Here is a 140,139-nt window from a genome sequence, read left to right as displayed (position 1 = left end):
GATAGGCCTTTCGCTTTCCCACGAGCCAGGGGCCAACACTGCCTTACATGGCCACAGTCCATTTTGAGAAGTGGTGTGGGCAGGACAGGGGCTGTGACTTCAATTTTCATAGTTTCAAGGCACTAAAATCAGAGCAAGTCAGTGGCTGGCAAAGTGCTGCCTCACGGAGGGAGGGGATGCAGCTGGATCCCTGGACACGGAGATTCCTGAACACCTGACACCCCGGGATCATGCCTAGGCTACAGCCAAGGGCTCTGCTCCTTTCCCAGAATGGCCCATCCACTGGTGGCTGCAGGGAGGTGTTTCATGTCCTGGAAGAGGTACCTGGCCCTCCATCCAGACTCAGCTCTTGGTTCTGCCTTTCAAGCCCTGTCCCCAGATGTGAAGCCACTCCCCCACCCTAACCCTCAGAATCACATCCCATGCAGCTAAAGAAGGACCAGGTTCCACTCTGGTGTCCATCCCCACTGCACAAGACCCCACGGACTGCCCTGCAGGGAGGCTTCTCTGGGATCAGGTGACCAGTCCCAGCGCTCAACTCCCAACTGCCAGAACCCAGACATTCCAAACCAACTGCCCCTGGAACAGTTGCCTTAGGAATCTGAATGGGCTTCAACTGACACGAGACTGGGCATGAGCAGTGAGGAATCAACAGCCCAATGTGTGACTCAGCCAGTCTCAGTCCCCTGCATCTCATTTTCCAGCGAGCTGAGCAGCTGGGTGACAGTCCAGCTGAGAAAGGGCAGTGGCCACACCAGCTCCGAGGGAGTGCCTCCTGGCTCCCGGCTCCTCCTCCAGAGCCCCGTCCTTGCCAAGCACACATCCATGTGTGAGAGCTCCACATCCACGAGGCTGGCAGAGAGGCACCAGGCAGGGAGGACAGTTTGCATCTCCTCCTGGCATGGGGCCAGAAGCCTGTTTCCAGTTGATGGGCCCAGGGACTGTATCTCTTCTACCAGGTGGCTTTGCCACCATCTCTGGAATGTGCTTTTCCCTAGTCTGTCTTTGAGCCGTGATCCTGGAAAACACACTGAAAGCAGACAGCACTGTTGACGGGTTCACCAGAAGCCATGGCAAGGAGTCAATCAAGGCTTATTCCAGCTCCTGCTTCTCCCGTTCACCCACTACTTCAAATAATGGGGTTGAATGGGTGGGATTGTTGGGGTGCACACTTAGGATGCCAGCAGTAAAGTTACAGCAGACACAGTCTGTTAAGAACAAACATGGAACAGCAGCCAGGCAAAGACATGGAGCCTGGGCCTGTGAACTTGGGAAGCTAACTTGGGAAGCTGACTTAACCTGTCTGTCCCCTGCTGCTGTGCTGGGACAGGAATGTGTCAGCAGGGCATGCCTGTCTGTGTGAGGCTACGAGGGGGAACAAAAACAAATGGCCAGAAGCCCATCAGGGAGAGGTTTGCTGTTCCCCAAGGCTTACACGGATGCTCGGTGTCTGGGGCAGCAGCCAGACATGTGGGCATTGCCTGAGGAGGGGCACAAGAAGGCCCCACTCAGGGAGGATGGGAGGTGAATTTGCCACCTTCACATACCTTCACATGCCTACCATGTGTCTGGTCTCATCCCCTGGCTCACTTTCCTGGGTCTTGGCATGAGACCCCTATTCTGGAGGGAGCCAGTAGTCCTTCCCTCACCCTTCGTAGGAGTTTGAGACTCCAGCCTCAGGGTGGGTTGGAGGAGAGTCTTGTGCTGGGCACCCCGCATGCAGGCTGGGACTCTGTTCGGGTGTCCCTGTGCCACTGTTTGTGGGGTTGCTCTTTGCAGCACTGACAGTTGAGCTTCACGGTCCTGCTCCTTCCTTGGCTGTGGAGGAACCCGGCTCAGACTGCATCAGACCCAATCTTCTTTAGCTTGTGTGGGAGGAGGGGACATACTACCCCCAGCAGAGGGACAGTGGCTGGTGGCAGGGTGGGGCTGGGTTTCATCTGGCACAGAAATTAGACCACAAGGAAGTCTGATGTCTTTGGAAGTACCTCGGGCGGCTCTATTGGTCTGACCAGTACTAGTGAGTTCTGGTTAGTCCCAGTTGGCCAACTTGTAGACTACAAGGAATAGGGTAGCTTGTTGGGTGTGGGAACTTGGGAAGCTGACTTCCCAAGTTGGGAAGTTGGGAAGGTGGAGAGGCCCAGAGCCAGGCTGCAGGCATTGCCCCAGCCAGACTCAGAAAGTGGCTGGAAGAAGGGCAGGTTGTAAGAAGGGGAGCCCGTCTCTCTAGGGGCTTCCTAAAGTCCTCACTGCCTGGCGGCCATCCCTTTGACACGAGCCCAGTGTTCCCCTACACTGGAGTCCCACTTTCTATTTTAAAAACCAAATTTTGGTACAAAATGCTCTCTAAAAACAAGTCACCATAGGCAGGACCGGTAGCAAGTTGTAGTTCACATGTTCCGACAACTGCTTGATGGGTCTTCACCCCAGGGAGGCAGACCAGCTCCATTAGTCCCTCATTCCACCCACCCCACCCCGTGCTACACTGCACATCCTGTCCTTTCTTAGGAAATGAGGATCAGCAGCCAGTGTGTGGGACAAGATAGCAGCCTGCACCAAGCAGCTGCCCCGGACAGGGATACGTGGCATGGGGGAGAGCCGTGGCTTTGGTGGCCAGTCACCAGCCACTGACTAAAGCCCAGACCATTGGTGGAGAGGGAAAAGGCAGCCCCAGGGTGCAGATCTCTGCACCGGAGCAGGTGCCTTGCTCAGGCCTCCTAAGAAGTCCTGGCAGTGCCCGACTACTGGCTCTGAAGCCCGAGGCTTCACATTTACCCTCCCAACTGCGGGTCTGTTCCATTCCGGTTTACCCCCATCATTCAGTGCCTGTGTCCAGGCTTAAGTCCTGGGAAACCCAAGCGAATTGGGTCCATCCCGGTAGGATTCACAACCAGCGGCCAACATTGTAACCAGCATTGGCAATGGTGCTGAATTGGACAAAGAACTTGGGCTTAGCCGGGGAGTACTGGCGGCAGAGGAGAACTGGTTGAGAGAGCAGAGCCTGGGGTGGGGAAGCAGGCCAGCACTAGGGGACACACACTAGAGGCCGTGGGAATCTCTGACTTATGACCACTTCTCTCCCTTGCCCTGCGGAGATCATGCAAACCACAGCGAGAGCGAGGCCATGACTTCAACGGCAAATGCTAGAAGGGCCAAGTGCAGTGCCCAGCCAGCCTCAGCAGCTTTTTTTCTCCAACTGCAGTCTCACCGTTTCTCTGGGTTTGACAAGGTGCCCAAGCCTGGGAGGCTCTGCAGGCTTGCTTAGTTGCAGGAGCTCAGCCTAGATGCCCACCTTGGCTTGGTTCCTTGCTCCGTCCCGCCCATACCCCATCCCTGCCATTCCCCAATCCAGTTACTCCAGGTGCAGACCCCGGGAGGCTGTGGTGCTATCTCCACCCATGGGAGACAATTGGAAGGAGTTCCCACTATTGGCCGACATGAGGTCCGAGCTGCTCGAAAACTAATACTGGAGGGACAAGGGCTGATTTAGGGGAGCAGATATATCTAAGAAGCCAGCACTCCTGGGGGAAGGTAGACTTCTTCAGTCCCAGATGGCAAGTAGCAGGGGTCCTTTCAAAAGGAGATAAAGGGAAGTCAGGAACAGGGATAGCGCGAGCTGGGTGCTGGCTGTGGCTGGGTGCTGAGGAGCAGCTGGAGTCGCAGTGGCCAGGCCGGTCCCCTGGCCGTGCTCACCGGGGTGGGGGTGGAACTGGGACTGGGATTAAGATTGCTTGAGCTCCTCAGCAGCGGCCCAGGGCTAACTTCTGGAACTCCCAAGCAAGCACCGTTTCTCTGTTGGAAACCCTCTAATCGGGCAGGAGCTCAGGAGCTGGTTTTGGCTGACTGGATCAGAGAAGGGCACAGCCACAGCCCTGGCTCCTGGCTTCAGCCCGATTGCTGCAGGCATTTAGAGAGGGAGCCAGTGCAGAGGGATGTTCTGACTCAATCCTTCTTCTCGGTTATTTTTTAAATTATGAAATGGGAAAAAGTATGATTAATCACTCTTAACATGCCTTTTTAATGTTTACCATATAATTGGGGTTTTGTTTATGACATATTGACCCAAAAACAGCCTTTTTTCACCGCCAAAAAAAAAGTTAGTATAAAATTATATACTTACACTCTTACGGAAAGTGATAATAAATATAAAAATGACCTTTTAGAAAAAAATTGAACAGAGGGAGAACAGCCCCAGAATGATGAGTCTGAGATGTTGAAACCTCAGCCGACAGGATAGGGTTGAAGGTCCTGAGAGCAACCTCCAGCAATGGCATCACAAGGACTCAAGCAATGGCATCACAAGGTCTCAAAAGGAGAACAAACTCCCATGGGAGAAGGGGAGGGGGTTGTGTGCCAAATGTCCTCATTGTGTGTGGAGGAAGATTCTCTCCCTTGTTGAGTCTGTTAAAACTGTGAGAGTAACTTCAGCACAGCAGAGTACATGAATCCCACAGTAGCACAATGACAAGAGTGATGGTGATAAGAACTGCAGTCACTGTGTCCAAAAGGAGAAAGCGAGGGGAGAGGAAAGCAGGAGACACAGAGCGCAAGAGGTACGGGGAAGGCAGCTCAAAACTTGCCACCCCCCGCACAAAGCTTAAAGCTTCCCATTGGGCAAGCAACAGAATGTGCACACAGGTGCTGGGAAGACAGACTGGGCAGGTGCCTATGAGGAAGTTGAGGCTGCGCTCAGAAGACAAAATCTGGGCCAAGACAAAAGGTGCTCTCCCGTGCTTAGCAGGTCAAGGTCCGACAACAGATGCTCAGTCAGAGGAAAAGGATTCTGTCGGCCGCACCAGCCCTGCCCAGTTGTGCCTCCTTGACCACCTCACTACCCCTCTCCAGACCTGACTTTCCAGCTCCCTCTCCCAGGCAATGGCAACAGCCTATCCTGCTGGGGAGGCAGCACAGCAGGCACTCCCACAGGGCGGGTGTCTTGGGGTTCAGGGAGGTTCCTGGAGGGCAGGGACATGAACTGTTTCTCCCACTCCATTCCCGGAGCCCTTGCTTAGCGCTGGACACACAGGAAGGGTACAGATAGCCGGAGGGCAGGGTGGTGCTCACGTGTTCTCCCTTCCCCTTACCAACTGGGTGGAGGCAGAGCAATGGCCTGGCTAGGGCCTTAGTGACTTTAAGAGGCCAATTGGTCGGTCCTACAAGAAACAGCAGCTCCCCGTATCAGCAGGCTTCACTCCCCAAACAATATGTTAGGGTGGGGGGAGACGAGTCACCCACCCCAAAAATACTACTCCCCCACCTTGCCATCCTCTCCTCTTGGGGTCTCCTGCCTCCCTCACCTTTCCCCAGCCCTGCCCACTGCACTAACTAGTCCCCCCAACTCCTAACCTCTTCCCATCAGCAATCCTAGTACCCTCCCCCTTCTCCACAGATCTGCCCCTTGGCAGCCAGGAGTGGGGGAGCAGGGCAGGGAGGGGAAACAGGAACCCAGTTCCAAGGCCATGGGGATGGGGGCTGTCCTTGAGGGGAGGTGAGAAAACTCACAGTGGTGTTGCACTGGGGACAGGCACCCCTTCCCCATCCCATCCCCACCCACCGCCACAGGAAGGAGGGCTCCTGAGGGATCTGCATTCTGAGTGATGCAGAGGCCAGGATCTGAGCATGTATGTAAGAGACTGTACCACTGACCACCAGGGCCCGGAATGCTGCTGGGCACCTTCGGGGACCTGCATGGTGGGGTCTCCGTCCTGCTCAGGCATCCCTTCTCTGCTCTTCCCAAGAGACCCTTAGTGCTATTTTCCCAATATCGGAGACTGGGCACCTGAGTGTGGGCACCGCAGGGCTGGCTCCCCTGCTCCTTTATCCGCAAGGGAAGGCATCGTGACCCTGCCAGCAGACAAGAGCCACTGCCTCCAAAGGCATTCCTGAATGCTGAGCTCAGCACCTGCAGAAGGACTCCCTGCGGCTCAAAGGGTCATCTTGGCGATGCTTGCACAGGCCACCCTCTCCTCCACGGAGCCTGTGGCTCCATACGGGACGACCTGCAAGGCAGACCCAGGTGCCAGCAATTGGGAGAGTCCAAGAGGTGGGGGAGAGGAGGGAGAGGAGTGGACATTCAACAGTGAGTGGGCTCAGGGGTACGGGGTCATCTGTTCCCTGTGGCTGGGCCTCATGCCCCAAGGGCTGGGAGCCAGAGGTGAAGGGAGCAGTTTGCCTAGGTCACTTTAAGTAGGAGCAGCCAGCTAAAGGCCTCATCCTGGATAAGGGTGGAGTTTGGGATGCAGCGTCTGTAGGTGCAAGTTCGATCCAAGGCGGAACCCATGATGCCAGGGTGTAGCTATGGGACAGAACACAGAAGGGGCAAGTTAGAGGTTGCTGATGAATGAGTAGACCCAGAGCCCACCCACACTAGGAACGATACATTCTCCAGAGAGAGGCAAATTGTGCATGCAAATGACATGGAACCAAGTGGTATCAGCCAGGGCTGAGCTCTTTCCCCAAGTCATACCCCAGCCCACTCCATCAAACCCCAACCAGAACCTTGAGTTTGGTTTGGTTTACAGTATCAGCTTCAGCGGCCCCCTTTTCCTCCCGGCCAGGCCCAGAGCTAGCAGGGTGCAGTGTGGGCCCCAGATCTCTGCACTCAGCAGAGGGAACCCGCTGGGAGCAGGATTCCAGCCCCTGTCACCTCCCCACCACCCTGCATAAGGTGGCAGCTTTGGCGGGGACAGCTGCCACCTGTTCTCCTGCACTTTCCTGGGACTCTAGAGGGGAGAATCCCTTGGGACTGAAGTGTGGGTGCCCACTGCCACCAGCTCACTGGGCTGGCAGCTGAGATGGGGACCAGGGAAAGATGAGAAGGACACCCCTAACCTTATCCCCTCCTCCAGGACCCAATTTCTGCTAATTTGTCTGGAGAATCCCCACTTGCCTTCCACTGGTGGGACACGTCCAGTCCTGCCTCCCAGATATGGGGGTGACCCAACTATTCTTGAGTCTGTCGCTGTTTTTCGGAGTGTTCTGGGACTGACTGGCCCTGAGCATCCTTAGCAATTTCTCCTAATTCAGGCCACTTATTCCCCAGTTGGAGTGACCAAGGTAACCTTCATTTTTCCTCCCCTCCACCTCTAGGCCAGGTCTTCGCTTCTATTAGAACATTTCCTCAGAAAATATTTCTTTTTTTTTATTTTCCAAACAGATTTATTTTTTAATTTGCTTTTATGTTTATTTATTTTTGTTATACCAAGTTCTTTTTTCCTAATTTTTTTTTTAAATAATCTTACTTAGTTGATTAAGGTACAAAGGGTCAAGCAGCATCTTTCTTACTCACTGTAAAGACCCATCACACAGGGCCCGGCGGCGTGGCCTAGCAGCTAAAGTCCTCGCCTTGAAAGCCCCGGGATCCCATATGGGCGCCGGTTCTAATCCCGGCAGCTCCACTTCCCATCCAGCTCCCTGCTTGTGGCCTGGGAAAGCAGTCGAGGATGACCCAATGCATTGGGACACTGCACCCGCGTGGGAGACCCGGAAGAGGTTCCTGGTTCCTGGTATCGGATCGGCGCGCATCGGCCCGTTGCGACTCACTTGGGGAGTGAATCATTGGATGGAAGTTCTTCCTCTCTGTCTCTCCTCCTCTCTGTATATCTGACTTTGTAATAAAATAAATAAATCTTTAAAAAAAAAAAAAAAGACCCATCACACCACTGTTTCCCTCTCATGGCTGAAATGGGGAGTTCCACCCCCTAACCGACTATGGCCCTGTTCTTGTGTTCTTGTTCCTCTTGTCTGCTTCCCCACACATATGATGCAGTGAGATAACGACACACAGTTCTTCTGCCGTCTGACAACATGCGGTGTGGAACTGCCTTGGATTCCCACCCAAATCACACAATGAGGTCCAAGCCAGTGACCTCCCTCCTGACCCTGGTCAGGGTCATGTTCTGCTGGTGACAACAGTGGTGGAAACTCTGCACTGCGTGCCGCGCCCTGTCCTGAGAGCTCCAGGGCTACAGTGAGTGAGTGGTTCAGGTGACCAGCAGGTCCCTCCAGCTGCTGGATGGGCTCCGCCCCTGGTGTGACAGCTGATCCCAGATTCATGCTGTCCTGGGCTCAATGTGGCCTTGAACAGACAGCCTGATATGCTTTTAATACCCTATGTTATTCCACAATTGGTTAGGAGAGCAGAGAAATCTTCCACCTTCTTAGAGTGATGAAGATATTAAGTATAATCTATCAAGATTTTAACAGGTAACTTAACAGACAGCAGACTCGAATCTGCATTAGATATCAGCAAAAACGACATACAGTGGGATCCAAGAGCTATCCTGACAGCCTCAACAGGAAGTCATATGCACAGAGCAGGAGGGGACCCCAGAGTGGAAAAGGAAAACAGGAGGAGGCTTGTATCCTAACCCCAGAGACTCCCGGTACCTCATCAAGGACTATCAGTATGGACACCAAGGACTATATCCCAACTGCCAAGGAGATCACAGGGAATTGGAGTCCTCTCATAGGTCGAGAACACAGGCTGGAAGAAGCCCAGATCCTTCCTCACAGGATCTAATGTCATTGGAACAACAGCCAGGAGCGGAGCCCTGAGCAGTCTTCAAAAACAGAAAAACAGTAAACTTCCTTCGGGACTCGGGAGAGAAGCTCTCTCTGGTCCTTACTTAATTCCAACTTTGGCTCTCCATCCTCTCTTGCAATGACCATCAGGGTCGCTCTGGAGCCACCAAAATTAGATCAGATACAGAGAGCAATAAGGAACACTTAGAACAAACAGGAAAAAGTCAGCTTGGACTCCCATATACCTTACTAAGTAGGATACAAAGATCAGTTACTCCTCACTAAGGTATTGAGGATTTCTCTGCACACCCCTCCTAAAATTGTTCTGCTCCTCAATTGTTAACATATGGCTTGTTAGAGTTATAAGCCTGTTTGGACTATCCCAAAATTCACGAAGTTCAGCAAAAATCATGCTTGAATTGTACAAGCTGCTAAATATAAAAATGAAAATAAACATGAGACAGCTGAATAGTACCCTATAACCATTTTTAGGTTTATAGCAGCCGGTTGTGTATATACTAAAATTGGGATGTCAAGGAAGTAGTTAACAGGATGTGGTTAAGAACTTGCATTTTCTAACATATTGGTCACTCAATACCATGTTAATTATCTTCATGATGTTAATTTCCATGTTTCTTCCTGTTGTTGAAGTTGTGTAGTGGTATCTCATTGGAGGGGATGATATTCTGCCAGCTCTACTTTCAGACCAATGATGGTCTCCCAATGAAACTGTTGAATTTATCTGGACAATAAGATGCTGGACTCTCCTTTGGTCCATGCCCCCAATGAAGGAATCATGACTGGTTATGATCTGTACTATTGTAACAATATGAGGGAATTCAATATGAGGGGAGGGTTTAGGGAGGGGTTGGGGGAAATCCCAAAGCCTGCGAAACTGTGTCATAAAATGAAATAAAAAGTCTGGAACCAACCCCTGCCCCCCCCAAAATCTGGTCAGAATCAATTTCAGATATATGACACGATACAAACAACAATTCATGCATTCATTAATAAAGTGCTTTTTTTCTCTAAAAAAATTTCCTTCTTCAAGTACATAATTTCACAGAAGTCTGGATTTAAGTTTTTGCTCATCTTTATTAATATGTAATTAACAAAAAAAACTAGGGAGTACTAAGTGATGTTTTGATATTACAAAGGCGTTGTGAACGCATTTCCAGAATCAAGGTAATGAACACATTCAACAGCCCAGACCTTCCTTCTGTGTGCGGTAACAACTAGGATCTCATCCCTTTGCTAACTGCAGGCATGAGCTCTTGCTCTGTATTTGAGCACCAGAATTCATTCATTCTGCATTACTGATACTTTGTACCCTATCTTTCTGTATCTGGCTTATTTCACTTACTGTAATTGCATAAATATTATTTCAATGGGAAGATTTTCCTCGATATTTTTATTTACATTTTATTTTTAATATTGTTTACATAGTTAGGTCTGCACACCCTTATGGGCTGCTGACCAAGGTCAGAAAGGTCAGATATGGAAGAAGGTGGGTGGGACAAATGTCTCAGTTTATTTTTTTTTCCTCCTGTGTCTACAGGGGAAGAGAAGAGGTTGCTCCTCTTTGTCAAATTATATTACCAACCAGGGATGGGAGATAATTATTTGATGAAATGTGTGGGGAAGAGTGTTCCAAGGGAGTTACTTCAGTGAAATCACTGAATGATGGTTTTGAGAAGTTGTTGGTTTTATGGCTCCAGGAATGAGAAAATCCCAGGAACATGTGGCAAAGCTTCCATCCTCTGACAAGACAGTTGATGTCCCCTGCCAGCCTAGATGAGCTGGCTATCATGTCTGCCATGTGAATCCGGCATGCTGTCCATTGCACAGGTATCAGCAACTGAGGAGGCCCAGTCCCAATTGCATGCACTCCAAGGTTGGACCACACATCCAGTGATTTTCCCAGTGGTTGGGTTCTGAGTCCAGTGGGCCAGTTTGGGAGTTCCCAAAGAAACCTCATCTGGGGTAACCTCAGATTTTTGCATGCATCAGCCAGTGCAGGGTCATGTGGTGGCTGTCACCTGTACCAGGAAACTCATATACTGGTGGATGCAGCTGCTTGATAGCTTCTGCCCAGCCCCATATCTCAACATGAACCAACAGGTGCTGCTGTCCAGCCTAGCCAGCCCATGACTAACCTAGTTCTCATGTACACCATTATGCTATCACAGCCTAGTCAGGACAACCCTCAATAACCCCAATAACTAGACCTGCCCCCCAGCCTTGGTTCCTGGGCATGCCAGTCTGCTGCAACCTAGCCTGGCCCATCCCATATCCCATCCAGCTCTTGTGCATACCCATGGTTGCTGTGGCTTAGTTCATCCAATTTGCTTCTACACCTGGTCCACACGCAACATGACAGGCACTGCTGCTCTGCTGAGCCTGGCTTGCCCCCAGTCCTGGTTCCTGTGTTCACCAGTGGTGAACATAGCCCAACAGGGTGTGCCCACAGTTCCCCTGCCAGGCAAGTTCCCAGCCTCAGGACCTTGTGCCTGTCAGTGGGTATTGCCATCCAGCCTGACATGACTCACATTCAGTTCTGGCACCTGTAAACTGGTGCTGCAACCTAGTTCTACTGGCCTGCACCCATTCTGGCTTTCATATCAGCAAGTACAGCATCCTAGCCCAGCCTGGCTCACTCGCAGACCCAGCCCAAATGCTCTAAGAAGGGTACAGCAGCTCTGCTGAGAATGACCTATCCCCGACCCCACTCTTATGCTCACCATTGGAAGCAGCAGCCCAGCAGGGGAGTCTCTAAGGTTCCCTGGACCATGCATGTGGCCTACCCCTAGTGTCGGCATTTGCCCGCAAGTGCTACAGCCTGGCTTAGCCCAGCCCACCCTCAGTCCAGCTCTCATTAGTGGATGCAGCAGCCTAACCCATTCTGGCCCACTTCCAGCTCTAGTCCTCATGTGAACTGGTGAGTATTTCAGTCCAACCCAACCTGGCCTTGCACCTCCTCTTGGTTCTCATGCATGCCAGCAAGTGCTGCAGCCTCACGCAATCCAGCCTCTCCCCAGACCCAGCCCACATAGACATTGACAAGTGCTGCAGCCTTGCCTGACCTGCCCCCCACTAGTCCCAGCACTTGTGCTCCCCAACAGAAGCTAAGACCTAGTAGGGGAGTTCCCCAAATTCCTCTACCAGGCCTGCTCCCAGCCCCAGACCTCACATACACTGGCACGTGCTGCGGCCCTGTTTGGCATGGTCTGCCTTCAGTCCCAGCCTTTGTATGTGCTGGCAGGTACCACAGACAGGCCCTGCTCCACCTTCTCTCAGTCCTAGCTCCCATGAGTGTCAGGTGGGTTCCTGTCAGGTGAGTTCTGTGGTCCAGCCTGGCTCAGCTCTTCCCCACAAATCAGCAGGTGTTGCAATCTCACAGAGGTGAACCCACAATGTCTCTTATAGAATCTTTCCCCAGATCTGGTTCTTTTGTGTTCTGGCGAGTGCTGTGGCCCAGCCATACATGGCCCACCGCTCTCTGACCCTTGTGGGCAGGTATACTACAGCCTAGCCCAGTCAGGCATCCCCTCAGCCCCAGCTTTTGTGTGTACCAGTGGACAGCACATGATGCTATTAGCCCAGCCCAGTTCTACCGCATGGGTGGGTCCCTTGGCCTGAACCAGACATGCCCTCCAATTTCACCCTTTTAAACCACTCCGTCTAGGCTTCTTCATCTACCTGAGTGCAGTGGCCCAATTCATGGAAGACCTCAGAAATCATTCCTCCCCTGACAAACGTGCCTTCAGCGGCTCCCACACCAATGCATTCCCAGACCTCCCTGGATTTATCTGTAACCTGCCCCCTCACCTGGGAGCCAAGAGTGCATGTCCTGGCCCAGCATTGTCCATCTTCCCCACATATCTTAAAAAATAATAACAAGCAATTATGCTGGCATGCTAGTTTAGTTAAACACAAATTTGGCATTGACCAGGCCCAGAATGCTCACCAGCTCCTGGCTACTTTTCTCCCAGCAGTGTAATACTTGCCTAGGTACAAGGCAACGTAGGCAATTATCTACTGGGGTCCTTTCTATTTAAAGATGTATTTATTTGAAAAGCAGAATAACACACACACGCGCATGCGTATGGGCACAAACAGATCTATCATCTGCCAGCTTACTCCCCAAGTAATAGGCTGGGCCAGGCGGAAGCCAGGTGCATCAGGCAGCTGGCACAGCTGGTTTCCAAAGTCATGGAGCTGGAGCTCCGTGAGCTGTTCTGTAGATGAACCCCCACATGCAGAAATTCCAAAGCAAGGACCTGGCCATGCCACCTCCCTCCCACCACGGAGAAGGTTGGGGAGCCACCTGGGTCCTGGCCCAGCTGTGGCGGCCACCACTGGGGTTTCTGATGCTCTCCACCATTGTGGCTTTCAGCCCTGATGCTATTAACCAGGCCGGTGAGAGAGGCCCCAAGCCAGAAACACATGGTAGTCCTGTCTTGGGACTTGCTGCCTGGTGCAAAGGCTGAGCAAGGTCCCAGCAGAAGCAGACAGACCTTCTCACCGCCATGGCTGGTCTCAGCAGAGTCCTCAGGTTGTATTCTGATAAGTGATATTGTCAGGCTCTACCTGTTTGGGGTTTCTGTTTTGTTTGTTAGAGAATAAATCCTGTAACCTCAGATCATTTTGCAATCATGTTTTTAAATTTCTGTTGAGTTCCACTGACTGTGTTATGGAAATGATGGATTAAATAAAGTTTTGTAGTTGACCAAATGGATTGTGTGTTTTCCTAAAGGATAAGGATATCAAGCATATATTCAGCACAAAGTGCTTTTGCCTGTGTGTTTGTGAACATGTGTGTAGGGAGGTTTGGTGTGTGAGTGGCTGTATGTTTGTGAATGTGTGTGTGGGTGGCTGTGTGACAGTGTGTTTGTGTGTGTGTGTGTGTGTATGTGTGTGAACACAGAGAACAGGGCAAAGTTTTCACTCCGTTCAGGACCCAGGCCCACTCTGCCACGGTGCAGCCGACGGTTCTCTTGAGTGGAACCCATCTCCCCTCCGGTCCCCGATCCCCCTGCCGCAGCAGGCAGTGTTTGTCTCAAGCAGAAGTGCCATGGCTGCAGCCATTATGGAAGACAGTCTGGACATTCCTAAAAAACAACATTCAAACGAACAACGACAGGCTAAGTGCCACAAGCGGAACCCAGAGATAAACACTGTGTCATCTCCCTCTATGCAGAATCAAACGGGAGCAGAGGAGAAGGCAGAGTCCAGGTTCTGAGTGGGGTTGGGGGGTCCCCGGCGTTCAGCGTCACTGAGTCCCAGAAACGAGGAGGTAGATTCTAGATGAGCAGAGTGACAGAAAGGCAAAGACTATTCCATCTGCTGGTTCACTCCCCCCAAGATCCTGCAACAGCCAGGGCTGGATCAAGCTAAAGAGCTGGGAACTCCATCCGGGTCTCCCATGTGGGTGGCAGCGATCCAAGTACTTAGGCCAACTTCTGCTCTCCCAGGCACACCAGCAGGGAGCTAGATCAGAACCACAACATTCAGGGGCTCTGATACAAAAACAGGGGCTGCACCTCAAGGCCTGGCTGCCTACCTCAATTTTGAGCTATACAATTCTCTTTGTGATTGCTTGTTGACTGTCCTTCTAACTAGGCTGTAAGTTACATGTGGGCTGGGGTGGGGGGAGTTTGCAACCATGTGATGTTTTCCTGATAAACGAAGACATTTTCCATCAGAATCTCATGGTTTTGGGGTCTCATTATATAGAGCTGACAAGGAACAAATGCACTCGTGGACTGCAGTTCCTAAGATGGAAGGCTGGCATGCAGAAAACGACAAATTGTCCGTTAAATGTGTATAGTAAATGATGATGAGCTTAGGAAGTTGGACAAAGGGACACGAATGAGTGTGTCTATGGAAGGAGGAAAGGGAGAATTTCAGAGAATGATGCTCAAGGGAGGGCTCTCTGAAGAGCGGAGCATTTGTATAAATGGGAACACTGGGTCTCTTCTCATGCTTGCGGCGAAGATGTAATAAGAAAATGCCCCGATTCGGTTCGTGACACAAAACAAAAACGATGGTAGCCTCAGGCTAGGGATTTCTCTACACCCTGGATGGGCTCACAGCGGAACGCTCATCTCCGTGGGAAGCTGTCCCCGCGTCGGAACGCTGCATGGAAGGTTCCGACCCCAGAAGGAACACTCTGCTGGAGGAACCCAGAGTGAGGGCGGAACTCTGGCGGGAGCTTAGAGTTACCGAGGCACCGCCTCCCGGAAGGCGGTGTGCGGGTGGGGACATGGGCGGGACTTGCGGCGGAAGTTCTCTCTTTAGGTCCTGCAGACTGGGCGAGATGATGTCTCCCGGGTCGTGGCGGCTCTGCGTCCTCCTGTGCAACCTGCTGCTGGGGCAGGCGGTGGCCCCAAACCCCGTGGAAACGTCAGAGGGGAGCCGGCCGTATGCGGTGCTGCGCGGGCAGAACCTCGGTGAGCTGACCTGGCATTGGGTGGACAGGGGTAGCCATGGCGGGGGGAGGTTCATGGAAGTCCGCGATAAGCACTGGGATTCGGCGAAGGCCTAGGGCGCCCACCATGCTTCTCCCTCGGTGCTGGCTGCCCCAGGCTGGGCTACAAGCTCGATCCTAACCCGCGCTGTCTTTGGTTGTTCATGTGCTTGCAAGGGACCGTGCTCGCAGTAATAACGGTAACCGTGGTTTAGCACCATCTTAGGAACTTGGGGGGCGTTGGATGGTTTGTGGGTATCGAGACGTCAGGGGCGGACCTCTGAGGACACACCCACTTTGCAGGGGAACTATTGAAGTGCGTGGAAAATGGAGTTCCCTTTTTCTCCAGTCTCTAGCAGCATGTATTTTTTTTTTTAATATGTCTTTTCTGTCGCAGCTGTTCTGTGGTAAGTGATCATTCATTGTGGTGTTCGGTTTCTGTGACAGCTAAGGATGATAATGGAGCGCCTGCATATTTTGGGGTTGGCCATTTGTGTTTCTGTTAAGAAATGTGTAATCAGATCATTTGCCCACTTTTTCAGTTATGTGGATGTGTGATTCTGCTTTCCACAGAGGTAGCTACCGTCAGCGGAAGTGTCCTGAAATTCAGCAGCTTGGCATCATTGCAATATCCAAGCAAATTAGAGACCTGAACTCGCTGTCCAGGCACTGCATGCTTTGCAGGTGGAGGGGAATGCATGGTTAAGTCACATGCAAGTGTGGGACAGGCTAGAGATGGAAAAGCTGGAGAAACACCACTCTAGCATTCCTGGGCAGCAGGCAGTCTGTCTCCATTTTTACATAAAAGGACGCAGAGCAGCTTTCCTAAGCACACAGGAGGCCAGACCTTCAGACCAATACCCCGAATTTTGGGCCATTGTATTCTGCCACCTGTCGGGGTTGTAACGGCAGCCGTTGATCATGTGGTTGTTGTATGGCCAGCACGGTGGGGTCTTTATCGAAGGTGATCACGCCTCTGTGTGAGCCCCAGGAAACCCTAGTACAGTGGGTTTTGTTTGTTCCAATGGATAGACACAGAAAATGCAACTCGGGGAGCATCTAAGAAGGCTCCAGTTGGTGCAGGCAGGCATTGAGCCAGGACCAGACACTTAAACACATAGTCAGTGTGCAGTCGCTTGACCACATCACTTGCCGCTGTTGTGTGAGCCAGGCGGTGAAGTCCAGACACTCACTCGTCCTATCCCGCCGCCAGGGCACCCACTGCAGTGTAGGTCCTGTTTCCTAGCTGAGCACTTTGAAGCGTCTCCACATGAGATTGGCTCTCAACAATGTAAAAAGCTGTGAACCGAGCGAGTGCTTGGCTTCTCTGGCCACAGGGCCCTTAGTCAAAGACTCCAGTGGACTGGAAGACTGTGATGTATATAGACACGCTTGGGTTCCTGCATCTCTTCCCGCACCCTGTGTGGAAGTAGTCCACCCTGCAGCCAGAGGGGTCTTCATCCTGGCTATATCTGTTCCTGTCACCTTCCTGGGGCTTCTCCTTGACCTTGGAGAACCCATGTTTCTGCCCTGGCCCCTTGCTGCCTAGGTGTATGGTCTCTGTTCCTGTTCTGGCTGCAGGGCTCCCCGCCTGGGGCCTGGGGCCTGGGGCCTGGGGCCCCTCCCTCCCTTGCTTTCTTCAGGGCCTGCTAAGCTATGAGAGGTGCTACTGCTTGCCTTCCTGCGGCAGATTGGAGACTCCTCAAGAGAGAAAGGGCCCACTCACCACTGTATGCCTGGCACCTGACCCTGTGCCCGGCCTCATGGGGCTTTTGGCGCGTTTCCGTCAAGGAGTGAGAGAACCCCGGGGCTGCTGTCAGCAAGTAACCTGTTTACCCTTTGCAGTGCTGTTGGGGACCATTTTCAGCGTCCTGCTGGTGGCCATTATCCTCATGGCGTTTTGCGTCTACAAGCCCATCCGGCGCCGGTGACTGCCTCTGGGAACAGCCCATGTGGTGTTGCTCAAGGGCCAGTGGAGAAGTTGGAATCAGACCTCGCTGGTGACCTCTGGTGTGGACAGTTAGTGAATGCTAAAGGATTTGGAGAAACCTCACCTAGTGATGTTTGTTTGTTTTGTTTCCCTTCCCCCATAACACTGTGATGCAGATAACGGGCCATGAGGCTGCTTCTCAGTACTTCTTGTAATCACTGTTATGAAGTGAGCCTGCAGCTAGCTCCAAGGGTCAGTGGAAGCGCCCTGCACAGTACTAACCGCTAAGGTTCGATATGACAGCGAGAAGACGACGTGTCGAGTGGATGCAATCCCTGCTTCAGAGCCGCACGGCTGCCAGTGCCTTTCCCCGCATCCTGTAGATCTACACCCCATCAGAAAGCAGCGTGATCCCTGCTGACTCATCCCCCCCCCCCCCCCCCCGACGCCCCTACAGTCAGGGTCACGTCAGGGAGGCCGGTAGGGGGCGCACCTTTGGCCTGGACAGCAGGGGTTGCTAGTTGACCTAGCAGAGAAAAAAACTCTTCTGAAACACTGATCTGCCTTGGCCTGCACCTAAGCCTCTGCAGCCATGGCCTGCAGCTGGAGGCAGCTTTCTCTGCTTGGGCACTTAGGGCGTTCAGTGGCATCTCTGGGCCCAAAGTGGCGGGGAGGGCTCAGCTCCCAAGAGTGCATGTCCCCTGTGCAGGCTGGCGTTGTGTTTACACAACTTTGAAAATGCTGCTATTAGTTTGCACTGTTGGTTAACTGGATTTTTTTTTCTTCCCCTTATTATTTTCATGCCTGTCAAGTGGTTGTCAGTATTTAAGAGTGCTAGGTTTAAATTTCTTTGCTACTAAAGCGAGTTGTGCATCTTGTGCTCCATGTAAGCACAGCACACTGATTTAGCAACCCACACTTAATGTGAAATAACTCATGTGCTGTATTGTGTTTGACTTCAGGATCTTGTTTGTAAGCTAATGCCACTGAGCCATTGAAATGTTGTGCTCTGTGCTTGTGAGAAAATTGTCAATTAATATGAAACCTTACAATAAAAAAAGAAAATGAAACCTTACATTCTGTTGCTCCTAGTATTTATTCCCAAATGTTTACAGTGCAGTTGTGTGAGAGCGAATGAATCTGAGCTAGTCTCCCAAGGGAGCACAGTGAAGTGGAAATTTATTTATTTGCTTATTAAAATTTTTATTTGAAAGGTGAAGTTAGAGAGAGGAGAGAGAGGGAAAGATCTTCCATTCACTGTTCACTCCCCAAATGGCCACAACAGCCAGAACTGAACCAATCGGATCCAAAGCGAGAAGCCAGCCACTTCTACCGGGTCTCTCACGTGGGTGCAGGGGCCCAAAGACTTTGAGCCGTCCTCCACTGCTTTTACCAGGCCATAAGCAGGGAGCTGGATCAGAAATGGAGCAGCCGGGCCTCGAACTGGCACCCATATGGGATACCAGTGCACTAAGTCGAAGCTTAGCTTGCTATGCGAGGGTGCTGGCCAAGGGTATGAAAACAAATGCAAGTGGAGTGACCAAGGCTGGGGTGGTGGGTAAGAAACTGGGGGGCAGGGCACCAACAGCAGTCACGGAAGTGCACACTCCCCCCTCACCTGAACAAGGCACCAAGTGTGCTACTATGGGGGAGGAGACCACTGCTTGAGGATTTTAAAAGAAAATGGTGAACACAAGCCAAGCCCATAAACCTCATGACTTACTATTCCATTAGCCAGCTCAACATTCCAGCTTTCTAAAACAACTTTGCAATACTGTTGTTCCACATACTAATCCAAAACCCAGTTTACAGCTTCATTCCAACTGTATTATGTATTCCATATGAAATTTCAAGCTAAAGTAAGACGGGGGTAATCTTTTTGTATAAAGAGGTTTAGTGCAGAGCGACAGGGACAACAGGCGTTGAGAACCAGCCGACTGGTCCTCTGCCTGCCGGTTCCAGCATCCCATATTGGCACCAGTTCATATTCTAGCTGTTCCACTTCTGATCCATCTTGCTGCTAATGGCTGGGAAAGCAGTAGAGGATGGTTCAAGTCCTTGGGTCCTTGCTCCCATGTGGGAGCTCCACAAGAAACTTCTGGCTCCTGGCTTCAGCTCAGCTCAGCTCTGGCTGTTGTGGCCATTTGGGAAGTGAACCAGCAGATGGAAGACCTGTCCTCTCTGTAAATCTGCCTTTAAAAAAAAAAGGCATCGATTCTGACAAAGAATGATACTTAAAACTTTGATACAGCTAGGTTTGGTTTTTTTGTGTGTGTTGAGAGACAGATCTCCCATCTGCTGATTCAGTTCTGCAAATGCCTGCAACAGTCAAGTACAGGCCAACCTGAAACCAGGAGTTCAATACAGGTCTTTTGCGTTAAGAGCCAGGGATGCAACTATCTGAGCCGGCACCTTCTGCCTTCTCAAAGTTTGTATTTGCAGGGCTGGAATTAGGAGTGAAGCCAGGATGGCAGGCGTCTTAACCCTTCCACCAGACACCTGCCTCTTGCTCCCAGCTGGTATTTCCAAGTGGAATTACTTTCCTGGCCTTTATCTTTGCGGCTGCAGGGAGAGGTGGTGGCCAAAGCCTAGGCCTAGGTACTCAGAATCTCACCCTGTACTCACAACACATCCAGTTGACTTGCAGCCCTCACGTGAAGAGGAGTTGTTGGGAAACACTCATTTTGCGATGAGCGGCTCGAGTCCCATTAGCAGATGACAGTCCCCAGCTGGACCTTGGTCTCACACCTGCGTATATTCCTAAATACAGATCTAGCAGGACTTTGGGTCCTCTCACTTCCTGCAGCACAAAGTTATTTGAAATTCCTTGCCCAGTTCTTCCTTGATGTCACACGTACAGTCAGCCAGGGGCCTGGGGCCAAGCTGATGGTGGTCACTTCCCTTTCCTGTCATCTGGAGCAGGCTTTTTCCGTTTCCTGACATCTCACACGTTATGGACGGCGTGTAAGCTTGTTCACAGAGCAAAGGCTCTGAAGGACACAGAGAAGCTGCTCACATTCAAGTTTCTGGGGTTGTTTTGTGTGGTTGCCGCCTGTGGCGCCAGCATCCCATATGAACGCTAGTTCAAGTCCTGGCTATTCTACTTCTGATTCAGCTCACTGCTAATGTGTCTACAAAAGCAGTGGAGGGGGGCTTGGCAGCGTGGCCTAGTGGCTAAGGTCCTCGCCTTGATCCCATATGGCCACTGGTTCTAGTCCCGGCAGCTCCACTTCCTCTCTGTCTCTCCTCCTCTCAGTATATCTGACTTTGTAATAAAAATAAAATAAATCTTAAAAAAAAAAAAAAAAAAAAGCAGTGGAGGATGGCCCCAGTGCTTGGGCCTCTTGCCACCAACGTGGGAGGCCCGATGAAGCTCTTGGCTTCAGCCTGGCCCAGCCCTGGCCCTTGCAGAATGCACTGATGTTTACTTTTCCCCAGAAGAAAGCAGCTGTTTCACAGCTTCCTAGAAATGCCAAAACCTCATCTCTGGAATGCAGGTGTGTTGACTGGTCATTCCTTTTGTTTGAAAGGTGACATCCGGTAGCCTAGTGGCTGGGTTCCTACCCTTGCATATGCTGGGATCCCATATGGGTGCCAGTTTGTGTCCCAGCAGCTCCACTTCCCATCCAGCACCCTACTTGTGGCCTGGGAAAGCAGCAGATGGTTCAAAGCCTTGGGACCCTGCATCCACGTAGGAGACTTGGAAGAAGCTCCTGGCTCTGGATTGGCTCAGCTCCAGCCGTTGTGGCCACTTGGGGAGTGAATCAATAGACAGATCTTCCTCTCTGTCTCTCCTTCTCTGTGTATATGACCTTCCATTAAAAACAGATAAATCTTAAAAAAAAAAAAAAAAAAAAAAAGTGACATCCTTAGGTGTAAGATGAGCCTGGAAGCCTCTAGGATAGGCTCCTCACATTTGAATGCTAACCTGATTCCCCCAGAGCCAGTCCCCTGGTAGGAAAGGGGTGCATGGCTTTTAGTTTCCCCATGAAACAAGGAGCACAGGGCAGGTGGGCCGTTTCCCTTGCACAGGAGGTGGGCAAGAGCAGGCTGCCTTCAAAGTAATATACAGCTGAACAATGCAAAAGCCCCCAATATCCTGAAGTAACAGGAAGTGCAGGTGTATCCTGTGACTAGACAAACACCACATGAGAAAGACTCCGAGGCTGGCTGGTTATTGGATGAGCACCCTCTAAGGAAGCAGTCTTTATTCGCCTTTTAAGAGAGAACACATACATGAACAACGTTGCAATGGTTTGACACGATGCTCTCCAGGGGAAGCAGAGCTGTGGGAGGCCAACACAGAAGTTACCTATGGTTCACAGGTTGGTGAGCAAATGGCATGGCCTAACTGCAGCTGATCCCAAGAAGGGCCTTCACTCCCGGTAAACACCAAGTAAACAAAATTCGACGCTTGCGTGTCGGCGACGTGGTGGCCATCACCTGTACTGGCCTTCTGTGCGAAGGACTTTTGGTCAGATCGTGACATAAGAGGCAGGAGGAACCAATGGAACTAAGGACGTGGTTTTTAGAAGGTTTTCCTGGCAATGCTAACTGGAGGATACAAACAGTAACTGGGACAATCCTTTTTGGAGTTTTCTCTTCCTGGCCCAAAAGAAGCTCAACGGAGGAAGACACAGACACGGGACAGAGGGAAGTTTTTAGTTTCTCAGATGACATCAGTGCAGCCTGGGGGAATGAGTGCACAGAGGGAGGGGGGGCACCCGGCCACTCTCCCCAGGGTCCCGTGGGGGGGGGCAATGGTTATTTACAGGAGGGTTAGACAAAATAGTTAACTACTAAAGGTATCCAAAAAAGGCCTGAGAAAATCTGGTTAAAATGTATAACCTTGTATTGCTACTGATGGGAGTAGTCATTTTATTATTATATCTCTTAAAAATAATAAAAACATTCTGTTAAAAAATATATTTATCCAGAAAGATGTTGATTTGAACTCTAAAAAGCAACGTGGAGTCATCCCTTTCCCTTTTGAATGAAGAGCTCACTAAGCTGTACTTGGTGGGGGCTCCCCTTCTAGGCTCACATCCAATCCCCCCTTTCTGGTGGGAGGAGAATCTGCAGCTTTCTTCGAGGACCCCTAGCTGCTCCCTCGGGACAGGATTAGCTGCCTTTGATGTTGCCTGGGGACCCTTGCTCTCCTCGGAGTTAGTTGCCTTTACAAATTCAAATCAGACCCATCCCTAGGTAAGTGGAGTGAGGTGGTTTGAAACCATGAGTGATTTTCAAGGCTAAGGCAACATCCATAGTCTTCTGTGTATCTTCAGTGTGATGCAAACAGTTAACCATAATCTAAAATAGAGCTGCGGGGAGAGGGGATGGAAGGAATGGAATAACATGAAGATGGAAGCCGGAAGAATGGCAATGTCCTAAAAACCCTGTACAAAGGTAAAAATAAAACGAGTTAGATCGGCACACTCCATTTCTTTGGTGAACAGTGAAGAAGTGTATCAGCCTCTCACGGACCACACTCCTCAGAGGCGGCGCTGCTGCCATCATAGGTAAAAGCACCTTGACTGCAATAGCGTGTCATCACTCCTTCCTCAGGACGAACCTACAGACCTGCGGGGCTGGGAGGTGGGGGAAGGGGAGAGTTGTCTAAAGCTGGTAGTTAAGAATGTGACCTGCAAGCCAGTGCAGCTAATGGAAGTGGTGATGTCCTCCCCTAACCTGGAGATGGGGCCTGCCGATCCCTGGCCCCTCCTCCACTCTGGAGATGGTCCAGGATGGGCCGGGGAAGTCCCTGGCCCTGCACCTCTGCAGAAAGAAGGAGCAGCTGCTGTCTGCTGCAGACAGGGATGGAGCACCCGCCTGCATCCCAGAGCCTCTGCTTCGTGCAGCCCGTGGGCAGGAAGATTTACTTGTCGGTGAGTGACAGCTGCAAGACTTGCTGGAGCTCGGCCTCCTCCTCCTGCAGCCGCAGTTCCCGCTCCGCCAGCTCTTTGGCAGACAGCTCCATGGCCAGCTGGAGGTCGCTGTCAAAGCGGCTGCTATCGTTCAGGGTCTCGGGACACAGGCCCTCCGTGCTGGTGAGAAGGCTCTCCTGGATGGCCCTGCGTCGGAAAACCGTCAAACACAGTCAATACTGCCATCGCCATGGCAGCAGTGGCTACACCCCGTACCTCCTCACCAGGCACACCCCGTGCCAGGCCCTTGACATGTACAATGATGCCCTTCACCAGGCACACCCCGTGCCAGGCCCTTGACATGTACAATGATGCCCTTTCACCCCACGAAACACTGGGACTGCAGGTGAGAGACACGGGGGGTGAAGGGGAACCTGACACTTGGAAGAAATCAAGAGACATTGTCCCAGATAGTGATAGGGCTGGGAAGGCAAAACCTAGTTTCTTCATCATGACACGCATATATGCCTCCAGAGGAGGAATATGTTGGCACCATGGGTCAACAAACTAACCTCCACCCTGTGGTGCCAGCATCCCATACGTGTCCCGGCTGCTCCACTTCTGATGTAGCTGCCTGATTATGGCCTGGGAAAGCAGTGGAGGATGGCTCAAGTCTTTATGACCCTGTATGCGAAGAAATTTCTGGCTCCCAGCTTTGGATTAACTCAGCTGTGGCCCTTGTGGCCATCTGGGGGCTGAACCAGTGGATGAAAGACCTTTTCTACCTTTCCTTCTCTCTGTAAATCTACCTTTCCAATAAAAATTAATAAATCTTAGGAATATGCTTCAAAAAGCCAGTCTTTACAGTTTTCCCTCTTAAAAAGATGTCCCATTCATCTCTACGGCTGGCTCATGCCCAGGGCAGTGTCATCTGTAAAATGGCATAAAGAGGGCAGTCGGATCCAGGGCCCATGTATGCCTTGGCTCAGGAGTGCCACTGACCAGGGAACTGGTCAGTCTACCCATCCTTAGAAACTTAGTGTCGAGTGGAGAGCTGGTTTAATAAGTCAACACCGGGGGGAAGCAGGAGGGCTTAACAGATCTGCCCTGCCGCTCACGCGCCTGTCTGTGTACCTGAGTCAGTCTCAGCCGAGTCATCAAGAGTCGTGTCACTTACCTCTCGTACTGGGCATCGTAGGCGTGTGTCGGGCTGATCCCTCCGTTTGATGCTGGTCCTGAAAACTCCTGGCAAGAGCAAATGTGACGGATATGAACGCTTCTTGGAAGCACAGGTGAACCCTGACACATGAGATCATCCCTGACCTGTTTCCGATAGCACTGTGGAAAACTGACAGACTGGGCATACCTTGAAGTGACAACTGTCAGTTGGTATGTGGCCTTACCATACAGCATAGGGTGTCTGATGGACAGACACAGCTTCTCATACCTTACACAAAATCCGGTTGGCAGAAACAGCCAACTTTGGGCACAGCTGAAATGACCAAAGCAGGTAATTCTAAGGAAAGGCTAGAAGATGTAATGCAGTCTTCATCATCTTTTGGTATTCCCCTTGTCAAAACTTGGGGGTCAGTGAGGTTTATAAAACGTTATAGGGAGGAAGCTATGGTCAGTCAACCAGGAGAGAAATGGATTGCCTAGGGGACACACCAGATCCCACCCTATGTCCACAAGAGGGACGGATGGGAGGAGCTCATGTCGGGGGTGGTATTGGGGGTGTGCGGAGTGGACGAGGCCCTCAAGCCTGGGATGGTGGCAGCAAGTGATGCCTGGAGGAAACCCACGGAGGGTGACAGAGCAATAAAAGTGACAGACTGCACATTCACTGCCCACGTGGGGAGGGAGCTGGGATTCAAATTCATCAGAGGCTGCAGCACACAGTATGATGGACACATTAGCCTGCAATGATGGCTTCTGGATTCAGTTAGAAGCCCCTAAACACACGGCTATTAACTACCTAACTAATACATCGTCTTCAAAGACACCTTGTAAATGGTGCTGACTTGGTTATGCAGATGGTCTCTAATGTAAGAAGTTTATATAAATAAAAGGCCAGGTACTTAAAATATAACCTGGGGCCAGTATTGTAGGGCAGAGCTGGTCAAGCCATGGCCTATAACACTGGCATCCCATACAGGGGGCTGTTTTGAATCCCAGCTACTTCACTTCCAGAACAGCTTCCTGCTCATCTGTGTGGGAAAGCAGTGGAGGATGGCCTGAATGCCTGGGCCCTTGCCACTGATGGGGCCTCCCTGTCCTCCATGTGGGAGACCCACATGCCGTTCCTGTCATCAGCGTGGCCCAGACTTGATCACCATGGCCAGCTGGAGAATAAACCATTACTCCTTCCCAAATATATACAGTTTATATATGTTTACATGAATATGTAAATACACATGCCAACTTATTGTTTCAGTTACGTCTTTCCAGTTGGCCAAAATCCAAACGAGGGCGTTAGTCCTCCCAGGCCCCGTCACTCATGCTGATACAGCACCTGGCTCCGGCTGGACTCCAGCAGGCTCTGCTGGATGGCGAACTGCATTATCTCATAGTCCTCATCTTGCAGATGTATGTTTCTGCCATTGTCTTGGACACGGTAGGATTCAGGAATTTCAAACACAGATTGGTCAACCTCGAAGTTGGTGACTCGGGCACCTGCAACATCAAAGGTGCCCAGCTCACGACAGGACAGTTCTACTCCAACTGCTGCAGATATTTACTTATTGTTTATAAAAAAGGCTCCAAAGGATAATAAACAAGGTTTGCTAATATATGAGATCTGGAGGCGCTGTGACAAAGTATCGGAACACAGCCTTTTTTAAAGTGGAAAAAAACACAACACTCTCTCAGGAGAAAACTACAGAAGACTGCGACTTCTCTTCCTATTCTCTTCTTTCTAGACTCCAGAAGTAGCCAGTTTGTGCTCCCTCTGAGGAATGCCTTGTGTGTGTGAGAGTGGGTGGGCGAGGGAGTCTGGGGTGTAGGGAAGGTGATGCACATGTATGATGTTGGTCAAAATGCACTGAACTGACACTGAATGCATCACATTATTAATCAATTATGTCCCAATGTCCTATCCACGAGACACCTGAGGGCTTAGCACACACACGTGCATGCGAGCACACACACACGCAATGCCATTTTCAAAGATTTTGAAGTAAATATTATGTTGTTCAAATACAGAACTGAGGACCTGGGACTTAGTTGGTTAAAAAGAAGCATTTTGTGATATGTACCTTAGTTGATTCTTAAAGATCCTCTGCCTTTTTAACACAAAGAGGGATCAGAGAGCTTCTCAATTCTGTAGAAAACGTGTGCATCTTTTCATTCTTTCTTCCAGCTCTGTGAAGCTCTGTCGGGTGTATTCTATTGGCTGTTTTGTTTTGCTTCATCTACACTAATTTTGATATTTTCTTTCATCTAATATAAAAGCCTACTACATAAGATACTCTAATTTCAAACTGAGTCATAAAATAAATGACTGTATATGTTTTTCTTAATTGCCAAACACTGGTTTTACCGGACTCAGCCTGGGTCCCTTCCACGTTCTGAGATGGAGATTCTTCGGCCGTGCTGCAGCCATTCACGTTGCCAAATGTAATCCGTGCGTTTAGGACATGGAACAAGGGAATTTCTAACAAAATAAACATGTTCATAAGTAAACGTTACTGAGGAGATTCAGAGCCATCACTTGCTGAGTGCCTAGTAGGCTAATACCATGCTGTGCCCATTCTGCAAGTGTGATGTCATTCCGTTCCCGTAACAGCCCTCCCCCATGTACAAATGGGAAACAGATTCAGAGTGAAACGCCGTCTTCTCAAACACAGAGAGTGAGGCACTAAACCAGCATTCAGTGTCATGAGTGCACACCCTTGACAATTAAGATTCCTCTGAGCCATATATATTATAAACAGTGGCATGTACACTGACTCCGGCCAAAGACATATGCATCTGCTGGCTTCCTCAATTCCACACTTGGAAAATTCATGTAAGCAAGCCTGAGATACTACTGAAACAATGAAAGGGGTCATGTTTTTTTCTGCTGCTTTATTTCCATTAGCACCATCTATAAAGAGAACTCTTGGGCTACCACTTTGGCATATCGGGTTAAGCCACTGGCCACAGCACCATATTGGTACCGGTTTGAGTCCCAGCAGCTCCACCACTATCCAGCTCCCTGGTTATGTGCCTGGGAAAGAAGTAGAAGATCGCCCAAGTGTTTGGGCCTCTGCCAACATGTGTGAGACCTGGATGAAGCTTCTGGTTCCTGGCTTTGGCCTGGCCCAACTGGGGACTGAACCAGCAGGTGGAAAATTTCTCTGCCTCTCCTCCTCTTCTCTCTCTCTAATTCTGTCTTTCAGATAGATAAACAGATCTTTTTTAAAAAAAATAAAGAGCAGAGAACTGTTGGCTAGAGATCTCCCAATTTTGACTTGCAAAGTGAACAAAGAATCATGACAGTTCTTTAAGGCAAATTAAACCAGAAGGTAATTCTGGTTTGCTCCACTGTGTCTACTGAATGCCACTTTGTGCCTCAAGTATTCCAGTGCCCCCAAACACATCCTGTCATCCGTGAAAACAGTTCCATCTGAGGAGTACTGGGGAGTACCTATCTTGACAGGAAATCCCGGGGGGAATTCCAGCTTGATGAAGTCTCTCAGCCTGGCGAAGTGAGCGCTGGTCCGGGCCATCAGGTCAATGATGGGAATGACCTGCTGCACGAGAGACAGGGGGAACTCTTCACACATCCACAGCATCGCTTTAAACCTGTGGGGTGCCACAAAAAGAAGCTGGGGCCGTCTCCACCAGGGGAGAGGAGCGGAGCCTGTTCTGCCTCCCTCCAGCCTCCCCAGCTCTCTTGAATTCTGAGCTACGGAGGTGCTAGAACCACGGGACTTCAGGCTGCTCTGCAATCTGACAGTGGGAAAATGGCCATGGCAGCAGCTTTACCTGAGAGCAAGCAAGAAGTAGGCTGTGGACACCGCAGCTATCTGAGCTGGTAAACAATAAATAAGGAATTCTTACCTCCCAGCTTTATCCTGCTTGAAAAGGGCCAAGGAAGAGGGCCACTGACTTGGTGCTTGTCAGATTCATTTAAAAATTATTTTTCCTGTGAGAGTTTGGTGCAGCAGTTGGCTTGCTGTGTTGCAGCCCTACGTCTCAAGTTGGGAGTGCCGGGTTCAAGTCCCAGGACCTCTGTTTCTGAACCAGCAGATGGATGGCTTAAGTTCTTGGTTCCTGACTCTGCCTGGCCCAGTCCTGGCTATTGTGGGCATTTGGAAAATAAGCCAGCAGATGGAGGATCTCTTCTTCTCTGTCCCTCTTTGTTTCTCTGTCTCTCTGCCTTTCAAATAAGATGGACACAAATTTCTAAAGTACATACATCTTAAAGAAAAGGGGCAGAGCAATGACTGAATTTAACACCATGTGATCAGTGTGACTTCTGAGATAACCCCTAACCTGCACATAGCAGCTGGACCTCTCTCTTACTTTTGTGTTCTAATTGTCAGCTCCTTCGGCCTTCCAATGTCCCTGTCCTTCAAGTCAAACTCCTCGTCGAAGTACTCGTCAGGCGTGATGGCTGTCGGGTTGTTGGCGGTCGCACATTCCGTGGTGAGGTCCTGCCAAGGACAGAACTCAATCAGAATGCCAAAGCCCCTACCATATCCAGTCTCTGAGGTAGGTGGCCACGCTAACCAAATATGGAACAGCAAGTTCCTAGCAGTACCCTTTGTGAACTAAGTGACCACACAGAACATCGGGAAAGCTGGTCTCAAACTATCTGGCAAGCCTGATGGATGTCTCTACTGCAATATATTTCCCCAGCTCTCCTTTGCATGTTTACCTGCAAGTTACAGAAAAGGGGGAAGGAGGAAGACAGGAGGTAAGGGAGCTATGGAAGACTTGGAGTTTACCCTCCAGCTCTGCCCTTTTCTGGCTTGGTTTGAGCAGGGCCATTTCATCTTTCTGACCCTCACAAGCATTCACTGTATGGAATCCATGCAGTTACCATGATGCCCCAGTAGGGTGCTCTGTTACAATTACAATAAAAAAATCTTGATTTCCAAATTCCAATGTTATAGAGATGCCTCTAGTTATAATGGGTGGAGATAATGTATTAGGCTTCTAGAATCCCCACCACCACTTCTAAAAGCTTTCCTTTCAAAAAGCCTCCTCCATTTCATCTTCCTCTGATTGAATCCACCCAGTTCTGGCTTGGGTGTACTGATCCTGTTCCAGTAAATGACCTGTGCAGGGCCCACTAAATGCCAGCACAAGAACAGGGAAGTCATCTCCTTTCACCAAACTGCACCAAGAGCTTGGGCCTTTAACTTACCCCTTGTGCACCAAACTGGTGTTCCACTGTTCCCAACAAAGATTCCAGAGGATTCCTGTCCGCTACAGAGGGGAAGAAAGTTCAGTGTGTGACCTTGCATCTGACTTGTGGCTACAGAATTATACATCCCGTCTTTAAAAGTCTCTGATCTAAGCCACCTGCACGAGCGAATCCATTTATGGACAGACTGATAAAGTCATCCATCCACAAAAATGCTAAGCCAATTCAGCCTATGCCATGTGCTTTTGAGCTGGGCACTCTGAATCAGAGTAACAGCTACACGAAATAAGGCAGAATACTGGCAAGAGCCAGGATTTAGGATCCTGATCCTGCCTTGACCTGTGTGTGATCTGAACTTCAGCGCCACCCATCACACTGGAGTTATGGTAACTAACACCCCACCAGGTTCCCACCCCAACACACACACACACACACACACACACACACACACACACACACACTGTGTGCACTGTTCTAAAGGGTTGCAGGTAGAACTCGCCTGACCTTCCCAGGAAATCTAAAGAAGGTGGGGTCACCTCCATTTCACCATGAAGGAAATCCAGAGGCCCAGCGGGTGACTGCCTTTCCAGGGCCACAGGGCTGGGAGAGCTGCCGTACGGCAGACGCGTGCTAGCACCAGGCAGCTCAGCGCTCACTGTGCATCATAACGGGATTGCATCACTCATCCCAGTGATAAATGGCCTCCAGAGTCCTTCTCTATAACTTTTTTTTTTTTTGACTAAATCCAGCAAAGTGTTCTTCATAAACACGAATGGCTTTAATTACAGCTGCAGCCAAATGGGGAAACCTCTCCCAGAAATGAGTCAGACGAAGGACGTTTTTATATAAAAGGAGGTAGGGCTAGGATTGGCAGCCCCTAACCACTTTAACCCTCAGCTCTCTGGAGCGGACAGAGGCAGGAGGGTGGCAGGGGTGATTACCTTTGTATCGCTTTTTCTCCTCCTCCGTCAGGTGTTCTGTGCGTATTTTGGTTATCACACTCACATTGTTCACTGTATAAACCTTGAGAGATGTGTACAAAGGAAAACAGTGACACAGGGAAATCAAAACTTGCAACATACGCATAGCAAGAGCAAGAATGCTGAAGCAAAAGGAAAAATAAATCAGCAAACTAAAAATGAGAAATGGTTAACAATCATGAGGCTCCTTCAGGGATAATTATAAGCTACCAACTTTCAGCAATGCATCAGCAGTGACTTTCCCTCTCTGACAGTTTTAACAGGAAGAGGAAGATCTGCTGTGTCTTCTACCTGCCCCTTTTGTTGCTGAGCTCAAACGCCTTGCAATTCAGGCAGCCCACCTAGGTTTCTCTTGTACTAAGGGACCCCCAAACCTCTATCATGCACTTCTACTGATGTGTGGGGGATCGTGTAAGAGCTCCGACAGCCACCTAACTGGGCACGAAGAAGAACACAGGCTCTGTAGGCCTGTGAGATTTCTGGAAAACCGGCAAGTCACTATTGCAAAGGGGCATTTCCCGTAGGACCAAAACAAAAGCCCTGTAACTGCCAGAATGTGTGTTCTATTGATCACCAAGGACAACAGAGAAGGACGGTGGGCTGGGAAATCAAGTACAGGAGTGAACACAGAGCTGACTGTATGTACCAGATGGGGATGCCCAATGCTCAGAGCTGCAGAAAAGGCATACTTGGCGCCAGGGTGACTGTGGCTCAATGCGTCCTGCTGAACGTTGATTTCAGCTTTCGCTGCTCTCGCAGAGGCCACTAGGGGGCTCTGCAGCACCTGGCTCCACCGCTGCAGGCCATCCATCCAGGCAGGACTGCAGACCTAAGGAAAGGCTAGCAAAGGGAGTCTTCCAGCCAACCAAGTGCCAGGGGACTTGAGGCACCAACTGCCGTCTCCACTAACACAAGCATGAGGTCATGTGAATGGGCTGGGAGCCTGCTGGTTACAATCAGGCCCATCCAAAACAGTGGAGGTGCATAAAAGCTACCAAATAATCTTTTTTTAAAAAAAAGATGAATACGTGTTTAAAGTCCAATCCATTCCCTTTTTTAATTAAAAGAATGACTGGCTTGGCTGGCATTCCTGCTGGGACTACTGGTACCTGTACTCATTTCTCTACAACACTGTTTCCCTTTGGCAAGGCTAGAGACCTCCTGGGGACATGCTACCTCATGTTCTCAAAGTCCAATGCGCTAAGAAGTCCAAGTGAGAGACACAGTAGACAGGACTCATCCCCCGAGCATCTCCATGGCATAGATGCATGAGAAACATCTCAACAGATCCCTCATTTGCACAGAAGCTACAGAGCTGAATTAAATCTTAAGAGTTGCCTTTTACCTTTGCTTCGTAACCATTAACAACTTCTGCTTTATCTGTCCTCCAGCCCCAGAATCCGGATTTAGTTCTGATAAAAAGTGAACACCACAAATTGCTACATGTACAATATGCCATTCAGATCCATCCCTGCAGCCTTTATTGCTTTTCCCCCCCAGTTTAAGTCAGCGAAGGACACTTGGAAATCGGGTCCTATTGTCCTCGAAAGGATACTTGCAATGACAGATGGCTTAGGCATCCCCCACCCTCACCCACAGTTATTAATCAATTAGCCTTACTCCAGGCAAAGAAAGTCTCAACTCTTGGCGGCTTTACAAAAACTGCTAGCATTGGGGACAAAGGTGGCGACGTTTATTGGACAGCTGTCTTCAAGCAGTGATTGAAGATGACCAAGGTCCAAGGCAGGTCGGGTGACAGCGTTTATCTGGGGCATCTAAACTGCGGGCCTGCGTGTCAGCTGCCCCGGCTCCACAAGCAGCTACCTCTCCATCAAGGCAGCTTAAAACAAAGAAGCATGGACCAGGTGACTCCTGGCAGGGACTAATTTCTGTGGCTGTGGCAAGCTGCTCAGAGAAGTCACGACCGCCTGCAGACAGCCTGGGAAGCCTGCATGTGTCGGGTCTGATGCAGCAAGACAAGACTGTTTGAGGCACTTTGTCAGACCAGCTGCTGATTCCAGTCCCAAGCACCAGCATTCCAGCCACAGCTGCAGGGCTGGAAATGGGCCCCACAACCCGGTCATCCCACTCAGCTTACTCCTGAGAAAAAGGCCTTCAGAAACCAGGCAGGCACAGCCACGAGCTCCGCCGGGGTTCTCAAAGCACCTGGGAGATGGTCCCAGCCAGCAGAGAGCCCTGCCCAGTCCTGCCCTTTGTCTAGGGCATCACACCCTAGCTCCACACGGCCCCGTGCAGGCCAACAAAGCTCTGACCTGAGTGAGGCAGGAGGCAACAGGGACCAGTGGCACATTAGCCGCAGTCACGGGGAACAGATGTGCGCATTTGCATGTTGTGGATCTACACGGTGGCCTTTGCGTCTTAATGGGATTTGGCGGATGAGATTGGTCCAGATGGGGCATGAGGCATTGTCTGTGTGCATTTCAGCCGGGAAAGCAGAGAGCCCAGAGCTGCAATCATCCTTAGTTGTCTACCATTAGTGCAACATGACCCCACAGAAGGAGAGAAAGGAATCCTGAGGGAACTGCACCAAATGCTAGTTTTTTCCAATGGACACTTTAGAAACAAAATACCAGACATGAGGGCAGGAGGTCAGAGACCCCCACCTGGCTGTTCAGTAAACCACAGCTCCCCATTAGTCACTGATTGTTGAGGATCAGAATAGCTAACGAATTTCATGCTCAACTTCTTGGCTTTGCCTAAGCCATTTGAAGTTTATTCGGTTGGTTGGTTGGTTGGTTGGTTTAGGGGGGAAGGGGGGAAGTCCTAGTTTTCTGGCACTTCCACAGTCTTCTAAGGGACTCAAGGATGATGCCACCTGATCCCGTTGTCCCTCATGTATGTCAAGAAGGCAGAGCTGCGCTTGGCTCCCTGGGATTAGCTAAACACCTCACAGCATCTTCCTCTGCTCTGTAGCAATCCTGGCTGCCTCCTGCCTTCTGCATTTCTACTCTCTGCCAGCATTTTGGTTTCTAATTTCCATGTCTGCACACTGCCTTCAGCTACCTTGGCTCTAGATGAGCTCTGTTCGCAGAGGCAGGTGGGGACAATGACTTCCCTCTTGTGCCGTCTGCAGCTCTGCCCATATCCTCCATGGGGACCCCAAGCACCAAAGACCACTCAGGAGGTCTCTGTCCTGGTGGCAAAGCTGTGAGGGTGGCTGGGATGTTGTCTTTGTGGTGGGCACAGCAGAATCTTCCAGAGAAGAGAAAAATCCAAACTACAATCAGAAACCACATAATGCAGGGTAAAAATTCCTTAGGGAATGGCATTGAATCACACAAGTATGAGGCTTCAGGCACAGTTGAGAAGGAATGGACAAAAGTGACTGTCAGGAACGGGGAGAGCCATACCTTACACATTCAATCTGACAGCCACTAACACCTCTGGTTGGAGGTGGAGGTGTACACTTTCTGTAGCAGCAAACCTCACCCTAGAGTGTGTCTAAAGTCCTTGCTCCCACATGTGAGTTCCATAAAAAAAAAAAGTGGCTATCTTCCAAAAATTCTCAGCAAGCCAAGGAAAGTTGGCTTGAACTATTTGAAACCCCTGGGACCAAACACACGGTATGCCTTCCTCAACACAAATGGAATGTGCTGTCCTTACCCATCAGTGCATTGTGGGGTAGAGGACTTGGGCAGCTCTGCCTTGAGCCGCATCCCTCCCCATGATGTCCTGGAGGCAAGGACTTCAGGAACTGCCTCTCGACATGACTACTGCTTATTTCCCTCTAAGAAAGGAAGCTGGTGGGACAGAGCTGCTTGCCCAAAGTTGTAGAGTTACCGAGCAGCCCGGTAAAGGCACCCAGTTCTTCCCACTCTCCTTACTGGTAAGCCATAGCAGTGTGGCCGTCTTGTGCACAGAGGCCCTGGCTGATCACGTCCCCTCTGCCTGCAGAGGCACACACTGAAGGCTGGACAGGTCTTCCCAGGAGCCTCCCAAGGAAAGCCATGATGAAAGGGCTACCCGGCACCCAGCGGGCACCCGGGTCTTACAGCTTTTTCCACTGCTACAGTGCCCTGGCTGCACAGAGTTGTATAAATAGGAGGAAGGGGACCCTTTAAATCGGAGTAACCACTTAATGTTCTATCAGAAGTGAAGAGAGAAAGAGAGCGGACATCACATTCCCTAACAGCCAAGCAAGCCTGCCTTCAGGGTTAGATATCTGTCTTAGATGAGGTTGTGCTGCTGTGGTTTGCAGAGCATTGGATGTGACATCCTGGGCAGATATGAAGGGCTCTTGTGGGCTGCCTCTGTATAGTGTGTCCCATGGTAGGAACACGTCGACCACAGGCTGTGACCGCCTCTGCTCCCTGAAGGATCAGAGACCCTCAAGGCCCATGCTGTGACCCAGGGGTCCATGCCAGTGACAGCATTAACCAAGGCTCTGCCTCACCAAAGAATTCCCCTCTGAGTCTGCAACTCAACTCCAGGACCCCTCCAGATGCTCACTGCAGGGCTCACAGGCGGCCAGAAGAAGTATGATCAGCTGTGCAGTGTGTGTGATTTAGACTAATAGCATCAGTACTGAATTCAGTAGTGGGTCAGTTCTGTCTTCTGGAAACTCAGAGCTCTTAGTGTGGGACAAGGGAGGGTTGTGGACCCACAGACACCAAAGCCAACGTCAGAGTCAAGTAAAATCCACTAGAGAGGGCCCATCAAAGAATATGAAAGACACTTCTCCAAGACTTGGCCAGTGTACAGTCAAAATGCAGCTGACAAGTAGTTGCTCTTTTGTTACAGATCAAATCTTAAAACCCCCTAGCATTTATTATATAGGTATAAAAAGAAAAAACCCAATTCACAGATAACTCGTTACTACACGCATATCATTAAAGATGGCACTATGGGACAAGAAGTTAACATTGAGAGTCTGAGTTCATACCTTTCAAAAGCGATATTTTTAGTATCGAGGCTGGTGTTAATGACCGGGCTCGTGAGCCGCCTCTCAACTTCCCTGCTTTTTGGCTTCATCAGGTCTAGAGTGAGGCGCTCCATTTCTTGGGAAAGGTCGAAGTGTTCAGTGGTGACCACTTTATCATCATGGTTGACTTCCATGAGCTCTGCCCAGTTGTCTATGTGGTAGAAACGAGGGAGGAGCTAAGCGCAACGCAAAACAGGGAGCTTTCCTACCCTACAACGCGTCTCCATCACACTCCTCTTCCCAGGTGCTGTCTGGTCCAACCCAGAGTACCGACTATCCCTCACCTGGCTATACAGGATTTTCTAGCCAGCTTCCCACCATTCTTGAGAGACTATGGGCTATCTTCCCCCAAAGATGTAGAATTTTGCTTTCTTTTTGGTATCCTTTGTTAGCAACGCATTTCACTTATGTCCTTTAAGAATTAACATTCATGGGCCCAGCGCAGTAACCTAGCAGCTAAAGTCCTCACTTTGCACGCTCCGAGATCCCCTATAGGCACTGGTTCTAGTCCCGGCTGCCCCACTTCCCATCCAGCTCCCTGCTTGTGGCCTGGGAAAGCAGTCGAGGATGGCCCAAAGTCTTGGGACCCTGCACCCTCAAGGGAGACCCAGAGGAAGCTCCTGACTCCTGGCTTTGGATTGGCTCAGCTCCAGGCATTGCGACCGCCTGAGGAGTGAACTATTGGATGGAAGATATTCCTCTATCTCTCTTCCTCTCTGTATATCTGACTTTACAATAAAAAAATAATAACACTCATCATGAAGACAACATCCCCCACTGAGTGAGCAGTGCCATTTCTTTCTCTTTGGGCTCCTGATTACTGAGGAGATGCAGGACTGAAGACCTGGACTGCAAGGCTCAGAGACTGAGACAGGCCTGTGTCACAGGGAAGAGGGTTGGAAGGAGGATGACATGTGCCAGACAGGTAGCCAGGAAAGAACTATGATAGGGAGAGAGCTAACAGGAAGAACCAAAAGCCAAGCCCTAGATCAGAGACAAAGAAGACACAAGGATGTGAATGCACTGTGATGGTTCAAGGTCGCCCTGTCATTTAGCCTGAGCAGTGATGATGACATCAGAATTACTCACCTTCTCCCTTAAATATAAAACTTCGCCTCCCTCGGATCCAGCTCATGTTTTCAAATCCCAGCAATGTGATATCGACACGCAGTTTGGCACCACTTTTCCAAATCCGACACACATCATTAGGGCATATCCTGGAGACCAGGGGCACTGGGGAGAGAAGTGTACCACTGAAGAGCAGTGGCACACTCAGCCTGGAGAGCTGAGTGCTGAGCTCTCACGGAAGGAGGAAAGCAGCAACAAGGCGACTGGTGGATAGAACTAGACTTCCTAGCTCTCACTTACTACTCACCAAGTCCCTCCTACAAAACACAACTGTACCTTCTGTTGCATTCGTCAGAGGGAACTCCCAACAAGTTTCCCGAGAGAAGTCTCCATCCGGAAATGAACTCCACTCCTTGCTTCCCACCAGGGCTAGAGCGTGCCCATATGGCCTTTTATACTCAGATGCTACTCCCACCCACAGAGCTGCACCCTTTTACAAGGTCATGGCCACCCTTCAAAGTCCCAAATCCCAAAGTCCACTGCTAGTTAACAAAACCCAAAGCCGCAGTGGCTGTTCACATCAGGACGCAGGTCTTTGGGGTCCCACCAGAGTTTCTTTTTTCCCTCATGGACATGTTGCATTACAAACAGGGTCTTTCTGCCTGGAAGTGAAGTTGACTGAGGCCATGAGAGGCAGGGGTTATCAGGAACCAACACAGTAAGAAAAGAATGTCTACAGAAGGCAGACTGCCAGGCAACTCCCTTACAGTAACATCAGAAGAAATACAGCTATTTTGTGAAAAACCCTTGTGAGAGTCACCTCAGCTTCTTTCTTAGAGTAATGGGTTTACCAGAACAGTGCTAAGCTACATGTGGAAATGGGTACCCTGAGGAGCTGTACTCTCTGAGATTTATGCAATGTCAGGCAACATTTTCAAAGCCGATGATACAGACAACTGTCAGCTGAGAGCAATGACAGATGGCTGCTTCCTGTGCTTATGGGAGCTTGGGGCAAAGGGCTTCGGCATGTGGGAAGGACTAGAAGAACGCTCAGAGTACAGACAGCAGGTGCTTAGGCCGGGCTTGGCGGGGGCTGCCTTTCCTCATTCTTCTCTATGTGTCTTGAAGATTCGTTTTAAAAATGCATGTAAGGGTTCTAAGAGGAAAAAGAAACCAGCATTCTGGTTGGGTTAAGGCAGAAACAGCAATAAATTTGAAACCCCCAGGCACTCACCCCAGCTGGTGAACTCCCATTTCATCTGCACATAGAAGTCCGGGGCCTAAGGAACAGAGGTGGAAAACAGATTGGTGCTGTTAGCTAAACACAAACGTAGCAGGCATTAGTATGAGCTTTAAAAAAAGAAAAATTGAGAGGCCTGTGCATTGACTCAACAGGGTAATCCTGCACCTCAGAGGGCTAGCATCCCAAGTGGGTCCCAGTTTATGTCCCTGCTGCTCCACTTCCCATCCAGCTCCCTGCTTGTGGCCTGGAAAAGCAGTCGAGGACGGCCCAAAGCCTTGGAACCCTACACCCATGTAGAAGATTAGGGAGAAGCTCCTGGCTCTTGCTTTTGGATTGGCTCAGCTCCAGCCATTGTAGCTATTTGAGGGTAAACCAGCAGTTGGACGATCTTTTATCTCTCCCAATCTCTCTAAATCTACTTGTCAAATAAAAAATATATGTATTTTTTAAAAACTGAAAGAACAGAGGAAGTATTAAGAAACAAAGCTCAAACCCATTGAAACAAATATTCTATATGCAGGCTGCTATTTGATCTCGATATGAAGTACGTCGACAGGAATGCTAACAGAAAGGAGCACACAGAGGGCCCTGAAGTCAAAGCTGATTTGGGGGCTCCTAGCAGTAGCAGAAAGGTGAGCCTGGGAAGATGGACTTAAGGATGGCCAAGCAGTGGGACAGCAGAAGTCTATTCTAAGCAAAGAGAAGAAAGGTCAGTGGCAACCCTCCTCGGCAGAACTTGACCATGAAGGTGTTCTGTGCTAGCCAGTGCTTCCTGTACGGACCACCCTGAGCCTCACAGGGGCTGCCAGACAACACTGCCCTCGGAAGTGGACTTCCCTCCAGTTCACAGACTTTGCCCCACTTTTCTCTTCCACTTTTCGGATCTGAAGCCTCACACCACCAGGGCTGCCCTGTTGAGGACTGCTTGCTGTGCCAGCATCACACAGAAGGCACTCCAGGAGCTACTCAACAAGGCCAACAATCCTCCTACCAAGAGGAATGCTACTGGTGCTGGGTATTTTTCTGTGTCCCTCCTGCCATTAAAGCTTTGCTATAGTGTTTACAAAGGCACCAGATCGCGAGGGGAGAAGGCCAGGAACCCACACAGGAGACACGCCAGCCAGGGTTTCAATGACAACCAAGAGGGGCTGATATGAAAGGCTGGTGTGTGTTATAAGGAGACAGTGTTCTAAGGCCAGACATCCACAACAGCATCTAGTGCCACCAAAGCCTACACATCATTTATGGGCCATCTAGAGCTTCTAATCTAGAATACATTTCATGTAGCCTGCTGCTGTGAATCAATACAGGTGAGAACAAAATCAAAATCCTTTATAGTGGAATTTTAAAATGAAGGGCGATTCCATGTTTAAGTCATTTACTGCTTTGTCAAATGGACAAAATGATATTTGTAGTTCCTCCCACAGTTATCTTTGCATACACATAAATACAACCTTACTCTTAACAATACATACCACCATCCCACATCTCATGGAAGGTTCCATTACAGTACATGGGAAATGAAGATCTTGGGCATGACTTAGCCTGAGTGTCACAAAATTTTTAGGAAGGTACTCAATGCGCAATGACTATCTTGCTTACCTCAAAGCTGTTTTCATCAGAGCTACGGGATTTTTCTCAAGAGATATGTTTTGACTCAAGTTGCAAAGACTGATTTACCTAGCAAATATCTTTGGGGTTATTTGGGATAAGTCACTTCTGTGTCTAAGTTGAGAATGAACACGATCGCTTCTCGGCCTTTTGGCTAAGATTACGTGAGAATGAACATGAAAATTGCTGATTTCGGGCCCGGCGGCGTGGTCTAGCGGCTAAAGTCCTCACCTTGAACGCCCCAGGATCCCATATGGGCGCCGGTTCTAATCCCGGCAGCTCTACTTCCCATCCAGCTCCCTGCTTGTGGCCTGGGAAAGCAGTTGAGGACGGCCCAATGCATTGGGACACTGCACCCACGTGGGAGACCCGGAAGAGGTTCCAGGTTCCCGGCTTCGGACTGGCGCGCATCGGCCCGTTGCGGCTCACTTGGGGAGTGAATCATCGGACGGAAGATCTTCCTCTCTGTCTCTCCTCCTCTGTGTATATCTGGCTGTAATAAAATGAATAAATCTTAAAAAAAAAAAAAAAAAGAAAAGAAAATTGCTGATTTCTTGCCTCCCTCTGCCCAGAGAGAATGTTGAGATGGGTCTTTCAAATAATAAAGAAAGCTGTATATGTATCATACAATGGATCTTCGTATAGAAGGCAAATAAACTGCCCAAAAGCCAAGGATTGTAAAGGAAGGCAGTGGACCAGAAGCTGCAAAATACCAACGAGTAGACATGATAAAGGTGGCAGGAATGACGTCGCTGACTCCCGAGCTGCAGTAAGCCTGAGCACTCACTGACACTTGCTGTAACTGCCTCAAGGTCATCTCTGCACAGGGTGCTACTTTTTCTGCTGTTGAGATTTATCTGTTTTCTTGAACAGAGAGACAGATAGATGGACAAAGAGCTCCCTCTAATATTTTATTCCCCAAATGCCCCCAGTAGCCAGTGCTCAGCCAGGCCAATGCAAGGAAGCAGGAACTCCATCCCAGTCTCGCCTACTGGTGGCAGGGACCTGGGTACTTGGGTCATCATTTGCTGTCTTCCTGCATGGCACCTTAGCAGGGAGTGGACTGGATCCGAAGTAGAGTGGATATAACCTGAGCTGGGCATCCCAAATGGGATGCAGGCATCTCAAGCACTAACTTAACCTGCTTCACCATAATACCCGCCCCTTAAATCATCACTCTTTAAATAGCACCTGGAAGGATTTAATCCCAGTGACGTGGAAACATGATTTGTGAAAGACCCTAACAATGAGTTAGAAAGATGAGAAGTGATGCTGTTTGGTGCTGAGGCCCTACAGGCTGCTCACGACTCACTCAAGCAAGGCACACCCAGCACAGCTGTCACATGGTGTCCCCAGTTACTGCAACGCCACTCATGCTCAAGTCCTGGCAGGAGACACACGCTTGCGGGTACCTCGAGAATCTTGTGCAACAGCTCAGGAACTCCCTCGAGGGCCATGGACGTGTTGTGGTAGTCTCGATGCTGAAGAACCGTGTACACCATCTCGGGGTCGCCCGTGCTCACAGCCTCGTGTAAAACTGGAAGGCAAGAGGGGGCACACACTGGTCACTGAGGACGCTCCTACTTCCTGACAAAACATTACAGCCTGTCCAGAGGGGATCTCTACAGATCAAAGGGGACGATTGCTTGCTTCAGGGGAGGGCTGGCTGCGGTCCCATCCGCCCTGGGACGAGTCTGGCTTCTGACTGCTGTTTTCAGCTAACAGAAAAGGAAAGCTAGCCCAGCACTCCGCCAATCGCCTCTTTTCCATGTGCTGTCGACTCCCCTCCAACTGCTGGCTCTGACAGTGTGCTCGGAGAGCTGGCTTTGCCTGTGCAGTCATACAACAGTAATGACAACAAGATCTAACAGACAGGGTTTGTGCCTATGAGTGCCCTTGCTCGGTCAATACAAACTACTCCAACCATTTGGCACAGCAGGGAAGATGCCACCTGGAGAGGCCTTCATGCCCTACAAGAGTGACTGAGTTCGAATCCCGGCTCTGCTCCTAATTCCAGGCTCCTACTGATTGGTATCTTGCTGGGGAGGCAGTAGGGGATGACCAGAGTACTTAGGTCCCTGCCACCCATGTGGCACCCCTTGACTGAGTTCTAGCTCCTCACTTTCAGCTTGGTCCAGTCCCAGCTGTTGTGGTCATGTGGGAAGTAAACCAGCAGACGGGAGATTTGTCTCTGATTGCCTCTAAGCTGTGACCAATAGTAAGAGAGTTTACAAAAGCCTGAAATCCCAGGATTTCACCAGAAAAAAAGCATTTCTAGCCATTTGTGTGTGTGTGTGTGTGACTCAGTGGTGGCACCACCATCACCACCAAGGGGAAGCTTGTGCAAACTCTGGGTTTGCACTAACAGCTACTCCTGGCTGAGGAAACACTGCACTGCACATCAGCCTCCCACCTCCCCAGCTCTCACATCCTCACCCCTGCTCGGAACCCAGGAGAGCAAAGACCTATGAGAAAGATGATGGCAAGGAAGGTTATGCCTTGGACTGGCCTCTGTTCAGAAGGGCAAACCCCTTGGAGCGGCTTTTAAATTCTTTTAAAGGGAAACTTACCTGTCCATCCCTGGCCGTTTTCTTTTGTCACATCTGCTTTATGGCGAAGCAGGACGCGAGCAGATTCCAGATGTCCCAAAGAAACGGCAAGATGCAGCAAGGTTCGACCTCGTGGGTCCAGAGCCTCCACATTCTGCAAAGGAAACACCGGTGTTGATATAACCGGGTGTACTGCACAAAAATGTGGCCCTGTGCTTCAGGAACACATGCAGTAAAAGCAAACAAAACGGGGGCCAGCACGGTGGTGCAAAGGATGAAGGCCGCTGGCAATGCCGGCATCCCATAGCAGAATATGTGCTTCGGAAAGGCAGTGTGTGATGGTCCAGGTCCTTGGGCTCCTGCCAACCATGTGGGAGACCTAGACAAAATTCCTGGCACCTGGCTTCAGCCTGGTGTGGCCCCAGGTATTGTGGACGCTTGGGGAGAAAAAAATCAGTGAAAAGACCTCATCTTTCTGCCTTTGTCTTCCAAATAAATAATTTTTTTAAGTTATACACATTAATTACAGCAACATATGCAAAAAGATTTGTCTGCATGGGTGAATTACGAATCTGAGGACTATAAATACAGACAACAGTTGCTGAGTTCCTCTTTCTATAAAGTGAGCAATTGAATAAGCCTTGGTGCAAGGCCTCAGATCATGCAACACAATCTTGAGCCCTTAATGACGCTCAAATTGAGTCCAAATAAGGCCAGGGGCTTTTATGAAATGCCTTCACCCGCACACTGAGAACGTAGGGGATTTCTCAAGCCCATATCAGCATTCAGGTCTAGAACAGGAAGTACAAAACTGTGATCAAAACTCAAAAGTACAGAAGTTAATTTGGGTCAGAATAAAACTACATTTTCTGGCTAGAATCCCACCAAGACACTGCTCATGTTGTGTGCTGAGTTTTCAACACTCTGAAGCAGCACACAGACCCTGGCACAAACTGTAGGTCCCACAGACAATGAACATGATTGAGTGGGTACACATGAAAATGTATGTTAGAGAAGGGAGCAGGTGTTGGGCAATGGGTTAAGCCACAGCCTGCATTGCTGGCAATGGATCAATCTCCCTCTTACTTCACCCTGCCTCCTGCTTTCTCTCCTACTCTGTCATTCTACCTTTCAAACAAATCAATAAATCTTTAAAAATACAGGGCAAGGCCCAGCGTGGTAGCCTAGCGGCTAAAGTCCTCTCACCTTCCATGTACCAGGATTCCATATGGACGCTGGTTCTAATCCCAGTGGCTCTGCTTCCCATCCATCTCCCTGCTTGTGACCTGGGAAAGCAGTCAAGGACAGCCCAAGCCTTAGGAACCTGCACCCATGTAGGAGATTCAGAAAAGGCTCCAGGCTCCGGGCTTCAGATCAGCACATCTCTGGCTGTTGTGGCTGCTTAGGGAGCGAATTAGCAGACGGAACACCTTCCTCTCTGTCTCTCCTCCTCTCTGACTTTCCAATAAAAATACAATAAATCTTAAAAAAAATACAGGCCTGGCATTGAGGCATAATGGTTAAGCCACTGTCTGTAACACCGGCATCCCATATGAGCATCAGCTAGTCTACTTCTAATCCAGTTCCATGTTAATGTACGTGGGAAAGCAGTGGAGAATAACCCAAGTCCTTGGGCCCCTTCCTGCACGTGGGAGACCCAGATGAAGCTCCTGGCTTCAGCCTGGCCCAGTCCCAGTAGTTGTGGCCATTCAGGAAATTCATTCAGTGGATGGGATCTCTTTTATCTCTCTCCCCTTTGTAACTCTGCCTTTCAAATACATACAGTAAATCTGAAAGTCGGGAAAAAAGAAAGGAAGGAAAGGAGAGTAGAAGAGAGGAAGAAAAAGGGAGGGAGGGAGGGAGACAGGGTAAGTATTTTTTACCTGCACTGTTTGGGGCCAGAAGTGTTTCAGAGTTCATAGTTTCTTGGATTTTTTTTTTTTTTTTTTTTTTGAGTACTTGCCTAGATTTCCCAGTTGAGCATCCCTAATCCAAAAATCCAAATTCTGTGAAACTGAAACATGACAGGTTTTGAAGTATGTTGGGTTTCAGAGTGTCTAATTAGGAATGCTCCACCTATAATTGGTTTCTTAAAAACAAACAGGCTATGAACCTAAAAAAAACAACCTTGTTTGGAGTTTAGCAGGAAAGAATCAGCCAAACTCCTTATCTACCTTCTTACAGATGACATAAATGGAATATTTTCTTACCTGGCCACTAAAAAATGTTAGGATTGGCTCTCTGCCTGTCTGCTGGCCTCCCAGGAGGTGGTAAGGTTGATCACAGCAGAGGGCAAGCTGCTTAGAGCAAATCACACCTCAAACAGAATCAAGGGCTCAGAGTGAAGATCACTCAGGTGGCTGAGCAGCCCTCAGGTCGGATGTGCAAAAACCAAGCAAGCACCTTGTGAACCTCTGCTGTTTGGCACTCAGAGGTACAGGTCCTACAGGGCAGAGAGCAGCGTGTGCTGGGTGGCGCAGCCTCTCTCCTCAGGGTCTCCAGTACCTGTTTCCTTCCTCTTGCAGTAGAGGGTCGGATAGGTTGGGGGAAACAATGCTTCGTGATTTAAATCCAAGAGGTGGGGGCGGGCCTCTGGGAGGCAGCATGGGACACGCTTGTCCCATATCAGAATGCCTCAGCTCAGGTTTCAGCTTTGCTCCTACTCCAGTTTCCTGCTCAGATGAGAAGCAGCAGATGGTGGCTGAATTGGGTCCCTGCCACTCACATGGGAGACTCACACTGAGTGCCTAGCTCTCGCTCCTAGCCCTGGCAAAGTCCAGGCTGGTCCAGGTATCTGGGAGTAAACCAGCTGGTGGGAGTTCTCTGTCTCTGTCAAATAAATGAATGAATAACTGAAAAAAAAAAAAAAAACAAAAAACTAAAAGGAAACAAAGATTAGAAGGGAAATATCTGAAGTAGAGAATAGAAAAATAGAAAAAACATCAGTTAGCATTTTCAAAAGGTCAGCAAAATACCACCACCAACAAAAGACCCAAGTCAAGGAAAATCAGAAATGAAAAAGGGAATAACACCAATTCTTCAGAAGTAAAAAAAGGATTATGAAAGAATATTACAAACTGTATGCCAAAACAAATTAGAAAATTTAGGTTAAAAAAGACATAAGCTAGAAAAAACAACTTAAGAAATAGAATATCTGAGTAAATTTATAATAACCAAAGAGAATGAATCAATAAATTAGAAACTCCCCACCAAGAAAAAAAATGTCCTGTCAGCTTTACCATGAATTCTAGCAAACATTTAAGGAGTTGATAATAATCTTTTATGATCTCTTCCAAGACAGAAGAGAAAGAAAAGTTTTCCATCTTACTTTAAGAACTCAATATTTTTTAAAAAGACCCCAATATTAAAAAAAGAACCCAGTATTATCCTGAGGACAAATGCATCACAAGAAAAGAAAACTACTGACTAGACTCTCTTAGCAATATGGACACAAAAACCCTCAACAACATACAAGGAAACCAAACCCAACAACATATAAGAAGGGTTATTGCATGATATGAGCAAGTCTGATTTATCCTGTGAGTACAAGAATGGCTTAACATCTGATAATGAATGTTATATGTCATACCCATACAATAAAACACAAGGTCTTAGCACTAGTTACAGAAAAACTAGTTGGCAAACTCTAACACCAGTTCTTCAAAGAGTATCTGTGAAAACTCCACAGCTAACATCATCCTTGGTCACAGTCCTCCCAAGATAAGGAACAAGGCAAGGAGGAGGTCCTCTCTCCACACCTCTGTACATACTGCACAGGATCCCACCTGGGCAACGGGGCAAGAAGCACAGAGTAGCCAGAGTGCAGAGGAACAACTCCCTGGCTGTAAAACTCCCTGGCTGCGCTGAAGACAGGACTTCATTTGCAGAAAATCCTAAGGAGTCCACAAAAAAAAAAAAAAAACACCCTATTCGAATAAACGAATTCAGCAAAACTGCAGGAAACACAACCAGTAGGAAAAAAAAAAAAAAAATTGTATTTCTATATATTTGTAACAAACAACTTAAACTAGAATTCAGAATTTGCTGATATCGCGTACAGTGATTAAGACACTGCTTGGAATCCCCACATCCCATATCAAGGTACCTGCCTTCAAGCCCCAGCTTCTCGGCTTCCAACTCCTGCTTCCTGCCAACAATGAACAACCTGGCAGGCAGCAGCAGCTGATGACTCACAGTTGGCCACCCACATGGGAGATGCACACTGAATTCCAGGTTCCTGGACTCAGCCTGGCACAGTCCTTGCTGTTGGAGCATTTTCAGGAGACAACCAAGGACATGGAAGATCTCCATCTGTTTGTCTCTGCCTTTCAAACTATAAATAAAATTTAATTTAAAAAATTACATTTATTGGGCCCGGCACAGTAGCCTAGTGGCTAAAGTCCTTGCCTTACACATGCCAATATCCTATATGGGCACCGGTTCTAATCCCTGTAGCCCCACTTCCCATCTGGTTCCCTGTTTGTGACCTGGGAAAGCAGTCAAGGACAGCCCAAAGTCTTGGGGCCCTGCACCTGCGTGGGAGACCTGGAAGAAGCTCCTGGCTCCTAGCTTTGGATCAGTTCACTCCAGCCATTGCGGCGATTTGGGAAGTGAACCAGAAGATGGAAGGTTTTTCTGTCTTTCCTTCTGTCTGTAGATTTGCCTTTCCAATAAAAATGAATAAATCTGTAAAAATATGTTTATGGGATCAAAAAGGGTAAAACATCTAGGAAAACTTTACAAGTGAAAATACAAAGGTTTCTCTGAAAAGTATAAAGCACTGTTGAAAGAAGTGAAAGGCAATTTAAAGAAATGGCAAAAACATTGCAAGGTCATAGATACCCTAAATACAATCCCTATTTTAAAAATTCCAGCCCGAGTTTTTCAGAACCTGACAAGCTGATTCTAAAACTCAAATGGAAATGCATCGAAACCAGCATAGCCATACAAACGCAGCACAGCCACCCAGAAAGAGTGAATTTTAGGGACCACATTTCCTACTTTCAATGAAACTATGGAAATCAAGGCAGCGTGGCACTGGCAGCAAGACAGACACACAGGTCAATGGGATGTTAAGAGTCCAGAAATAAACCCACACATTTATAGTCAACTGATTTCCAACAATGGTTCCAGAATAAATCTTTGGAAAAGAATAGCTGCTTCAACAAAGGCTGCTTGACAGGCCAATAGTCATATGCAAAAGACTGAAAATGGCTCAAAATGGATCATAAACCCAAATAAATGCACAAACTACAATGACTAAAAAAACCCAGTCCTCTTCGAAGAAAGCATAAAAGTCCATTTTCGCAGGGATAATGCATGGAGCATTTAATAAGCCAGTGCTTGTTACGCAGGCATCCTATATGGGAGCACTGCTTTGAGTTGCAGCTTCTCCACTTCCAACCCAGCTACCTGTGAATGCCTGGGAGTGGAAGTGCTTTCCCAGGCCACAGTGCTTTGGGCCAGTAGAAGATGGGTCCTTGGGTCCTTGCCAGCCATGTAGAGACTCGGAAGAAGCTCCTGACTCCTGGCTTCAGATCAGCTCAGCCCTAGCCATTGTGGCCACTTGGGGAGTGAACCAGCAGATGGAAGATCTTTCTCTCTGTCTTTCCTTCTGTGTGTAAATGTGCCTTTCCGATTAAAACAAAAAAATTTTGAGAGAGAGAGATCTTCCATCTGCTGGTTCACTCTTCAAATAGCCACAATGGCCAAGATTGGGCCAGCTTTAAGTCAGGAGCCAGGAGCTTCATCAGTAGACAACAGTGTGGGCCCCAAGTAAACTTCGTTATGTGCATTCTAATGCATAAAATGAAAATATCATCTGGATACTGTTTGATAAGTTGCTTAATTTCTCTTGAGTTTCACTTTAGTAACTTACAAAATGGGATTAAAAAAAAAAACACCTACCTTTGAGTTCTTACAGGGGTAAAGGCCTTAACTTAGCACAATGCTTGACACCTCAGTAAGCACTAAGAATTCGTTCTTATTACCATCCACCCACACCGGGTAGTTTCATAGAAGCTGTCACTTTCTTCCTAAAAGAGATGTGCTCTAATTGTATCACAGCACCTAGTGCGGCCTGGGATCTTCTGACCAGCTGATACTAGTATAATAACAAGAGCTCTCGGAGGTTTACAGAAACTCACGTTCAAGGCTGATCACTCAGGATTTTCTTTTCCCTTCTTCAGCCATGAGCTGTACTGAATTGGTGTCCCAAGAGGAGCCAAGGACTTCCGAGCACCCTCCCATTTGCTCATTTCCGTCAGCCCTGCTTTCTTGCTCAGAACAGCCCGTGGTCCTCCGGAGACAGTCACTGCCCCAGCCCCAGGTTTGCTGATTCTGAAGACCCACTTCCCACACCCAGCTTCCCCACTGGTTCAGGTGCACCTCCACCTGCTCTGTGCCTGGGAACCCAGCATCCAGGATGCACTCCCATCAACTCGGGGATCTGCCAGAAGAAACCCTCAGATCCGTCTTCTGGCTCAGGCTACCCTGGTTCTGTGTGTCATTGGCCCCCTTTTCTTAGACAGGAACAAAAGCCTCAGGTCGAATTCCTAACGTGAGCCCACGCCCTCGGCAGCCAAGGAGGCGCCCGCGGGGAGTAGGAGGTAGGCGCTGCATCTTGGGTGCCCAGTCCTTGGCTCACTGCAGGCTTCCAGCCAGAAAGCACCCATCTGAACGTGCGCCCCAGTGGCCTCCCAGGGCCTGCCTCAGGCGGCAGCGAGAACCCCACCATGCTTCTCTCTGAGGCTGCGGGCTTTGCTGCTGCCTGGATGCTGTGCTTTCCCCTGCTGGCTTCCCAGTGGGGGATGAGGCTCAGGACTCACTGCACCTGCTGTCCTCTCCCCCGCCCAAGCCCAAGATCTCTTCCCTGGACTAAGGTGAGCCGAGTCACCTTGACATGGGTCCCCAGAAATCTTCGATCATTTATTTATCCCCACGTCGGTAACAAGGCCAAAAGGGTTTGATGACACCTCTCTAGCTCAAGGACATGACCAGAACATGAATAGTTTCAACTTCAACAACCGCCTCTTGATCATGAAAGTGCTGATGGATTAAGAGGCACTTTATTAAGTGCCTCTGCTGAGCAAATACTGAAGGCCTGCAAGCAGCTCAGAATTGGCCAAGCTGTGCTGGCTGTTGGCACTGGGGCTCTCTCACACACACACACACACACACACACACACACAGAAACCTGTGCTTATCTCTTCCTCAGGATACACTTGACTCTCTTCCTGCTGCTGTTCCTGCAACAAAAGAAAATTCTACTTTTCAAGTCTCCCTCACATGACACCGAGACAAGGTACAAAGCAGCAAAAAGCAGCTAACCAAAGCCTTTAGGAGAAACGGCTGTTTTTAACTGCTGAGAGACAAGAATAATTACTTGAAGATTTCTGCATTTGAGAGTCAGAGTGACAGCAAGCAGAGAGAGAGATGGAGAGAAATTGATTTCCATCTGCTGGTTCTTACCCGCTACTACCTGCAATTGCTAGGGCTGCGGCCTGGCGGAAGCCAGAAGCCAGAAAGTCCACCAGGTCTCCCACATGAGTGACAGGAACCCAAGCCCTTGGGCCATCATCTGCTATCTCCCTGGATTAACAGGAAGCTGGATTGTAAATGGAAGCCAAACACGATCCCATGCCCAGTGGACTGGGATGTGGCCATCCCAGCAAGGGTTTAACCACCGCACCACAATGCGTGCCCTCTGATAGGCACATTTGGTTCATTGTGCACCCAATAGCTGTTCTTTGCAGGAAATTGGGCCAGATGGAAAAGCAGCTCCATTCTTGGGTTTATAAATGCTACTAGGCTAAGAGCAGCAGCCCCTGGTGTGCCATCCCAGCCCCTTCCACTGGATGCCTGCACCTCTGATCCATTCTCTCCCCTGCTCTTGGGAAATGGAGGTGGCGTTTTTACTGAAAGGCGTGGTGCAACCGGAGTGACAACACTGACTGGGCGTGCCACATAGCCCCCTCCACTCTGGTTTCTTCCATCTCTAAGATGAGACTCCTGACAGTACCCACTGCAGGGGGTGGGTATGAGACCACACAGGGAACACCTGGGCACAGAACCCTGCCAAAGAGTAAGCTGTGGGCGCCCACATTCACCGTTCTTTACAGGCAAGCAATAGCAGCAACAGCCACTCGCCATTAAACCCAGCTGCCTCCAGGTCCCAGAGGTGATTGCCTGTTGCCCAACCCACTGAGGAGCCAGAGAAATAGGAAAGCAACAAAATAGTTCCTGCCATGGGTTTCAGTGACATCAGGGATCGCCCTCTTGCCCCTGAAACGGATGACATCATGCGCAGAGCCCAGTCAGAAATGAAAATGCAAGGTATGTCTTATTCAACAATAGCTAAAAAGTTGCCAGGTAGCGACAGGGAGCCTTAAGGCAAGTCGGAAACCCTCGGCACAGGGCAACATGGAGCCCTATGCAAATACCCCATTAGACCCCTTCCACGGCCAAGTTGGGAGTACACGGTCCAGTCCAAAGCTTGCCCACTCAAGAAGTTCTAGATGAACGCACCACAACTCTTCCCCAGAGGGAACCCGTAAACTATGAAGTGAGTCACAGTGAGAACCAGGAACAGGACTTACAGACAAGTGACAGCAAATAGGACTGTTATTCCTCCATCTCCCCTAAAAGTCCTCCAGGAACATCAGCTGCTAACGTCCTTCCCATTTTTTTTTTCAAGGTAAAAGGCAGACAGAACTTTCAGTGAGTGGTTTCTATCACAGTCTGCAGGAAGGAGACAATTCAACTATGTCACTCTTAGGGTGAGAAGCCAGGACTTGGTTCTGGTTCTCCCACAAGCCTCCCGTGAACAGGAAGCTGGTCCCCAAGTGCACCTTAACGAGGAAGCTCCAGCCCCATGCCTCACTTGATATTTCTACTCAACGTTTGCCAAGCTGGGCAGCCATGCCACAGATGCTGACAAATCTGAACGGCTCATCTACAAGACGCTTTAGCTGAGATGAAGTTGCTCAGGGAGTGAGCAGAGGATTCCCTCGGAGCCACGCCATGCCAAGTGACAGACTGGGAATGAAATCAGCAGGTGAATCATCGTGGCTGGGGCATGTCTCCTCATCACTTTAACTTATATTCAATAGTGGCCTTGCCATCTAATGAAGAGCACTGCCTTTTCTTCTATCTGGGATTCCCTGTCAAGGGCATGGCAAGATCCAAACACCTATGGCAGGTGGGAAGCACACAGCTCAAGCTGGGGGACACTGCCTGGGCCAGAGAAGACCAATGCTCCTTCTAAAACGGCGTGGTGACTGGGGCCCACATCACTCTGTGCGGGAGCTGTCTCGTGCACTGTAAGGTGCTGAGTGGCATCTCCGGCCTTCACCCACCACATGCCAACAGCACCCACTCCCCACTTGCCACAATCAAATATGTCCCCATCTATGGGCCAAATGTTCCTGGCGTAGGGGGTTAGGGAAAGAGAAAGGTAACTTCAACCAAGAACCACTGATTCAGAGACAAAAAAAAAAAAAAAAAAAAAAAAAAAAGCCTAGCAATGGCAGCGCTGTGATTTACAATAGAAGGGGCTTAAGGAGCCCAGGCGCCACCGTGGATGAACCCTCAAACCCCCACAGAGCCAAATCCCCATTACACACACACACACACACACTGGGGAGTTTGTTAAAACACCAGCTTCCCAGCCCCCACTCCAGACCTCGGATGTGCCCCCATCAACACTAAAATCCTCAATTCCACAGATGCAAAGTGGGCCCCGGAAGGAAAACGCCTGGCCCAAGGTCACAAGCTCCAGTTAGAACCCAGACTTGAAAACCAAACCAGCCCTTCCCCACAAACGCCAACCCGACGAGGGAGGGTGGGTGGATAGGGTAAGGGTGGATGTGTGGGGGTCGTTTTTGCGCCTTGGGAGGCAATGGAGCTTTAATAACGATGAAGACGGTGCTTCGGTTGACTGGCCTGGGTTATAAACACCCCCACACACACACACACACCCCCCTCCCATTTAATCTTTATTAGAGGGAGGCGGGGTCGGGAGCCTCAGTTTCCTTCCATTCCTGTAAGGCGGAATGATAAAACCAGCTCCCACCGCAGCGCTCTTCCAAAGGTTGGGAGGAATGATGGTCCAATAAGACCCCTCGACGCGGGGCCTGGCAAACAGCAAGGACTCGAGCACTGCAAAGCTGAGGCCATCCGCACCGTCCCCTGGGAGGATGGCGGGGAAGGGAAAGCAGAGGCTCAGGAAGGCGAGACGACCACCCCAAGCCCCCTGCCCCGTTCCTCACCTGGCCCCGCAGCTCCTTCTCCAGCTGCCGGTAATCGTTGTTCCAGACCAGGAGATGGAGGGGGAAGTGGTCGCTGGCGTCCCGGGACGAGGACATGGCGAGGAGACCGAAGCCAGGCCCTGTCCGCCCACCTGTTCACAAGCCGCGGCCGCCCACCGGCGGGGTCTCCGGCCCCCGTACGCCCAGCCCGCCCAGCCGCCAGCTAGCCAAGCAGCCAAGAAAAAACGAGGGGGCGCGCGGTACGCGTCGTACGCGGCCAGGCGGCCTAGCTGGCTGCTTGCGGCGTGTGCAGGAGGTCCGGGATCGCGGGCCGGGTCGGGGTCGCGGTCGGACGCGCCCACCCCAGCGGCCCGCCGCGCTCCCGCCCGCGCTGACAGCTCCCGAACCGACTTCTGCGGGCCGAACTGCCCCAAACAGGGAAGTGCCCGGAACGAACCACCGCAAGCCACAGCGGGAGGGGACGCGGCCAAGCACCGGAGTCGAGATCCGTTCAGGGCCATTCACTTCCAACCCCACATCGGGAAATCATAGTAGACCCCACAAAATAGAACTCAGGTTCTCTTCTTGAACCGCCGATCTCGACGTGCAAACCTCCGCTTACCCGTCACTGGTCTCTTTTCCCTCCCTGTTCCCAGGACCCATGATGGTTCGGTCCACAACTGGGCCTCTTCCATTGGCTCTGCAGTAGGGGGTGAGGACTGGGACCCAGACCAAACCATTCCGGTTACTGACTCCCTTTCAGCCTTTTTGGACCCGGGTAGATCCTTCCCGCTGTTCGTCAGAAGCCATTTTAAAAGCGGGCAACACTGCACAATTTTAACTGACAACCCTGGAGGGAGGGGCTTCGAATATTTGCTGAAGGAGAGGACGCTTCTCGTTTAGGATTTGTCCACCTCGGCACATTTTGCGCCAGGAAAAGGTTTTGTGTGGACGTTGGCCGGTGTTCTGTAGGGATGGTGGGAGCATTTGTGGTCCTCTTACCTACTCCTCAGTGCCAGCGGCAGCGCCCCACCAAATCTGAGGTTTCCAGACAAGACCAAATGCCCCCCTCCCCCGCCCTCGCCCCAAACCGCGGGATGACAAGTAGGGGGACAGATCGCTTCCAGTGGAGAACTTCTCGGGGCTCTGTCGGAACTCCAGGGAGGGTTAGGATTCAGAGCTACCTTTGGTGTTGGTTTATGGAACGGATGAGTGTTATTGTTGAACGAGCCACTTGCCTGTGGGGTTCTGGCTGACTAACGCAGAAACAGCTCGAGTTGACCACGGTCTGCAGCTAGGAGTTTCATCCTTGGGGGTTCCGACACCAGGCACCACGGCAATCTCCTGGACTCAGCTGGAATCCATTTGGAGTCCCAGCTGTCTGCTGCTGGACCCCACGGGCTGGCACTCCAGGTCAATGTATTCTAATAGCATTCTGGATACTTTCTCTACTGGTGCACCACAGATGTCACACACACACACACACACCCCAGACTACAGCAGCTGTTCCAGAATTCTAGCCTAATCCTTCCTCCAGCCCAGAGGATTTGCAAGTTGTCAAATCATACTCCACAGAGCAGATCATGGTGGCTCTCACGCCAGAACGGATGGGGGGGTGACCTGGTTATCCCCACATCACACACTGAGCCCACGGGACAGATGTACCCAAGATCTCAAAGAAGACATCTTCTTGTTTTGGGGTTTTTTTTTCCCCCAGAAGCCTCATGAAACTTAATTCTTTTTTCTTCAGCACCCCAACTTCATGGAATGCTCATTAGTCTGAAAGTACTGTAATTTTTGCCTGCTGAGGTCTTAAAGCCAAAATGGAGGACTGCAAATAAAAAATAAAGTCTGGAAAAATAGACATAGATGATACGTTTATTTTTTATTTTGATGCAACATTTATTTGAAATCCATGCGTAATCACAGGAAAATGTGCGTTGTGAAAAAACGAGACATGAGTAACTTTTTGTACCCCAATAAACTTCGCTTTTCACCTTCTGCTGCCTTCTTGGTAGTGCCTGGCCCACAAGAGACACCCAGTAGTTACCGGCGAGAGAGCACAGCTGTGTTGATATGTAACATACATCGGGGGGGGAGAGAGCGAGAGAGATCGAAGTTCAAGACCGAGCTCTGGGACTGGATGCTGTGCCAGGCACCTGCCCTGACGCAAGATGGCGGCTAAGGAGCGTGCCCTTTCCGGTCACATGACGTGCCAGTCGCCCAAGGGAGCCGCCCCGCGCACGCGCGGTGCGCCGCGGCTGAGAGGCGCTGAGGGGAGAGGCGCCGCCGCCAACCCCGCCGAGGGGACCCGTTAGAGCGGAAGCGTTGTCGCCGCCGTCTTGGCGCTCTCGGGGCCCCTAGTTCCCGGCAGGTGGAGGCGGGAGCCATGTCGAAGCGGCTCCGGAGCAGCGAGGTCTGCGCTGACTGCAGCGGGCCGGGTGAGTCGCCCTGGCCGGGCCCGCTCCAGTCGGCTCTCCTGGCCGAGACCCCCTACCCCGGGGCCGCCCCCTCGTGTCGGGCGTGTTCCCGCAAGCTGAGCCCCGCAGCCGGCTGCCGCGGTCTCAGTGAAGGAAAAGGGGAAACCAAGACTGCGGGTGGGGAGGAGGTGGCACAGCTTTGGGGTGGCGACCGGTCCGGGGCCTGTCAGAGCCAGGCGGGCAGGGGGCCGCCGCCCTCTCGTCCTTTCCTTCCCCGTCGTCCCCTCCGTGCCGGGCGGGCCAGGGCGGCTTCTAGAACAGGAAGGGGCTTGGGCAGTGCACGGGCAGGCACATGACAGCAGCCGAACGCGAGCGGCGGCCCCCGGAGGCTGCAGGTGTCATCCCTCCTCGGACCCCCGCCCCGACGTGGGCGGCTCCGCCGGCTCCTCTCCCGGAGACCTGCCGGACAGAGAGGCCGGGCTCGCTGCCTTCCTTGCCCCTGACATCCCGACCGCCACTCCTCGGGCTGGACGCACTCCTGACTACCACCAGCGCTGGCCGCTCCAAACTTTGGGGATCCGTGAACGGCCCCTCTGGTGGAAGCTAGGTTTTTTTTTTTTTTTTTTTTTTTTTTTTTTTTTTTTTTTGCGTCTCGGTGACCTTGGGCTGTGACTACACTTGGCCAACGGTTGATTTCCTCATTTTTCCGCTGTGGATAATTGGGAGTGGTTAGGAAAGCTCAGTGAGTATTTTTAGGATCATCTCATTTAAGTGTTTTTTCCTTTCTCCTTCTTTGTCTTATTTCACGCAGAGGCCTCATAGTCTCCTAAAACTAGGATCGAATTTCCAAATCACACATTAATTATGCCAACAGAAAAACCACTGGCAGTAGAGGTATAGGAGGGCGCTGGAATGCCCGAAAACATTCTTTTCGTTCATAATCCTCACTTTTGCAAAAACAGATCTGCTGTAGCAACGGGCAGTTCTCTGGATGGAGTATTGCACGCTGGTTGTGCTGGTCGTGTTGATCAACTTTTGAGTGTGCAGTAGTGCGGAGGAAGATAGCTTCTTGGGCAGCCGTCTCCAACAAATAATTAGGATTAAGACATGCAGCGCTCTGCTCCGATCTTCACGTTGTCGCTTGGAAGCAGAGACTGATTTTAAAGAGCAAAAGCTGTGATAACTGGAACCTCATGTGGTTACCTCGCCTCCTGCGTGTGTATGCAGGTGGTGGCAGCCGCTTCCTCTGACAGCAGAGCAGGGGCTTGGAGGAGCGTTTGCAAAGAGTGAGTGTGAGTGTGGCTTGTACAGACCCCATTGTTTCATCTAAAAAATTGTTGCATGTTCCACTTCCTTATTTTCTTGGCTGTTTTCGGTTGAACGCGCGATACATTTGATTCACGTGTGTTCTGGCTTCAGACTTTCTTTGGGTTAGGAGCTACTCACTTCTTACCTGATGCTCCTGGGCACAGGAGAGTAGCTTCTGGTGGGCCACCTTGCACACCGTCTTGCGGCTGTGCAGCGTTTGTGCATCTCAGAGCAGGCTCTCTTCCATCCTCTTGTTTTTAGCTGTTGTCTGAGTGCCTAATCTGCAGAGGCTTGAGTCACTTCCTTCCTGTTTTGAATATAATTAGGCTATCTTGAAAAGCTCTGTGAACAGGAACAGCAAGGGATTGGTGCCGCATTGCTTATTATTGTTGCAGAGTCCTAGTCACAGAGAGAACCTGTGTGAGGGCCAGGGATGCCTTTGAGATTCTGGCAAATACAGATGCGCCCTGCTGCTTCAGGGTGGGCTCGCACACAGCCTGCAGAAGCGCAGCATGTGCTGTTTTGAAGTCCATCGGCCACGTCCACAGAACCTGGGTGAAGAAACCTTGAGAGAACACATCCTGCTGCAGGGCTTTGTCCAGCCTCTTCAACTGTCTCAGTTCTGACTGACTTTCCATGGGACTCTGAGCCACAATGTTAAAGTGATTAATCAAGAATCTTGCTTAACATACGGCCTTTTTCTCATGTAGTTTCCTGCGAGAGCACGGTGCACCCTCTGAAACCCGCTTATGAGCACCAGCACTATACATCAGCGTTCGGTGTGGGTCATCAGTAATAGTCCCTGCCCGCGGTGACATGCTGGTCTGCTTCCTTCGTCTTGATGAGGCCAGTCTTTGCTTCTTCATATACTGGTACTGATGGAGTTCCCCTTCTTTGAATTGTTTCTCTTTCTCTTTTTTGATTTCATGGCAAATATTTAGCCATGAGACTTTGTGTTAAATATTTTAGTTTTTGTTAAAATAAGTCTAGTTCAGGCTTGACGTGGTAGCCTAGTGGCTAAAGTCTTTATCTTGCACATACTGAAAGCCCATATGGGTGCTGGTTTGTGTCCCGGCAGTCCCACTTCCCATCCATCTCCTTGCTTTTGTGGCCTGGGAAAGCAGTCAAGGATGGTCCAAAGCCTTGGGACCCTGCACTGGCATGGGAGACCCGGAAGAAGCTCCTAGCTCCTGGCTTCGGATTGGCTCAGCTCTGGCCATCACGACCACTTGGAGAGTGAATCAACAGATGAAAGATCTTATTTATATAAGTAAATACATCTCCTTAAAAAAATAAGTCTAGTTTGTGGTAAATGCATAGTACTGAGTTCAGTTCCCTGAAAATGCCACTAAGATTATTTATTTATTTATTTACTTATTTAAGATTTATTCATTTTTGTTGGAAGGGTAGATTTACAGAGAGGAGGAGACAAACAGAAAGATCTGCTGTCCGATGATTCACTCCCCAAGTGGCCGCAATGGCCAGAGCTGTGTTAAGCCGAAGCCAGGACCCTGGAGCCTCTTCCGTGTCTCCCATGCGCATGCAGGGTCCCAAGGCTTTAGGCCGTCCTCGACTGCTTTCCCAGGCCACAAGCAAGGAGCTAGATGGGAAGAGGGGCCGCCAGGATTAGAACCGGCGCCTATATGGGATCCTGGTGCGTTCAAGACGAGGACTTTAGCTGCTAGGCTACTGCACCTGGCCCTGATTTATTTATATTTTCTTGAAAACTCAGATTTACAGAGAAGGAGAGATAGAAAGTGAGCTTCCATCCACTGGTTCCCTCCCCAAGTGGCTGCAACTGCCAAAGCTGAGCTGATCCAAAGCCAGAAGCCAGGAGCTTTTTCTGGGTCTCCCACACGGGTTCAGGGTCCCAAGACTTTGGACCATCCTTTCTGCTTTACAGGCCACAAACAGGGAACTGCATCAAAAGTAGAATAGCCATGACAAGAACTGGTTCCCACAGGGATGTCGGTGCTTGCAGGGAGAGGATTAGTCAGTTGAACCATCACATGAGCCCAGCATCACCGAGGTTTCTAGGGTACTAGGATGATGTTAGCATAACCTGTTTGGTGTTTTAGCTTTAGCTTGGTCAGAAACTTTTACAAGAGATCACAAATTTCACTGGGCTCTCAAAACTATGCATGATACCGAGGACTTAATTTGTAAAAGATTTGTAACAGTCAGCATCACTGTGTGCTTGCTGTGGGAGTGGTCCTCCGCTTTCCCTTTGTACTCTGTCATTCCCATGTGACCCTCGGTGGGGACACTCCAGGAAGAAGCTTGCCTGAGATCATTGTGCAAGAAGTTGCAGAGTTGGGGTTCAGACCGTGGGCTGCCCATCTCCAGAGCCAACCCTCTTAACCACCAGCCTCTCTGGCTCCCAGGACTTGTCTGTGATTGAAATCATAGCTTTTCATTATATGGTTTGAAAGGGCTTGAATAAACTGTAAGAAAAAAATGGTAAAGATGATGTGCATGCATTTTAGGGATTTTTGTGGACATTGAAGAATTTTCAAATTTAATCCTGCGACCAGGCAGCCCCCAGTGTCACCCCATTGTGAGTGTGCTGAGAAGGAGGGAACCTTTCCTTGGGGTTTCTGAGCTGGGTTTATTTACATCCCCTGCTGTTGCTCAGTGTGAAGTATCCCTTACTTCAGAGCAAGCCCTGTGGGATTTCAAAGGAAGGTGTCATTTGCTCACCCAGATGCTCCTGTTTGTTTTGCATCTTCACCTCCACCCTCTGCGATGCCTTTGTCGTTTCTTTTCTTTCCTCTCCATTGCAGGGCCGACCTGGGTAGTTCGTTTCAAGTGCCCAGGGAGTACCATAGCACCATAGTACCATAGTACCATAGTACCATAGTACCATAGCGGAGCACAACAGCCGCAGGGTTTCATTCCGTCACTCGCAGCCTTCTGCTCGGTGTCTCGGTGTGGTCACTCGCAGCCCTCTGCTTGGTGTCTCGGTGTGCTGGTTTGCAGCAATGGCTTGGAACAACCGTGTTGCCACCATTTACTTCCCATGTTGCTGTGTGAATAATTCACCATCTGAGTTATGTCAGCTCACTCTGGGTGCTGTGGAATTTGCCATGCTCCATCCGGACCCTTTCATAGCTTCTCTTACGTTGACTGAACGAGATGGTAAAATGTTAGAGCCAAGAAGTGTGGCCCTGAGTCAGAAAGAAACTGCTTCTTCAGAGCTTCCGAGTGCTTTTGGTCTCAGTTGACATTCAAGGAAGGTCAGACAAGATCACCAGCTCCATAATGTTGACAAGCATTTGTGTAGACACAACAGCAAAAGTCTTACTTTTCTGAAAAACCAAACATCAGTCATCATTTGCCAGTCTGGTAGGTCAGAAACCAGCTGAGATTTCCTTCCTTTTCCAGATCCTTCCTGGGCATCCGTCAACAGGGGAACGTTCATCTGTGACGAGTGCTGCAGTGTCCATCGGAGCTTAGGGCGCCACATCTCCCAAGTGAGGCATCTGAAGCACACCCCGTGGCCCCCGACCCTGCTTCAGGTAAAGTGCAGCGGTCCTGTCCAGGGCTTCGATGTAGACTTTAGGACGCATTGCTTTAGCAACTGCAATGTCTCCTAGTCTGCTCCTTATATCTTTGGAAGCCGTTTGCGCCATAGTTGCTAAGAGGTGCCGTGGCACCGATGTGATGTGTAACTCGTATCTGAGTGAGTTTATCATTTCATGTGGTCGCTTGCCTCTTGACGCAAGGCTTTTTTCCCCCCAACGCACAGTCGGTTGCAGATGGATAATCATTAAAATGTTGTGGGAATGTGTCACGACCAAATTCCTAAATTGTCACCAAAGATTGTTTCTAAGTGATCTTTCTGTTCCACGCACCGTGATGAATGTTCCAAAAGCCACTGCCTCAGAAGCTGTTCATTAATGTACCTAGTACCTGCTGATGGCTTATAACATTTTCTCCTTTTGGAAATTTCCAAAGCATCTGATTGAAGTTTCCTTCAAGCTCTTGTTGCTAGTCAGAGATCAAATTAATTAACATGTTTTGATTGGATGGTTAATACTCTGTTAAGAGAGTTTTTATTTGGCGTCAGTGTCGCATCACTTGTGTTTCCGTTTTGGGGTCCACCTCGTTTGACTCCCCTTGGAACTGAGAATTAGATGTGCTTTGTCTTCGTTTTATCTCCAGTAAATATTTTGGTAAATCTCCGGCAGGTATCTACCACGTCCCCTTGAATTTGTCTGTATGAGGGAAGCAAGGGACCAGAACACGTGGGATTGGATCTCCTGTGTGAAGATAGCTCTTCTCTGCGAGGCTATTTCAAAAGTCATGCTTTAAGTGAAATTGGGTGTAGGGTTTATCAGTCTTTTTTTTTAAGCAGTCTTTTGTTGAGAAGTGAAAAGTGGTGTTTATTGCTCTCAGTTTAGTCTGTGCTTAGAAAGCCAGATTATAATATAGAGTCTGAATAAAATTCTGAGATGGGTAGTTCTAAATGCCAGTTGGAACTCAGGACAGGTTCAGGTCATACTAGAGAATTTATTTTCATAGTTGCGTTGTTCTAATGTATCTAGGAAACGTATATCACATCAAGCCATACTTGTTAGCAAAAGGCTTTAACAGTATATGTATCTTTTAAAAATAGATAGTATAAAAGGGTTACAAATACATGATCAGGTTGGGGGACATGCCCTTGAGTGTCAGAGTCCTTTTCATCATCTGTGCCAAACATACATTCCAATGTGTTCAGATGCTCAGCTCTCCAGCTGGGCAGAGCTCGATCCTGCCACGGGTTCATCTTCCTCTAAAGTTGGCAATCAAGGCAGGTGCTGTGGTGTAATAGAGTAAGCTGCCACTTGGGGACATTTGTACCCATGTTGGGGTGGCAGTTTAAGTCCCGGCTGCTCTGCTTCGCAGTCCAACTCCCTGCTAGTGCATTCTGGGAGGTAGTGGGTGATGACTCAAGTGCTTGGGCTCCTGACATCCTTGTAGAAGACCTGGGCAGTGAACCAGCAGGTGAAAAAATCTCTCTGTCTGAATAAATAAATCTTTAAAATCAGAAAACAGCCCTCTGAGTAATAACCCAAACGTGTTGGTGTTGGTAATGGAGCCCTGTTTTCCAGCGCAGTCGCTGATTCCCATTGACTATCTGTGAAAAGAAGTAAGAATGTGATTCCATGCTGCCTGCTTTCAGATGGTTGAAACCTTGTACAACAATGGTGCTAATTCTATATGGGAGCACTCCTTGCTGGACCCTGCCTCAATCCTGAGTGGAAGACGCAAGGCTAATCCACAGGATAAAGTACAGTGAGTAGACTGTTTCTAATGTCTTCTTAACACACAGGAGCCCACCAGAAGGAACGCAGCTGTTTTTAGGAGAACAGCCAAGAGTGCCCTAAGAGGCCTTTGGCCCCAGCTGTGTATTGAACCCCTTGCTGTTGCAGGTGCAAGATGAGGGGGACCACCATCATCATCACATCTCTTTTTCATGGTTACTTGAAAGCTGATGGCATACTCAGGCCTACACTTGGGTGCTCAAAAGATGATCAGATCAAAATCTAGGTTCTAGGCCCCAGTCTGCCAGATGCCTGCTATACAAGGGACTAAAATGCCACTTCCTCCAACTGTTGCTAATACAGTTGAGGACATTTTACAGAGGAGAAATGGGCTGTTCAAAGGAGGGATTCTGCAGATTCAGCACAGTGTGTAATGTTTTTTTAATTTTTATTTTAAATTTTGAATTTTTTTTTAAAGATTTATTCATTTTATTACAGCCAGATATACACAGAGGAGGAGAGACAGAGAGGAAGATCTTCCGTCCAATGATTCACTCCCCAAGTGAGCCGCAACGGGCCGATGCACGCCGATCCAAAGCCTGGAACCTGGAACCTCTTCCGGGTCTCTCACACGGGTGCAGTGTCCCAATGCATTGGGCCGTCCTCAACTGCTTTCCCAGGCCACAAGCAGGGAGCTGGATGGGAAGTGGAGCTGCCGGGATTAGAACCGGCGCCCATATGGGATCCCGGGGCTTTCAAGGCGAGGACTTTAGCTGCTAGGCCACGCCGCCGGGCCCAAATTTTGAATTTTATGATACAATTCTGTAGAGTCAGGAATTCCACCCCTCAGTTGCCACCCCCCACTGATTTTCCCCACCAGTGTGTTTTTCCAGGCTCAGGTCTTAACTGTTGCAGCTGGCTTCAGCATTGTTCATTTCACTGTCCAGTGGGAGGTGTGGATCACTTCCTCCTCCTCTTACAGTACCAAGAATGAAGAATGTTACTTCTGAATGGCAACTGAGTGGTTTTCTTTTTTGCTTTACATCCAGTCCCAATAAGGCAGAATTCATCCGAGCCAAGTATCAGATGTTAGCCTTTGTACATCGCCTGCCGTGCCGGGACGACGACAGCGTGACCGCTAAAGACTTGAGTAAGGTGGGTCGGTGCCTTGGAACCCCTGTGAGAGTTATCTGGGAAAAGCTTTAAAAGGAAGAGAGAAGAGCAAAGAAAGCAAAGAGTCATTTCTGTATTTTAATTAAAAACAGTTGTTTCTTTGCAAGTTTTGTTTTTGGCCGTCTTTAATTCACATGGCAAGCCATTTGTGTTTGAGGTACAGGGGCAAAGAGGAAAAACAAGTGTCTGGGGAAACGGTATGTTTTTTTCTGACAATTTTTAAATTATATTCCAATAAATTTTCCGATTTCTTAACTTTGAATTCGGAACCATCTCAAGGTTTGTTTCTAGGTGGGGCTGGAAAGCCTGCAGTGCAAGTGTTTGTTTCTGTGAAGACAGTGACACCTTGGGGAGAGGGGTAAGCTCTCCAAGTTTTAGAGCTTCAGCAAGAAGGGTGTGACCCAGGCCCCGGTGCACAGCAGGGTGTACTGTGTCTGAAAAGCACGTCAGTGGGGTTCTGGATGAGAGCCAGACAGCCTTTCTAGAGATGCTATACAAAGCTCTCATCTTTGTTTCAAAGCTCTGCTCTTGACAAATGCTCCATCACCATAAAGCACAATCTCTTGAAATTCAGAATTTTAAAATTTGCATAGGAAGGCATGTTATTAATATTAATGTTCATGAAGGCTCAAGGGGATGTGTATGTGTATTTTTTTTTTTTCATGAAAATTGAAAGACAAAGTTCTTGGTACAGTTGTTAGTTTTCTGTATTCCTATTAATGGTAAAGGTGACCATATCTTAGACAATTCTAGAATAGACTTGAAGGAAGGCCACTCATCTTCTGAACATAGAAGAGCTTAAGTAGTACAGAGCACGGTCTACCACAGTTCTGTTTCCTGGTCTGAAACACTTCAGCAAAGCATCATCTGCAGGCTAGGGATGCTGTTGATGCGCAGGTGTGCTGGAATGCAGAGTCTTGGGACCTGCCCGGGGAGAGGCTGAAGCCCTCAAGCCCCAAGTTCATGACCACTCATCATGACAGTCATGGCATCTGTGTGCTTGGAGCACTTGCTCCAGGCTGGGCTCAACACTCAGCCCTTGACAATGCTGTTAAATCCTTGCAGTTACCCTGTGTGTAGGTGGTAGTTTTCTCACCAACTTCCAGGTCAGCTTGCTTAAAGAACTGTCTCAAAGTCACACAGCTTGGAGGGAGTAGGGTTTGAAGTTCAGTCTGTCAGACTTGAGAGCCTTGAGCAGCCAGTTCCTCACTTTGCTTCACTTGGGTTTGCCCCTTGCCAGACATTTGGACAGGTAAGCCTTCACCATCCCGGTTTCCTTAGCAGTAAGATGGGCCTGACCTCACCTTGCAGTCTGCAGGTGGCCGTGACGAAGAGACCACTCAGTCCCTCTCATTAAAACAAAGATTGTGTGTTGCTAATGTGACATGTATTAAAATGGTCCGTCAGCCATTCTTACAGATAATCCTCAATACTTTTAACAAATACTGTTTGTGTCTTGCAGCAACTACATTCAAGTGTGAGAACAGGGAACCTGGAGACCTGTCTGAGGCTCTTGTCTTTGGGAGCCCAGGCCAACTTCCTTCATCCTGTAAGAAAATGTGAATTGATTGAGATTCGATTTGTGAATGATTTGATTGACGCCAAGTGTTGTGGTGTTTGTGTTGCCGTTAGTTTATTTCGTTTGCTTTTCTGTTTGTCATTTGTCTACTAATTATGACTGGTTCTTAGGAAAAAGGAAATACCCCCCTGCACGTAGCTTCTAAGGCAGGGCAGATTCTACAGGCTGAGTTACTGGCAGTATACGGAGCAGACCCTGGCACACAAGATTCTAATGGGAAAACGCCTGTTGATTATGCCAGGTAAGAAACATAGATTCTTGCCACTTCTCTCTGAGAGATTTGTATGTGAGTGTGATTTGTTGCTAAGCAGCTAACCATTCATCATCAACATTTAATGATGTTGATAACCTCTGAAGATTCATACCTTACTACTTTGTAGAAGACATTTCAAAGGTAGTTAAGCTTAGCCTGGAAAAGGGTGGACTCGTAAAGCAGTGTGGTTAGCTTCTTGGCCTCTACTTTATCATTCATAAGTAGCATGTGAGCTGTGTTCAGAGTCCAGGTCAGGTGTCCAAATTACAGAAGTCATTCTCACTTCAATATTCTTCATCAATGCTTGAACATGCTAGCCAGTCAGTGGTTAGATCTGTGGTTCACAGTATAGTTGGGTATAAATGAAAGCCTTAAGTAGTGAACATCTGAGTGCCCAAGGCAAGGATGACCAGGACTCATTTAGCACATCTGGAGAATGAATGAGGGAGAAGCTGAGTGCATGTGGGAATAGCAGCAGGACACGGGCCCTCACATCCAAGATGATGTCTAGTGTACAGTGCATCATTGTATCGTGCAGCACTAGAAAAGGCAAAAAGCTCACCCAGAGTATGGCGTCACAGCTATCTTAGACTGCTCCCTGATTTCACAAATGCTAAAAAGACAAAGGAAACAGACGGGTGCATTGTAAAAATCAGAGGTGTCTGGGAGGCAGCAGGGTGTTCTGTAGTGATGGAAGAGAAGCTGGCCTGGCCCTTGGAAGAGGGAGTCCTCAGGAGACCATTAGGATCATTTCCTTGGAATTCCCTTGCCTGTAATTTGCACATAGTGGCCTCTCAGTGTTGTCACTTGCCTCTATACCATATTACTAAAAGGATTCTAAGCATAGTAAATATTTATTTCATGTATAAAGAAAGGCAAATTTGGCATTTTCTCACTGTTAGCAGAATCTAAAGACAGAGAGGCGCCAGTGGCTGGTGCGGGCCGTGTGCTGGCAGGCCTGTCTGTCCCTGGATCAGAGCTGTTCAAGTGGTTCGGGACCCTCATCCAGAGAATCCAGGGCCTTCTTCAGAGCATTGAATGGTCAGGTCTGGACAGTCTACCAAGGCACTTCAGAAAGTTCATGGCAAAAGGAAATGCAAATATACATTTATTTTGGTGCAAGAAATTTTGAAATCCATACATATGTGCCATCTTTGGAAAGTTCCGTCATGGGGTAAATGTTGTACAGTGAGTTAAACTTCTGCTCGTGATGCCTGCATCCCATATTGCAATGCCAGTTTGAGTCCTGGCTACTCAAGATTCCTGCCCAGCTTCATGCCCATGCAGTTGGGAGGCAGCAGATGATTGGTTCCTGCCACCCACATGGGAGATCCAGATGGAGTTCCTCCTGACCCCTGGTTGTGGCCTGGCCCAGGCCTGGCTGTTGTGGGCGATATGGCAATGCACCCATATATACAAGATGTTTTCTTTTCTCTGCTTCCTTCTCTATCACTCTGCTTTTCAAATAAATAAGTTATTAAAAGCATCCTAGAGGGCCTACCACTTGGGGAGGGAGCCAGCGAATGAAAGCTCTTTCTCTCTATCTCTCCTTCTTTGTAAATCTGACTTTCCAATAAAAATAAATAAATCTTTAAAATAACAAATAAATAAACAAATAAATCAGAGCCAGGTGTGGTAGCCTAGTAGCTAAAATCCTTGTCTTACAAGCGCTGGGATCCCATAAGGACACCGGTTCTAATCTCAGCAGTCCTGCTTCCCATCCAGCTCCCTGCTTGGGGCCTGGGAAGGCAGTCGAGGATGACTCAAAGTCTTGGGACCCTGCACCCATGTGGGAGACCTGGAAGAGGCTCCTGGCTCCTGGCTTTGGCTTGGCACAGCTTTTTTGGTTGTGGCCGCTTGGGGAGTGAATCAGCAGACAAAAGGTCTTCCTCTCTGTTTCTCCTCCTCTGTGTATATCTGCCTTTACAATAGAAATAAGTAAATCTTAGAAAAAAAGATCCTAGAAAATGGACATTAGGGAAAGACTGAATTTCAAAACTTTTTTTTTAAGATTTATTTATTTTTATTGCAAAGTCAGATTTACAGAGAGGACGGGAAGATCTTACATCTGATGATTCACTCCCCAGGTGGCTGTAACAGCCAGAGCTGAGCTGATCCGAAGCCAGGAACCATGAGCCTCTTCCCGGTCTCCCATATGGTGCAGGGTTCCAATGCCTTGGGCTGTCCTCGACTGCTTTCCCAGGCCACAAGCAGGGAGCTGGATGGGACGCAGGGCTGCTGGGATTAGAACTGGCGCCCATATTGGAATCCCAGTGCATGCAAGGCGAGAACTTTAGCCACTAGATGACTGTGCTGGGCCTCACATGCTGTTTTTCAATTCTGTTTTTCCAATTTTTTTTTTAAAAGTTTTCTCCTCATCTATTTCTCAAAATACATTAGAGAAATTTTGAAAACTTCTATGATTAACCTTTCACTTTGTTGTCTCAACTCATTAAATGAAGTTATTCTTTGTCTTAAATCTTTGGATTTCTTATTAATCCTTGTGCTTTGTACATTAATAAAGGAAAAGGGTAATTCAGATAGGAAAAATAATGTTTAAAAACAGAACTCAAAGTAGTGCTCGACAGTTTGCCTCACAATACAGCGCTGCCTCTGCTAAAACGTCAGCTTGGATCCATGGCTAAGGTATCTCAGGAGACGCCTCTGTGCCTTCCTGTGCAAAGAGCCAGTCCACAGAAAACCGCCTGAGTGGTACCTTGTTTTCTCTCGGTAGGCAAGGAGGGCACCACGAGCTGGCCGAACGCCTGGTGGAGATACAGTACGAGCTGACTGACAGACTAGCCTTCTATCTCTGTGGCAGGAAACCAGGTGAGTGAAAGGATCACAACCTCCCCACGGCTGTCAGGAAGCTTCTGGAAAAACAAGTTGGATCACTATCTTTTGTGACCTCTGCTTTGACGTGTCCTAGAGAAAACTTAGTCAAGTTTTCAGTCTTACGTCAAACATACATAAAGCTGGTCAACTTGAACTTCTGGTTTCTAGAACTTGATTTTTGTTCTGGAGAAGTGACTTTTTCTTTTTGTTTTTGTTATTTTAAGAATCCAGGAGCTTTACTATACCAGAGTTGAATAGGCACCATTCTTGTTGAGCGGTGCAGGATGTGAGTGGAGGAGCAAAGACCTGTAACTTGTGCCCTGATTTGAAGAATTCTGTCACTTAGGGATTAGAAAGAAAGTTCAAAAGTGAACTTTGCCGTTAGCCAACTTTGGCATTTGAGATATGGAATGGGACTGAACAAACTGTGGTCTGTGGACCAAATAGTGCCTATCACTTGTTTGGTAAAAAAAAATTTATTGCAAGGTAGCTATGCACACTTAAATCTTGTTGCTTTCACACAGCTGCAGCAACGTGAATAAGTTGAGGGCAGGCAGCCACAAAGTCTAAAAAGTTACTATTGATTCCTCTGCAGAAAAATGTACCAAGCCCTTCTGCATAATACCCACATTCACCCTCGGACCAAATGCCCAGAGTAGCTGTCTGAGAATTCTGCAAAAGAAATCAAACTGTTGGTGCAGGTCTTCTCTCTCTCTCTCTCTCTCTCTCTCTCTCTCTCTCTCTCTCTCTCTCTTTCTCTTTCTCTTTCTCTTTTTTTCTGTATATCTTTCTTTTTAAGAGTTATTTATTTGTGTTGGAAAGGCCGATTTACACAGAGAAGATACAGAGAGAAAGAACTTCCACCTGCTGGTTCACTCTCCAAGTGGCCGCGACAGCCAGAGCTGAGCTGATCTGGAGCCAGGAGCTTCTTCTGAGTCTCCTGCGTGGGTGCAAGGTCCTAAGGCTTTGGGCTGTTCACCACTGCTTTCCTAGGTGATAAGCAGGGAGCTGGATGGGAAGTGGAGCAGCCAATATACAAACCCGCACTCACATGGGATCCTGGCACTTGCACGGCAAGCATGTAGCCACTGAGCCATCGTGCTGGGCCTGGTCCTGTTTGTTTCATCTCAGATGCATCTTCAGCACTAGCATGAGACTTCGAACTGCCTTACAGGTACACAGAAGCTTTCTCTTTTTGATCGGAGCAGCAGGAAGTGGGACTCCTACCAGAGAGAAAGTAGGGGGATTCCCCTGGGTTTTCTCTTCCTCCTCCTTCTCCTCCTTACTTCTTCCTCCTCCCCCCCAGCCTTTTTTTTTTCTCTTCTGTCCCATTCCACCCCAAGATAAGACTGTGGTTGCAGTGGTGACAGCAAGAGCAGCACACGCACCTGGACCTCTGGCCTAGCGCTTAAGGAGAATCCATGTTACTCTTTTCCTTGTTATTTTTTCACCTCTTGCCCAGGGAGCAGAACCCATTCTTTTTTTTTTTTTTTTTTTTTAATTTTTTTTTTTTATTGTATTGTTGTTGACAATCTTTACATAGTTAATTGCGGTTAAAAAAAAAAGGTTCAGGGGGTATAGGGAAGTGGGTAATACTATTATGTCCATATTGTTTCCATCATGTATCTGAGGCAGAACCCATTCTTGTTAATTGTCTGCTAAAACAGAAATGTTAGCATATTCCACAGAGATTACAGGGCCTCTAGAATGTCCAAACATAGTATTGACAATGTGCAGGATAACATCCTGCATGACTCAGTGTAGAAGGAACCAGGAACATAACTGGACTTGCACAGGGAAAACTATCACCAGGTGCATCCCCAAGGTGACACAAATGTCAGGGGTATCATTCTTAAGCCTTGGGACCCTGCACCTGCACGGTAGACCTGGAGAAAAGTTCCTGGCTCCTGGCTTCAGACCAATGCAGCACCAGCCGTTGTGGTCACCTGGGGAGTGAATCACCAGACAGAAGATCTTGCTCTGTTTCTCCTCTTCTCTGTTTATCTGACCTTGCATTAAAAATAAATAAATGTTTAAAAAAAAGAAAAATAATATCAAGTTTTATGATTGGTTGATTCAGTTTTAGGAAATAGGAGGGGAACTCTTCTCAGTTTGTTTGATGCAGCTACCATTGTCCTGATACCACAGTCAGTAAAAACACAGTTCTCACGAACATAGGCAAACATCCTTCTCAAATGTCAGCAGATAGAATCCTAGAGTAGATTAAAAAGAAATATGTGCCCTGGGCCTGGCACTGTAGCCTACTGGCTGAAGTTCTTGCCTTGAACACGCCAGGGTCCCATATGGGCACCAGTTCAAATCCTGGCAGCCCCACTTCCTGTCCAGCTCCCTGCTTGTGACCTGGGAAAGCAGTTGAGGAATGCCCAAAGCCTTGGGTTCCTACACCCGCATGGGAGACCCGGAAGAGGCTCCTGGCTCCTGGCTCCTGGCTCCTGGTTCATGGCTCCTGGCTCCTGGCTTCGGATCGGCTCAGCTCTGGCCAAATTGCAGTCACTTGGGGAGTGAATCAACTGGAGGAAGATCTTCCTGTCTGTCTTCTTCTCTGTATATCTTTCCAATAAAAAAAGAAAAAGGAAGAAAGAAATATGTGCCCTAATCTAATAATTTCCAGATGTGCAGGGTTGATTTAGTATTTGAAAATCAGTTAATATAGCTAATAGACTGAAAAAGAAAAACTATAATTATTATCACTTGATTCAGAAATGGCGTTCTGTCGAATTCAACATCAGTTGATTTAAATAAGGAGTAGATAGTTATGTCTTCACCTGATAAAGGGTTTCCAGAAAACCAGTAGGCAACATTGACTTAATGTTGGGGAGTGTACTGGAGTGTCCACTCTTGTAGCCTACATTGCACTAGAAATCCTAACCAGTGTCACAGGCAAGATAAATGAATAAAAATGCACAAGTTGAAAAGAAGTAAAACACACCCCATTCAAGTGCTATGATTTCAACATAGAAGCCACAAAATCAAAAATAAAACAAAAAACTATAATTTTAGAAAGATTGTAGAATACAAGTTCAACAGCAAAAATTCTGTAGTAATTCTATAAAGTAACAGTAGCAATTATAAACTGGAACTAGAAATATTAGATGATTACATAGTAGCTATACTGAAATTTCAAAACACTGATTTAAAAAATCAGGAAAGATCTGAATAAGTGGAGAGACAAACTATGTTTATGGGGTGGAAGACTCAATAATAAAGTTATTTGGACAATTCTTCACACAAAGTGATGGATCAAGTTCATGCGTGCATGTCAGGATTTTTCGTGGATATAAACCTTCTGTTCTTACATTTTAAATAGATAAAAGAACTAGAATGTCCAAGATAGTTTGCATGAAGCGATAATGTGCAAGAGGCGTATCGCCCGATTGGAAGCCTTGCTATAAATAAAGGTGGGCAGTACTTTGGACAGGGTAACATTAAAGACAAATTACGTGGAGCATTGGAACAGCATGGAAAATCCAGAAATAGACTTATACAAATAGGTTTACAAAGATGCAAAAAGAATACAACAGAGCAAGGACAGTGTTTTCCACCTATGATATTAGAGCAACAAGATAGCCATTTACAGAAAAGTGAATTGCAGGGTAAACCTCACACCTTATGCAAAAACTATCTCAAAATCATTGATTATGAAACCTGAAACTGCAGCTTCTCAAAACAGGAGAAAGTCTGCAATATAACTCCAACACAATTCATAAGAGCAAATATAGACAAAGTCTATTTCGTCAAAATTTAAAGCCTTTTCCTCTGGAAAACTGCGAGAATGATAAGAAAAGCTACAGCCTGAGGGAAAATATTTAGAAATCACATGTCTGATATAACATACTTGTAATGTGAATATTTAAGGAACTCTTAAAACTCAATAAGAAGAACATACCCCAATAAAAAAATAGAAAAACAAAAGATAGAGGTGGGGGGGGAATAATAAATACTTGAGTGTAAGTTTAGCATCATTAGCTGTTAGAAAAATGCGGACTAAAACCACAGTAAGATTCCACATTACACCCGTTAGAATGAATAAAATTTAAAAAACAAAACGGCCCGCAAGTACCATCCTGGGACAGCACCATTCAACTCCAACTCCTCTGCTGCTGTTGGAACTGCAGAGTGAGAGAGCTGCTCTGGGGAGACATCTGTCAGTGCGCTGCCAAGTAGAATTGGACAGGCTCACTCCTCTGGGTTTTCATCAAAAAAAGCAGCTCATGGGCCCGGCAGCGTGGCCTGGTGGCTTAAGTCCTCGCCTTGAAAGCCCCGGGATCCCATATGGGCGCCGGTTCTAATCCCCGCAGCTCCACTTCCCATCCAGCTCCCTGCCTGTGGCCTGGGAAAGCAGTTGAGGACGGCCCAATGCATTGGGACCCTGCACCCGCGTGGGAGACCCGGAAGAGGTTCCAGGTTCCCGGCTTTGGATCGGCGTGCATCGGCCCATTGCGGCTTACTTGGGGAATGAATCATCGGACGGAAGATCTTCCTCTCTGTCTCTCCTCCTCTGTGTATATCTGGCTGTAATAAAATGAATAAATCTTTTAAAAAAAAAGAGAGAAAAACGGCTCATGCTCACTGAGAAACGCCTTTATTGGGATTACATCAGTAACCTTTGTAGGAGATGCAGGCCCTGTCTGGGCCGGCAGAGACCAATACCTGCACAGTGTCGTTCTAGGCTCATTTATTTGAATGAGCCATTAAAGTTTAGTGTGACACTCTGCTATCCCACAGGATAACCCTGGTGGAAACTGCACTTTTCCGTGAAGATCTTGGGTTCCACTCGAGGCAGGTTAATCAATCGGACTAGAGTGGGCATAGGTTTTCCACTGATGATGTCTAGACTTTTGTACCAGAAGAAAACAGGATATGATTATTTGCCACTGGCCAGGTCTTTGGGGATTTGTAGCCACTCCAACATTGTTGGTATTCCCACATAACTCATGATGACAGAAAAACACAAATAGCAGATCTTTTTTTTTGAAGTTTTATTTGTTTATTGTTTGAAACGCAGAATGACGGGGAGAGGGACTAAGAGATCTCCTGTCAGCTGGTTTGTTTAAACCACCTACCCACTGTAACCAGGGCCGGACCAGACTGCAGCCAGGAGCCTGGAACTCCCAGCTGGGTCTCCATATGAGGACCCAAAAGCTTGAGATAGCACCTGCTGCCTACTAGGGTGCATATTAGCAGGGAAGTTGATGGAGAGGGAAATAGACGCTCCAACCCAGGCATTCCCAGTGTGGGATGCTAGAGCCCCCAAATGCTGCTGCTGCTGCTGCTGCCTTTTTTTTTTTTTTTTTTTTTTTACGATTTATTTATTTTCATTTGGGATGTCAGATATACAGAGAGGAGGATCCTGTGTGCAATGATTCACTGCCCAAGTGGCCGCTCTTCCATGTAGGAGCAGGGTCCCAAGGCAGTGGGCTGTCCTCGACTGCCTTGCTAGGCCACAAGCAAGGAGTTGGATGGGAAGTGGGGCCCATTTGGGATCCCGGTGCATGCAAGTCAATGACCCTAGCCACTAGGCCACCATGCCAGGCCCCCAAAAGTGTCTTAAACATTATATAAACACCTACCCCACTGATTGCACATCTTAGATTGAGGAAATGAATGGTGTTCCTTTACAATCCTATTTCCAGAAACAATCCAACCTGCTTTCTGTTTCAGATCACAAAAATGGACAGCACTTTATCATACCTCAAATGGCAGACAGGTAAGGCCATTGAAATACCAGTGTCATTTGTCACTAACATGTTATCAGTTGTATAGTATGTCAGTCTGTTTTGTATTACCAAAAAAAAAAAAAAAAACCTTTTTTCTCTTTTATGTCTGTACAGTTTGGAAATAAGACGGCTGTAAGTAAACCACCTAAGAACTTATGTTTGAAGGAGCATAAGTTAACTGATACCGTTACTAATAATTGTTGCAGTCAGTAATGCTAGCATGGCTTTTGTAGTTGTATATTGTGTTCATGGAGTAGAGTCACAGAAAGTTTCTGTATTATAAGAGATGGTATTGTAAGAGTTGAATGATCTTCCATCCACTGGTTCACTCCCCAAACGGCCGCAATGGCCAGAGCTGAACCGATCCGAAGCCAGGAGCCAGGAGCTCTTCCAGGTCTCCCATGCTCATACAGGGACCCAAGGCTTTGGGCTGTCCTCAACTGCTTTCCCAGGCCAAAGGCAGGAAGCTGGATGGGAAGTAGGGCTGTCGGAATTAGAACTGGCGCCCATATGGGATCCCAACACATTCAAGGCGAAGATTTTAGCCACTAGGCTAGTGCACTGGGCCCTGATTTATTTATATTTTATTGAAAAGTCAGATTTACAGAGAAGGAGAGATGGAAAGAAAGATCTTCCATCTCACTGGTTCACTCCCCAAATGGCTACAGTGGCCGGAACTGAGCCCAGCCAAAGTCAGGAGCCCGGAGCTTCTTCCAGGTCTCCCATGAGGATGCAAGGTCCAGGGCTTTCCCAGGCCACAAGCTGGGAGCTGGATGGAAAGTGAAGCAGCCAGGACATGATCCAGCATCCGTATGGGATCCCAGTGCTGGCAAGGTAAGAATCCAGCCAGTTGAGCCATTGTACTGGGCCCTAAATTTATACAATTTTCCTATATTATAAATGTTACTTTTTTTCTTCTTCCAACTATTAAACACTGTGAAAAGTCATTCTGGGGCCCAGTGCGATAGTGTAGCGGTTAAAGTCCTCACCTTGAATGCCCCGGGATCCCATTTGCGTGCTGGTTCTAATCCCCGCAGCTCCACTTCCCATCCAGCTCCCTGCCTGTGGCCTGGGAAAGCAGACGAGGATGGCCCAAAGCCTTGGGACCCTGCACCTGCATGGGAGACCTGGAAGAAGCTCCCGGCTCCTGACTTCAGATTGACTCAGCTCTGGCCATTGCGGCCGCTTGAGGAGTGAACCATCAGACAGAAGATTTTCCTGTCTCTCCTCACCTCTGTATATCTGCCTTTCCAATAAAAATAAATTAATCTGAAAAAAGAAAAAAAGAAAAGTCATTCTGAGCTCATGAACCAAGCAAAAAAATAAAGGCCTGGTTTGTGACCCCTCCTCCCCTGTCTGCACTATTAGTGGAGTCACCAGTGCGGCATGAACCCTGCGCCTCTGTGTGACCTGTTAGGTCTGCAGACGTCCTGCCAGGGATCAGGACCTGCTGCTACAGATGGGTTCTCAGCGGTCCCATTGTTTCCGTCTTTGTTTTAGTATTTTATTGTGTGGTTGGTTGGTTGTTTTTTTTTTTTTTTTTTTTTTTTTTAATTGTGATTTTCCATGCCAAAGCCTGGTGTTTAACCTGGCAATAGCTTTTATTGTGTCGTTGGCAGGTAATTGGTGATATTTTTTTCGCTTTATCATTTTTACATACTTGCGTGGTGTTGTCAGAAGGGGTTGCCTTCACCAAACCAGGCTATTGAATGCTCTGCACCAACTTGCCCACGGATGGAAAGTCCTGTGTTCGTCCCTTGGGGATCTTCATCTCTTACAGACGTGTTTTATTTCCTTACTTACTAGTTTTGCATGTTTTCTTAGCAGCCTGGATTTGTCTGAATTAGCAAAAGCTGCGAAGAAGAAGCTTCAATCCGTGAGTATCTCTTTTTTTTTTTTTTTTTTTTTGCTGGTGAACTCCAGCATTGTAATCAGTGTATCCTGCTGGTCCCCAGCCTCAGGCCGAGTTACCTGTTGTGTCAGATGACTTTATTAGATGCCTTTAGGTGTTGTCAGATGAGAAACAGACCCCTGCCTATGCACCAGTGAAAACCAAAACCTGTCCATGTCTTTTGGACCTCTCCATGTCTTTTGCTCTGGTCCCAGAGACCCCGATTTTCTGTCATGTTGAAAGTGGATACTGTGTATTTGGCATCAGAAAATTGTTCTCCTTTGAGTGTGCCCTGGTAAATCAACAAGTGGGGTGCACTTGCTTGGGGGTGACCTCCTAGAGCCACTCAGGGTGCTAGAGAGGGAAGAAAGCTGCTCCCAGGATGGCGGTGAGGCTGGGAATCCACCAGGGTTCCCTCTCCTTCTCGTCCCATACCATTCACCAGAGTTTTCCAAATGCACACTTTCAGAACACAGTGATCCTGGCTCTTGTGTGATCAGAGTTGTCTCAGCTCTATGGGTTGCACTCGGACTGTGCTTTTTTCTAGCCTGCCCAGCTCAGACTTGGTTAGGGCCCTCTGGAAACAGTTGCGTTTTGTCCAGTCCTCTTGAGGGAGGCCACACCAGGGTGCTTCCTGGCTGTTTTTTCAACCAAGTCATGATACTCCTTACAGCTGTCCACTTGCTCTCTGGATCAGAACAAGATCCTTAACGCTTACTGTAATCTGATTCTCGCCTTTCAGAGCTTGCCCTGCTGCCCTTCCTGTATGCGTGTGTTTAAATGTTTTCTTTATGAGTTACACTCCCTGAGGCCATGAGCTGTCTCTTCTAAGGCCTACTGCATGCATCCTATTTTGTCTGCAGTATTTGCTTTGCGCTGCGTCCCCCCTTCACCACTGAGGAGCTAAATTTAGACCCCTTTTTGGTGTAGACAGTGGCTCTCCTGAAGCCCAGTGCTGGGGTCGCAGCTGCCGCGATTCTGACTCCTCACAGCAAGTCCTTTGCTAGAGCTTCATAGAATAATAAGTGTTAAAAATCGTGTGACATGAGTCTCTTCTTGCTAGCATTTAACTGTATTATGGAATAAATGTGTTTTATGCGATGTGTTTGGTGTCTGTGTTCTGTATCTGCCATTTTGTGTGTCTGTTTTATTGCCTTTCTGAAGGACCTGTATTCAATGACTTTCTGTATTAGCACACAGTTTTGTGTGCTTCCCTTTTACTTATAATATGTAAGGAAAATTTTGTTGCAAGTATTTGAACCCTACAGAGAGCCCAGGTTCCCTCTGACTGTACTACATGTGCTAGGCTGGAAATTGGCATGAACGCTGAGTATATGTCCATAGTATCTGTGGCAGGAGATGGCCATTCAGTAAATATCTGCAACAGAGGTTAGCCCAGCTCTCTTAGAAACTTAGGTCAGGCAGGTCAGGTACACTTCTCAAGCCTACCAAGTTCCTCAGCCTTCCTGGGCGTGGTGCTGTCTGCTGGCAAGGGAAGCTAAAGATGCAGCTGGGACTGCGAAGGGGACTGCTGGCAGTGGGCAAGCTGTCTGTTCCCTGCTGGCCCACACTCTGGGGTCTCCCTCTGCTCTACGTGAGCATTCTAAGCAAAATTGGTCAGTGTGCTTCCTGCAGTATGTCTCTCCTTTCCTCTCCTCCCTCCCTCTGCATCTGTTCTTCCCTGGCAAAATGTGGCAAGAAGTATGACAAAGATGAATGCAGGAGTAAATGCATTGAATGAGTAAATGTCAGCGTTTCATGCATGTAACTTACATCTCAGGTCCCTTGTTGATTTGCTTTGTAACTTTACACAAGCTACTAACTTGTAAATCTCAACATCCTTTTCTGTAAAACGGCACAGTATTCTAAGTATTAAACGTATTACCATGTGCACAGTGCCTGGACTGAAAGTCCTCCACCAGTGTGGCTGCCGTAGCTCTGAGTAATAAAGGCAATGGTGTGCTGTCTCTTAGAGGAAGAGCCCCAAGTCTTTAGGGTTCGCTTGAATTATAAATATAATGACAGTACAACACCCTGGGTTTAAACTCACTATCGTGGGACATTTCTTTCAATTCTTGTTTCAAATGCATGTATTTATGCAAAAACTCGGAACTCAATCCTAATTACTGAAGTTTACATCTATCTTTTTTTCTCCTAACAACATGTTATACCCTTTTTGTCATGTTCCCCTCAAGTCTCAGTAACCAGCCTCATAGTTCACCGCATAACACACTTGGGATCCGCCCGGGGCGGGATGTTTCCTCAGCCAGAAACTGCTTGTGAGGTGAAGAACTGCAGCAGGGATTTCAGCACATCCAGCACCTGTCCTGAAAGAGCAGAGAGGCGCCGAGTTAAAAGGACACAAATGTTGAGTGCACAGGGCATTGGAGCAGCCCTGGCCCTGGCAGGCTTAACCTCATCTGGGATGGAAAAGTCCATGTTGCCCTGCCCATCCCCAGTTGCTGCCGTGGGGCGTTTGGGTGACTGGTGTTGGGAGCTGGCACCACACAGCCCACTGGCAGCCAAGGGCTGCCACTGCAAAAGCTAACAGACTGGTTTTTTTTTTTTTTTCTTTTGTTTCTTTGTTTTTAACTGACAAAGACTTTTAGGTATGGTCCGCAACAAGTTTTTTTGTGTGTGACAGCACATTGGGTTCTCTCAAAATGGCAAGGACTTAGGATCACTCAGATTTTGGGGGATTCTGTGAGGCACAGATGAGGCAAGCACAGGGTGATAGCTAGGGAAAAGTGAAGTACTAGAACGTGCTTTGAGATTATGTGCTTCTGAACTCCTCTGGCCTGCTTGTGGCAACTACCTTATCTGTGTGTCAGAAGGTAGTGAGGCTGTTGCAGTAGGCAGATGCTTGCAGATGTCCCTTCATTTTTGAAGCGTTCCTGGGGTGTTTGCTAAGCACTGGTTTGGGATGAAGCATTGGCCATGACAGGGTGAATGAAGTCGCAGTCTCCTCTCATCCTCTCAGTGTTAATCTTTGTCCCTTGTGTTCCTGATATTTTTTTTTTTTTTTTACTTTCAGCTAAGTAATCATTTGTTTGAAGAACTTGCCATGGATGTGTACGATGAAGTTGACAGGCGAGAGACTGATGCAGGTGACTTAACATGTGGCTATCTCTGCTAAGCTTCTGTTCTCAGTGGGCAGCGACAAACTGCCAGCCTCAGTGTCGTCCTTGCCTGGTTCCTACCGTCCTAATGACTGTGTGTGTCGACAGTGACTTTTGAGTGTGTTGGCCTCAGAGTGTGCTTTCCCAAGTCTCCCTAGTGACGCGTGAGCCGCGCTTCCCAGAGGAGCAGGTGTGATAAGATTCTGTCTCTGGCTTTTTCCTCTGGCTAGTCTGGCTTGCCACACAAAACCACAGCACCCTGGTAACCGAGACAACTGTCGTCCCCTTTCTTCCGGTCAATCCCGAGTACTCATCAACGCGAAACCAGGCAAGTGGCTCATTTACAAAGTAGCGGAAAGGGGTGGGGAATGGTGTGGTGATCTGGTATTTCATCTTCCCAGGACAAGTAGTTTAAATTTTGTGATTTATTAGAGCATCATATATTTTATATGCAGACAACTTCAAAATGATAGCAAAAGCAATAGATGTACATAGACTAGGAACAGATAAACTGCAAATGACTTACAAATGTGAAGAACTGTTAGTGTTAATAGAGAGAGTAACCCAAAGGCATTCACAGAAGTTTCTTCAGTCAAATTAACAAACTAGCGGATGCCCCAAGCTCAAAGATATGGCAGGATGAGTTGTTTCATGCTGTGGACTTCAGGAAAGCAGGGTTTTGTTTGTTTGTTTTCAAATTTCAAAAGCCTCAAAATTCACATTCTTTTGCGAATGTTCTGATAAAAACAGGTTTGCACAGTGAACTTGCACCAAGCAGGCTAGGCTTCCTTCTCAAGGAGATGCTGAGTAGCTTGAGAAAGGTGTTTGAGGCTTTGTGATTCTAGTCCCTGCTTCTAAACCATTAACTTTTATCTTGAGATTGAATGAACTCTATCTTCAAATTAACTTTTCACTACTACATACTCAAAAAAAAAAATATCCTGTTTTTGTTCACAAAGATAGGTCACTTTAGGAGTATCTCCTACAAAAATGATTCTTTGCCTGTTACCCTTTGCTTTAGTTACGGCTGTGATAGACTCCAGTGTGGTGATGCTGAGAGGGCTTTGCAGGAGGTGTGAATAGCCTGACCAGTTTTCTGGGACTGTATCTGTATTTACACGGGGGAACATTTGCAATTATTTTCTCATCCTTAGGGCAGACAGAAATTAGCTCGGTTTAATGCCCACGAGTTTGCCACATTGGTCATTGACATTCTCAGCGATGCCAAGAGGCGGCAGCAAGGTAGCCCTCTCTGCGGTTCTAAAGGTAACTGCTCACGCCTCCCAGGGGTTTGCTCTTCTGCCCTTCCAAACTTGTTCCGGTGTTAAATGTGATGTTCTAGGTGAGTGAAAGCAGTCCTCGCCATGGCAGCTTGCAGTCCTGTGAGCTTGGTTGGAAGTATAGTTCATGACTTGGCCTTTCCCCTATAAATTGTAAGTCCTGAAGTTAACCTAGAAGTGTGACTAGGTCTTGTTAAAGAACCTAGAAAATAAACTCTTGATTAGAATTACATCTTACCTGCTGTCACTTTCCTACAAAACTCAGTTTTAAATCCTTATGATTTGCTGCTGGGTGGGCATTTGGCATAGCAGTTAAGGTAGCACTTGGGACAGCCATACTCCATGTTATGATGTATGGGTTCTGTTACCAGCTCATCTTCTGACTCCAGCATCCGGAAGACCTGAGTGGAGTTGCTGGCTCCCAGCTTTAGTTTGGCCCAGCCTGGACTGTTGCAGACATTTGAGAAAAGAAAGGATGGATGGAGCTCTCCTTATCAGTCTTTTTCTTGCTCTCTCCTTGTCTTTGCCTTTCAAATCAGTAAACATTTTTTAAAAAATGTTGCTGTAAAGTTTAAGTCTCTACAGTAAAAATTATTGTGGGATGACTTGTGACAGAGGATTAAGCCACTGCTTATGATGTTGGCAAGCCATATCTAAGTGCCCATTTGATTCCCAAATACGCCACTTCTAGTAGGGCTTCCTGCTAATGTGCTGGGAAGGCAGCAGATGTCCTGGTAGGGCTCCTGCCACCCACGTGAGAGACCAGGATGAAGTTTCTGTGTCTTGCTTTCAGATTGGCCCAAATCTGGCTGGTGCAGGCATTGGGAGAGTGAATCAGTAGATGGAAGATCTACCTCTTTGTCTCTGTCTCTCTGCCTTTAAAATAAGTAAAAAGATAACTTTTAAAAATTTATTTATTTTTATTGGAAAGTCAGATATACAGAGAGAAGGAGAGATGGAAAGATAGATTTTCTGTCCACTGGTTCATTCCCCAGGTAGCCACAATGGCCGGAGCTGAGCCAATCAGGAGCCAGGAGCTTCTTCCGAGTCTCCCATGGGGACGCAGGGTCCCAAGGCCTTGGGTCATCCTCCATAGCTTTCCCAGGACACAGCAAGAATCTAGATGGGAAGTGGAACACCTGCGATTTGAACCAGCACCTATATGGGATCTTGGTGCATGCAAGGCGAGGACTTTAGCCACTAGGCTACTGTGTTGGGTCCCAAAAAAGAAATATTTTTTGGAAAAAAAAATCATCAGGACTGACATTGTGACATAGTGGATAAAACCACTGCTTTTGATGCCGGCATCCCATGTGGGTGCTGGTTCATATCCTAGCTGCTCCAGCTTCTTGCTAATGGCCTGGGAAAGCAGCAGAATATGGCTCAAGTGTTTGTGCCCCTGCCATTCACGTAGAAGGCCTAGATGAAATTTGTGGCTCCTGGCTTTGGCCTGGTCCAGCCTTGATGTGATGACTTGGAGAGTGAACTGGCAGGTGGAATACTTTGTCTCTTTTCTCCCTCTAAGTCTTTCAGAAATGAATTAATCTTTTTAATAAATCTATGTAATTCAAAATTATAGGAGTGAGTGTGTGTTTCAGAGGTGCCTGTAGGTATATTTGAGTGGTTGAGGATTCTGTCTCCATGCTAAAGAACGGGGTCCCTCCAACACCTGTTAGTATATGCTTACTTGCATTTTTCTCATTATAGAAATTGTACAGTTTTAAGGCATTTAAGCAAATACATATGATACAAATTAAATTTACAATCAACATCACATTTCTCAAAGACTAAAACCACTACCTTCTTGCCTGCTCAGGAATATGATTTAATTGGTTCAGCCAAAAGTAAAGAAATTCTGAAAAGGTTTATTAAATTTTGGTGGAAAAATAGTGACAAGAGTCACTTTCACACATGAATGTGGAATCTGCAGAACTGTGCCTACTGTTTGAGAGGTCTGTTTCAAAGCATTTATTGGCAGGAAATCAGAGATCTCACACATATATTATGAGTGACAACAAAAACATGAAGGACATCTAGACCAATAGCAGAATGATCCATCATATATATGAAAGATACATAGCCTTTTTTTTTAGAGAATATTAGGCTTATGTATTTATTTGAGAGGCAGAATAACACAGAGGAAGAGTGACAGGTTTTCTGTCTGCTGACTTATTCCCAAATGTCTGCGACACCCAGGGTTAGACGAGGCCAAAATGAAGAGCTGAGAACTCTGTCCGGGTCTGTCCTTGTAGGTGGCAGGAGCCCAAGTATTTGAGCCATCACCCCTGCCTCCGAGGTGCATTATTAGCAAGGACCTGGGTTGGAAGCAGAGTAAGCTAGACTTGAACCAGGCACTCTGATATGGGTTGCAGGTGCTCCAAGAGGCAGCTTAAGCTGCTGTACTGCAACATCTGCCCCAAAAATGACTTTTTAAAAGGTTTAGTACAATTCCAATTACATAAGGGAAACCATTTTTGTATACATACATAGTATGTATGAGCTTACCACATAGGAGTATAGATCCTCATCTATGAATTCCACATTCATCTGCTTCATTAAGCATACTAAAAACTCCAAATAAATACCCACAGTGCTTTGAAAGTAAATCTTGGATGTGCACATTCCCAGCTGAGGTTGGGCAAGCCTCCTGCCTCGCTGTTTGAGCCTCATCCTGGCTGCGAGTGGCGTTTTCTTTTGTTCACTTAGCACCGTATTGTTCACATCTTTGTTTCGCTGGTGATTCTGATTCAAAAATGGCCCCAAGTGTAGTGCTGAAGTACTGTCAGTTGTTCCTGAGAAGGCTCTGATGTGCCTTAAAGAGAAATGCACCTCCAGGAAGCATCATTCAGGTATAATTTCTGTTGCTGCTGGCTATCAGTTCATTGTAAGCCAACAGTGTTTATTAAATCAGATGGCTTTTAGCAGAAACACACAATTTGGTTTTGTATTGATTGTTTGAGGAAGGGTTGTGGCCAGAGGCTTATAGGAAGCTAGCCCTGTATTTTCTTTCAGAGCAGTGCATTATATGGGCTAACTCAATCTTCACAGACACTTTTTAGAGCATGACTGTCAAGAATAAGAAGAGATCATGTATCAGAGCACTGGTTTGAGTTCTGGCTTCTCTGCTTGTGACTCAGTTCCCTGCTGATGTGCCTGAGAAAGCAGTGGGAGATAACCAGGTACTTGGGTTCCTGCCACACACATGGGAGACCAGGCTGGAGCTCCTGGCTCCTGGCTTTGGCCTGACCCAGCGCTGCCTGTTGCAGCCGTTCAGAGAGTGAACCGGCAGGTGAATGGTCTCCTTTACTTTCTCTTCCTCTCTGTCACTCTGCCTTTCAAATAAATGAATGTTTCTTTTTAAAAAAGATTTATTTATTTATTTTTATTGGAAAGTCAGATATACATAGAGGAGGAGAAACAGAGAGGAAGGTTTTCTGTCTGATGATTCACTCCCCAAGTGAGCCGCAAGAGGCCGGTGTGCGCCGATCCGAAGCCGGGAACCTGGAACCTCTTCCGGGTCTCCCACGCAGGTGCAGTGTCCCAATGCATTGGGCCGTCCTCGACTGCTTTCCCAGGCCACAAGCAGGGAGCTGGATGGGAAGTGGAGCTGCAGGGATTAGAACCGGCGCCCATATGGGATCCCGGCCTGTTCAGGATGAGGACTTTAGCCGCTAGGCCACGCTGCCGGGCCCTCAAATAAATGAATCTTAAAACAAAAGGAGGGCCCGACGGCGTGGCCTAGCAGCTAAAGTCCTCGCCCTGAAAGCCCCGGGATCCCATATGGGCGCCGGTTCTAATCCCGGCAGCTCCACTTCCCATCCAGCTCCCTGCTTGTGGCCTGGGAAAGCAGTCGAGGACGGCCCAATGCATTGGGACCCTGCACCTGCGTGGGAGACCTGTAAGAGGTTCCAGGTTCCCGGCTTCGGATCGGCACGCACCGGCCCATTGCGGCTCACTTGGGGAGTGAAACATCGGATGGAAGATCTTCCTCTCTGTCTCTCCTCCTCTCTGTATATCCGGCTTTCCAATAATAATAAAAATCTTTAAAAAAAAAAAAGGCAGAACATTTAGGATGCCTTATTTGAGCTGAGGCTTTATTCTCTGATTCCAGCCTCCTGTTATGCACATCTTAGGAGGCCATAGGTGATGGCTCAAGGTGCCCGCCCCCAAGGTGGGAGACCAGGATGCCCAGCCCTTACTGTACAGGCATTTGGGAAATGAACTGTTGGATGGGAAAATCATTCTGTGTGTGTGTGTGTGTGTGTGTCTGCCTGTCTGTCTGTCTGTCTGTCTCTCTCTCTCTCTCCATCCTGTCTACCCTCACTCAAATAAAGAAAATTTTAAAACAATATGTTAGGCCCCTTAGAATGGTTCCTGCCCACCCTGCCGAGTTGACTCTCATAATGACATGACTGCTTGCATGCACTGGATTCCTTTCCCTTCCTTCGACAGAAGCAAGCAAGACATTGCTAGGATTTAGGTGACTAAATGCCAGAGTTGCTGTTCTTTGAACACCTTAACAATTTGCCCTCTGTTTTGATCTGTAACAACTTTCCCTTCAAGCTTTGGAGCTACACTCTGTCAGTAGCAACTTAGGAACCTTTCCTGCTAATCTGGACCTCTTTCTCCTGAGCCAGCTCCTTGGTTTGCCCACACTGGGCAGGTGCACAGGGTGCCACTTCAGTTGCTCTGTGCAGCTGTCTGTCTGGGAATGATTTTTTTCTGTCAACCCGGCATCCATGTGATTGTGATGTGCTGCCCTTTTTGTCAGTTTGATTTCTGTCCTCTAAATGGCTCTTGGTGGTTGTTGTTGTTTTTGAAGACTTATTTATTTTTTTATTGGAAAGTCAGATTTAGAGAGAGAAGGAGAGACAGAAAAATCTTCCATCCCCTAGTTTACTTACTAGGTGGCCATAATGGTTAGAGCTGAACCAATCCAAAACCTGGAGCCAGGAGCCTCTTCCAGGTCTCCCATATAGGAACAGGGTCCCAAGACGCTGGACCATCTTCTACTGCTCTCCCAGGCCAGAAGCAGGGAGCTGGATGGGAAAGTGGAGCAACTGGGACATGAACTGGTGCTTGCAAGGGGAGGTTTTGACAGCTGAGCCATCGCGTTAGGTTCATGGCTCTCAGTTTCTATCCTCCTGGTAGTTTCTTTGGAAGGAAGAAAACTGTTTTCAGGCTGAAGTAACATTCTTTGCCTCTGTTGGTAGACAGTGTGGAGCTCATACTGAAAACCATCAGCACCCAGCACAGCACTGAGAGTCCCAACAACGACCAGCCAGACTATGACAGTGTGGCCTCTGATGAAGACCCAGATGCAGACACAGCCACAAGCAGAGCAAGCCGGCAGAAGGTGAGAGGCCATGCCTCACAAAGAGGGGTGACTGCCACTCTTAGAATTCTTTCTCTCACAAAACGGCCAGATGTGTCAGTCACCGAGGCTGTGGAGGTCAAGTTGGGTTCACTGCTAGCTCGGGCCAAGCCAGGGTGAAGCAAGGTGAATGGTTTTTGAGTAGAGTTCCTTTGTCCCCAAATCAGTTGCTGAAATCACAGCCCTGCCACCTTGGTGACTTCGTAAGATTTGCAAGGAGTGACCGGTATGTTTTAGTCACTCAACAAATGTTGACTAAGTGACTTCTCTGGCTAGTGTGCTACTGAGCAAGGCCTTTGTGTAGAGGAGGGGTGAATGAGGCTGAAGGTATACAGTGAAATGCGTGGTATGTGACTCACAGCAGGGCCCAGAAGAGGAGGGAGAGCGCAGTGCTGAGGAGTGTCATGTCCTTAGAATGCAGGGGCTTAGAGCCTCTGGACGTGGCAGGCCTGGGTGGCTGGGGCAGAGAGAAGGCAAAGTCGGTTCACCTGGAGAGACTGCTGGCCATGCCAAAGGACGGCCTCAAGCAGTGTGGCTCAGCTGCATCAGGAGGCATGTGACACAAGTCTGGCCTTGTACATTGTGTCTAGTCCAGAAGACTGCAGTGAAGGCAAGAGGGAAAGGGTCAGAGAGTACAGGGAGGGAATCCAGTTAGGACAGTCCCAAAGATGTCTAAACAGATTGGCGTAAGCTGCCTTAGGGCTAGGTGAAGAGGGCCAGCTGGGAGAGAGACTGTGACATCAGAATGGGCTAGGGAAGAGTGGTAGATCCTTGGGCAGCCCACCCACGACTGACTCCTCAGCACTGGCTCACAGAAGTGTGCCACAGACATTGAGGATTGATGAATAGGAAGATAGACTGTGCAAAAAGGTCTTGGCAATAAGTTGGAGGTTTGAAGTGAGGGAACAGTTAAAAGATGTGAATTTTCCAGCTCACATGACTTAGAGTATGATGGTGCCATTGGCAGGTGCAGAAGAGGCCATTACTCCGATTCCCTAGAAGCTACCTGGTTCACTCCGTGAAAGCCAAGGCTGTTATAAGCCCCTCCATGATGGGCCCTCTCTTGAGTGATGGACCTCCCGCAGCCCACACTCTGTATATCTGCTCCCCCAGCTGAGCTCTGCCTCCTGCTGGAGCATTCTTCCTGCAGACACATAGGACTGGCTCATGGACCCTCTGGCACTTGCTCACACTTCACCTCCTCAGAGGCTCGTCCCACTCCCTGACTAACAAGCAGCCCACCCGCACCTCGTTTCAGCTCCTCAGCCCCAACCCTAACACATCTTACCTTTGCCCATGGCACTAATGATTTTTTTATCACACCGTGTATAATTTATTTATTTATTTTTATTTTCCCTCTCATGCTGCTGATATACAAATGCCATGGAAGCAGGAGTCTGTTTTCTGATACATCCCAAGCAGTTAGAACTCTGCCTAGCACTCATTGAAAATGCTGGAATGCGTGAGTGAGCTGAAGAGTGAGCAAGTGTGGGAAAGGCAAGTAGGACAAACCTCCATAGACAGATACCAGCTTAGATTTGTAGCCTTCTGCCCATTCAATTAGAAAACACGGAATTAAATTTCTTAAAATATTAAAGTGACCCAACTTTTAGGTTTTAGTTTCATTCAATTCAGAAACCTTGATGTGGGTTTAATAATTTTGCAACCCAGTTAGACTCACCAGAATTTGGAATTCTTTAGCTGTTAGTCTTTAATGTTATCATCGTCTCAGATTGTGAACATTTTCCCCAATTTATTTTTAGAGCCTAGATTCAGATTTATCAGATGGACCAGTCACTGTACAGGAATTTATGGAGGTCAAAAACGCTCTAGTGGCTTCTGAGGCCAAGATACAACAGCTAATGAAGGTGAATAACAACTTGAGTGACGAGCTGAGAATTATGCAGAAAAAGGTAACATGTTAATAAATGCCAGGGCGGTTGACTCTTTCCTCCCATAGTATAAGCAAAATCCTAGGCACCATGCTTGTGGTCAGAGGGAAGATGAACAAAGTTACCGTAACAGACCCAGAAATCTTCAGGCCAACCCCTTATATCAGAGGTAACAAGTGTTTAAAATGATATAGCTTTGATGAGAAGCATACCCGGACGAAGTTATCGCAGTCCAAGAAACCTCCTAGCCTGTGCCTTCTGGGAACCTGGTTGCCCCTCTGACTGACAGCTCCTGTTACTGGCTCTGAAGAATTACACCCTGAGATGGGGTTGAAAGAGCCCACAGTATGTTGAGCAGCTTCCAGCCCTGCCCACCCCATGCAGGGGTGCTTTCCCATCCAGCCCTGCTGTGACTTGCTGCCCACATCCCAACTGTTTTCCACCCAGACTGCCCACTTACAGTGTCCTTGGAGCCTAGAGCAGGGCCTGCCTGCCCCAGAGCAGGTTTTCTGTCAGAAAGAGAGAATGTTTCATGTGCAACAGGAAGAGCTGCACACTTGGTTAAGAGCAGTCCCGTCTACACAGCATTCAAGAGAATTACAACTGGATGGATATGTCCATCCCTAAAAACAGTGACTGAGAATAGCAAGCAGAGTACTGAACAGAGGGCGGGGGGCAGGCGGCTGTATGTGTAGTTGTTTATGGGAAGGCTGAGGAAAACATGCTGGGAAATTGCCTGTGTTGCCCGGGACCTTGGGAGCTACTGCTCCTGTGGTTCAGTTCTCACCAAGGCTGAGACTGGGTGCCCCTGACCGCCCCCTCTGCCCCCGCCAAGCAGAAACAAAGGCTGTAATCTGTGTCTTTCTGCTGTCTGGGGTGGGGGTGGGGAGTCTTGTTTCAGGCCCCTTTTCTAAACTTGAGGCCCCTGGGGTCTGCATCTTGGTCAGTGCTGCTTGCAAAAAGAAAGCCACAGAACTAATGGGCCCAGGCACCTGTACTGGCTGAGGAAGTGAGCATCTGTGACCCTTAGCCTGGGTTGGTGAAGTGTTGAGCTCTAGACCATTTTTTGAGATTCTGAGGTCAGTGCTTCCAGGACCTAGAATGAAGGGAATATGAGTGTCTGGGGGCCAGGCAGCCTCTTGGGAGGCCTCCCGGTTTTGTGCAGGGCTGGTGAGAGCCACAAATGGCAGGCACCATGACCCCCCTTGCCGTAACTTACAGGAGGACTTGCATGTCCTCTGCCTTTCCTGAAATAAGTTTGACTTAATGGTTTGTCCCAGTAGTTGGACTAACAACTGTTGAGATGACTTTTTCTGAAACATGTAATAACTTGGCTATTGTTAATCAGCCTGCTAAGCATCACCATTTTTTATCCTCTAATCATTTTTAACCCCTTGATGCTTCTGTCAGTATTTCATGTCACCAGAGCTAGCCTCGTATCTCTCAAAGCCCGTGCTCTGCGCCACCCTAAGAACTGAGAAGTGCCGTCATTTGCCATTGCTCGCTGATCATTTCTGCAATGATTAGAACTGCTTTTGATTTCTAAAACCACTGAGTTACCTTCAATATCTTTAATGTTTAATTTCCTTTTATACTGCTTCCGAATGGAAATGTGTAGCCTGGTTCTTAGAAAAATCAGCACTAAATCTATCCAAGGACACCTTACTTTATACATAGGACTAAAAGTTTTGATTACTGAAGTGTGGAACATTTGCTCATCTGAAATAACGCTGAGGGGAAAAAGAAAGAGCCCAGACTGGATCTTTCAGAGACATCAACAGAGCCAGGGGAAAGCTTCAACCTTGAAGGGCTTGTGTGAAAGTGTGCAACAGACAGACAGGCAGACACGCAGGCAGACACAGCGGGCCCCTACTGAAGGCAGTGTGTCAGTGAGAGCTCCTCGGTCTCTGTCATTTAAGACCACTGGTCCCCTTGTTAGTCATTTTCATAGGCCCCATGTGCTTGTCCATCCCCTGGGATGTAGGGATTTCCGGTGACTGCTTGCCACTGCAGCTGTTCCTTGTTTGGAAAACGCATTGCAGATACAACAGCAAGCTGTCCACCCTCAATGGCTCGCTCTGCAAGGAGGCCGCCGGCGGTCACAGGGCCTGCTCTAAAGGCAGCCAGGAGCTGCTCTCTCAGAGTTTTAGGCAGTATGCGTATAAAGAGTGGGGAGCTTATTTATGTAGCAGAAAGGTATTGATTTCTTTGCCAAGTTAGGTAAAGTTTTATATGTAGTCATACATATCTATATGGTTGACACAGTAGCATGATTTGTATCTGATCTTTCATATTTAACAGTTGCTTGGAAAAGATGCTAATTAATGAAGAGGAGCCGCTGCTATTTGGTGTGTTTTTCACCGATTGGTGCTTTCTAAGTCAAAATTGAAAGTAACTGCTAACACTGAATGGGTTTGCTGTTGACAAAGCAGCAGTCTTCTGGAGCAAGCACCATTGCTTGTGGACTTAAACCTTGACCCTGGTGGGGCAATGGTCAGATTTTACAATCTCTGTCAGAGAGTAGACAGCTGAACATCCACCACACCCAGCTTATAGAATGTCACGGACAATAAAAGGAGCACCAGAGGGCAAGGACGCATGCTGAGTGGACACACTTCCTGGTGTTTAGAGTGCCAGGTGCTAAGGAGTAGCACACCACCCTGCTGCCCCCTTAACTGTTTATCAGACCCCACAAAGCAGCCTGCGTGTGAGGAGTGGAAGGTACACGCAGGCCCTCCTGGTGACAGTCCCTACCCGAGATGGGGTAGTGCCCAGGCAGATTAGTGTGTCCAAAGCTGAACAGCACCATGGTCATGCTTTTTGAACAACAAAGCCACTGGAGAGAGAGGCCAGATATTCCAGCCCTGGCTGAAAGACACCCGATCGCCAGAGGGGAGTGAGCATGCCACGTGGAGCGCCCATGCGAAGATGCTGCCATTGTTCCCCCTGTGCTCTTGATACGTTGTAATATAGCCGACTTAACCATGATTGGAGGCCTCCCCTACCCCACACACATGCCCCAAAGCTGCATTATTTGGAATATTAAAAAATTGTATAATAAAAACTTACTGATCATAATTTTTCTTGTCGGCCTTTGGGAAAGCAACAGCCAGTCTGAGTTTTCGTAAGCTGAGCTCCACTGTCTTTCTGCTTTGCAAAAACACTTTTGGTTATTTTTGTGCTGCTTTCATGGTGTCTGCTGTCGTTTTGGGCATTTGCAAATTGCTCAGGGCTCATTTGAAAAGCAGGTCACTTCAGTGACCTTTAAGCAATTTTAAGTTGTCGCTTGAAACAACCTTTAGAAAATAAATAGTTCAGGGTCCAGCTTGCCTACAAACACTTCCCAGCCCCACCATGACACATTTTTAAAAAGCAGTGAGACACTTAGTTTCCAGAAAATTCCAAGTAAATATTTCCACATTCAGATATTTTAACTTGAATTTACCTACATGATGCAGTCAGTTGATTGCCTTTCCCTTAGTCCAGAAGAGCATTCTTGTTTGTGGTTGCTTTTGACTTTGAAGCCAGCTAACTGCTGCTGTTCTCCTTGTTTAAAGCTGGTAGTTGTATTCATTTACCTGGTGTTTGCTTTTTCTGCTTGCTGTAGAAAAACACAGTCCCACTGCCAAACATTTCTTTCAGCTTCAAACACTGCAGAGTGAAAATTCGAACCTCAGGAAACAGGCCACCACCAATACATGTCAGGTGCAAACTGGTCCCGAATACCCAGACACTTCCAACCACTCTTCCTTAAAGCGACGTCCGTCTGCCCGAGGCAGTCGGCCCATGTCCATGTACGAGACGGGATCAGGGCAGAAACCCTATCTCCCCATGGGAGAGGCGAGCCACCCCGAGGAGAGCAGAACGAGACTGCAGCCTTTCCCAGCACACGTAAGTAACACTGCCAGCACTTCCGCCGTTTACTCAAGACAGCCTGATGACTCTGTCCCCTTGGCCTAACCTCTAGGTCCCTGTGCCTCTGCTTCACCAAATTGAGCTCCGTGAGTGGCCCTTGTATTTGCTGCAGTAGTGCCCCACAGCACATGGGGTCACAGGTTGAAAGCTTCCCAATCAAGTCCTGCTCTGGCTGCGCTTCCCTCCTACCCTCCAATGCCAAATCAGTGATTCAGTTCCCAACCAGCCAGACTTGGAAGTTTTTGTATAAAGCTGCCTACCTTTCCCACTTTCCCCAAAAAAACAAATTGTGAAGGTCACCAGCAGAAGTGGCATCATCTTTAAGTCTGGCAGGGACTGGCCCTTTCATGACCTGCTTAAACTCCAAAATGGCGTTTTCAGCAGCCCCCACGTGAGCAGGGCATGTCTGTGGTGGTACACAGGGCAGGTATGGAAGATTCCAGGCCTTGATAGCCTATCCACTGCCCTCATTCTGCCTGCCAGGTTAGTGGCCGTATCCTCCACCCCTCCCCTTCCCTGACAAAGTGTGGCTTTGTCATAACATAGAAACAAAATGTTCCAAGTGCTCAGTTCCAAAGATTGTGTTCTGTGACAGGGTTCTAATAATCTTACATTATAGTGGGACAAATATATGTCCTGAGATGTTCAAGTACTTTTTTGGATTAATTTATTATGCAAATTTTGTCTTGACAGAATGTTCCATTACAAACCTTATGTGATGTTTTTCAGAAAGTGATTTTTTTTTTTTAGCATTAAATGGTCTTGTTAAATTCATGTTGTGTAGCAGTTGCAGAACATCAGGGTAGATGTAAAGTTAAAGGATTTCACATTAAACCCTGGTGTAATGTTTGTCAAGCTTTAACATGATAAAGTTAGTGTTAGATTGTGACTGGAAATCCATTATTTTAGATTCTCTTTAAATTGATTGTGTTTAACTTTTTAAGGTAATCCGGTTGATAACATTTGTTGGGGTGTGAATGCCATTTAATGAAGAATGTTATTTTTGTACAACTGAAAACCAAATTCAGGAAAAGTGACCTTTGTTTTCATGATGCTCTTTCTATTTTTGAAACATGTTGTTGTGAAACGCCTCACTATAGTCCTCAATTTAAGGTGGACATCACGTGCCAACCTGTCTTCGTCTGCACATTTGTTGCTCTCACATTATCACTCCCTTTGAAAAATACTTAGCCTCTCCATTTAAAAAGTATTGGCAAATGTGACAGATTATGCTAGGCATTGGCTTTTCCAGAAAGTAAAAGTAGCCTCATTAATCGTTATTCCTAGTCATTCCCTGAGGTGTCTCTGAGGACTGCCCCTCCACATCTGCTCCTGGCAGTGTGATGTGGGAGGAGTCCTTTGCCGGGTGGGTTTTTGGTTGGTTTTGTGCGTTCCCAAGTGTGTTTCTCTTTCCCCTTCCAGATCGGGAGGAGTGCACTTGTGACCTCCTCTTCGTCTCTGCCTTCCTTCCCCTCCACACTTTCCTGGTCGAGGGATGAAAGCACCCGAAGGGTTAAGTACACTGGAATGATCTGCTCTGGAGGAGGGGCAGTGCTCCTGGGTGCTTGGTGCTTGGGCCTGGTCCTCCTGTCCCTGCTAACTGCCCTCTGTCCTGCATGAGGCAGCACTGCCTTCCTAGTTTCTCATGCACAGCAGGCACACGCGTGCACACACACACCCACACGCCTGTCTGGAGAGGTGGCCTCCCTGTGTCTAACTCCACCTTGCTCACTCTCACATCGTAACTGACACTGCACAGATCACCCTGTAGCGTCTGTTCTGAGCATACTATGTTTTTCAGCCCTACCAAACTTAGCTGGCTGCTGGTTGAAACCTTCCATAGGACAAGTCGGTCCAGTTTAGAGATAAGTTACTAGACTTAAACTCCTGTGTTTAGACAACCTGAAGCTCTCAACTGTCATGCCTTTGTTTTTGAAACCTCTGTCAGATTTTATGTCAGCATCACACTTGACAAACCCCTGGTGGCGTTGGAGATGGCCATTAGCATAAAGCTGTTCACTTGATTGGCCAAAAGAGGCTGCTGCTATAATCCCCAACACTGACCCCTCAACCTCCTTCTGCCTCTTCCTTTTTCCCTTTTTCCCTTTCTCCTCTCCCTCCTTCCCTCTGTTTCCTCCTCTTCCCGTGCCTCTTTCCCTCTCTCCCTCTCATCTTCCCTTTTCCTTTCTCTCCTTTTCTGTCCCCTTATGATCTTATTTATTTGAAAAGCAGAGTACCAGATTGAGAGAGAGAGGTCTTCCAACTTCTGATTCACTCCCCAATTGGCTGCAGTGGCCCAGCTTGGGCCAGACCAAAGCCAAAAGCAGGAACTCCCTCCTGGTCTCCCACATGGGAAGTAGAAGCCTAAGTCATTGGACCATTATCCGCCGCCAGCCCAAGCATGCTAGCCGAAAGCTGGATGAGAAGCAGAGCCACAAGGCCTTGAACCAGCACTCTGACAGGGAATTCAGCTTTGCAGGTAGCAGTTTAATGTGCTGTTCCACGAGGCTGACCCTCAGTTTACATTCTCAATGTAATGTGTGTGATTCAGGGTAATCAGGCAGCAAATACTCATTCAGCACCTCCTTTTATCACCAGCCCTTGGTAAGTCGGTTAAGGGTCTTAAGATTTTGAGTGACATGGCCCCTGCTCAGAATCACCATCAATAAAAAAGTATTTTTTTGAACAAAGAGCATATGACTGCCACTTGCAAAATCCCATGGTAGTGCACAGGCTGTGAAGACCTGCCTACCTCCAGATTCTGCTTCCCTCTGTGTTGTCCTGGCAGGATGGCATAGCTCAGGAGGGTGGTGGCTGTGTGACTTTGCACGGGGCCCTGGTTTCTTTTTCCTACCACCCCCTCAGCCCCCCCCCACACCAGGGATGATGGAGATTCCTTCTCTCTACTGCCATTGGCATGTGGCTCAGCACAGCTCGTAGGGGATTCTATCCAGGGCTTTTGAAATAGTCTCACAAGATGACGTCTTGATGTGTGCCACTTAGAGCCTTCTGGATAGCTGTGTACTTGAAGGATGGTGTTTGTTTTGTCGATTCCAATTCAACTAGAGGACAGTCAGATAGTCAGGAAATATCTCATTTGAAATACAGTAAGAGGAGGAGTAGTAGTAGTAGTAGTAGTAGTAGTAGTGAATAGCTTTGAAACTCATTGCAAGGACTGCTTGCTGAGACAAAGCTTTGTACGAAATTCACAGCCATTGAAACTGTTCATCACACTGGTTTCCTGACAGCTTTGTCACGGGCTTAGATTTTCACGGTTTATCTGTATTCAGAGAAAGCTGCAAATGTGTTAGATCAAATGAACCAGCACCAGCTATAAGGTCACTTTCCTATTAACAGCTGTGGGAGGCAGTACTTTTAACCAGTAGCTCTTGGCTCTGCATGTTTGCATTTTGCTGAGATTAAAAGCTGGCTGCCTTAAAGTCCTGGGCATAGGCTTTGCTGCAGCGGTGGAGGACCCCCACGTGGAAATAACTGATTTCTGGGGCCGTGGGTTCTTGAGAAACATTTCCTGAGCACTTTTACTTGGTATCTGAGTTGTTTCTCTTCAGAAATGCTTTTTAAGTGCTTTTGATCACTGTGGGTAATGCTTTTGATTCATAAATGATCAAATTTGCATTAAGGAGATAAAAAGACTAATTGTAAAGATGTTTCCTGAGTTTAATTCTGTTTTTTAGATTTCTTTTTCATCTGAAGCAACCCTGGATGAATTTTCCAGTGTAATTATTTAAATGCAAAGTTTTTTGTTACATTCCATTTCTATTTATGCATGTGTGTATGTATATACAAGGAAAATAAATTTAAAAATCAGTTAAGTGTTCCCTGTGAAAGGTAAGAATTATTTGGGGGAATAAGGGTTGGTTCTCTAAGGTCAGAGGGAAGACCATGGTTTGACTAGTCACTCTTCCACTGGAGATGGTAGCCGCCCTTGATCTTGCATTTGGACTTAGCAGAGGCCAGAAACTCACTGATGATTCACAAATTCAGATCAAAATCAGGCGACTGAAGAGGACTACCTATCAGTAGTTAGTATAGCAAAGGGATCTCAGAAGTATGCACCAAATTTTAGACTTCCCACATGGCTCTAAGCCAGTGCAGTAATCATCATCTCGATGCATCTGAGGGGCTAAACTAAGACCTTGTTGAATTGTAGGATCCCAAAACAAAGTGTCCTGTGTTAGAGTAGCCAGGGACTGAAGAGAACATCTTAGGGAAATGTGACAGATCCTAACAGGTGGAGGAAGCAAACTGGGTGAGGAGGGCAGCACCCCCAGCTCACCCAGAGGGTCCAGCAATATTTCAGTGGGGAGCAAGTGATTCGACTTTAAGGAGGCTCTCTTCAACTGACCTAATTTTAATGCTACAGGGTTCACATATAGTTCCATAAGACCTTTGTTTTCAGCTGCATGCTTAACATTGTATTTTAGCATCAATAAAATTCTTCAGTCATATGATTTCATGAATTTGGGTGAAATTCAGGATAAAAAGCTAGAAATAGCTCTATACTTGAATTTTGTGAGGTAGTCTGATTCTGGAAGAAGGAATTATCAAACATAAGTAAATAAGTGAGAGAAGAGAATTTTCTCCTTTTCCAGAGTTAACATAGTTAAAGGAATGTGATCCCCCTCAGATTCTAGAACCCAGGAAGGCCGTGTATATAGCAGGGCTGCCATTTGCTCAAAACATTTTTGGCATTCATCTTTTGAGGTTGCATCCCAAGTTTGAAGCTCTTCTAAGGGATATTTTTGGAAACAGATGGAAGTGATTTGAAACCAAGTGTCGCATTGGATTAATTGCTTTGGTTCATGAACAACATGAATTAATAACAGTAATTTTCCTGTGTGATTCATGAGCTGCCATCTCAGCTTGGAGAGCCACCAGTGTTTTGAGCAATGACTGTCCTCAGCATCAGGAATGGGATAATAGAGCTATCAGGACACAAGAGACCTGTTTGTCAACTTGGCCTTGAGTGGGTCGCTCAGCCATTTTGGCCCTTCCTTTCTTTTTTTTCCATTGACCTCTAGCATTGAAGGTCTGTGGTCATCTGCAGCCAGTGTGTTTGCTTTTTAACTGGCCCTCACCATGCTGTGAACTCCATATCCCTTTAGGAACTAAATGAAGGCATGTTGCCTTGATGTCTGTGTTAGTTTCTCCTAAGGATCTGTTTATGGAGTAGCCACTGAGCTAAGAAGAAATTGGTGCAAAGAGGGAAAGAAAGCATTTCTGGATCCACTGCTCATCTTTTCCTAGCTTTACATTGAAGGGTTGGCTCCTGCCCAGAATGAGGTCTGGGTGTGGCGGCCATGTAGTCTACCAGGTAATGATTCCCAGGGAAGACTCCCTGGGAAGTCTCCTGTCTCACTCATGGGGGTGTCCCTGTTCTTTCTTGTAGGCATCCAGGCTGGAGAAACAGAACAGCACACCTGAGAGTGACTATGACAACACACCCAACGACACAGAGCCAGATGACCTGGGGTACACCTGCAGGATAAGGGGGTGGGACTGGGCTGGGGGAGAAATGCCAAGGCACCCGCAGCCTCCTACACCTATGCTCCCTACATTCAGACTTTTCAAGCCTTGAAATGTTGAGCTTTTAGGTGCCTGCTTGTCTCACAATACCGACCCAAGGGCGTTTGCTCTGTTACCAGCGTGTCTGGGTCTCTGCAGTGTGCTAAATGTCACTTCATCGTTAGGTGGCATTCTGCACTCCATATTCCACAGAATTGACTCAAGTAAGGATGGCTTTATCAGTCCATACCCATCTGTCTTCCCTTTCTCCTTCATTCTGTCTGTAAGAATCATCATTTCCATCCCTGGAGTGATAGAATAGAACAGCCTGTGGGGGAGCTGTAACTGCCCCTTGATGAGACCATCTTACTAGACAGGGTGAAGGAAGCCACAGACACAGCCCTCTGGTACATTCAGCCACTTCCTTAATGTTTCCAGGTCAAGCCACAAGGGAAGGCAAAGGAGTATGTTGTGGCCCAGTGACAGCTCAGGAGCAGACACAGCAGAGCCCCATGCAGCCCCAAGCCCTAGCCTTCCCAGCACTGAGGATGTCATACGGAAGACTGAACAGATTACTAAAAACATACAAGAGCTCTTGAGAGCTGCCCAAGAAAATAAGCATGACAGGTAAGAGGGTCGAAAACCTACTGACTCTGAAGGGATTGTTGCCAGCACACTGCCTTCCAGGTGGTTGAAAACTTCAGATTCGTGTAACAGTTGGGAGAACAAACATGTAAGGCTTGTTTGATTTTTTTTTAATGTGGTGTTTGGTTTTTTTTCATTGTATTATAAAGCACTCAGTATTTCTCTAGAAATAAAATTGAAATAAATTTGGGGAAGTAACAGGCATAGTTCAAGCTGGAATGGCTAGAACATGCACAACCAATGTGGTTTGTACACATTCTCACAACTTGCAGTGGTTTCTTATTTTTGATTTATTTGAGAAGTAGAAACAGAGAGCTCGTTCCATCTGCTAGTTCATTCTCCAAAGGTCTGTAAGAGCCAGGGCTCGGTCAGGCTGAATTAGGAGCTGAAAATTCAGTCAAGTTCTCCTATGTTGGGTGGCAAGGACCCAAGTACTTGAGCCATTGCAACTGTTTCCCAGACAGTTGGCAGCCAGAGCCAGACATCAGTCCCAAGTCCTACGAGGTGGTCCTGCATCCTACCCAGTATCTTCACCATTAGGCTCAGTGCCTACCCCTAGTTGATTCGTGCATCCACTCCTCTCCCTGGCGTCCTCTCAGCCATCACCACAGAGGATGTTCTGAGAAATGTTCTCCACGGCTGGTTAGATGGAGTCCCACTCTTGAGACAGTGCTGAGCCCTGTCCTGCGCATGAAAGGCAGGAGAGTTGGCCCGCACTCAGGGAGAGCCTTATTCTTTTCATCTGGAACCTCAGTGAGAAGCTTGTCTTCATGCTGCGTACCAACAGGAGGGGGAGCAGGTGCATGGAGCTGCCCATGCCTTTGCTCCATACCCTTCTTCCCCAGAAAGACACACCTGCGACATGCGGCTTCCCTCTGAGTGCCTGGCCCTGCTGTGCTAGCCTCCCCTCTCTGCCACTGCTGCTTTCTATACGGCTCACCCTTGCCCCAGTGTCATTGTTTCCCACCAGGAAAGGGAGAAAATAGTCTGTGTTGATTGATAAGAGTGCGTCTTCACAGACAGCATGCTGGAGCCTGCCCGCCACCCAGAGAAAAAGAAGAACCTGTGTCACTTCTCAGCCCCCTCCTGCACCACAGGGTGCAGTTGCCCTTCATTCTCTGTGGGGGTCAGACTTCCCAAGCCCCACCCTCCCATGTTGTGAACACAGGCACTTTGCTCAGGGCTGCAGCCCTGGCAGCAACTTCATGTGTTGTTAAAACGGAGTGCTCCACAGCTTTCCACAGCTTGTTTCTGCCCAGGCTGACGGCTTTCCCACTGCCCTGCCATCATCTCACCATTTATCATTGTGCTTCTCTCCTCATTTCCTCCAATGCAGAAATGCTGTGCTTGTGTTTCAGGCTGAACTAAAAATGTGCTTACACTGTGCAGCTCTGATTGCTGTCAAAAATACAGATATGTGCCCTGTGGCTACTTCTGCCTTCAAAAAATTGCAGCACAGTGCTGGGTTGATTTAGAAAGTTTGTTTCTCTTTCTCTTTCCCTCTTTTAAGATGTACAAATCTATTCAGTAATGTTATGCTTTGGTTTCTTTTTCTAAGACCACAAGAGAATGGTGCAAAGATTTTACTCATTAGTTCATTCTTTTTGGCTTACAACCAGAATTGATAGAGTAGGCATTTGACCTGGCCAGTGTAGAACACTGGCTAAGAACTCCCTGTCTCGTATCAGAGTGTCTGGGTTGCAGTGTTGAATGTCACGTCCTGCTAACACATACCCTTGCAGACACCAGATGATGTTGAAGTACTTGAGTCTCTGCCACCCACATGCCTGCCCACCCCTGTGTCTTGCCTGTCCTAACCCAGACCATTGCAGGCATTTGGGCAGTGAACTGGTAAATCGAAGATCAGTTTCTCTGTCACCTTCAAAGAAGTCAAGGTTTTTAAATAATTTTTAAAATGAGGTTGTAGGCATAACTCCTTCTGAGAAGTTTGTGGCTTGTTGAAGATTGTCTGGAATAGTGCACTTTTGAAGGATGGGATTAGGAAAACATCCTTCTCTGTGTGATAAGGAAGCCTCAGCCAGCCCTGTGTTCAACTTTCAACTTTTAGGTGTGATTCTTGATTGCTGTGGTGCTAACAGTCATACCTGACATGAGGCATCCTGGTAGACATGGTGCTCTTCTCCTCCTGGTGTCTGTGGCCAATGGGCTGCAGTTCTTTGGTCTGTGTAGGTGAAGAACTGCCTTGTGCTGGGATTTTGTTAGGCCATGGCCTCCAGTGGTGATGGCCCACTAAGGAAGGTCAGGATGCCTCACTTAAAGACCCTTTGAGTAAAGTAAAGCATTTCCATGAAACAAAGCAGTCAGTTGCAACTTTTTTAAAGGTTTGTTTATTTTTATTGCAAAGTCAGATATACAGAGAGGAGAGACAGAGAGGAAGATCTTCTGTCCTATGATTCACTCCCCAAGTGACCGCAATGGCCAGTGCTGTGCCGATCTGAAGCCAGGAGCCAGGAACTTCCTCCAGGTCTACAACATGGGTGCAGGGTCCCAGGGCTTTGGGTCGTCTTTGACTGCTTTCCCAGGCCACAGGCAGGGAGCTGGATGGGAAGTGGAGCTGCCAGGATTAGAACCGGCACCCATATGGGATCCCATTGCTTTCAAAGCAAGGACTTTAGCTGCTAGGCCACCGTGCCGGGCCCTATTTATTTATTTTTATTGGAAACAGAGATTTAGAGAGAGGAAGATCTTTCACTCCCCAAGTCGCCTCAATGGCCAGACCTGAGCTGATCCAAAGCCAGGAGGAGCCAGGAGCTTCAGAGTTTGAGCCCAGCTCCTGCTCTGAGAGCTGTAGGAGGACCACACCTGTCAAAACTACAGCTGTCCTCCCCTCCAGTCTCAGGTTCCTCTTTTGAAAAGTTGGTATACTAAAGAGTTTCAGCCTCATTAGCTGTTGTAACATTTGTAAACTGCAAAAAAAAAAAAAAAAAAAAAATGCTTCCTAAGCAGCAGCTCTTGTTGTATCATCCTCAGAGTTTCTAGAAGGCCAAATGGCCTGGAAGAAATGAAGGGATAGACAGAGTTCATGTGCCCATCAGTGAGCAGAGAAAGCCTGCCCTGCACCAACAGCATTCTATTACAAACAGGCAGTGCTGATTTATTGAAAAAGTAGATGAGTCCCAGCAGGCATGTGCAGCAGCCTGTGGGGAGATTCCGACTACAACAACTCAGATGCGTTGGGGTGGAAGGGATTAACAAGTGTCCCTTGACCTGATGACACAGACAGCAAGGCAAGGGCTCTAGTTAACACTTTTTAAGGATTTTTTTAAAAGTCTTTGATTTTTCACAACTAACCCTTTGCGAGGGAATCCTCATTTTCCTTTCTGCAAACTAGGAAGCTGCGACAAAATAGAGGAACAAGATGTGTCTGAGAAGGTGTCACTATCTTTTGATTCCGTTCTGTGACTACCTAGTGCACGTTTATCCCTGGAACCTGTTTCTAACAGATTGAGTGAACTTTCTGGAATGACAGGCTATGGGGCTCCTGCACAAGGGCTGCTACAGCCTCAGCCCCTGCTGTGAGAGAGTAGAAGTAGAACCTGTCACGGCTGTCTTAGTCCCTGAGTACTCACCTTGGGTTCATCTTTCTGTATTATGAATAACCCTCCTCTGTATTCCTGCAGTTATATTCCCTGCTCAGAGAGGATACATGTCGCCGTTACGGAAATGGCAGCGTTATTCCCCAAAGTAAGTCATCTGATCGCTTGGAAATCTGTCATCTTCACATTATTGGGGTACTTCAAGAAGGTTCTGGAAAGTAGAACTAAAAGGGAATGTGTGTATTCCAAGATCTTTATAGAGACCCCTATAAAAGACCTTTAGGTGCACACAGAGCTTAAAAATATGCAGTCAGTCCCACCTGTCAGACTTTGAAAGGCCTTTGTCCTGTGTGAGTATTCATTTTGTAAGACAGAGATATACAAATCAAGTGCTGAAAGGGAAAACATTCATGGGGTAAGATTTTATCCAGGACAGTTCACCATGTCACTTAATGTGTTTCAGAAACTTCCTCAGAATAACCCATACTACTACTGATGGCACTGTGCCCACACGACTCCCTCAAGCCAGCCTTGTGGCAGCTCTCCCTGTAGCCTGTGGGGCTTGCCATGGGGTGCCCTAAAGAGGTGCTTTACCAAACAGCCTCACTCTCTCTGTGGAGCAACACAAGTTGTTGGCAGAAAAATGCAAATCCCTTAATTTCAGGTGCCCACCCTGTAATTCATGGCAAACGTTTTCCATTTAGAAACCCAAATCAGACATGGTGAGGAGCTCCCTTCGCTTGCTGACCTCCAGTGCCTACCGACTGCAGGCAGAATGCAAGAAGGCCCTATCCGGGGAGCCCGGTTCGCCTACGGACATACAGCTGGTCACGCAACAGGTTATCCAGTGTGCATACGACATCGCCAAGGCTGCCAAACAGCTGGTCACCATCACCACCAAAGAGAACACCAACTGACAGTGGAGCACTGCCCTCCTGTTTTCTAAACGTTTTACAGTCCGATTTCAAACTTAGGGAACTCTTCAGATTTTTACAAAAAGCAAACATTTAATGATGGTTTAAAACTTTTCAAAAGAAAGCTCAGTATTATTTTTGCATGTTTTCTAACAAATTTTCAACTATTAATTTAACCCACTTGCCTTATTTGGTGCCTGTTTGCCAGTTTCAGTCTCTGGTGTTCTGTTGTGTTGCCAACAACTGTTAAGCTGAGCATACGCATCCAGAAGTGTAGTTTCCTTAACTGTGTAAACAGTGACTAAAACTTTGAGTGAGATTTCTAGTGAAAACATTTTCTTGAGAGAGCTCAATTTAAAAAAAAAAAAATCAGCATCATCTGTTCCCTACCAAGCATCGTGCAATAGTGACTTTTCCAACCTGCTGCAGAGTCTCTCACGTTTGGGGCATCTCCAAGCATGTGTGCAGAGAGAGGACTTTTTGTCACTTTCTGAAAATATTGCAACAGTGTCTCGGAAGGAAACAGTGAATTGATCCATTTCTTCTCACTGTTTTATCATGTGAAATGTTATTTAATTTTCCCCCCTCATGATCTTCTATCTCAGGATGTCTTACTAACATCTTGAAGACCCCATGGAGTCAGGTAAAGCCACTTACCTCCCACTGCACATCTGCTTTGGTCACATTCAGGCTAGGAGCTCCTCCTATGGGCAAGTACTTTGCGTCCCCTAGCCCCCTTAAGCCAAGCGCTTTCTCCAAGACCAACCGAGAGAGAAGCATCAGCCTCACAAGCCGACATTGATCTGGTACCACCCGTTGGGCTGTCTCTGCCGAAAGCTGTGGGAGCGGGAAGTGACCTGCCCCCAACGCTGGGCCATGCCTTTCACCCAGAACCCAGTGGCTACTCACCATGACAGCCTCCTGTATCTCCTCTGTAAGGACTTCTAAGGTAAGATGTGTGTGTGTATAGTCATCTGAGTTACTGTCCCCTCCGTCACCTGACCAGTTCCTTGAAAACAGGACATTGCCTTTTAGGAATTGCTTGAAGAGTGCACCCTGGCTCATTGCCCAGCACTCCCAAAGACGAGAGCAGATAAAGTCTGGCATCCTGGAATGTGCCAAGTTTAGTTTGTCTGTGGCTGGAGTGCCCTCTCTGCCGCTCTGACTGCTGTAGAGCAGCATTTCCATCCTGACCTGACCTGAAGGAGCAGGGGATATGGATGAGAAGGAGCCAGGGGTACAGCAGAAGGCTGTGCATGGGGATAGCCAGGGGGCCTATGCCCTCGCCCTTGTTGCTGGCACAGCAGCCCCCAATCTCCAGTCCCATCCCATTACCACAAAGTAATGGGGGCCTGGGCTTCCAGAGTTTTGATTTGTCAAGGAACACCAGAAATCTGGATTTGACTGATGCCATCTCTGTGTTTATGAACATTGGCAGCCAGTTCGAAGTTCTTCACAGAATGTATGCAAGTGAGCTGCCTGCTCCAGGCTGTCCATCCACAATGTTTGGTCCAGGGACGTATACACTGTGCCGTGGGTGGGCCTTCCTGGCTACACTTCGGTGGGCCTTGTCCTCCCTTGTTCCACTGCTGTCAGTCTCCTTGTACCCTTGGCCTCAGTTCCTTAGTCACTCATAACCATGAAGAAGTCGAAGTAATCACAGTTGCCTCAGTACTTGCTCAGTAAGCCTGTGTGTTTAGAAATGCCTCGCTAGCTTGAGCGCATGCTGTCATGCCTGAAGCACCACGGTGGTCTGTGGTTCACCCGTCAGGGGCATGGACACTTTTGTCCATTCTGCCACACTGTGAGCAGCGTGGGGAAAGAGCTCACACCTCCAAGACTCGTCCGCATGTCTGCCTGCACAGCCCCAAGTGCCATGTTACTGTTGGATGCTTGGGCACTGCCCCCATCAGCTGCAGCTCCGTCTCTAACCTTACCTGCACGCTTCCGTGCCTGACTGCATCTCCTGTCCAGCTCCCCACAGCAGTCCAGAGCCTGAGCCCTTGGCCTTGTCTACAGTAAGTGGAGCAGTGTCTTCCTTTGAATACTCAACCTGCAGCAGAGGACATTACCTGTAGTGCCCTAAAGAATTAAGTCAGTGACCTGGGGACCAACAGAGCAAAATCCTGTTACAGGAAAAGCATGGAATAGTGCTCCGTTCACCCTGTAGTGCCAGGACTGCAGATAGAGTGACCACACTGTGGCGGGAGAACCCTAAATCGTCCTGTCGTGAGCTCTGTGCACTTCTTTGGCCTCGTCTTGAAATCTGATGTCAGCGTTCTCTGCTCTTGTTAGCAAATTGCACCTTGTCACAAGCATACTTGTTCCAGCCACCTTTTGCACACTCGTGACATCTACCTTCTGCAGTGTAGGCTTTTTGTTTTGCTTTTTTACCCATTCTGTTCAGTTGTCCCTCTTCCCCAGCTGATAGAACAGAGGTGCACTTTATGAAACTGGCACTTGCTGAACAGAAGGAAGCAGCTCTACCCACTCACTCACTCAGTTCCTTTCACTGAAAGCATCTGCCTCTGAACCACAAATAGTTCATATTTGCCAAAGAACAGTGAATTGGGCCCAAAGATCAAATACAGCCTTTCGTACAATTGGAACGATCAGCGCACAACTAAGGAGCTGTGAACGCGATGCCTCAAGCGATTCCAGTTGCACAACCTAGAGGGACACTCGCACGTTTTCGTCCTCAGTAGCATCCATGAACTTTCCAGTAATAATGGTTTCATTTCTTTCCCCTTGTTCTTACAAAAGGAAATGCTGCATAGGAAAGATGAAATGCCTTTGATTCAGATGTGTGTTACCCATGTCGTCCATCCTGTACACATTTTCCCTTTTTATTGTACGTTCTATCCCTGTAATTATTGTACCCTTCCTCTTCAGTGTTGGACAATTGTTTTGGACGCTGTGCCTGCTCGTTATGCAATAAACAGGCTCTGTAAATGTGTGTGTATATGAGGATGTGCTTCCCCTCGGGTTGAGGATCCCCGAACTTGGCAAAGCATGGGAGGAACAAGATTCTCCCCTAATGCCACTGCCAGTGAGTGCCAGGTTTAATGCACTTGGTTCCTGGCTGCTGTCAGTGTTAGAGTAATAATGGCCCTTTTCTGTCTGTGTTCTCAGCACACAAAGCTTTTCTTCTAAGAAGTCCTGCATCACATGTTTTTTCCTTGTATCATACAATATTGTATTTGCTTGTCAATTTTTACAATAAAAATTTTTTCTCTAAGTTCTTATTTTAGAGAGACCACCCACCTGCTGCTGGTTTGTTGCCCATGTGCCAGTAACAGCTGGTCCTGGGACTTAATCTAGGTCTCCCATGTAGATGGTGAGGACCCAGATACTTGAGCCATGGCTTGAACCCAGACACTCTGACATCAGAAACAGTCATTCCAAGCAGCTTGTTAACGCCTATACTAAATGCCTTCCCCAATTTAAAGCCTGTTCATTCATCTATTTGAAAGGTAGAGTGGACAGCATCTGCAGGTTCAGTCCTTAGATTCCTAGAACTAGGGCTGGACCAGGGTGAAGTCAAGATTCTAAAATTCCATCAGGTTCTCGAACATGGGTACTTAGTCTATCATTGACTGCTTTCCCAGGTACATTAACAAGGAGCCAGATTGGGAGCGAAACAGGCAGGACTAGAACAGGACTCGAGCGATTCCAGGTGCTCTAACACAGGATGTAGGCATTGCAAGGGAGTCACAGTGCCTGCTGCAAAGTTTTAGATTTTATAGTTTTTTTCTTACAATGATTATTATATCTTTCAGGGTACAATGTGATATATTAATACCATGTATGTTAGCGAGTGATCAAATGAGGCTTAGCATATCCATCATCCCATAGATTCATCTTTTCCTTACGGTAAGAACATTAAGTTAAAAACTTTTGAAATACAAACAGGATGTTATTAACTTGTCACATTTGCTATGCAAAAGAACTCCAGAACTTGTTCTTCCTGTCTAATTGTAACTAATATTGATTTTTTAAGTCAGCTAAGGTGGGTAGGCCCAGCATGGTTCTCCTACCAGGCAACCAATCAGGCTGTGGCATTAATTTGGTCTCTTAAGGCCATTTGGTCTTTTTGACCTCCAGAGAAAAGCCAGCTGTGCATGTAGGTTCCTGAGGGGTCTGATAACGCAAGCACACCTGAACTCATCAGACCCCTAGAGTTACCGGCAGCTCTCTAGAAAGGTGACCAGGGACCCTTCTCTCCAATGTTAGGAAGCATTATGTAGAACGGATCATCATAGGAGCCAAGCGAAAAGTCAGGGGTAGGACCAATGTCCTTGGGCACTCCAGCAGGCGTGGGAAGACATTTGTGAGAGCCCTCAACCTGCGAAGACCTCTGGAGCTGGCTCAAGGCCTCAGAACCCTGCACGCTTCCCGCTCCCACATAGGCCATGCACACAGCATCCCCACCTGCCGTGTCTCCTCCCAGGTTCCCAAGACCACTGGCCTCCCAAGTTTAGCTTTTCTCCAAGGGCCCTAGGGTCTCTGTGCCTCCTCCAGAATTGCTCTTTTGTCCCCTTCCCCAGAATCTTAGCATCCTGAGAATGACCTTTCCCTTCCTTCTTGTTGCATTCAGCCCCTCCTTGGCCAAGCTTTCCCATTTTTGAACCCCAAGGAAAATCTTACCTGGCTTTGGCATCCTGGCTTGGTTTGTCATCTCTCACCCAGAACACTTTACAGACAGGGAGGTTTTGAAATCTAACTTGATCTTGTAGCTTGCGCCCACCAGCCCATTGACTGGCATCTGTGCCCTGCCCTTGTGGCACCGTTTTACTGCCTGACCCCTTTTTGCAGCCTGTGCTTTCCTAGGCCCTCATCCTTTGTCCTTCTTCCCTCCCTGCCTGTTTTCTTTCAGACCACAGGGGTTGTGTTCATTGCAGCACTCACTGTGCTTAGGCACCAGGCTTAAGTGCTTGATAACATTTTCCAGTGAAGCACCAAAGCAGTCTCAGGAAATTACCCCCATTTTGTGGATAGAGAAACAGGCTTGAGCCTCTAAGCCCAAATAGTGGTAGAATAAATCAGCACACACAGCACAGATGCACATCCAAGCCAGTGGTTCCCTACACCTCACATTGCTTTCATGGGGATTCTGGGCTCTGCTCAGCCAGTTAAGTCCCAGGGAACTGTTGCTTGCTGTGGAGCATCCACCCACAGAGGACCTGGGTGGCTGAGTAGGGCTGCTGTCTGCAAGTTGCTGCTTTTTGCTGCAAATATCTCTGCTTGTTTCAGATGAGGATATCCGGTAACCACTACTGAACTAGGACTGTGATTTATCTAGGGTCGCTGCCCAGCCCAGCTGTTAGAATGGCGGGAGGATCTCATAGATGGCATAGCACATGCCCCAAGTAGGCAGTTCTGCAAACAGGAGGGCTCCCCTGCAGGCACAGCATAGGTCTGTCCCCTCTATGCCTCCTGGTAGAAGAGGTTGGGGAAGCATCTGACTATGATGGTGAACTGGGTGTGGAGCCTGAGTGCCAGCAGGGATGTGGTGAAGTGGCAGGAAGACTGGGTGCTTCTGAGCTCTGTGCACATCCTCACATCTCTACCCTCCACACAGCATAGACAAGAACTAGCCCTAGTGAGCCCACTCAGCCGCTAGGTGGTGTGCAGCAGCAACAGAGCCAGGGCCTGCCTTGGCATGTGCTCTCATTGTAAGACACAAATTCAGAAATGTGTCAGACATGCCTGGGATGAAGAAGCAGCTGTCTGTGTAACCATCAGCTCACAAAACAGAACCTTGGGGCCAGCGCAATGGCTCAGTGGCTAAATCCTCACTTTGCATGCGCCAGTTTCCCACATGGGCGCTGGTTCATGTCCTGGTTATTCCACCTCTCATCCAGCTCCCTGCTTGTGGCCTGGGAGAACAGTGAAGGATGGCCCAAAGCCTTGGAACCCTGCTCTCATGTGGGAGACCCAGAAGAGGCTCCTGGCCCCTGGCTTCAGATTGGCTCAGCTCCAGCCGTTGCAGCCATTAGGGGAGTGAACCAGTGGATAGAAGATCTTTCTGTCTGTCCTTTTCTTCATAAATCTGATCCGCCTTTCCAAAAAAAATAAATAAATCTTAACCCCAGAACATTGCTTTCCCCTTAGATACCGTATGGGCCCTTTGGCCTGACACTCCCAAAAGCCTTGTTTTGCCTACTTCTGAAAACAAAACCTCCCACTCCCTACTGTGCTTTGAAAGTCAAGCATTATTTAGTGTTGCTCTAGGTAGTTTACTTTTTCCATGTATAGTCATTTACTTTACTTGAGGGAGAGACAGAGAGAGGTTTTACATCTGTTGGTTCTCTCCTCAAATGGCTGCAAAGGCCTGGGTTGGGCCAAGCTGAAGCCTGGAGCCAGGAACCTCATCCAGGTCTCCCATGACTGCAGGGGTTCAAGCTCTCCGGCAATCTTCGACTGCTTTCCTAGGCACATCAGCAAGGAGCTAGATGGGAAGTGGAACAGCTGGAATTCAAACCAGCACTCTGCAAGTGTGCCATCCAATCCCTAGCTAGTTCATTTCTTAAAGATTTTATTTTTTATTGCAAAGTCAGAAATACAGAGAAAAGAGATAGGAAGGTCTTCCATCTATTGATTTGCTCCCCCAAGCAGACACAATAGCCGGAGTTACACCGATCAGTAGCCAGGAGCCTCTTCTAGGTCTCCCGTGCGGGTGCAGGGTCCCAAGGCTTTGGGCCATCCTCAACTGCTTTCCCAGGCCACAGGCAGGAAGCTGGACCGGAAGCAGGGCTTCCAGGATTAGAACCAGCGTCCATATGGGATCCTGGTGCATGCAAGGCAAGGATGTCAACTGCTAGGCTACCGTGCTGGGCCCAGCTAGTTCATTTTTTTTAATTAATTAAACTAGCTTATTTTCAAGGTGTAGAATTCATTGAGTTACTATATTATATTTTAGTGACGGACAGTTCTTTTTAATGTCTGGCTCTTCTGTGTAAATCCACTGAGTGTTCTGTCCTTGGTATGCATCTGATGTTGCTTCTCTAGGGTGCACACTGGAGGTGGAGTTCGGTCCAAGGATGCGCCTCTCCAGGGCTGTGACACCACTAACGCAGTTTTTCTGAGTCTCAGGGCTAGCACAACGTGAAGTTCCCTTCATCAACACATGTAAGTAACCATGATTTTGCCAAATCTGATGGGTTTCTAGTGGTACTTCACTAAAATTCTCATTTGTATTTCATTAATATGATTGCTTCCTCTGTTAGCCATTTGGAATTCGTCTCTTGGGAAGTTCCTATTGGAGAGTTCATCCATTTTTCTCCTAGGTTCTGTTTGTTTGACAGGCAGAGTGGTGAGATCTTCCATGCACTGGCTTGCTCCCCAAGTGGTTCTCTGTAGCTGGGGACTGGACCAGGCTGAAGCCAAGAGCCAGGATCTCCATCTGGGTCTCCCACAAGAGTGGCAGGAGCTCAAGTACAAGGGTCATTTTCCAATGCCTTCTCAGGCCCAGTAGCAGTGAGCTGCATTGGAAGCAGAGCAGCTGGGAGTTGAACTGGGAATCCAGTGAAGGATGTGGGTGTTTGCACTGGCAATTTAACCAGCTATACCACACCATCAGCCCTTAGAGAATCTATTTCTGAAAGTATTTGTAAGGAATATTACAAATGCTAATTGCTGGTCAGTGTTCCCTGTGCTGTGGCTATTTCCTCTCAGGTTTCTGCTGAAGATAAGCTGTTAAGGCAGGTTTTCCAGGTGTTTTTCCATGCTGGTTGGTGCTGTATGTGGTACAAGAACCTTCCCCTCCAGTAGACTGTGTTGTTTTGGAAATAATCACAGAGCAGCCCCGTGCCCGCCCTTCCCTCACTGCCCTGCGGTGGGAGTGGAGTACAGCACCAGTGAGGACATCGACACGAGGGCCGTTACAGGCCTTCTCGGAAAGCACACAGGCTACATGCCTGTGGGAAGCTCAGCCCCATGTCATCACTTGTGGGTGCCTGTGACCACACTGCACTTATAGAACTGGCTCTGTTACCACAGAAATCCATCCACAGGGTCACTCCTCAAATGTCCACAACTCCAGAGCTGCAGCAGGCAGTGCCAGGAGCTAGGAACTCCAGCGGGGTCTTCCCCAGCATGGGTAGCCAGGACCTAAGCATCAGCCATCATGGGCTGCCTGTTGGGATGCATCAGCCCGGAGCTGGATCAAAACCAGAATACCTGGGGCTCAAACCAGCACTCTGCGATGTGGCCATCACAAGTGGGGATTGACCCTCCTGCCACCGGACAGGATGTGCTCCCCCTGAAAGGTTATAGACGTTCTCTGTGGAAAGTATGAGGATACTTCAAAAAGTTTGTGGATAAACAAGTTTAAGAGTAGACATCTGGCCTAGCATTTGGGGAGTATCACTGGGTAGATCTCTCTCTGCCTTTCCAATAAATAAGGTTTCTTTAATAATAAAAAAAATCAGTTTCTTTGGGCATAAAAACTTTGAAATCCATGCAGCTTCTTCACAATATGCATCTCCCATGGAGTTTGCGCCAAGATCCTGGCAGGGAAAGGCGCCCTGGCTTACCAGCCGAGCTGTCAGAGACCGCCACAGGTGGGATTCTGTCGGTTCGGAGTGACTGTACTGCAGCAGAAGCGTTTCTGCAGAACTTAAGCTTGACATTTTCTACTCTGGAGTGCACAGCCTGACATCCCAACCCCAAGCTTCCTGGTGCCAGCTGCGCAGATCACTGGCCTATGCTACAGTTACTGAGCTGGGGAACCACGTCCCTGAGGCGTCTGGCCCTTCTTTTTCCTGGGCCAGCAGCTGCATGCCGGGTCCCAGGAGGGGAACAGAGGGCCAATTGATTGGTGGGCGTTAAGGGGAAGCTTACAAGCCTGGGAAGGACTGGGCCCTCCATCCGAGGTACAGTGAAAGGCCAGGGGTGAAGGAGGGACATTGTCATGTCAGATATGTCTGAAAAGAGGAGACACAGGGTGGGTCAGTGACTTCATAGAAGGCAGAAGCAGCCTCAGCGGCAGGACGTAACTGCTGCAGGAGAACCTGGAAATCACTCATCTGAAGTAGAAAACAGTGCTTAGAAACAAGAAAGCTGGGCCTGGCACAATAACTCAATTGGCTAATCTTCCCCCTGCAAGCACTAGGATCCCATACGGGCACCAGTTCGTATCCCAGCTACTGCACTTTCCACCCAGCTCCCGACTTGTCCACAAAAGCAGTGGAAAGTGCCCCAAAACCTTAGCAGAGGCTCCTGGCTTCAGGTCAGCTCCATTCCACCTGTTGTGGCCACTTGGGGGTGAACCAGCAGATGGAAGGTCATTATCTCTCCTTCCCTCTGTAAATCTGCCTTTTCAATAAAAATAAATCTTTAAAAGAGAGGGCCCAGCATGGTAGCCTAGCTGCTAGAATCCTCACCTTGCACGTGCCAGGATCCTGAATGGGCACCTGTTCTAATCCTGGCATCCCTGCTTCCCATCCAGCTCCCTGCTTGTGACCTGGGAAAGCAGTGGAGGATAGCCCAAAGCCTTGGAATCCTGCACCCACCCACATGGGAGACCCAAAAGAAGCTCCTGCTCAGCACAGCTCTGGCTGTTGCAGCCGCTTGGGGAGTAAATCAGCAAATGGAAGATCTTCCTCTCTGTCTCCTCCTCTGTATATCTGACTTTGCGATAAAAATAAATCTTTGAAAAAATGAGAGAAACAAGAAATCAGTTCTGTGTAACCCTAACTCTAGCACAAGCACGATGCACATGATTTAAGCATATAGAGTATAAGACAGCACTAACTCCAAATTTAGAAAACATTATTTTTCCAAACTTAAGAGACAAAACATTTAAATCTCAGGATAGAAAAATTTTAATGCAAACAAGGAAAACTTAATTAAGACATGTCTTCAGTAAATATGCAAGTGGCTGTGGTTCAGACACCCTGTTCACACGGGCTCTGCTGGTGTTTGGACAGCATGGGACTGCTTAGCACTTCCTGAGGTCCCAAGGGAACCAAGAGGCAGAAGCACCACCTACCGAATGGGGTCGCAAGTGAGATCCAGAGCTACAGGAGCTGCAGTTCCAGTCCCTGCAGTGGGAATTAGAAAAGTCCCCAGCTGAGGAGCCGCGTCCTCAGAGCAGAGCTGTGACTCCCAGGGAATGAGGGTGATGTGAGAGAAACACGGATCCTGTGGGATGACAGTGACGTTTCAGGGACCATCTCCAAAGAGAATGATGTGGGGGAAATGAAAAACAGATTAGGGATGCAGTCTGTGGCTCACTGTGTTCTTACAGCACAATGGAAGTGAAAGGTAACACAGCCCTTGGACTCAGGATTTTTAGCAAACTGCTTTTTAATAACCACGGAACACCCTGTAATTATCTGCAATGTACCGAGATGTGTGATCTTGACTATAAAGCACTGAAAACTGAAACCTCAGAGGAAGAGTATAAAAACAAACAAACCAAAAAACAAGTCAAAAATACGATTATTGCAGCAAGGAACTTGTAGCCATTTCTAGGCATTCATCTAGAACTATGTCACACTGATACAGTGGTGGGAGAGACATTTCCAGTCAGGGGGTGTTTTGGAATTCGATCTCATTTCTTATGATTCAGTGCTCCTTCCTTTGGGCTCCGAAGTCCCTGGAAGCTGCTCAGAGCCACAACCTTCCCCAGGCACTAGAGGCTGCGAGGGTCATGCTCACGGGTCATGGAACTGCCTTCCAGGTTAGGTCACTGCCCGCGACACAGTTCCAGGGAAAGGCTTCCTGAAATATTTCTGAAGAAGGAAAGATATATCGCTCACCACCTTTCCAGAAAGCATCCTTGGATCACATCAGACTGTTCCAGGATTCTGTTTTGTACCCAGTTTTTGGGTTTTTTTTTTTTTTTTTTCATCCAGAATACAAAAGATTTGGTCCTTTGGGAACACCTAAAATTCTAAGCCCTGAAATAAACTGTACTGAAGCCCTACAAGACTATTTTCAGAATACATTCTGGCCGCATACATCACCAAGGGTGACAGCCAACGGTGAGCTACCAGGAAACCACCACCCTGGTCATGGAATACGACGTACAGATCTTCGTGTGGACTGGGAAATCTTACAGTATTTATAAGCATTGTGACAAGAATATTGGCTACCACTGCAGGCACATCCCCATGTCCCATGTTTGCTGCGACCCTGATGCGGCCAACACTGACTGCCCCGTGCACAGGCAGGGCCGAGCCCGATGATGACAGCACCCGGGCCACCTGCCCAGCGCCTTTGTTTTGAGGTCTTCAGGATCCTTGTGCGTCTCTGAGCATCTGGTACCAACCACGTCAGTCCCAAGCAATTCTGGGATGTCCGTGAGGCTGAGAAAACAAAGAACCAGACTGATGAGATGGGCAGTCCCTGGGGCAGTGGAAGATGAGCTCCACTAAGAGTGAAGGCGTGACCGACACAGCCACTTTCACGTACAGCTAGAAAAGCTCTGCCCCACCTTGCGCAGTAAAGCCACTCTGTGACATGTGGAAGCGCCAGCCTTAACATATTTCCCGTACCCTCTGGAAGGTCTGATCTTGCCAAGATGCTCGAGGTCCAGAGCCAGGCAAGCCGGGGCAGTGCTGCTCCCTGCCCCTCCATTGCAGTGATTGGGGGTCGACTCCCCGACTCTCATCTTGGTCTACTTGGCTTCAGCGTGACCTGACCACAAAGCAGCTAGCCTCCTTCTCTCACAGCTCATTTCCCATGAATGGCAGCATCTTGGGGCACCAGGTGGCCACAGGGGCCCTGGGTAAAGGAGGATGGGATGCCTGCCTGCTGGGACCTTCAGCACACAGTGCCTTACCTGTTGGCTCCTGGGACACTGTAACGGCCTTATTAGCTTCTCTGTGCCCCCTGTGGTGGTCTGCACAGGGGCGCCACTCAAGTACCTCTAGAGACAGGGAAACGAGACCCACGGGGAAGAGGGAGGTAAGTGGGTGTCTTGGTTGCCTGGCTTTTCTGTCGCTGCAGTCAGGAGCTGGACCCCCTGCTCTGTCACCTCTTCCCAGCTGTGGTCACCACTCTCATCACATTGTTCTTGGTCCCCAAACAGGGTGGACAGGCACACAGCTTGGCAGCAGGCAATCAGGGTTTGGGCTGCAGCAGCAAGAGCCGGAATAGAAAGCACGAAGGCTCTTTTAGACCCAGCCATGCAAAGACACAGACCCTGAGTCAAGGGTCCCTACTGGTCAGGAAGAGGGGAAACCAAAGAGGACAGAAGCCAGCAAGAAGCCAGGAGAGCTGGATGGCACAGTTGAGTACAGGGCTCTGGAACAGGCCTGGCGTCACCCGCGGACTCCTACCTTGGGCCGGTAGCCATGCTCGGCCATCATCTTGGCCTCCTGCCGCAGTAAGGTGTCACAGAGCTGCTCTGCCTGCCTGGCCTCCTCTTCCTCCTCCTCCTCCTGCTGGTTGGCTTCCCACGCCCGCAGCTGGCGCTCTGCCACCTGGCCCCCAAGAGCAAAGTCACCCTGAGACAAGGCCCCCAGAGCACAACCCTGCCTCCCCAAACAGAGAAAGCATGCGGTGCCAGCTGGGCTGGAGGACAGAGCTAAGTCACAGGGACAGTGAGTGCCAGGCACAGGAAGGTTACTTGGGTCTTCTACAAAGTATGGCATATAACCATGTATTCAGAAGAATACTCTGTGTTCCATGTCAGGTCATGGAATTAAATAAAGACCCTTGGCCCAGGGTTCCACCTGCCTGCAGATGCTGATGGTCAGGTCAGCCTCACACCCACCAGAGACATGGGACCCTGTGTGGGACATGCACCACAGCCACAAGCATCAGGACTTCAGCTGCAGTTAACAGGGGATGGATGTGTTACGCCCCTGTCAGGTGTGATCTGTGTAAACAAGTGCCCAGGCACTCAGTCCTATCCTACGATAATGCAAGAACACGATGTCACCCATCCAGAGGCTGCCTCCCGCCCCTGGACTCGGCCCTACCTGGGCTTCCAGCTCCTGCTTCCTGACCGACTTCAGTTCTTTGCTCTGTTCCTGTTCACGGCGGGCTGACTCTCTGGCCTCCTCGAGACTGCGAATGAGCTGCTCCCTGTGTTTCAAGGATTCCTCTTGTGCACGTCGGTTTTGTTCAATCTTTTCTTGTATTTGCTGTTGTCTCCCCGCTAGGACCTAACCTCCGTAGGAAGGAAAGCAGACTTGAGATCAGAGGCCCGTCCATAAGCCTTGGCCAAGTGACAGGGGCAGGGACGATCTCTGGTGTCCTGGCAGATGTGGTTGATGCTGACTGAACCCTGTGGTGGCACCTTGCTGCCCTGTGGTGGTGGTTTTAGACCTGAGGCTGAGGATTAGGCTGGGTCTCTGTGGAGCTGCAGCTGGGAGTGGTTAGGGGCAGAGAATCCCTACAGAGACAAGCCAAGCCTCACTCCCCAACAGTGGGTCCCAAGGAGACCAAAATCCACACAGAGGACCACAGGGAGAGTTTGGGTGAAATCTGCCACTCGAGGCAGCAGAGCATGCTGTGACATGTAGCTCTACAGCAGCGTTGTCCCATACCAGCCTCGGGCAGACTTGGGCATCAGGGCAGCGAGAAGCCACCTGAGCTGCCCAACAGTCACACCTTTGGGAGGTGATGAGCACAGCAGCCACAGCCAGGAGGACAGATGAAGTGGGAACAGTCAGAAGCCACTGGGGGACACCTGGTGTCCACAAGAATGAGAAAGCACCAGCTGGGACCCCATCTCCTATAGATTCCAGAACACAACCCGCTAACGGACACACGTGACTTTTTGCCTTAAGCCACTTTGAAGAGAGCTTTCAATACACCACCCAGGTCACGGGACAGCAGAGCTGTCTGGCCTGTGTCTGGCCCTCTATGCCAAGAAAGAAATCAGCAATGTGGAAAAGCCCAAAATGCTTGTGGCAGCATTTCTTACAATGGCTCAAAAATCAGAACGACCCAGAATATCCAATACGGCCATAGAAAGGCACACTAGGGTCTCACGAGAATTCCCTGTTAAAATATGATCCTACCACTAAAAGGGCATCCACAGAAACAGGGCGGCATGTGCAAATGCTGCCACCAAAGGGCATGGCATGAGGCACTATGACACATGGAGATGGGAGTAGAAGGAAACCTGCCAATGGCTACGCCAACACCAAGGCCCCGTTGCCTCCGCACTGCTCAACGGGTTTTTAAAGCCCAATGGGAATAAGCTGAGATTGCTCCTGGTGGTTCTGGTGGGGTCAGCGTGCCACTGTGGACCCGAGGCCTGGCCCCCAGCTGGTGGACGGGGCTGGGTTACCTCACTCATGAGCCTGTCACGTGCGCTGCGCTCTCGAGCCCACTGGGCCTCTCTCTTTTCCCACATCTCCTTGGCCTCCTCCCTGAGAAACAGAAAACAGACGACAGAGGTTCCTGACTACTGCTCTTGGCTGGCAGTGAATCAAGAGCAAAAAGAGCACCTGGCACAATAGCCTAGTGGCTAAAGTCCTCGCCTTGAACACACCGAGATCCCATATAGGCGTCGGTTCTAATCCTGGCGGCCCCTCTTCCCATCTAGCTCCCTGCCTGTGGTCTGAGAAAGCAGTCAAGGACGGCCCAAAGCCTTGGGTCCCTGCACCCACGTGGGAGACCCGGAAGAGGTTCCAGTCTCCTGGCTTCAGATTGGCTCAGCTCCAGCTGTTGCAGCCACTTGGGGAGTGAGTGATCGGATGGAAGATCTTCCTCTCTGTCTCTCCTCCTCTCTTTACATCTGCATATTTGCCTTTCCAATAAAAATAAATAATCATTTTTAAAAAAGAGAGCGAGCAAACAAGCCAACAACCCTCAGTGAGGCCGAGCTTCCGTCAGCTCTTCCCCTCAAACTCTGGAAAGATGACAGTGATGGCTGGCCTTCCTGGAATTGTCTGAAGCCACCTGTTTTTATACCTCATCTCCTTAAAGCGCTGGAGGCAGCTCCCACAGTAGCCACCGAGGTGCCCGAGACCAGCAGGACCCAGACTGGAGGAAAGTGCTGGCCTGGGCCTGAGCCATGGCTGTGCGCTAGGGTCATGGCCACCTCACCCTGGAGGGCCTGTATCCCCCCTCGGGGACTGGGAAGGCCAGCCTTACCATGTAGGAAGTGCTCAGAGTGAGCCACCTGTCAGTTGTTATTTCTGTCTATGGCTTAGGTGTTCAAGACCCGATTTTATTGATCCAAAGGACTTCTCCAGAACTCAGAGCATTTTCCCTTCAAATCGTTAAGACTTTGCATCAGCACAGCGGTACCCTAACCCATTGTGACTTCCAGGCCCAAAGGAACCAGGTCAGATGCTGCAATAGCCAGAGGGACGTGAAGGGCACTTGAGGGTACCGAGTGGGGGCCCAGGGTGTCCCAACCTGACTGCCGCCACCTCTCACCTCAGCAACATCTGCAGCTCTGCCTCCCGCGCTCTCTCTAGCTGCAGCTGTTCCTCGATGACCTGCTTCATCCAGGCCACGTCGGCCATGGCCTGCTCGCGCCTGGCCAGCTGCACACGCTGGTCCTCATCCTCCTTCTCCAGGAGCGCCTGCAGGATCTGCTTGTCTGCCTCCTGGAAGAAGCAATGGGCGGGCTGGACAGAGCCCTTCAGTACCTGCAGCCTACAGAGGATCTCCCCCAGCTCTCCCCCACACAGCGTATCATAGCAGGGGTGAGGGATGGTTTAGACAAGCTCAGCTCGGAGCTTTCCCATGAGGAAAGGGAGACCGCTACAGCACCACAAGCCCTCGGCTGTGTCTTACAGCACAGCTTTGTGCGACACAGCTGGGCAGCAGTTCCGCTCCAAAGAGAATTGACTCTGCAGCACAAATGTAAGAAGCACTTGCTGTAGGGTCATGAGAGGGTTGGGCTTTCCCGTGGATGAGGGAACACTGGGAAGAGTGAAGGGAGAAAGCTGCACACTGGGCTCCCAGGGGCGCAGCCTCCAAGGGGTCAGCACTTGACCACAGCAGCCAGGGGTTATAGGGAGCCCCGATTTGCTCGTTTTCCAGTTCCAATGAGGCGGCTCATCAAAGCACTTCACAGGAGCACCTGAGTGGCTATTAAGAATGTACTCAAGCAGGTACACTCACCTTTCAGGGGAGCTGAGCTTCCCCATGAGTGAATGTAGGTGGCTAAGGTGTGCAACTTCAGTTACATGAAAAAATACCACCACCTCCACTCTGGAAAATGCTTGCAATACCCAGGGCTTGGCCAGGCCAAAGCTAGGAGCCCAGAACCCAATTCAGGCCTCCGTATGTGAGTAGCAGGGACCCGAGTCCTTGCGTTTGCACCTGCTGCCTCCCAAGGCATGCATCCGATTTGGGAGACAAGTATGCTAACCGCTGAGCCATGTGCCTGCCTGTTTTGTTGGATGGCTATGATCACGCTAATGAACACATGCATCACCTCAAAGGGGCTTTGTGGTGGCAAGGACACTTACAATCTACTGTCTGCACTTCTGTGGAGTGCACAGTCCAGGCTCTGCACTGCACCCGAGGTCCAAGGGCTCGTTCACCTCCAAATTGAAGGCCTGTATCCTTGGATGCCACCTCCCGCCCCTTTTCCCAACAGCACGCACACACTGTGTGCGGCAGAGATTTCTTCCAGAGTGCAAAGCACACTGCTCCCATCACACTCACCAGTTCCTCCTGGATCTGCTGGGCGCGCCTATTGAGCTGGGCGTTGTACTGATGCCGCAGAAAGCGCCTAAAAAAGCAAAAAACGTGTGGGTCACCTGTAGTGTCATGGGAAGAATTCATCGGGACCTGGAAACACTCGCTACAAGCTGTGCCCTTCCTGGTGTCAGGGCGCCAGTGCCAGGGGAGGTGGCAAGGCATGCACGCACCCCAGCTCTGCCTTCTGCCGGAAGGCCGCCATCTGCTTCCTCTCCTCCTCCAGCCTCTCCAGCTCCCAGCGCTGCTTCAGCAGGTTCTCCTGTTCCTTCTTCAGCTTGCTCGCCTGTGGTGACAGGGTTAGGGACCCGACTGAGCCGGCAGGCATCAGACCTCCCTTTACTCTCCATCTCCGTCTCCAGCCAGCTGCCCTCATGATGGGTAGCCAGGAGACCCTTCCCAGAGCCCAGCTTCACTTCTGCATTCATCCCATGTGAGCTGAGCCACCCTTTGCAAGAGCCCCTCCCAGGCCTGCAACAAGGAACAACTCCATGCTCTGAGCTCTCAGGGGACGCTGGACTGGTCTGCACTTCAACATCATCCCCCGCCCTGACACAGCTCCTTCCACAAGGCTGGGAGCGCAGGCTTGCTCGGGCTCTAACTCTAGCGCCCAGTACAGTGCTTGGTGCCTGGAGACGTGCACTGGGCACGGAGCTCTGAGTTACTGAGTCATTCAGACCTGGCGGAGGAAGAGAAGGGATGTGAGGACAAAGGGGCACAGAGAAGGTACAGCCCTCGCAGGCAAACTGAGCTCAGCGTCCCCAGCAGACCAAAGCCCTCAGACCCCCCCACTGCCCGAGTCCTGAGAAACCCCTGTTCCCACCCAGTGCCGTGCCTGAGAGGATGGCTTGTCTCAGGATCATCAACATTCTACAGCCTCAGCACAACACAGACATGAGTACAAGTGGAAGAGGGCAGACCCTGGCTGTTGCTGTTTGCTCAGCTTTCTTAAAACCACTGTCCTTCCCACTATAATCACTTTTCAGAGGGGTTTTGGTTTTGTTTTCTGCTTGAAAGGTAGAGACAGAAAGAACACTCCAATCTACCGGTTCATCCCCCACATGTTCACAAGAGCCAGGGCTGGGTCAGGACAGGGCCAGGAGGCAGGACCCCAATCAGGGTCTCCTTCCCACATGGGTGGTGGGGAGAAAAGCACTTGAGCTGTCAGGCACGGGGACCAAATTCAGGCACCCTGAGGTGGGGCAAGGCATCTTAGCCCCTAGGCCAAATGCCCGCATACAGGGTTTTTATTTTTTCAAGTTTGCTCATTTCTTTTTATTCTCCACTGGGAGGACAGAGAAGGAAGAAGGGGAAAGCAGAGAGGGATAGATTGAAATCCAACGATTCTCTCCCCAAACGCTCATAATGTGTTGCTGGGATTGGATTCCAGACACTCCAGTATGGGCTGCAGGCACTCTCCAGGGAGGGCTTGCCTCACCCTAATGGGCAGCTGCAGAGGGGCAGCCCTGCAGGACCGGGAAGGAGGGAGCCCTGGCTCACCTCCAGCTCCTTCAGCTTCAGCTCCTCCATCTGCTGGAGCAGCGCCTCAGCCTGGAGTTTGTCTTCCAGCTGCCTCCTCTCCTGTTCTGCTTTCATCCGCTCCATCGCTTCCCTCCGGGCCGTTTCGTACTCATTTTCACACCGTTTGTTTTCTTGCTCTCTGCTGGCCTCTTGCTGCAAGGAGCCAAAGGCACCCGGGAGGTTGGCCCTTGTTACTACTCACAGCTGGCGAGTCCCATTTCCTGCCACCACTCAGTGGGCCACAGGGACCCCCACAGGCTCTGCCTCGTGTCAGCAGCGAGACCCTGGGTCGGGGCACGGCTCCTTGAACTCAGTTCCCTCTGTGGAAGCTGCAGGTCTGATACTGCCCTCAGAGACAAGGCTGGGAAGGTGCCCGGCACACAAGCAGGGGGACTTGACAACACCCAGTGCCCGCCCCCACCCTGGTCACCCAAATACTTTCTAAAATGAAGCCAGAGCCAAAGCCTGGAAGGTGGCTTCTTGTCCCTAGTGGTGCTGCCATAGGCCAGCAACAAGAGTTTATGAGATGGATTTCATCAAGAGAGAATGCCGACAACAAAGACACCCTGAAGGCTGCCTGTTCCAGCTCCCACCTTCCAGCCCCGGTGGTCACCCAAACTTAGTCTGCCCTGGGGAATGATCACAAAGGATCCCAGGCCATGTATGGGCAAGCATCAGTTTTCCCAGATGTCAGGTAAACGGGGTCTGCTGCACAACTGGAGTCCCTAACACTGGAAAATTCAGAGACACAGAGACAGACTGGCACCATCACAGGTGGCCTTCTTCCCGAGCTGGGAGCCATACCTGTTTTTTCTCTTCTTTCTGTATCTCCCACGAGTCTACCACATGTTTCCTGTGAAGGTCGAGCTCAATCTAGGATGAGAAGGAACAGACGGCTTGCTCATGGGTTCACTGGATGCTGCCTCCTGCACCACCTGCTGGCATATGGCCGTCATTTTCCTTGTTAGGACTCAGCAGGGGCCTGGCGGTCCAGAAAGGGAGCAACAATGGACTTGATACTCAGCATGAACACAGTACAATATGGAAACCAAGGGAGCAGGTGCTACTACACCCTTCTGGAGAAGTGGGTTCAAGTCGCAGAAGTGCTTCCCCAGTGCCTTGGGGTTGAGCAGGAAGCCCAGCAGATTGACAGAAAAACAGCCTGCAGTGTCTCTGGGACCCATCCCTGGCCTCTGAGTGAGCTGGGTGCACTTTCCCCTGCCCATCTGCCCAGGAGGGAGGTGTTGTCCCATGTGCCAGGTAGTAGATAGCACAGCACGGTGCGATGACCACAGCGAGGGACCCCTCGGGCCAGGCTACAACAGGTCCTGTGCAGGTGCCCGCAGGCTCCCTCAGTTACAACCCAGACTGGAGACGGGATCTCATCTAAACACGTCCACAGAAGGCTCCTGATTTTCACCTCTCGAAGTTTGGGGTTGTTCTTTTTCCAATGTTCATAGAGGAGTTGTTCAGCCATCTATCAAGAAGACAGAGAGGCACAATGTTAGGGTCCAAACCCACTGATAGGGTGGATGGCGCACAGTGGGCTAACAGCTCCTGGCCCACAGGCTGTCACCGCACCCACTGTCCACATCCACCTACCCTGTACCCTTGACACTGTGAGCCAGACTTTGGGCAGACCTTGATGGCAGTGACAAGGGGACTCAGTGATGGTGACAGAAGGGAGGGGAGGGGTCAACAATGCAGAGTGAGTCCGCAGCCCCAGCAGCTCAGATGCAAGGGGGGAGTCCTGTTATACCCAACCGCACTGGACTGACCCCCATGTGTGCCCTCCTGTGATAACCATTTCTGAGAAGGGCACCCTCCTGCCCCACAGCCTCCTAAAGCTCCGTGACATGTTACCAGCTTCCTCTGCTCTTCCCTGGCGGACCTCAGGTTCCCGTGCCGCTCGCGGATTCTGTTTTCCCGCAGGTTCATGCTCAGCCGCAGCTCCTCCAGCTCTCGGGCCAGCAGGTCCTGCTCCTCCAGCATCAGCTGCCGGAGCCTCTCCCGGCGGGCTTCCAGACTCCTCTTCTTCTCCTCCTTCATCTTCTCTCGCTGGTAGGCGTGCATGCTGTGTGAGAAGTAGCCCGCAGTCAGCCGATCCTGCTTCAGTCACAGCTCTGCTAGGTGAGGCTACGAGATGCTGAGGAGGACGCATGTGGCGACACAGGAAGGCATTCCTCACCAGAGGGAAGGAGGAAGGTTGTGCAAGAATATGCAGAGTAGAAAGTCTTACTTTTACAAAGAAAGAATGTCTAGTGGGCTTAAGTATGCATGTGATACCCATGACAGCTAAGGGTTTTTGAGCAATTCCCATGTGCCTGTTCCTACAGAGGTGGGTGTGGTTTATTACTCATCGTGTAAGTCTCACAAGGTAGGTTCTGTTTTAGCCCCCACTTGCCTGATGAGGGAATCGAGGGTTACCCATCTGACCCCAACAGGTCTTCCATTTAGGCCTGGCTGGCCCCAGGGCCTTGGCTTGTCAGGTCCACCTGCTTAGGAGTTTCTCTAAAACTGGTTCTGTGTGTGTGTGTTTGGGCACTAAAGGGAAAATACATGGGGCAGGAGACGCACCAAACTGGGAACTCGTGACTCCCTGCAGGTTCAGGGCTCACTTTATCTCCATCACTGCCCTGATGGTCTCCATCCCACCTTCAGCTGGAGAAAAACGGTATGCAGGTAACCCCCGCCCCGGCACGGGTGCTGACTTGCTCACCGTGCCCTTACCTGCGCAGGTAGGAGGTACTGGAGCTCCATTCGGCCTGTTTGGAGGTGCGGATGTCGGATGTCCTGAAGTAGTGGCTGTTCTGGTCCCACTGCTGCCGAAGCCGCGCCTCCTGCTCCCGCTGCCGCTGCCAGGCAGCCTGCTGATCCAGGGGCCTCCGGCTGCACCAGCGGGAGGGCAGTGTCGGGAGGGCCATCTGAAAGGACCAGCGATGATGGCAGGAAAATGAGGGGAGTGCCAGCCCCAGCAGCCCCTGACAGATGTAGCCTCACCCCTTTAATGAGTCATCCTCATTCCTGAGCTACACACAGACATCCCCTGGTACAGCTCAAAGGAAAAGAAAACCAGAAATACCCTTCTGGGTCCCACTCCACACCTTACTAAAAGAAAAACAACTTAAACACCTGTTTAAAGGACTTTGCCACCAGGGCTACAAGTCAGTCTAAACAAACCTGGCCTGCACCTGGCTGCAGACCAGCCACTCTCAGGGACTGACCAGACAATGCCACCTCGGGCACACTGGGGGCTTGAATGCTCTGTACAGACTAGCAGGAACAACCCCTTAGGGAACACGCCTTTTTCCATGCTTACAGTCACCCGTGTTTGTTTTGCAGATGACACAACCCAAGTTCAAAGAGGTGAAGTGATCTGCTCACCCCAAGAGGCTGTGTGATAGGAGCTTCAAGCCCTGCTCAGGTGGCCCATCCAGGGCTCACTCCAGAAGTCCGCTGGGCTAGCAGACTCCTGCGAAGAGGAATGGGACTATCAAGGGTCTCAGATGAACCTGGGGGATACGGCGGGGGCCTGCAAAGCAGAACACAGGCCACTCCAGGCCACCATCCCCCTCTAGTAAAAGCTGCCCCGGCTGGGGAATGAGCGAATGAATGCGGATCGGTGCTCAGAATCTCGGATGGAGCCTCCTCCCAATGCCGAGGCAAGTCATGTGCATCTAAGGGGGGCAAATGCAACCCCCCCAGTGGCCAGCCTGTGACCTCTGTCCCGCACGGGAGTGTGGCAGGATGAACTTACGTCCTTCCTGTCCTGGATGGAAAGCAGTCAGCGCATAAGTTCAAACCTTAAGATTTGAGTCCCGCCACGGACACCATTCAGCTAGGCTGCTCCTGGAACAAGGGGCATCCCTCTCTCAGCCTCAACATCATCTACATCTCACCAACAGGTCACAGTGCAGAGCGTCAGATGCAGGGCGAGGACCCCACTGCCCGCACCCCTCCCCTCCCCAGCGCCCTGAGCTCGAGTCCCCCGGGGTTCCCGCGCGGCTTTCCCGCCCAGCGCGGGGCCGCTCGGACAGGGCTGCAGCGGATCTCGGCCCCATGAATGCCGGCTCCCAGCGGAGCCTCGCCGCCAGACTCACGTTTTTCCGCGTCCCTACAGTTCCCGGGGAGTCCCGTGACCCGAGCTCCTGCACGCCCCAAGCGGGCCGGGGACAGTTCGGCTGCGCCCCAGCTGAACAGCGCGACACTAACGCCGGCCGTTTTCCGCCTGTCCGTTGTCCCGGCAACGGGCCTCACGACGGAGCGCCGCAAGGGCCAAGCCTCCTCCAGCGCGACGCCGGACGCTCAGAGAAGGAAAAGACTGTTTCGGCTCTGATGCCCTCTCGTGGAGGGCGGGAGACCAAACCGCCAACGGTTCATGTCCTTGAAACAGCCAAGGATGGAGAAAAGGAAAGACACTCGCCCCCAAACTTCAGGGTGGTGGTCACCGGAGGGAGTAAAGGTAAAGGGGGCGGGGGGGGGGAGAGGGGACATAAGCCATTGGCTCTCAAATAATGGTTTTGCGTGGGCGTCACCCGGGTAAAATCCAGGTGGCGTGGGGTGTTTGGCAGAGTGGTGATCTACCCCCAGATTCCAGCTTCCTGCTAATGTGCGCCCTGGAAGGCAGCAGGCAATGATGGCTCAAACAGAGGGATCCCTGCCACCCTTGGGGAAACCCAGAGAGAGAGTTCCAGGCTCCTGGCTTCAGCCTGGCACAACCCTCACTGCTGTGGAGTGAAGCAACGTATGGTATCTCTCTCTTTCTCTCCCCCCAGACCAATCCCTCCAGGTTCTCAGAGTCCCCGCGTTTCCCCAGTGTTTCCCCCAGTGTGTCAGTGTGCAGCCAAGGCTGACCCCTGGCACAGTGGATACAGGCAGCTTTCCAAGTCCTCGAGAGCATTCCTTCTCTGAGTTCGCTTTCTAACACACACCTACTACATGTGTGACTATGGCCAACTCTTCCATAACACAGCAAACACAGAACTCTGCGTCCTCTCTCTTATCTTCCCATATCTTTTTTTTAGATTTATTTATTTTTATTGCAAAGTTAGATATAGAGGAGGAGAGACAAAGAGGAAGATCTTCCATCCGATGGTTCACTCCCCAAGTGACTGCAACGGCTGGAGTTGCGCCAATCCAAAGCCAGGAGCCAGGAACTTCCTCCAGGTCTCCCAAGAGGGTGCAGGGTCCCAAGGCTTTGGACCATCCTCAACTGCTTTCCCAGGCCACAAAAGCAAGGAGCTGGATGGGAAGTGGAGCTGCTAGGATTAGAACCGGCGTCCATATGGGATCTCAGGGTGCATTCAAGGCAAGGACTTTAGCCACTAGGCCACTGCGCCAGGCCCCGCAAGTATCTTTTCTTTGGTTGCGTCCGGGGCTCCTGTGAGACGTGCTACCCATTTGAGAACTGCCTAACCTGAGGCCCAGGAAGCTGCTGTTATTTGAGGAACTTTAGCAGATGAACAGGTCAGGCAGGGCTCCAGGATCCCAGACCTCCCTGCTGCTGTCCCGCTGCTCCCAGGGCATAGCAGGTATTTGATCTATGTTAGCTAAGAGCCGAAGACATGGACTAGGCCTTGTAGTGCAGCAAGTGAAGTTGCTATTCATAATCCCAGATTCCTGTATTGGCCTCAGGGTCAAATCTGAGTCCTTTGCTTCATCTGAACCAGCTCCCGGGGAATGTGACTGGGAAGGCAGTCCCTGATGACTCGAGGACTTGGGTCCCTGCCACCTATGTGGAAGAGCTGGATGGAATTCCTGGCTCCTGGCTTCAGCTAGACCCGTAGCTGGCTTTTGTGGCCATTTGGGGAGTGACCAGAGGATGAAAAGTGTCTGTCTGTCTCTCTCTCTCTCTGTAACTCTGCTCTTCTGATACATATTTTTAAAAGTATAAAAAATGAGAAGCTTCTCAACATTGAATCCCTCGTCTCCCTCAACCCCACCAAAAAAAAAGGGAGAGGAAAGGGCAGATGAAGCCACCGTTTGTTATGCCCTCATCCCATATCAGAGAGCTGCTTAGAGCCCTGGCCGCTCAGCCTCCAACCCAGCACCATGCTAATATGGCTAGGGAGGGTAGTGGATGATGCCCGAGGTACTTGGGTCCCTGCTGCCCACCTGACTGGCCCAGTTTCTATCATGACAGCCTTTTTGAAGTGTGAAAAATACATGAAAGATCTCTGATCTCTTCCTATCTCTTTATAAACTCTGCTTTTCAACAAATAAAATTAAATATTTTTTTAAAAAAGACAGAGGGCCCGGCACAATAGCCTAGTGGCTAAAGTCTTTGCCTTGCAAGCTCCAGGATCACATATGGGCGCTGGTTCTAATCCTGGCTGCTCCGCTTCCCATCCAGCTTCCTGCGTGTGGCCTGGGAAAGCAGCCGAGGATGGCCCAAAGCTTTGGGACCCTGCACCCGTGTGGGAGACCTGGAAGAGGTTCCTGGCTTTGGATGGGCTCAGGTGTGGCTATTGCAGTCACTTGGGGAGTGAATCAGGGGACGGAAGACCTTCTTCTCTGTCTTCTCCTCCTGTCTGTATATATCTGACTTTGCAATAAAAAAATTTTTTTGTGATTTTTTTTTATTCATTGATTACATTGTATTATGTGATACAGTTTCGTTGGAACTGGGAATCACCCCAAAAAAATTTTTTAAGAATAGTAGAAAGTAGAAAGGTCCCCCGAGTCTCTGAGAGCTGATACGTCTCTCCTGAGGTCACCCAGCAATGCCACGAGGGCCGGGATGGGCACCTGCCCCCCAGAGCTTGTTCATCTCTTGTCAGTATGTCTTCCCAGGGGATTGTGGTGGCAGGCGTCATGCCTCAAAGAGGCCTCTGAGAACAAAGCAGCTGCAACGTTGCACTGCCACAGTGCTGGATCCGTGACTGTGGTCAGTGGGGGCTGGGTGGGAGACCCTGGCAGAGGGTTGAAAGGCTGGGGGTTGCTCTTGTACTTGAGTCTTGGCACAGAAACAGAAAATGGGAAGGAGGGTGAGTTGGGTGTTTGGCTTGTTTGTCAACCTACTCCTGTGCTGGGAGCAGGTGTGGTGGGGTGGTGGGCAAAGTCACAGCTGGCAAAGCCTGCACTCCATATCCAAGTGCCTGATTGAGTCCAGGCTTTTCCATGCTCCCAGTCCAGCTTCCTACTACTCAGGGGACACCAGCTACAGCCCAAATGCTTGGCATTCCTGGCTTCCTTGCAAGAGACTCAGATGGGCTTCCAGGCTTTGGGCTGGCCAAGTCCCAGCTGCTGTGAGCATCTGCAGAGTGAACCAACAGATGGAAAATTGTTCTCTCTGGCGTCAGCATTGTGACACTGCAGTCCAAGCCACTGCCTTGTCGTGAGAGCATCCCAGATGAGTGCCAATTCAAGACCTGGCTGTCCCCACTTCTTGTCCAGCTCCCTGCTTGTGCCCCTGGGGAAGCAGCACATAATGGTTCAAGTGCCCGAGTCCCTGTTAGCCACATGAGAGACCAGAATGGGATTCCAGACTCAATTTTTGTGGTTATTTGGGGAGTGGCCCAGCAGATGGTAGGGGTGTGTGTATGTGTGTGTGTGTGTGTGTGTGTGTAATTCTGCCTTTCAAATAGATGAAGCCATCTTTTAAACAGGATTGGGGAGAGAAGGTGGTGACATTGGAGCTGCTCTCCATGAGCAGAAGTGGGCCAGCCCTGACTGGGAGTGATGCCCTGCCTTAATTAGCAGGTGTCACTGCTCAGGCAGGTTTGCCTGCACCAGAGCATCATGGCGTTTCAACATCAGCCACTGCGGCTCCTCCCTCCCTGCTTGGGCTGGGTTTCCCACTCTGCCCCTAAGACAAGGCTGCAGAAGTAGACAGGCATGCAAGCCCCTGGAGTCTTGGAGCTCCAAGCCCCAGCTTAGTGTTTCAGTTCTTTTTTTTTTTTTTAATCTATTTTATTGTATTGTTGTTGACAATCTTTACATAGTTAATTACAGTTAAAGAAAGAAAAAAAAGGTTCAGGGGGATAGGGAAGTGGGTAATACTATTATGTCCTATTGTTTCCATCATGTATCTGAGGTAAAGGGGGATATTGAGGGAGAAGCCCCACCCGGTTTCCCGCCCACCCCAAGTCCCGGATATGGGGCATGCTCTGAGATATTTGCTCAAGTGGTTTTAATAGTTCTCCAGTTATGAATCGCTGCCAGTTTCGCTCGATGAGGTCGTCCACTGATTGATATGGTCCATCATAAAGTCTCCGTTTGCCCCATATTTCGCTGCCAACATATAGCTGAGATGAATGATTGACCTGTTCTGTCTTCTGTCTTTTCTTGGTTAGAGTTCTGAGTCCAGCAGTTCGATTGGGGAGATCTCCAAAGAAACTCTGAGGTATTCCCGGACTAGTTTCTTGTATGTTCTAGCAAGCACAGGGCCCGGCACAGTCCATCACCCTGATCAGCTGGTGGTTTCAGTTGCTGGGTTGGTTCTGTTTTCAGTCCCGAGTTGCACTGGAACCAATGGGTGTTGCAGTCCAGTCTGGTTCGGCCCTTACATCAACCAGTGGGAGCTGCAGCCTAGTCGGGACGACCCACAATAACCCCCACCAGGCCCGCCCCCTACCCTGGTTTGCCAGTATGTGTAGCAGAAGACCAGTCTGTCCCCCATCCCATTTGGCTCTTGTACTTGTCAATGGGTATTAAAGCTTAGTTCTATCTAACCAACTCAACCATCCAGCCCTCACGGATGTTGTTGAGTGCCTCTCTATCTAGCCATCCCAGCCCCCGTCCTAGTTTTCATGCCCTCCCACGGGAATAGTGACCCAAGAAGGGGGAACCCACTTTTTCCCTCCCAGGTCTCTCTGTCCCGGTTTTTGCACTCTTTAGGTGGTTCTGTGATTTGACTTGACAGAATTAGTCCCCAGTGCCAGCTTCTGCCAGCTGATGCTGCGGCTATGCCCAAACATCCCTCACCCACTCTAATTTATGCTTGCACCAGCAGGAATAATCAGCCCAGCCTGGCTTTTCCCTGATCTAGTCCACATGCAGCGCACAGGTGTTGTAGCCTTGCTTAGTCTGGTCTGTCTATCCCAGCCCAAGCTCTCCAGTGGGAGTAGCTGTCCGGCGAGGGGACCAGCCCCTTAATCCCCCTGCCAGTTCTGCCCCTCGCTTCCTGGATCTCACGTGTGCTGGTTGGGTGCTGCAGTCAAATCCAGTACAGGCAACCACGCCCTGGCATTCCATAATGTGTGCTTGTTTTGTCGCGACCAAACCCAGCTCATCCCACACTCTGTTCTGGTGATCGGATTTGCCAGTGGATGACATGAACTGATTCAGCCTGGTCTGCTCCTGACCCATGCCGAATGTGTGCCAGTGGGAAACTTTCCATGGCCTATTCTGGGCTGTTTTCTATCATGCTTCTTGCGCTTACCTGCAGGGACTGTGTCCTGCCAGAGGAGTTGCCCAGGCTCCTCCATCAAAACCCCTCCCAGTGCCAGATTTTGCGCATGCCAGGGGGTCCTTGAGCCAACCCTACTCAGTTCACCTCCTGACCTAGCAGGAACAGTGGCTTTTCCTGGCTGGCTTTCACCCCATTCTGGTTCTTGTTGTTGGATGTTTCAGCCCGGCCATGGCTCGTCCATAACCACATACAGCTCACACATGGCTCAGTAGGGGATTGAGACCCAGCCTAGTCAGTCCTACATCTACCCCCTGGTTCTCCATGACACCATATGATGTTGGGGTCTGAACTGGCCTGGTGCATCCAATCCCAGCCCACACTAGTGCCTCGGGTGACTACAACTGTTTCCTAGATAGAACGCAGCCCCCATTCCAGCACATGCACCCCTTGGTGGGAACCTCAACCCAGTTAGGGTGTCCCCTTACCTCCCCGATTGGGCCTGTTCCTAGCTGTAAATCATGCACCTGCCCATGGTTGCTCTGAGGACCAGTAGGTTCAAGAGCCTAGCTCGGTATGACCTGTGCTCCATGCTGGTTTCTAGTTTTGCTTGTAGGCAAAGGTTTGCTCAGTCCTGCCCAGTACATTCCGTTCCATTACCAATTTACACATTTTGGAGCTACTATGCCCTGCTTGTCCGACCCCCAGATCTGGACCACGTGTTCACCAGCGAGAGCTGTGACTCGCTAGGGGAGCTTCCCAAGTTCCTCTACTTGATCCACTCCCAGACCCAGTTTACATACATGCCATTGGGTTTTAAGCCAGTGTCCAGTGTACTCTGGCCTCCCATTTGGCCTTGTATGAGCTGGTGAATGTTGCAGCCCGGCCCACCACACAACCTATTCAGGATGCACATTTGGGTGCTGCTGCCTTGCCCAGTCCAGTCTGTGGCGGGTCCCTTTACCTGTGATTGATGGCAGGCTCCTTGGTCACACCTAGCTTAGTCCATAACCAACCAAACTTTTAGGTTTACCAGTGGGGCTAAACTTTCTACAGGGTGTGGCCCACACATCCTGCACAGAATCCACCCCAGGATAAAGTTCTAGAGTGCTAGTTAATATTATGGCCCTGCCTAATGTGACCAGTCTCCTGAACCATCATCATGTCAGGTAAAAAAATATCCTGTTAGACAAGCCGGAGCTTATCTTTTGCATGATAGGTGCTCAAAGCTCAGCATTATTAAGTGATTAGAAGTTCTTCAAAGGAAGAGTTACTGGCATTGGGAATCTTTAGGATTGACTCAGATCCCAGAAACAGTGGGGTCAGCCTAGAGCTATCTAAGCAGTGATTCGGACATCCATTACCCCAGAGCTCCCCGCCCGGGCCCAGCTCAGCATGAGCACATGTTGGCTGGGATCGGGATCTGAGCAAGACGCTCTCTCCTGCAGCCCCCAGCAGCCTCCTGGCTGCTGAAGTTTAAACCCGCAGGCCCAAGGTTGCGCCCCACCCCTATCCCGTCTGCCGCCCAATGAAGGCGGTGGGTGACCCCGGACCCACCCAGTCCCAGAGACTCCCCCCCTCGGTGTACTCACCGGAAAGGAAGCAGCCCCTGAATCCAGGTGGGCCCGGGCCCAGCTCAGCATGAGCACATGTTGGCTGGGGTCGGGATCCGAGCAAGACGCTCTCTCCTGCATCCCCCCTAGTGTTTCAGTTCTAACAGCAACAGGAATCATAATAAATAGAAGTATGCATGAGAAAAACAGCATAAAAATCCTTTCACTCAAATTGGGGTATCTCTGGTGGGATGGGAGTGGGAGAGTGCAATTCTGAGTGATTTTCATTTTTATCCCTCTCAGGTTTTTTTAGTTTAACAAGGCTCACTGTTACCTGATTAATTTTTAAAACTGTTTTGGAAAGAGTCTCTTTCTTTGAAAGGCTGAGAGAGAGAGAGAGAGAGAGAGAGAGAGAGAGAGAGAGAGAGAGAAGGAGAGATCTTCCCTACACCATCTTCCCCAAATGATGACAACAGCCAGAACTGGGTCATGTCAAAGCTAGGAACCAGGAACCCCATCCAGGTTTCCTACATGGGTGGCAGGGGTCCACACACTTGAGCTATCATCCACTGCTTTTCCAGAAGCATTAACAGGGAGCTGGACTAGAAATGGAGACTTGAACTGACACTCCAACATGGGACACAGTGGATGGAGTTGCCAACAGCAGCTTATCTCACTGTACCACAACCAGTCCCTAACTGTTGTCTTAGAAGCGCTAAGCTAGGAGGTAGATACCACTCAAAGTTGTTCTACCTTTGCTGTAGTTCGCTTTCATTTACTGTCCTTCCGCCAGTCTTGTTGTATTTTCTCTTGGATACTGACCCGTGGCTTACCCCTGCAAGCACCTGCAGGAACAGGCAGGGTGGGCAGTCATGTGCACAGGTTCAACACACACTCTCCTTGGCATCCAGAGCAATGAGGAGCCCAGAGGGCTCTGTGGACACGAGCCCCACATTCCGGCTTCTAGCATTCTCTGTGTTTCTGCTACATTGGCAGAGACCCATGGTGCTGCTGTTGTCTGCATAGGAGGAGCCGCCTGACAGGGCTTTTTGGTGAGCAGGCAAGGGGAGGATGGGGTCTTCAGAGGTGATAGCAAGCTCTCACAGTGTTAACCCACCTGGAAGCCCCCACCCCACAGCCTGGCTGTCCTTTGTAGAAGAAATAACGAAGTATCCTAATGCTTAAATCATTTTCCCACCATTTGCAAGCCTTTCTAGCCATAGATTTTTTTTCTAGGATGGCATTTCTCAAAGCGTCATTCATACATGCTTTGGGAACTGCCTTGTCTCTGTCTTTCTCCCCCCTCCCACTAGTAGAATTCATGACCCTGGTCACGCCACCTCTGCCCCAGAACCCAGGGACACCCAGTTTCCTATTCTCTTAAGCATGTCTGAGGGGTGAGGATGACATCTTTGAGTTGCTATGTTCTCTTGTGCTGCCTCCTCTGTGTGTCACCTGCGGTCATGCTGGAGCCTGACTCTGTCCTGGCCAGGGCTGTCTCCTAGAGAGGGTATAGAACTGTACACGGATCAGATGAGAGCACCAGGGACATCTGCCAGTGGGGACAGGACTCCCAGGAGCGAGCTGCCTGGTCACAAGTGGGACATGCTGGTGCTGTGCTATTCGGTAGGCACACCAGTATGTTCTCGTGACATTGCAAAGGCCAGATACTCAAAACCCTGTGCCAAGGCTGGGGCTGCCTTGTTCCCCCACTGTCTGATGATTCACTCCTCAAGTGAGCCGCAACGGCCAGTGCTGTGCCAATCCGAAGCCGGGAACCAGGAACCTCTTCCGGGTCTCCCACACGGGCGCAGGGTCCCAAAGCTTTGGACCGTCCTCGACTGCTTTCCCAGGCCACAAGCAGGGAGCTGGATAGGAAGTGGAGCTGCCGGGATTAGAACCGGCGCCCATATGGGATCCCAGGGCATTCAAGGCAAGGACTTTAACCGCTAGGCCACTGCGCCGGGCCCAGAAATAAATAAATCTTAAAACACACACACACACACACACACGCATCACTGGCATCCAGGAAAAGCTGACAATTGTGCCTGGCTAATGGTGGCTCTTGACCTGGGATCAACACATGCAACGTGCTATCCTAAATGGGACCCTCGTGCTCCAAAGGACATTAGTTGGGACAAATGGCCAACCTTGAATGAGATCAGAGGATTTGAGGAGAGTGAAGATTGGGTTTAAGTTCCTGCATTAATGAGACTTTTTGGATCTCTAGGAAAATTCCTTGCTGAGAAAGAAATGCACACTGGGGTGTTGCAGGCGATTGAACATTGTTATCAGCAAAGTATGCTCAGTTCTGGAAAAAGAATAGATTCATATGGTACTTGTGACTTTTCGGTACATTTGAGATTTATGCAGCTTAACAGGATGTTTTTTAAACTTCTGAACTTCTTTGCCAACATTTAAAAATCAACCAATGGATGCCCGTAAGTTTTTGGTTTGGGAATTCTCCTGAAGAACCTGGAAAGCTAGGAATGCTGAGCAGTGACTGGCCAGTTAGGAAGCCACAGTGTCCTTTGCCTGGGAGGTGTGGTACCCCCATCCTCTGAAGTCTCTGCCACTCCTTAGGGTGTTCCATCCAGTCCAGAACCTCCAGTTATGCTACCAGCATGGCTGCTGGCACCAGCTCATCCTTTGTCATGGGCTGTGAGAAGATAAGAATCTACCCCCGGTGAATAGCTGAGTGGGCCCACGCATAAACAGGATCCACCCTTGGGTGGCCAGCTAAGTGGGCCAATGGATAAACCTCCAGACACTCCATTCACCAAGAGAAACACTCCACCTTGGGACAGCAGGTGCATGTTCTAGGGCAGGATGCTTCTGGCAGCCACAATTTCTGGATGGCTTGCCCAGAACAGAGCCGGTTGAGGAATGAGAATATCATTCGATGACAGAAGACCCCGTGTGTGCGCCCACTGGTGAAGTGGGTGGGGTTCTGGCACTGGGTCGGGGTGCTGGGCAGGCCTGCAAGCCTCGGAGAAGCTGGTATTGTCAGATGCCTGAGGTGCCGAGGCTGGGTGGGGTGGGAATGAGCGTCTGGCCCCTATCAAGGGGAGATCTAACTTGATGGGGCATGTTGTCATTTGCACGATGAGCAAGAGGTGATAATGGCTTCATCTCCCCCAGCCCCTGTCTCTTCCTGATTCCCCCCAGGGTCATGGCCTTATCTCTCACCTGTCCCCCTGATTCAATCAAACACATTTTTAAAAAAGATTTAATTTTATTTTTTAAAGATTCTTTTCATTCTTTTGAAAGGCAGATTTTACAGAGAGAGAAGAAGAGACAAAGATTTTCCATCCACTGGTTCATTCTCCCCAAAGAACTGTAATGGCTGCAGCTCAGCTGATCCGAAGCCAGGAGCCAGGTGCTTCCTCCGGGTCTCCCCCACAGGTGCAGGGTCCCAAGGCTTTGGGCCATCTTCTGCAGTTTTACTAAGCCGTAAGCAGGGAGCTGGGTGGGAAGTGGAGCAGCTGAGACACAAACTAGTGCCCATATGGGATCCCAGTGCTTGGAGGTGGAGGATTAGCCAGTTGATCCATAGCACCAGCTCCTTGAACACATTTTTTTTTTTTAATTGAAAAGTCAGATATACAAAGAGAGACAGAGGAAGATCTTTATCCATTGATTCACTGCCCAAGTAACCTCAATGGTCAGAGCTGAGTCGATTCAAAGCCAGGAGCCAGGAGCTTCTCCCGGATCTCTCATACGGGTGCAGGGTCCCAAGGCTTTGGGCCGTCCTCGACTGCTTTCCCAGGCCACACGCAGGGAGCTGGAAGGGAAGTGGGGGGATCCCGGTGCGTACAAAGTGAGTTCTTTTTCCACTAGGCTACTGCGGTGGGCCCCTTTGAACACATTCTTACTGAGGCTCAGTTGATACTCTCCTGGTTCCAGTGATTTCTCATTGCCCTCAACGTATAATCCGAAGTCTCCCGTGCTCCATCTCACCCAGTGTCCTCAAGCTCCTGCCAGTCCCTTCCACAGTGAGGCTTCAACTCCTCTGACCCCATCCCTGGGTCCCTCCAGTTTCTGGCACACACAGGGAGCTCTCTGCCACCCAAGGCTTTGGCCTGCCTCCCATTTCTTCAGGGCCAGCTCTTCGAGATGCACTGCTCTAACCCTTGTGTCCTGCCTCTGTAGCAGCAGCCCTCGCAGGTCTTCACTTGAGTACTCACTGAGATCCAAAAACCGCTTTGTTCACCTCAGCTCAGCAAGAGAGTAGAGTTTTGCTAATGGTGTGTGGCACTTAATCCTCAATGCTTACCACCCAGCAAGGAGCACACAGGGAATATTTATCTTGGAAGGAAGGCAAAGTTGTCAGGGTCATGGCGCTGGGATTCTGGATAAGCTGAGCACTGGGTGTGAGGACCCCAAATATCCCCCTATTGACGGTAGACTGCACCCCCATTTTTGGGAAACAGGCCTCCCCTATTGGGCACTGGCTCAGCGGGCACAGGACTTAGGCAGCACCCAATAGGTATGTGTCCCGGAAAGCTCAGGATGCAAACAGCCCACCTCCCCATTGTAATGCAGGTCGCCCAGGGATGTTGCAGGACAGGCCTGTTTGGGAGCGTGTGGGGAACGTAGGGGCGCCGGCCGGGTTGGGGCTGTGGGTGGATCGTGAAGTTGTGATGGGGTAGCTTTACGTTCTCAACCAGCGAAAATCCGGGCCGGAGGCGGCCGGTTCCCAAGCCGGGGGCGGTCCACCTGGGAGCGGCTCACCTGGCCGGCTCGGTGAGCACGGTCGAGTCGGCGCGCTTCCGCGTCGCCCCGCCTCCCGGCCAATGGCGGCGCAGGGCCCACGCAGCGGCGGGCGCGGATTGGACCGGCCAGCGCGGCGGCGGGTGCCGATTGGACGCCGGCTGGGGGGCGGGGCGGCACGCGGAGCGGCTTAGGCGCTCGACCGGCGGGCGGCGCTGAGCGCTCGGCTAACGAGGGCTCGGCGCAGGCGGAAGTGGCGACGCTGGCGGCCCAGGAGCCCGCGGCGGGCGGCAGTGACGGCCCCGGAGCCGACACGGACGGCGGCGGCCCGGGGGGCGGCGTGGACGCCCGAGGCGCCGGCTGGGGCATCACCGCGGGCCTCGATCCCGAAATGGCGCTGCTAGCCGAGCACCTGCTGAAGCCGCTGCCCGCGGACAAGCAGATCGAGACCGGGCCTTTCCTGGAGGCGGTGTCGCACCTGCCGCCCTTCTTCGGTGAGCCGAGGGGGAAGAGGGCTGCGGCAGCCCCTGGAGCGTCCTCTCCCCCGGGCCCGGATCCTGTCCTCCAGTGCCCTGACCGCGTCGCTCTGTTCTCCGTCTCTCACCCTCCTCCTGCCCCTCGGATTCCCCCGCCTCACCTACCCTGCACCTCCGGCCCCTCACTCTCTGGTGCTCCTCCCCAACACTCCCTGCCCAGGCGTGTTCCCCAGCCCTTCCTCCCACGCCCCCTGCTTTCCAAACGACCCCCACCCCTTGCAGCGAATCCTCCCATTTACTAGATCCCCTCTGTTCTTTAAACTCCTTCCAGTTGCTTCGACGTCTCTCTCCTCAGAACCCCCCTCCCTACATTCCCGACCAGTCAGCCCGAAACAGTGTTCTTTCTGTACGATTAGGGTCGCGGTGGGGATCCGGGAGCTTCGTTGTGGTGCTCAGTGCGAATCCCTCCCAGTGGGGCCAGTGCTGTGGTGTGGCGGGTGGAGGGCGGTGATAGGCGCACCAAGGAAGGTTTCAGGGCCGGGAGCCCTGAATGGAAACCTGGAAATTGAAGCCAGTGCCTTCATCAGCCGCCCTCCACCCTCTGCCTTTAGGGTCCCACAGGCAAAGGGCCTGTGTCAGGCGGGCTCTCCCAGGGCCCCCGGCCTGCAGGTTCACTTGGTGGACTTGCCAGGGGGGCACATGGGCCCTGGGGTAGAGTTCAGCCGGAACTCTCAGATGGGCAGAAGCTCTCAGGGATGAGAGGGGAGGTGGGCGGATGGGCGGTCGCTTCCCCCCTGTGGGTGAGCTGAATGTGCTGTGGACAGGGATTCCAACCCTGCTCTGGGTGCTTGTGGTTCTGTGGGGTGGGGCCTCAGTGTCCTCATCTGAGATGGGCTTGCTGATCTCTCCTAGGCCAGCCATGAGGAGGTGGTGTGTGGAGTTCTGAAGCCACAGGTGCTGAGTGGTCTGAGCTGTGCAGGGTGTGTGTGTGTCTGTGTCCCTGCACACGGGTGTTCGGGTGTTCGCCATTCAAGAAGCAAAGAGACCAACAGAGACTTTCCATCTGCTGGCTCATTCCCCTCCCCCCGCACCCCCCAGCACTGGCACACAGCCAGGACAGGGTCAGGCCAAAGCCAGGAGCCAGGAATTCAATCCAGGCCTCCCACATGGGTGACAGGATCCTGAGTAACCTGAGCATGGTCGCTGCTGCCTCCCAGGGTCTCCAGTAGCAGGCAGCTGGCGTCAGGAGCTGTCTCAGGGAATCCCAGCGAGGCACCTGAGATGCTGTGAGGGAGGGATGTGGGCACCTTGACCTTGAGGCCCAGTAGCTGCCCAGCTGAGGATGACGCATGTCGTAGGAATATAGATATTCCTATACATACAGGCTGTTCTGGGTTCACTTTTGATTTCTTTCTAGAGTGAATGATTAATCAGTGGTGAAGTGTGAGGGCAGGTGCCCGGCTCATGTGGCTCTCAGAATTGGGCAGAGTAGAGTCCTGCCCTTTGATGGCTGGTGCCATGTCCCCAGCGCCCTGGATGCAGCCTGGCACACAGCAGATGTGCTCGGCCAGTGCTGCTGGATGAGAGTTGCTTCTGCTTAGACATCCCAGTCTGCAGATACTAACACGTCTCCAGGCAGCGGCTTCCGCGTGGAGAGATTCTGTTGAGTGTGCCAGTTGGTTTGCCTTTGTGCGACTTGTTTGCTCCCTCCTGTGCTTCTCTGGGCATCTGCAAGTCAGAAAGCCCACTGGCCCCCGGCCAGGGGTCGGAATCTGCCCATGGCAATAGTGCCCACCCGAGGGGCAGCTTTGGCTCTTGGGAACCGTCAGGCAGTGCCTAGAGATGGCTGGGTGGTGGTGGTGGTTGCGGGGTGGGGGTGGGGATGCTACTGGCACCTCCCAGGCAGAGAGGGGAAATACTGGCCCCACCACAAAGAACAGTCCTGCCCCGAATATCAGCAGTGGTAAGGTGGAAAAAATCCCCCCAGGGACAAGCTCTGGGGCCTTTCTTCCTGCATGCTGCCTGGGACATGTTTGTTGCAAGCAGTGGTTGGAGGTAGAGAGGATTGTAAAGTAAAAGGGGAGGTGTCAGCTAGAGCCAGCCATGGACTCTGGGGCATGTCCCCTCCTCCCTGACCCCATGCTCAAAGGCCCCTTGTCTTGGCTGCAGGCCCTGGGCTGTGGGTGTCACATCTGTGGACAGAGGCACCATTTATCCCAGAGTCTATGGGGTAAGCCCACAAAGCATTCAAGCCCCACAGGCCCCTGCCCACCAGTGCGGCCTGCCATCTGACAAAGAGGATGATTCTTAGCCCACTTGGGTGGCTTTGGGGGTTAGTGAGTTGAAAGGCATGGAGCTCCACTGCTGATCTAGCCTCCCGCTAACACACCCTGGGGAGCAGCAGGTACCCATGGCTCAAGTCGTTGAGTCCTGTCACCCACGTGGGGGACATGGATGGAGCTCCTGTCTCCTGGCTTTGGCCCGGCCCAGCCCCAGCTGTTGTGGGCATATGTGGGGAGTGAACCAGTAAATAGCAGATCCCTCTTTCTCTTTCCCTTCAAATCAGATTAATTCAGTAACTTGGCAGTGAACATACAGAACGCATTAGAAGTGAAGGCCCAAGTTGAACCAGTCTACATGCTCTTCTAGGAGGGAGTTACAGATGTGAGTTTGAGGAGGCTTCCTGTAGCCAGTAGCTTTTGTCCAGTGTGGGCTGACAGCCCCTGTTGGCCTGCGGGGAGGGGGTTTGTCTCAAGCTTGGTGGCATCGGCATCCTGGGCTACCAGGCGGTCATGCACATCTCTTGGATGGAGCTGGCTTTGGGCGATAAACACTAGGCAAATGGAAGGCCCTACAGTGCCCCATTGGCTCCTGAGCAGAGCTCTGTCACAGTGGTATTACCAGCAGTTAGACTGGACCCCCTCCTGTGGCAGTGTGTCCTGTGTGTGTGTCTGTGCTGTTCTGTGTATCGGTGGATGCTGTACAGCATCCCTGGACTCCACATCGTGACAACTACAAACATCTCCAGGAAGGCAAAAGTCACCCAACAGTAAGAACCTAAGAACCTCTGCTCTGGACATAAATGTGGCAAAGTGCAAAAGCCTTTCTCCTCAAGATGTTCTTCATTTCTGGGTGGGTGTTGCAGCCCAGGATGTTAATCTGCCGCCAGAGACATCTGCCTCTAGTGATTGGTGCAGATCCCGGCCACTCCTCTTCTGATCCCACCTCTTAGCCAGTGTGCATCCCAGGAGGCAGCAGATGAGGGGTGACCTGCCCTCATCTTGGTGCAACCCACCAAGTGCTTGGACCCTTGCCAACCCATGTGGGAGACCCAGGTGGAGTTCCCAGCCCGTGGCATTGGCCTGGGCCAACCACAGCTGTTGTAGACATTTGGGGGAGTGGATCAGCTGGTGGAAGACCTTGTTTGCCCTCTTCTTCCCACCCAGCAGTGTCACATGCTGAGTTGGCCGTGTCAATCATCATTTTTCTGGGCCGCTTGGAATTCCAGGGTTGGAATATGACCATCACTTGTTCAGCCAATCCCTTGCTGTTGGATGTTCTGCCTTGTAACTTTGTAGCTTTTTTTTTTTCTGGGGTAAACAATGCTGTTGTGAACATCGTTGAGAATGTTTCTTTGCATGCTTCTTTGGTTATTTCTGCTTTTGAAATGGGTGATTAATTGCCCGACCCGAAACTGTGGAGGCCTCTAACTCGTTGGAGCAGCCACATGGCTCATCCCTTGGTCACGAGCAGGCCATGGCAGACTTGGCTCAACCTGGCAAAGGCTGACTCTGCTCCAGTGGGTGTGGGCTGCGTGTACAGCATCCACTTCCTGGGCTTGTCCCGGCCGCCTGTCTCTAGCCCGCATCTCTCGAGGCCTACAGGTTGTACCGGAGTCAGTTGGAGGCCAGCCCTTGGTCCATCTTTTCTCTCCACTTTGACCCAATAACCGGAATCTGCCTGGCCAGTGGATTGGCAAGACTGACTTACCTGAAGGAAACCTGTGCTCTCATTTTTGAGGTTAAGCCCGCAGCTGCTGTAACGTGTTAACAGTTGGAGGGCAGGACACGGGAGGTTGAGATGTCATACCACCTGGTCACTCCCGGCCTAGAAGCCTCATTGGCCCCTTCCTACCCCACCTGAGCGTCTGGGCCATGGCTTCTCTGAACAATGAGAACCTCCCACCAGGGGCCCGTCTCCTTCCTGCGGCTTCAGCACTGTCCCCACATCAGGCCTTCCCTCTCCTGGGTACCCGTGCCCCTCTTGTACCACTCCCATCTGTTCTTTTACCTGACTGACTGGGTTCCACTTCTCTGGAAGGAGTCAGCTCTAGGCCACCTCATCCAGGAAGTCTTCTCTGACTCGCGGGACCACACAAAGCCACCGCAGAGCCTGCCACCCCAGGGACTCAAGCAGTGCCTTTGGTTTCACTCCCATTCCTCTGGGTTCTCACTGAAAATGCCTTGCCTTTCTCTGTCTAAAATATACAACCCCTTTCATGCCTTGTACTCCTGACACATTATGAGTGTATCATAGGACCATTTTTCCTTTTGAGCCTAGATACAACCTCAGCATCTTTCTTAACCCAGGCCAGTTAAAGTTAATACATGGGTGGCCCCCGTTTAGCCTCCCCACTTGGGAAGAAAACAGATCAGACGAGCTGATGGTGATAATTTGCACGTCAGCTCCTGAGATCCAAATTCTGTGGATGATTTTAGTCGGTTCGTGCCTCTGAGTTTGGTTCCTTGGGTGTCGTCAGCACCTGCTCTTCCAGGGATCTGGGACCCAGGAGACGGTGCTAGAGAGGGCCCAGGAAGAGCGCATTTTCTGCCCCTTGTGCAGCAGCCAAAGCAATGGGGACCAGAGAGGCTACAAGATTTGCCCTGGGTCACAGAGCCCCTGTATATCCCAGGGAAGCCAGACTAGGACTCAGGCTTATTGCTTTGGTGTGCAGTCCATTGTCACCTGGCCCGGAGGGGAGTGGCCCCACTCAGAGCGAGCCCACCTGCGTGGCCACCGTGGAAATCTGGGACCCCAGGTATCCTCTGTGGGATGTCACTCGCCACCAGCTCCCCTGCTTGTTTGAAGTGCAAGTGAGAAGGCCTGAGGAGTAGGTGGCATCCCCCCACCCACCTACAGCTGTGCTGCGGGCCTGACGCTTCCCCCTGCCCCACCAGCACCCCAGGTCTGCAAAGCTAGAGCACCTCCCGAGGCACCTGCCATGTTCCTGCCACACTCTTCAGTTGTTTGTTTGTTAATCTCTATTTTATTTACGACAAACAGATCTCCCACCCACTGCTCCACTCCCCCAACCTGGCTGGGCCAAGAAACTTTGAAGCGGGTTTCTCCCATGTGGATAGCTGGTGGGGACATCGCTGCTGCTGCTGCCGCCTCCCGGGGTGGGTGTGTATTCTCCAGAAGGACTCAACCCCAATGCTGCTTTTTTTTTTTT

General features: G+C 49.5%; 5 protein-coding genes across 12 annotated transcripts in view; 3 read left to right on the top strand and 2 right to left on the bottom strand.

The window, feature by feature from the left end:
- The first annotated feature begins 14,801 nt into the window (after positions 1–14,801).
- C29H12orf76 (chromosome 29 C12orf76 homolog) lies at positions 14,802–17,308 on the top strand. Its single transcript, XM_058656554.1, has 2 exons — positions 14,802–14,975; positions 16,838–17,308. The coding sequence occupies exons 1-2, from the start codon at positions 14,843–14,845 to the stop codon at positions 16,921–16,923; spliced, it is 219 nt and encodes a 72-aa protein (XP_058512537.1). The 5' UTR covers positions 14,802–14,842; the 3' UTR covers positions 16,924–17,308.
- A 5,226-nt stretch (positions 17,309–22,534) lies between these two features.
- Positions 22,535–52,319, bottom strand: ANKRD13A (ankyrin repeat domain 13A). 2 transcript variants are annotated; one of them, XM_058656553.1, is made up of 15 exons: positions 51,803–52,319; positions 41,556–41,688; positions 40,398–40,522; positions 37,366–37,411; positions 36,153–36,296; positions 35,025–35,214; positions 31,467–31,533; positions 30,083–30,164; positions 29,144–29,203; positions 28,295–28,430; positions 27,414–27,571; positions 26,325–26,438; positions 25,299–25,459; positions 23,964–24,031; positions 22,535–22,993 (listed from the first exon to the last, which is right to left on the bottom strand). In XM_058656553.1, the coding sequence occupies exons 1-15, from the start codon at positions 51,896–51,898 to the stop codon at positions 22,798–22,800; spliced, it is 1,776 nt and encodes a 591-aa protein (XP_058512536.1). In that variant the 5' UTR covers positions 51,899–52,319; the 3' UTR covers positions 22,535–22,797. The 2 variants fall into 2 exon arrangements, with proteins under 2 accessions (XP_058512536.1, XP_004591992.2); XM_004591935.2 differs by having other exon boundaries at positions 28,295–28,425; positions 29,142–29,203; positions 51,803–52,316.
- Positions 52,320–54,024: 1,705 nt separating this feature from the next.
- On the top strand, positions 54,025–101,216 carry GIT2 (GIT ArfGAP 2). Of its 6 annotated transcripts, XM_004591927.3 has the most exons (20): positions 54,026–54,222; positions 58,894–59,027; positions 60,677–60,789; positions 61,808–61,913; positions 63,394–63,480; positions 63,621–63,751; positions 66,498–66,592; positions 72,281–72,326; positions 74,161–74,212; positions 77,262–77,334; positions 77,577–77,674; positions 78,501–78,612; positions 83,840–83,982; positions 85,764–85,913; positions 89,535–89,783; positions 91,230–91,319; positions 95,218–95,300; positions 95,772–95,960; positions 99,620–99,683; positions 100,240–101,216. In XM_004591927.3, the coding sequence occupies exons 1-20, from the start codon at positions 54,171–54,173 to the stop codon at positions 100,450–100,452; spliced, it is 2,280 nt and encodes a 759-aa protein (XP_004591984.2). In that variant the 5' UTR covers positions 54,026–54,170; the 3' UTR covers positions 100,453–101,216. The 6 variants fall into 6 exon arrangements, with proteins under 6 accessions (XP_004591986.2, XP_004591991.1, XP_036352298.1 ...); XM_004591929.3 differs by lacking the exon at positions 85,764–85,913 and having other exon boundaries at positions 54,025–54,222; positions 74,164–74,212; XM_004591928.3 differs by lacking the exon at positions 91,230–91,319.
- Positions 101,217–111,567: 10,351 nt separating this feature from the next.
- TCHP (trichoplein keratin filament binding) lies at positions 111,568–122,871 on the bottom strand. 2 transcript variants are annotated; one of them, XM_004591926.2, is made up of 13 exons: positions 122,697–122,871; positions 121,327–121,520; positions 120,460–120,670; positions 120,017–120,073; positions 119,401–119,469; positions 118,576–118,749; positions 117,249–117,361; positions 117,043–117,109; positions 115,801–115,973; positions 114,704–114,785; positions 113,385–113,570; positions 112,740–112,883; positions 111,568–111,764 (listed from the first exon to the last, which is right to left on the bottom strand). In XM_004591926.2, exons 2-13 carry the CDS (start codon positions 121,518–121,520, stop codon positions 111,732–111,734), a joined length of 1,503 nt encoding a protein of 500 aa, XP_004591983.2. In that variant the 5' UTR covers positions 122,697–122,871; the 3' UTR covers positions 111,568–111,731. The 2 variants fall into 2 exon arrangements, with proteins under 2 accessions (XP_004591983.2, XP_058512638.1); XM_058656655.1 differs by lacking the exon at positions 122,697–122,871 and adding an exon at positions 122,400–122,557.
- An 11,579-nt stretch (positions 122,872–134,450) lies between these two features.
- The window catches only part of GLTP (glycolipid transfer protein), a 20,853-nt gene continuing 15,164 nt past the window's right edge, over positions 134,451–140,139 (top strand). The window contains exon 1 of the mRNA XM_004591925.2: positions 134,451–134,705. Coding sequence (XP_004591982.1) covers positions 134,603–134,705 — 103 coding nt within the window. The 5' untranslated portion in view covers positions 134,451–134,602. The remainder of the gene's footprint in view (positions 134,706–140,139) is intronic.

The sequence above is a fragment of the Ochotona princeps genome, chromosome 29 (genome assembly GCF_030435755.1).
Source record: "Ochotona princeps isolate mOchPri1 chromosome 29, mOchPri1.hap1, whole genome shotgun sequence".
Lineage (NCBI taxonomy): Eukaryota > Metazoa > Chordata > Mammalia > Lagomorpha > Ochotonidae > Ochotona > Ochotona princeps.
The sequence above is the reverse complement of the archived record's forward strand: the minus strand, read 5'-3'. Positions and strand labels throughout refer to the sequence as shown.

What these genes read in the sequence shown, in the direction of transcription:
- C29H12orf76 (XM_058656554.1), top strand. Translation starts at nt 14,843, where the DNA reads ATGATGTCTCCCGGGTCGTGGCGGCTCTGCGTCCTCCTGTGCAACCTG. An exon ending in GCTGCGCGGGCAGAACCTCG is followed by an intron (nt 14,976 to 16,837) that starts GTGAGCTGACCT and finishes TACCCTTTGCAG; the next exon opens with TGCTGTTGGGGACCATTTTC.
- ANKRD13A (XM_058656553.1), bottom strand. Translation starts at nt 51,898, where the DNA reads ATGTCCTCGTCCCGGGACGCCAGCGACCACTTCCCCCTCCATCTCCTG. An exon ending in ACACCAGTTTGGTGCACAAG is followed by an intron (nt 28,431 to 29,143) that starts GGGTAAGTTAAA and finishes AGTTCTGTCCTT; the next exon opens with GGCAGGACCTCACCACGGAA. An exon ending in AGGGACCCAGGCTGAGTCCG is followed by an intron (nt 25,460 to 26,324) that starts GTAAAACCAGTG and finishes TTGATGTTGCAG; the next exon opens with GTGCCCGAGTCACCAACTTC.
- GIT2 (XM_004591927.3), top strand. Translation starts at nt 54,171, where the DNA reads ATGTCGAAGCGGCTCCGGAGCAGCGAGGTCTGCGCTGACTGCAGCGGG. An exon ending in AATCCACAGGATAAAGTACA is followed by an intron (nt 60,790 to 61,807) that starts GTGAGTAGACTG and finishes CTTTACATCCAG; the next exon opens with TCCCAATAAGGCAGAATTCA. An exon ending in AGGCCAACTTCCTTCATCCT is followed by an intron (nt 63,481 to 63,620) that starts GTAAGAAAATGT and finishes ACTGGTTCTTAG; the next exon opens with GAAAAAGGAAATACCCCCCT.
- TCHP (XM_004591926.2), bottom strand. Translation starts at nt 121,520, where the DNA reads ATGGCCCTCCCGACACTGCCCTCCCGCTGGTGCAGCCGGAGGCCCCTG. An exon ending in GGGAAGAGCAGAGGAAGCTG is followed by an intron (nt 120,074 to 120,459) that starts GTAACATGTCAC and finishes TCTTCTTGATAG; the next exon opens with ATGGCTGAACAACTCCTCTA. An exon ending in GAGCTGCAGATGTTGCTGAG is followed by an intron (nt 114,786 to 115,800) that starts GTGAGAGGTGGC and finishes TCTGTTTCTCAG; the next exon opens with GGAGGAGGCCAAGGAGATGT.